The sequence below is a fragment of the Myotis nattereri genome, assembly GCF_964212035.1.
Source record: "Myotis nattereri genome assembly, chromosome: 9".
Classification (NCBI taxonomy): domain Eukaryota; kingdom Metazoa; phylum Chordata; class Mammalia; order Chiroptera; family Vespertilionidae; genus Myotis; species Myotis nattereri.
The window spans coordinates 37,080,861-37,225,039 of NC_138084.1; the positions used below are offsets into that span (position 1 = coordinate 37,080,861).

Sequence of the window (144,179 nt, forward strand, 5' to 3'; positions counted from 1 at the left end):
TAACTAGCAACTGTCAGCACATCGGCTGGTCTGTCCTTGGGGAAATCCTGCCCCCTCCTGAGGAAGGCATTTTCTTTGAGCTGAGGGATAATCAGGTCCACCAGCAGAGTCCAGCCGGCAAAGGAGCTGTGAGAGGCCCAGGGAAGCGGATAGCTTGGGTTTGGGTCTTGGGAAGCACAGAAGGGCTGGTGGGCCCAGCCCAGGGGCTCCCTATCGGCAGGACAGGGACTGGGAGGCTGGTGCTCCGCCCTGGGACTTTCCAGATTGTTCTCCTGCTCATCCCCTGAGGCCCCTGTCTGAGCCTCAGCAGGCCTCATCTGGGAGTTCTCAGCATGTTTAAATGTCCCTGTCAAGAATGAAGACTGGATCTGCGGGTGACTAAGACCTTTTCTAATGTTATATATCTACGAACAGCTTTGAAGGGCAAGCCACCAATGCCCTGCCCAACTCGGAAAGGTTTCCCATTTCAAATGACTAAGTCATGACCCTTTTTCATTAAGACTTCAAAGAACCTGATCCAAGATAACACTCATCTATATATGTAGAAGTCTAAGCAAGTGACCAGCTGGTAGCTACGATGTGCACTGACCACCAGAGGGGCAGGCACTCAATCCTGGAGCTGCAGAGCCATAGCAACTTTTGTCGAGTGGCCTCTTCCACTCTGGGACCCCTCGGGGGATGTCAGACTGCTGGTTTCTGCAGGATCCCCGCAGACCAGGCCAAGGGACCCTGCTCACTCCGCAGACGCCCTTTGAGCCCTGGCACCAGCTGGGGAGGGATCCCCGAAGGTTGGCTCCAGGATGTGTCTGGCCTGTCTTGCCCAGTCCTGCTCCACCGGCCACCTTCTAATTTACTTTCAATGTGCATGAGTCTGTGCACAGGGCCTCTAGCATTAAATAAAACAGCCTGACATTTTTTCCTTTTTTATTGTAAAGCTGGAAATGAAAACCAGCCACATGTCAGCTCTCTGGCAAACAAAGCATGGAGAATGACAGCGACCAAGTGATTGTTGCAGGACAACCCTCCACCCCCATCCCCATTTTTTTAATCTTTAGCTGAATTTCTGACATTAGAGATGGTTTTCCAAGTGCTCAGATTATTAGGTAACCAGAAACCAAAGCTCATATTGATAATCTTTGCCATAAATTATCATCTGAGAAGGCAGCTGTGGCGTGGTGAAATACACACTGGATTTGGGAGTCAGAAAGTCTGGGTTCTCAAGTCCTTGCTCTGCCCCTTCACAGCTATAGACCTGGGTAAGACACTTAACTTCTTTGGAACTTCACTTTCCTCCTGTGCAAATATGGGATTGTAAATTCCATATATCTCACAAAACTGTTATGAGTACATAAAAATGTATAGAATAGTACTTATTCGGTGCTTGATCTACAATATACTCTCAATCATGTGTGCTGGGTTATAATCTATTACATTCGTGGTATTTTCTGTAACAGTTCCCCCCACCCCCATACCAATTTAATAAAACAAATATAAAGGTAACATTTTAAAAATTGCTGTATTCAAAATAATAAACTTTAGGGTAAATAAGCTTTAAAACAAAAGTACATAAGCAAAAAAATAAATAATTTACACCAACCCACTAACCTTATTTTCAGAGTAAAGCCCCTGTTATCTGGGCTCCAGATTGTGGTCAAACTTTGATAGTGCATTATTTTTTTTAAAAACAGTAACAAAAACATGAACACTAAGTAAAGTCTTTAACAAAACCAAAGTACTGGATTTAGCTTTTTAATCTTAAGTAACCAAACTTTGTAATTTTATACATAATCCAATGTAGTGCTAATATAATTAGCATTTCAGCTTGAAGAGCTGGTAATTAACAGGAATGGAAGCCTTAATGAACAGTCTTCAAACCATGAGACACAAATAAAAACAGACAAATATACAGTAGAACAAAAGCTGCAGACACTCTACTAACCGGGGGAAATATTTGGAGGCTTTACATTCTTTATTATCCATGATGGCTTTTGGAATTATGATTGTGTGACATATAGAACCTTTGATATTTTAGATATAGCCTTTATTTGTGTGGTTTTTTTTTCACAGTAAGTTAAAAATCCACCCTAAGTCTCGGTAAGACTTCACTGTCTTATAGAAAGACTCTAGGAGTCTGCAATGTGATAAAAGAGTAATGTGAAAATTTACTGGATTGCCCTAATTTCATACTTCCTTGTACACAATGAACCAATTTGGAAATCTATTCCAAGGATTATATGCACAAAAGTGTCAAGAATAAAATGTTCTCCACTCTTGCATAAAAACGTGTACAGTGTTGAGGAATGGAAAAGTTATCATTTTCCTGGGCCCCGGGCTTCCTGGAGCTCTGCTGCCTGAAGATGAAAGGCTCCCCGGCTTTATTGCTCTCGGGATTAGTCATCCAGCCCTGGTGTTTCTCCTTGTTGGATCCTGGATGCTATTCTGATGGCTTCTTCCAGAGATGGCTGTTCTCCAAGCTGAAACAGGAACATACACAAACCCACAATCAAGATAATGCCAAAAGAATCTTACATGCCAGAAGTGGGATTTCTGGCACCTGGGCTTGTTAAACAACCTCCACTTGATCCTATCAGTAAGAGAAAATAAAAACTAAAACAAACCCAATTCTTACAGGGGAAAATAATACAGTTTCTTTATTTAGGATTTTGATAAACTTTTGCACATGCAAGGGACAAAAGACAGTCATCTTTTCCAAGGGAGGTAATTTAGAGCGCTTCCTGAGCCTTTAGCTTCTATGCCCATAAGCTAAATTAAAACCAATGGCTGGAATTTTCATCAGTGTGTTCTTTTTTAATCCTCAACTGAGGATATTTTTCCATTGATTTTTAGAGTTAAAGAGAGGGAAAGACAGAGAGAAATGTCGATGTGAGAGAAACGCATTGATTGGCTGCCTCCTGCATGAGCCCCAACCAGGGCCTGGGCCAAGGAGGAGCCTGCAACCTAGGTACATGCCCTAGATCAGAATCGAACCCAGTACCCTTTGGTCTGCAGGCTGATGCTCTATCCACTGAGCCAAACCAGCTAGGGCCTAATTAGACTTTTTTTCTGAGAGTTAAGATAGCTGGCTTGATGCATATGGGATACATACTAGAAGCTTTATTTTTCTCACTAAAAATTCCCCTAGAATATGCAAAGTTAGGGAAGACAGCTGCCTCTGGACTCACCTGAACTGCAATCTGGGTACCATTGGATGTTGCCACTAAGGTCAGAGGTCTGGTTTCTGTGGTTACTAAGTGATGGCTGTGCTGCTGGTGCCCCATTTCTGATGAGGCAGTGTGGAATGCTGCCAAGTCCTGAGCCACAATTGCAACCTTAACCAAAAAATACACAAAAGAATTAAAACTATGATTTTAAAAATACATATATATTTTTATTAATTTCAGAGAGGAAGGGAGAGGGAGGAAGAGAGAGATAGAAACATCAATGAGAGAGAATCATGGATTGGCTGCTTCCTGCACACCCCTTACTGGGGATTGAGCCTGCAACCTGGGCATATGCCCTTGACTGGAATTGAACCTGGGACCCTTCAATCTGCAGGCCAATGCTCTATCCACTGAGCCAAACCAGCTAGGGCTAAAAAAATTATGATTTAAAGAGGTTAAAATCCTTTCAATGAAAAGGACTGTCTTCAAATTCAAAAGGAAAAACTCCCTTCTGACCACAGAGCTGCAGAAGCCTGAAGCTGAAGAGACTTTCCTTATATATTGTCTGCTCTGGACTCCTCTTTTGAGAATACCGAGGCTCAGAAAGAAGGGATTTGTCCGAGATTATGGAGCGAGGCAATGGGATCGCAGGGCAGAGGATACTGGAGAAGTGGATCCCTATCACAGACTGTTACTCAGGGGAGACATGACTGTGCCTGGGCTCTATTACCCCTAAGCGGGTGCTTGGAAAGTTACACATGTGCAATAATTCAAATAGCAAATGTCTATTTCCAAGTTTGGAGCAGTGGTCGATAATACACTGTTTTCTCCTGTTTACCCGTTACCTTTTCATTAGACTCCAGGAAAATGGAAAGGACCAGTAGCATTACTGACAAATAGCAACATATCTTGTTATACTCATTTCCTATTTTGGATGCCATGGAATCTTTGCATATTGTTGCTGAAGCATCTATCCAGACTGGTTAAAAGTGCTTTCATGGCTCTTAAACCACAAATGTAACTCTTCCTATGTAGATAACATGGAAAATGGCATCAACTACTTCTGTTATATGATATTCTAAAATTTTGCTCAGCCAAACTCAGAGGAAGAATAGATTAAAAACTAAAATTTGTTTTTCTTGGCCACTAGTCCACTAAAATGCTAAACTGGATCAATCCCAGCAATGTTTCATAATCTAGTAACAGAGTTTGGCCCAGCAAGGGCAGTGATTTATATCGGACTAACCCATCCTGCAGATAACTATCATAAACTGTGGACAAAAATAGGAAAAAGCAACTGTCGAAGGCATTGAAGAATGAGGAAAAGCAGGCAGAAACTGCAGGGGATTCTCAAAAAAGGAAACCATGTTGGTTCACATCTCTGCTGAAATAGCTTTTTCACTGAGACCACTCCCCAGTCTGCGCAGCACAGGGCAACTTAACGTATGAGATAATGGAGTCCAGGGCTGCCAGAATGGCTATACATTGGGAGGAATATTCTAGAAAGGAGAAAACCAGAGGGACCCCCCCCCAAATCTGTGTATAAACTCTCCCCAATTCCTTAAGACCCCAGAACTGCCAGTGTATCGGTAAGTTCCAATAATTCTGGTAGAAAGCAGCAGCTGGATGTCTGAAAAAGTGGAGATTTCAGCAACACTCACCACAGGAGAGACAACATTTAGTTTCTATCCTGCCAAGTTAGAGTGTCTGGACTACAAATAATGCTAAAGCCTGCCCTTCATAAATCCACAGGTGGAGTCTGAACACCCCGAGTAGATCATCAACATCTGCACAATGGCCTACAGCTGCAGCAGAGAAGCAATGGCAGTAGCTGGTCCTCACGTAAAACCTCCCACCCTTGTGATATCCCTAGTGCTGGAAGCAGACTGATTTCATTCCAGCCCTCAAAGCCTTGTCTTCTGAGAATTTTCCTATCTCTCCAGAGAACTGTCCTAGCCCACAGGCTACAGATAAGCTGCATAAGAATGTTTGCTTTAGGGTCACTATCTTTCCAGACCTGCAACTATAATTAGTACAAGGTATATTTACCCAAGCTGAGTTATAAACCCAACCAAGTATTCCAGAGCCATGGAAATGGCTGCAAACTGATTAGGTGGGACCATTCTATAAGACAGCCTGAAAGTTGTGTTGTTTTGTGTGTTTTTTGCATAAGGTATAATTAGCAAGCAATAAATAAGTCCCCATCTTAGGTGCTCTATTGCGTTTTGACAGATAATCTGTGAAACTGGCACCTAAAACAAGATATAGTACAGTTCCTCCATATTCCCTGCCATCAATGTCCTTCCCGAGCCAAGCAGAACTTTCTGATTTCTATCGCATGGATTTGTTTTGTCTGCTCTTGGATTTCATACAAGTGGAATCATACAGTATGAATTCTAGTGGAATTTCTGGGTCAAAGAGCAGAGGTATGTTCGACTTTATAAGAAACTGCTAAACTGTTCTTCTAAGTGGTGGTATCATTTTACACTCCCACTAGCGTATATGAATGTTCCAGTTACTTCACATCTTTGCCAACATTTGGTTTTAAGTCTTCTTTTATTTTAGCCATTTTCCTGTGTCTGAAAAGGTATCTCACTGAGATTTTAATTTGCTCTTCTTTAATGACTAAAGATGTTAAGTACTTTTTGTGTTATTGCGAGTCATTCTTTTGTAAGGGGTCTGTTAAATAAGCAATCAAATGTGCTCTTTTTAAAAACTTTATTTATTTATTCTGCTCATTTTTAATGGGCTGTTCATGTTTTTATTATTGATTTGTAGAGGGTTTCTCATATATATCCAATACAAGTTCACTGTCAGATATATAAATACTGTGACTAACTTTTTCCCAGTTTGACACTTTTTCTTAGTGATATATTTTGGTGAGCAGAATTAATTTTGATGAAGTCCAATTGGTCAGTTTTCTCTTTTGTTAGTACATTCTGTATCTTAAATCTTTTCTCTAAGGCTGCAAAATACTCAATTCTCCAGAAGCTTTAAGATTCTGAGTTTTGTATTTCAAGGTGTAGAAGAACTTCAACTTTGTTCTTTTTTCAATATTGTTTTGGCTTTTATAGGTCCTTTGCATTTTCAGGTAAATTTTAGAATTGGATTATCTATATCATAAAAAAAAAGTCTGCTGAAATTTTTATTATGACGGTATTGAAATCTATAAATGAATTTACAAAGAATGAGAGCTACTAATTAAGACAGACTCTCACTGCAGTGAAACTTAACATTGCCTTCAGCACTGTACAAGAACAGTTTTTAAATGTATTAATCAATATCATGTATTTTAATGAAAATAAAAAATTAGAACTACAAAGAGATACATCAGATTGACAAAAAAAAGGATTTTTTTCCACAGGGAAAAAAAAGGGAAGAGTAGCTTGGCACTCTCAAATACTGCCAGCAGGAATATAGAGTGGCACAACCCTAGAAGGGAAGTTGGGCAACACATTACAATTGCAAACCCATATATCTTTTTACCCACCAATTCCGCTCTAGGGATTTACCTACAAGATATACTCATACACATGCAAAATCACATGTGCACAAGGTTATGTGCTATTTGAAACAGCAAAAATCAAATGAATTATGGCATACCCATACAGTGGAATACAATATAGATTAAAAAAAGAATGAGGAAGCTCTCTATATAATGAAATACACTTTCTAGATATATTAGTAAATTAAAAAACCAACAAGGTAAAGAACAGTTTACTACCATAAAAAAAAGGAAATGGGGAAAATGACTGTATTTGTTTGTATATGCTTCATGAATCATTGGAAGAATACACGAGAAACCAATAAATGTGGATTATCTCTACGGGGCAAGAACTAGGTTGATGGAGGCAGGGGTGGGAAGACTTTTTTTTTTGTAAGAGAACATATATCGGGTAAATTACAGAGGCAGAAAAAGTAATTCCTAGAAGAAATGGGCTTAGGAAGTTATGGAGGTAAAGGAAGGGAATTTGGAACTTGGGAGTGAGGAAGCGAATGGTGAAGGGTGGGGGGCATGAGGGAAAGGGGAAGGCATGAGCGTATTCCTGGACTCCTGGGAGGGAGAGTGCCAGAATGAAGATTTTTCAATGCATACCTGTATATACGTTCTGATTTTTGAACTATGTGAATATATTATATATTCAAAAAATTAAATAAACTAAATTTTGCAAATGAATTTTCCCCTAAGAGTCTGAGGATGATGATGATTGTAGGAAGAGCTATCATTAATGAACACTTAATGGGCTGAGTAGTTTAAATGCACTACCTCAATCAATCCTTATGTCAGTCTTATGGGCCAGATGCAACACTCCTATTTTTACAGATGATGAAAACAAACTCAGAGGGTTATGTAACTTAGAAACTGTAAAACTGGGATCAATTTGAAGTTTCTGTGCTTAACTGCTATATCACACTGTACATCTATTAACAATTTTGATACTGACATGTTTTGATTGATATAAAAGAAGAAAAAAAACAATTACCTGCTGCCCTTCTGTACCCTCGGCAGTTACCATAGCAACTGAGTGTGTCCCTGCTGAGGAGATGACTGCATCGTGAGCAGGGACTGTGATGGGCGTGCCATCCTGCGTTACCATTGTGATGGTATTGCCAATGGCTTGCATGTCAGCTTGAGATATGTTAACCTGCAATACAATGCATTTTACAAATCAGTCAATGTTTCTTGTTATATTTGACAATCTTTATGAAGGACTAGGCCTAACCCTTGTATAAATCTACTCTGCGGAGAGCAAATAAACATCTTCTATTTTAGAAGGAGGTTATCAGAAAATTTCTTAAATACATTTTCTCCTCTCCATCTCTACTGCCAATTTAGACCCTTACCTTTCTCTCATCTGACTTCCCACAAACACCACTTCTTTCCAGGTATCCAGTCTAACCCTCCCTAAACACCCTCTGCCTTGACACCTTTCTACAAAAACAAATTTCAATATGCTCCCTGATTAAATGTCCAGTGACTCCCTATCACTACAGTTCATTACACGGCATTTGTGACCTTTCATGATTGGCCTTTCACAGCCTCTCCAGACTCTTCTTCCAATACTTCCAAACTAACCACTTGGCACTCTCACCACAACTAACCATTTGCAGTACCAGACTATTATATCTTCATGACTTTGCTCTTTCCTTCAATCTCTCCCTTGCAAACTCATGAATATTTTTTAAAAATATATTTTATTGATTTCTTTTAAAGAGAGGAAGGGAGAGGGATAGAGAGTTAGAAACATCGATGAGAGAGAAGCATCAATCAGCTGCCTCCTCCACACCCCCTACTGGGGATGTGCCCGCTACCAAGGTATGTGCTCTTTACCAGAATCGAACCCGGGACCCTTGAGTCCACAGGCTGACGCTCCATCCACTGAGCCAAACCAGTTACGGCACGCATGAATATTTTTCATGATCCAACTGAATAGCCATTCTCTATAAGGGCCTCCAAGATTCCTTCAGGAAAAATCATTTACTTCTTCCTCCAGACTGCCATAGCACTCAACTATATACCCATCTTTATGAGACTCTAGAGCAGTGATGGTGAACCTATGACACGCATGTCAGAGGTAACACGCAAACTCATTTTTTTGGTTGATTTTTCTTTGTTAAATGGCATTTAAATATATAAAATAAATATCAAAAATATAAATCTTTGTTTTACTATGGTTGCAAATATCAGAAAATTTCTATATGTGACACGGCACCAGAGTTAAGTTATGGTTTTTCAAAATGCTGACATGCCAAGCTCAAAAGGTTCGCCATCACTGCTCTAGAGGCCTGGTGCACGACATTTGTGCACTTGGGGGCGGCCTTTAGCCCAGCCTGCGCCCTCTCGCAGTCCAGGAGCCCTCGGGGGATGTCCAACTGGAGCAGGCCTAAGCCATTAGTTGGACATCCTTGGTACTGCTGCAGAGGCAGAAGAGGCTCCCGCCACCACCACTGCACTCGCCAGCAGTGAGCCTGGCTTCTGGCTGAGCAGCACTCTCCCTGTGGGAGTGCACTGACCACCAGGGAGCAGCTCCTGCATTGAGTGTCTGCCCCCTGGTGGTCAGTGCATGTCAAAGAGATCGGTTGTTCCACCGTTTGGTCAATTTGCATATTAGCTTTTTATTATATAGGATTGTTTATTTTAGGAAGGTCTCTCTCCTATTAGACTATGATAATTCCTTCCTGTGCTCCCCACACTAAGTCTACCAAAATGTCTAGCACTGGATAGATGTTCAATAAATGTTTGTTGTTTAATTGACTAAAGGAATGGAACAGAAACCTAATTCCTGAAGAGAATGGGAAGGTTACCAGAAAATACAACATTGTAGTGGGGAAAATAGCTGTTTGGGAGCATGTGAAGAGGGATTAAACTCATTCTATATAGTCAAAGAGGAGCCACTAAGTAGATGACATGGTAGTAGGTTGCTGTGTGATAAACACTGTAATTATCCAAAAATGGAACAGGCTGCCTCTTAAGAGAGAAACTGCCTCATGTATTTTAGGGCTGCTTTGGAGAGAATTTCTCCTATAGTAGGGAGGGAGGGAGGTTAGATCAAATGATCTCCAGAGGGCCTTGTCTGTGTGGAATTAGTGATGTCAAAAGTTAAGGGGAGGGCCCAGCTGGTGTGGCTCAGTGGTTGAGTGCTGACTCATGCACCAAGAGTTTGAAAGTTCGATTCACAGTCAGGGCACATGTCTGGGTTGTGGGCTCCATCTCTGGTGGGAGGCATGTAGGATTGATGTTTCTCTCTCCTTGATGTTTCTATCTCTCTCTCCCTTTCCTTTCCTCTTTCTCTCTCAAAACCAATTTAAAAAAGAAAAAAAGTAAGGAGGTGTTAAATGGGATGGCACAAGAGCTTCAGATTTTCCAATCCTGACTACGTTCTGCCTCCTAGCTAACACTAGCATCTTAACAGTTACCAACACAAATGGCAGATTAATCATGGGAGGTAAAGCTCTGAGAGACAGAGGTTAGGAGGGAGTTTCCCAAGGAAAAGGCAGATATAGAAGGTAATGAATCCCAGATGCCTATTTCCACCAGGCGCTAAGCCCATCTTAGCTAGAGCTTAAAAATAAAATCTAGTCTGAACTGTTTTAGGCTAGTGGCATATAGAAAAACAATAACAAGTTTGACTATTGGAGAACAACTATTACATTGCTTTTCCTGGGGAAATCAAGATACCTGTTCTACTAATTATGTGAAGCTCCCATGACTCCATGTAGGGAGAGTGCCACACTTTGGAAATTTTACAGGTTTGCCCATCACTGACTTCCTAGGGTCTTTTAATGATGCCATCATCATAGAGCCAAAGCTATGTGATTTCTTTTTTATTTTAATATTTTTATTGATTTCAGAGAGGAAGGGAGAGAGAGAGAGAGAAACATCAATGATGGCAGAGAATCATTGATTGGCTGCCTCCTGCACGCCCCCAACTGGGGATTGAGCCCACAACCTGGGCATGTGCCCTTGACCAGAATCAAACCCAGGACTCTTCAGCCAGCAGGCCAACATTCTATCCACTGAGCCAAACTGGCTTGGGCTCTGCTGATGTCTTAATCTCACCTCCTGGACCTATTTAGCCACCAAGTCCTATACCTTCTCTGAACTGTGTTTCACATGCATCCATTACTTTTCAAGTCCTCAATTTCACTGCGGTAATGACCTTCATCGCCTTGCCTTTGAACTATACCAGTAATACCATCTGAGTTCTAGAGTCATAAACCTTCTCTCTACTAATCTCTCTGCAGGTAGACTCAGCATGCTACTGAAAAACCTTTAGGAAAGCTAGCAGTGCCTACAAGCTCAGGTCCAAACTTTATGCCCTGATATTCAAGGATTTCCTCAAGTGGGACCTAATCTGACTTTCAAGCCCAGGTTCAGAGAAATATTATTAAACTTGTTTGGCTTTTGGTGCATACTTACATGCTGAGTCCCATCCTGGGATATGAGTGTAACCTGTTGACTCAACCCAGACTGGGTTACCGTGGCTACTTGTGTAGACACAACATCATCCCCTTCTACACCTGTGACATATGTGATCTGGGGCCCTTTAAGAACATCTTCACCTTGACCTGTTTAAAACAAATGAATCATTTATTTGACCAATCAACCAAGATGCTTAGAAAACAGAGGATATTTTAAATATTAAATAAATATTATACAAATTAAAGTAGATGTATTATAGTCTACATAATGAAAATGGTTTCCAGCACCTCCTTCCAATTCTTCTAACTCCATTTTTGCGAAGTAAAAGCAAATCAAGGCAGACTGAACCAAACCTTTCAACATCAAAGTTAAGTGTTCTAATTTTGGGAAACTTCTCTTATTCTCTTAGTTGGAGTAATTACTGATACTACACATGTATGTTGGGGGAGTGAGTGGGGGAACTAACAGGAAGACTTGACTGGCAAATAATCCTTCCACTATGGCAATTTCTTACAGTCACTTAAGAAGCTGTTAAAAATGATAAGACAATCTTCATAAACATTAACCACAAATCTGAATGGGGTGTAAATGCAAACTATGAATAGGAAATTGATTGCAAGTCATCAGTACACAATGACATCATTGTGTAAAGACGATGTAATGGCATGTTATCTGGGGTAAGCTTAATCATTTAATAAGTGACAGAATAGGAACCACCATCCACTTCTTTATTTCAAAAAGAACCAGCAAGTAAACAGAAATTTCAACAGTTCATTACTGCAATACTTGGCAACCAGGAAGATTTCTGAACCCTCTCTTCTTCTATCTTTTTCCACCGCTAATAAAGGCAGGAATAGGGTAAATGTACATTTTTTTCCTTCAAAGGACATAATATGCTAATTTAAGAGTAGTTCTCAAAGTTAGTGGTTGATGCATGCACTCATATGGCTATAGTCATCCTGGCATAATTTCCATGGCAGTCATTACTTTGTTTTTCCTGTTGTCCTATTCCATAGCTATTTATATATCACTAGAGGCCTGGTGCATGGATTCATGCACCGGTGGGGTCCCTTGGTCTGGCCTGCAGGGATCGGCCGACACAACCTGGGCATGTGCCCTTGGCGGAATTGAACCCGGGACCCTTCAGTCTGTAGGCCGATGGTCTATCCACTGAGCCAAACCCTGTAGGGCCACCTAAATGTTTTCAATGCTTCATCAGTTGTTAAGAATGGGAATGGTTTGTGTGTGTGTGTGTGTGTGTGTGTGTGTGTGTGTGTTTAATTTTCAAATTTATCTCACTTAGGAGGTATTCAGTGAAACATTAAGATAATCTGTAAGTTGTTTTTGTTTTAGAAAAATCTATTCATTTTCCTTATTTACCTAAGCTGAGTTATTTAACTAAAATCACAGAATGTAGTTTTCCAAAGTATTTTTTCAATAGTTTATTCTTAATGAAATGAATGTTTTTGTCTCCTACAACACTACCCAACAGCACATGAATCAATTAAGTTATTTGGGAGTGCTTCACTGCTCTTATGCCTAAGATCAACATCCTTAACACATCCCTAACCCAGCTGCCCCTGCCTGGCTCTCCAGCCTCGTTTGATGACACCTTCCAGGCAGAAGTGCCACACTGGCCAGGCTCCTCTCAGTCTCCGATTTACTTTGCTCTCTCCAACCTCAGGGGTTTTCCATGTGCCATTCCCTCTATTTGAAATGTTTCTTTTGGCCTTTGCTCTGCCCCTCCCTCCCCCCACCTCCCACCTCTCCACCTAGTTAACACTCTAGATCTCAAAAATCACTTCCTCAGGGAAGTTTTCTCTGATGTCCAGACTAGACGAAAGTTCCCTTCTTTTTTTTTAATATATTTTATTTATGTTTTACAGAGAGGAAGGGAGAAGGATAGAGAGTTAGAAACATCGATGAGAGAGAAACACCAATCAGCTGCCTCCTGCATACCCCTTACTGGGGATGTGCCTGAAACCAAGGTACATGCCCTTGACCGGAATCGAACCTGGAACCTTTCAGTCCGCAGGCCGACGCTCTATCCACTGAGCCAAACCGGCGGGGCGAAAGTTCCCTTCTTATACATCCTGAAGTACTTTCTTTGATAGCACTTACCACAATTATAAATTGTATGGTTGTGTGATTATTTAAATGAAGCTCTATCAGTTGAGAAAATACTATAAATCATAAATTACTGCTGATTCTCAAACACAGAGACACTAGACAAAGTCCTCACCTGGGGGAGGCTCGAAGAAGGCTTCCTGCTCCTCCTCGATTGGCTCTGTGTCGTTGTGGGCGGTCCGTTTGTGCATGGCCAGCGTGGAGATCTGCTTATATGTCTTCCCACAGTGGTTACAGTTGTAAGGTTTGGAATGAGTGTGAACAACATGATGTTTATACAAACTAGAATATTCTGTAAACCTTTTATCACACCCAGGGACTGTACAAACATATGGCTTTTCCCCTAAGTAAAGAAAGGCAAAAAACCCAAAACAAAATAAATAAACTTTTACACATGAAGGCATAATCATTCCATACTTTGGGAGAAGGGGGAGGAAAACGGGCTATAATGGCAAAAAGAAGTAGTTTCCAAATCCCTTTCTATCCTGTTATGAGCAGCTCACAAGAAAAGACTCCCTAACAATGCTTTTGATTTGGTTAACGGGTAGTCTGCACCCTGAATGTCATCCTGTGTCTGAACACCACTTTCCCCTTAATTTCAAGGGATGAGAAAATTAAGGATGAAGATGTTTTATTGTAGATAAAACTGCAATCTACCCATAACTAGATAATCTAGATATGATTAATGATATCATACTAATAATGACAATAAATACAATTATTATTATAACTAATGCAGTTTACTGTAAGGATTTTATAAACATCATAGACCAGCTGTCTCCTGCACGCCCCCTACTGGGGATTGAGCCCGAAACCTAGGCATGTGCCCTAACCGGAAATCAAACCATGATCTCCTGGTTCATAGATTGATGCTCAACCACTGAACCACGCCGGGGGGCAAAAATGAAAAATATTAGAGCTATAAAACGAATGCAAATTATATGATCAAAATATAATTTTTCTTCCAACCTACAGCCACCTTTTTAGACCTCTTAGGGTTTTATAGGCAATTTTCCACTTTCTTAGAAAATACATTAACTTAATTATGCAGGGAAAATAATAGCAATAACATATAACACACAATGCAAGCATAAGATATAACTGTATCAGAAATATGACTCCAGTATTCTGTTTGTTCTCTCATCGAGACTCACATGCAACTTAATATTTTTTTCCTTTCACAGAAAAATACACCCACAAGTAGACTTATTATAGTGGTTTTCAATTTGGATCATCAATTGTGAGTAAAAATTTTGCAAATCATTATACCAAATATACAGATGGTAAGAGTTCAGGTGTTGAGGGGTACCTAGAGACCTATATATTCCTAAGCGACACCACTACTTCCTTTCTAACCTGCTCTTCCCCATCTTAGCATCATTCAACTTTATCACAAGCTAGAATGATAGGTTCTTCTTTATTCCTGACTATCCTGGTTACTAAGTCCTTAGCCAATACCTCTTAAATGTCTTTCATTTGTATCTCTCTCTACCTCACTTCAAATATTCTAAATGACCTTGATCAGTCTCTTTGCTTATGGTCTCATGTCCCTTTAATTTCTTTTTGTATTATTGACTGAGTGATTTCTTTTTCTAAGAAAGCAAATTTTCTTTATATTCTCTTAAAGCTTCCCCTCTGCCCATAGCAATATTGGCAGTTAATGACACTGTTCAAAAGAAAGGGATTGTTGTTGATCCCTGAAAATATATCCAGAAATACCCAGGGGTTTTTGAGTGCAGCCTGAGAAACACTGACTTAAGCAACTGAAGCTTCAGTCTGTATACATGTCTTTTAATTTTGAGTTATCACAATTTACTCTTAATATCAGTAATAAAAATATTTTAAATTTCTTGTTAAACTAATGCACATTCTGCTCTACTCTCCTATTCCATTCACCTTTCCATTTCCACTCACCAAAAAATATGTCCACAACGTGGAGCATCAAAATTACAAACTTTTGTGCTACAAATGGGCCAAACTGACTCCTGAGGAGGAAGAGACTTTAAACAAAAAACGATCAGAGCCGAAACCGGTTTGGCTCAGTGGATAGAGCGTCAGCCTGTGGACTGAAAGGTCCCAGGTTCGATTCCGGTCAAGGGCATGTACCTGGGTTGCGGGCACATCCCCAGTGGGGGATGTGCAGGAGGCGGCTGGTCGATGTTTCTCTCTCATCGATGTTTCTGACTCTCTTTCTCTCTCCCTTCCTCTCTGTAAAAAATCAATAAAATATATTAAAAAAAAACAACAAAAAAAAAACGATCAGAGAAAATTAAGAAACACGATGAGAGGAAAAAGAACGCCACAGTCAACAGTCTTCCAGAGGCGCAGTTCCAGCAGGGGAAATTTCTTGTACATGTCACTCCAGACAGGCCAGCGTGGCCGAGCAGATGGTTATGTGCTAGAGGGCAAGGCCTAGAAAGGCAAATACATCCTCTTCCCGCCTATCTTAGTTCATGTAATAAAGGTGTTTATTTTTTTAAATTGATTTTTAGAGACAGAGGAAGGGAGAAGGAGAGATAGAAACATCAATGATGAAAGAGCACAATATGGATCAGCTGCCTCCTACCTGCCCCTCACCTCGGATGGAGCCAGAAACCCAGACAATGTGCCCTGACTGGGATTCGAACTGGTGCCCAACCAATTGAGCCACACCGACCAGGGAAAGATGTTTATTCTTAAAAGAAAAAGTTAGAAGACCAAAAAATCAGAGACTGTTACCTGTGTGTATCCTCACATGGTTTTTATAGTTGGTTGCACTGGCAAATGCCCTTCCACATCCTGGTTCTGTGCAGTAATAAGGTCTTTCTCCTGTGTGTGTCCTAATATGCACTTTTCTGATATTTGATGTTGTAAAAGACCGACCGCAGCCTTCAAAATGACATTTAAAGGGTCTTTCTCCTGAAAACACACAAGGGAATAAAGTAAATGATACAAAAATACATAAAAAATCATAATGTCTGATTCTTTAATTCTGCTTAGGGTAATGCTCAAGGTTCTAGAATTCTTGTATGTGAGCTTCCCTTTCAGATTGTTCCTTTCCACCCCCTGCGCCCCCGCCTCCCCAAACAGCATCTTCTACTCCAAACTTAAATTTACATAGGAAAACCTGAACAGTATTCAAAACTCATCACTGATTACATGACTCCCCAAGATGGAATCATTTAGATGGGCATATTAAAAAATAAGCTGAGAAAAGCAAAGAAAGAAATGTCATAAAGAAACACACACACACACACACACACGCACACTGTTAAAATAGGATTAAGAACAACGCTAGATTCAGTTAGAATAACTCTAGAATTCCCTACAAACCTCTCCACAACTTTATTTATTCTATAATACCTTGAAGAAAAATAATTTTTGGTTGTTTTAAAATCTAGTGTCTAGCACAGGGTGGGCAAACTTTTTGACTCGAGGGCCACATGGGTTCTTAAACTGGACCGGAGGGCCGGAACAAAAGCATGGAGTGTTTGTGTGAACTAATATAAATTCAAAGTAAACATCATTACATAAAAGGGTACGGTCTTTTTTTTTTTTAGTTTTATTCATTTCAAACGGGCCAGATCCAGCCCACGGGCCGTAGTTTGCCCACGGCTGGACTCTAGCACATAAGATGCCTCAAAAATCCTTGCTGAATATTTTATTGTTCTCATTCGAATCTTATGAAAAAGTCTACTTTAAAAGTCTACTTTGCCAGCTATAATCCTTTTTTCATATAGGCTTTATACAACATCAAAACGCAAAGGGCCTTTAAATCGTCAATCAGAAAACAGCCTTTGCTTTTGATTCCCATGTGACCTTTTCTTAAATGAGCTCAAATAAAGCAAACAACTTCTGGGATTAAAAAGAAAATCTCTCTCTCTCTAAATGTGTGTGTGTGTGTGTGTGTGTGTGTGTGTGTGTGTGTGTGTGTGTATAGATGAATGAAGGGTTTGACTCCCAGCCAAGGGCATGTACCTCATTTGCAGGTTCGGATCCCTGGCCTCTCTGGGCAAGTGCCAGAGGCAACCAATCCATGTGTCTCTTCCAGGTGGGTATTTCACTCTCTCTCCCCCTCTCCTCCCTCCCTTCCACTCTCTTCAAAAATCAATGGGAGCCGTGACTGGCTTGGCTCAGTGGATAGAGCATCTGTCTGCGGACTGGAGGGTCCCAGGTTCGATTCCAGTCAAGGGCATGTACATGGGTTGCAGGCACATCCCCAGTGGGAGGTGTGCAGGAGGCAGCTGATTGATGTTTCTCTCTCATCGATGTTTCTAACTCTCTATCCCTCTCCCTTCCTCTCTGTAAAAAATCAATAAAGTATATTTTTAAAAAAAATCAATGGGAAAAAAATATCCTCTGGTGAGGATTAAAAAATAATAATAATAAATTAATTAAAAACAAAAAGGAGGAGGAGCCTCGGCCGAGTTGCTCAATTGGTTGAGCGTCATCCCATGCACCAAAAGGTCTTTGGTTTGATTCCTGGTCAGGGTACATGCCAGGGTTTCAGGCTTGATCCCCAATGTGGGGCATGCAGGAGGGAGCCAATCAATGTTTCTCTCTCTCTCTTTTTCTCTTTCCCTCCCTCTCCCTAAAATCCATAAAAACATAAAAAATATTTAAAATAAAATAATAAAAAGGAGCAGGAGTCCTTGATCCTTTCTTTAATGAGAGTTCTGTTCAGTACATTAACCTAAGGCGAATAAAGAGTTTATCTTGGTTAAATCTCTTCTCCTCTCTGGATCAAAAAATGACCACTAATGTTTTCCCAGCTCAAATGTTTTAACTCTGTAGCACCTTTCTTTGTTTTCCCACTGAAATCACTTGTTTATAATGGAAGTCCCTGAAACCCCCTACTCAATCTAACATTTTACCAATGAAAATACTCATAATTTAAAAACCACATGAATATGTGGTGTGCGAAATGAATACTATCAAAGGAATCACAATTCTGATGTTTAGACCAAATATTAATGGAACTAGTTTAATGGTTTTATGTAACACTTTATATAAAAAGTTGGCAGCATATAGCAAATCCAAATAGAATTTGCAGGAGCTTGGAAAAACTTGCTTTTGGTACAATGGATAAAAGTAAGTGCATGAATGAACTAGAAGCACAGACCTACAGCTTTGTTCCTGAACATTATAAAGTAAAGCCAATTTTAAATCATATTTGAACTAAAAGTTAAATTTTAATGAATGGAAGAATCCTCCAGAAAAATCTGATAAACTATTTCAGAATGCTTAGAGGTATTTGGGGACAAACTTACACTATATTTAGAACATCTGAAGTAAATCTCAAACGAAATTCTTATGCTATGTCACTTAGTCAACAGCTTATAATAGAATCTCTTATCAACAGTTTCTAAAATTCTTCCAGCTCTAATCCAAAGCAAATAATTACCTTTATAACACCAATTCTACACACAAGGAAGAGAGCAAAAGAGAGGGAAGATAAGGGCAAAATGCTGTTTTAGAAAAAGAGAAGAAAATTTTAAGGGGAGGAGAGATGATCACAAGGAAACTGCAAGCCTGTCTTTCTGTGAGGCTGTTAGGGGCTCGAACACTTTTTTTTAGCAGTAGCTTGATGCATGAGAAGCAATACTAAGTTGAGAAACCACTGGGTGCCTTAGGTTCTGGTCTCAGTTGGTCTACGGAGTATGTGTGTAATCCTAGGTAAATAAGCCTGTTACGTAGACAATCCCTTTTAGATACTGAGAGTTGGTGGTCTAGGGCAGCAGTCGAGAACCTTTCGGACCTCACGGACCACCGGTTGGCAACTGCTGGCCTAGACAGATTTGTTCACACCAGTACTATACCTGTATGAGTTCTGATATGTTTCTGTAGATCTCCTGAAGTTTTAAAGGATTTAGTACAATTATCTTCTGAACACCGATATGGCTTTTCTCCTGTATGAGTTCTGACATGACTTTTTAATCCATAACCTTTAAAAAAAATTTAAAAGAAATTTAATTACACAAGACCCCTCTAACCATGCCTGTTGAAATTAAGCTACTGAAAAATATAGTAAACACCAAGGCTATAATACTAGGCAAGCACAACAAAATAACTATTGAAAATGTACAAGAGGCCTGGCCAGCATGGCTCAGTGGTTGAGCGTGGACCTATGAACCAGGAGGTGACGGTTCGATTCCCAGTCGGCACATGCCCGGTTTGCAGGCTCAGTCCCCAGTGTGGGGGCATGTAGGAGCTAGCTGATCAATGATTCTCTTTTTTTTTTTTTAAATATATTTTATTGATTTTTTACAGAGAGAAAGGGAGAGAGATAGTCAGAAACATCGATGAGAGAGAAACATCGATCAGCTGCCTCCTGCACATCTCCCACTGGGGATGTGCCCGCAACCCAGGTACATGCCCTTGACTGGAATCGAACCTGGGACCTTTCCGTCTGCAGGCCGACGCTCTATCCACTGAACCAAACCGGTTTCGGCCAATGATTCTCTTTCATCATTGATGTTTCTCTCTCTCCCTCTCCCTTCCTCTCTTAAATAAAAAAAAAAATAAAATGTACAAGAATATGACAGCTCAGGACTGTCATGCTGGAAATTCAATAGTTTCATCTCTGTCTAGAAGAGGATGTGTCTTTTTAAAAAGTGTTCCCGTCTTATTAGATGCTCATAACTCATAACCCAAAAACCTGAAGTGGACTCCAGACATGGAATGAGGTACTCCTCCTGGCCCTGATGGATCTGTCCCAGTTCCCCAGGGTTCCCCCTAAGGTCTGTCCTAATGTTAAATTCTGTGCCAGCTTTTATTTTTCCTGCTAAAATAAAGCAGGGTGTGGAGTGAAACACCAAACAAAGTAGGCAGAAATAAAATAGGCCTGAGGAGAAAAATGCGAACAGAGAGAGAATAGAGCAAGTAGGATAAGAGGTAGCTAAGGTACAGACTGAAAAACTGGTCATTGTGTGCTTGCTAATTCAGACAAAAGCAAGGGGTCAGTTCCTGCCTCAGGCCTGCCTCTGCTTGACTCCTAAGTGAAGCAAATTCATGTTTTTACCTGTTGCAAACGCTTTCCCACAGCCAGGATGCTCACACTGATAAGGCCGGTCTCCCGTGTGTGACCTCTCATGAACCTGTCATTAAAACACAAAATGATTCTATTTCCTTTAGGCATTTCTCAGGTAGATGGTGTCAACACAGACCTATTTTTTTTTCACTGCTGAATTATTTTGTTATTTGTATGTTACTTTAGAAAAACCACATGCACACAAAAAGGTAACTTTTCTCAAAAACTACAGTCCAGGAATTCTCAGTATAGACCAAAATATTCTGTTAAGAAGTACTCATTTTAAATAAGAAACAGGAAGAGTGGAGGTGTGAATTTTTCTAGAGTGCTCAAAGGTGTGTGTATGGAACATTGCATGGTGAGAGCCGGGAGCAGAGTGTAGGGAGAGGCTACCCAATGGAAGGTTAAGATACAGAGGCTGCTGCTTGTCTCCATCTGAGGCAAGGCTTCACCACTGACTAGCAGTGTGGCCACGACACTTGCCTGCTGTAGCCTTAAATGCTCTCTGTAAAGTGGGGACATAAACAGTATTGCCACAGGGTGCTGCTGTGACAAATGAATGATCATGACAGTGGCCAACATTTATTGAACTTCTACCACATGCCAGGCCATTCTTTTTGATACTTTACATGTATAGTTTTATTTAATTCTCATAACTACTCTATGGGAATATACTTTATCATCCAATTTTATAGATAAGGAAAATAAGGTACTAAGCGGGTAGGTAACATGTTAAGGTTACACACTGCTAAGTAGTGACGATGGGCTCTGAGGTTGCTACTTCACACATACTAAATGCACACTTCCTGCCACAATGTAAATTATTCAGTTATTGTGATCTATTATTTTTGAGTCATGGTATATCGTGTTTAGCTGCAATGAAAGTACTTGGCCTGTATATTTGGACGATAGGACAAACTAACACCAACTTTTGCTAGATTTCAGCAAATCACTGTTAACAAAGTGATTATACACACTACTGATATAACTTTATAAATTTCACATTTGACAAAAATGTATTCAAATATATAGAGTACTTACCATGTGCCAGTATGTAGACAGAGATGAAGTAAACATAGTCCAAGCCCTCAAAAAGTTGACATTTTCTAAAATCTGCATAGGCTTTTGTGTGTCTTTGATTGAGTGTGAGTGTGAATGTGTGTCTATAGTCCAGTGATGGCGAACCTATGACACGCGTGTCAGAGGTGATACGCGAACTCATTTTTTTGGTTGATTTTTCTTTGTTAAATGGCATTTAAATATATAAAATAAATATCAAAAGTACAAATCTTCGTTTTACTATGGTTGCAAATATCAAAAAATTTCTATATGTGACACGGCACCAGAGTTAAGTTAGGGTTTTTCAAAATGCTGACACGCCGAGCTCAAAAGGTTTGCCATCACTGGTCCATACCTTGATAAATGAAGGAAAAGAAGGCATTTGAATGCTACAAATTTATCATGTTGGCATTTAATGTCCTAGGTAGTCTCATAACTAGACCCAGCATTTCTTCATATATACCTTAAGATGATGAGCTGTTGTATATAATTTTCCACATCCATCATATTCACATCGAAACGCCTTCTCTCCACTCTGTTGAGATTTAGCAGTCACTCTTGCTGCATGTCCTTGTAAGACAATCTAGATGAAACAAAAAGTATTACTTAAACTGTTCACACAGAGATAAAATAGATGAAATTACTGTTATCATTGTACGAAGATTTTATCATGCTGAGCCAGTTAGGCTAATTCCATTCCATGGCTGAAGTCAGTGACTCTGGAAGAAGTCGAAAGGAGATCCATGAGGAGGAGTGGCTAGAGCTCACAGATCTTCAGTAGTCCCCCTTATCCACAGGGATACAAGACTCTCAGTGGAGACTTGAAACCACAGATTGGATGGGACCCTATATGCACTATGTTTTCTTCTATATCTACATACTTATAATAAAGTTTAATTTATAAAATAGGCACAGTAAGAGATAAACAATAATAATTAATATAACATGTATAATATACTGTAATAAAGTTATGTGAATGTGGTCTCTCTAAATATCTTATTGTGCTGTAATCATCCTTCTTACGATGATGTTATGAGATGATAAAGTACCTTATTAAGTTGAGAACTTTCAACTTTCACTTAAAGGAAGCACTTTATGGCTTTTCTTTGTCATATCTAAATTGCCAGTATCACTGCTTTTGTGCTTTGGGGCCATTATTAAGTAAAATATTATTAAGTGCTTGAAAATATGATTAAGTGCATGAACAAAAGTACTCTAATACAATGACAGTCTATTTGATAATGGAGACAGCTACTAAGTGACTAACAGGCAGGTAGGGTATACACAGTGAGGATACACCGGACTAAAAAATAATTCACATCCTACACAGAGAAGTGTGAGATTTCATCATGCTACTCAGAATGACACACATTTAAAACTTATGACTGTTCAAGTTTTCCATTTAATATTTCTAAACTGCAGTTGCTTGTGGGTAACTGAAACCGCTAGTAAGGGGGGGAATGCTGTGTTGCCACTCTAGAAAAACACCCCCAAGTATCATCTCCATTGTATGCATGTATTCCTTAACATACTCAAGGGATATATCTGTATCTATATTTATATATATTTTAGGAGGGGGGAAAGAGAGAGAAATATCGATGTGAGAGAGACACATACATCAATTGGTTGCCTCCTGCACACACCCCACCCAAGCCAGGGATCAAACCTGCAACTGAGGTACATACCCTTGACCAGGAATCTAACCCACAATCCTTTAGTCCACTGGCCAACACTCTAACCACTGAGAAAACTGGCCAGGGCAAGTTCCCTATTTTTGCTTTCATACATAAAAGGGCACAATAATGCTGAGAATGAAATTCTTATATAAAAAAGTAGCTTTACATACCTGCATTTTTTTCTCTTGCTCATTTTCTCCAATCATTCCAGTACCTGTTATACTTTCACTTCCATCAATGGATACCTATAGGAATAAAATAAAGCTTTAAAAAGCTTTACATTTTGATAATTATTTAGACAGGGTGATAAGTTCATGAAGGTTCATTATTGCTTATTTCTGTGTGTGAAAATTTTCACAATAAAAACTGGGAAAGTAACCTTTTAAACTATATGAAAAATATATATTCAATACAGGGAAAAAACCCAGCCATTTTGACATAAAACTTAATTGAGACGTTCCTTCACCTTTTCCAAAGTTCTAATTTCTACTTCTTAATTCATAAGTTTTACTTACACTTTATTATTTCTCTTATGGCACTCACTCATCCTCGAATATAACTTCTATTAGTTACCCGTCACCCACTTATTTTCTATAAGCTCTTATCCCGTCCCTTATTTTTCTTCCAATATTTCTTTCTACACACTTCTGTTAAGATGCTGATCTTCTCCTTGATACTGTCTGATTCTGACTCTGAATTGTCAGTTTCTTATCGGATATAGTATACTGTTTTGTTTTCTTTTCTTTTAATGAAAAATAAAGAAGGTTGCTCTTGATACTGTAAAATGATGTACCTTTGCTGCATACTGTTCCAAAGCACTGATGGTTTCAGGATCAATTGTGGCATCCCCAGTATGCAGACCTGCCACGGTACCATCAGCCTGAATTGCTAGGATGGTATCAGACTGTGGGACTTGCACTGCATGGTGGATGTAAGCCGTCGTGCCATCTTCCAGCTGAACTGCCTGTAATGCGCTCTGGTCATAACTATCTGAGGGGATGGAAGAGAATGGCATTAAATTAAAGGTAGTCTGATGAACAGTTACATATTTAAAAGAAGAAGGGAATGAAGTTTTACTGAGTAGTCACACTGAACCCTGACTCATGTGCTTTACATGTGCTATTTCAGTCAATCCTCACGATTCTGTGAGGCAGGTATATTTACCACCCCCACTGGACAAATGGGAAGTTGAGGTTTTGGGAAGTAAAGTCACTTTCCGTAGGAACCAGGAAATAAATAAAATTAATTAATAGCCAAAATCAGTATGTCAAAAAACAAGGATCTGGATTCATGTCAATGTGACTCCAAAGGCCATGGTTTCCCCCCCTTAAATAACCATTCAAAGCTGTATACAGCATTATGAAATAGTAAATCTGTCCAACTAAAATGAACCCATGATTAACTCCCACTGCTAAAGAAAAAAAATATTTTTGGTTAAGTAATTTGTTCAAAGTCACACAGCTAAAGAATAGCTGACCAAGATTTGAACCCAGATATCTTGCTGCAGAGCTGTGCTCATTATACCTATGAATTCCCCCTCAAAGCCCTGGTCCTCACCACATGAAGTTAATAAACGTTAGTATTTTGCTCTATTTGTTTCAGATATTTTAATTTAGTTTTAACACAATAGGCAAAAAAGTTCTATTTAAGAGTGAAAAAAGTCAACAATTTAACTTTAAAATATTTTATATATATACTAGAGGCTCAGTGCATGACATACATGCACTGGGGGGAGGGGGGTGTCCCTTAGCCCGACTTGTGCCCTCTCACAGTCCAGGACTTCTCGGGGATGTCCACTTGCCAGCTGGCAATCGGACATCCCCGAGGGGTCCTAGCGCTGCTGTGGAGGCGGGAGAGGCTACCACCACTGCCACTGCACTCGCCAGCCGTGAACCCAGCTTGTGGCTGAGCAGTGCTCCCCCTGTGGGAGCAAACTGACCACCAGGGGGCAGCTCCTGCCTTGAGTGTCTGCCCCCTAGTGGTCAGTGCATGTTATAGTGATTGGTGGTTCAGCCATTAGGTTGATTTGCATATTACCCTTTTATTATATAGGATTTTTAATCTTCAAAAATATCAAAAGATATTTTTCCCATTGCTTTTTAGAGAGAGTGGGAGGAGTGGAGGGGGAAGGGGAAAGGGGGAGGGAGAGGGAGAGAGAGAGAGAGAGCGAGAGAGAGAGAGAGAGAGACATCCATGTGAAAGAGTCACATCAATTGGTTGCCTCCCGCACACAACCCGACCAGGGAGGGGATCAAACCTGCAACTGAGGTATGTGCCCTTGACTGGGAATCGAACCCATGACCCTCCAGTGCTTGGGCCAATGCTCTAACCACTGAAAAGACCAGTCAGGGCTAATTTCATATTTTAAAAGTAGCCTCTATTTGAAGTCCTTCAGGGAACAGGGGTTTGCTATTCTGAATTGTTATAGGACAGCTCAAATTATCAGAAATTTTTCCTTACATTGTGCCAAAATCTGCCATCTTGTATTTGAGAACAAGTATAATTCTTCTTTTACATGACACCACTTCAGTAACTAAAGGCAGGTCTTATTTTTCCCACGTCCCCATTTTTTCCTTACTTTATTCACACATCCAAAACTATTTTACCTTTGGAGGTATGGTGAATAAAGGCTGTAGTTCCATCTTCTAACTGCACGGCTTGACCATCCTCTAGACGTAAACTGTCCCCTGCTCGAGAACAATGCTTACATTTAGATCCCATGTTTTCTGATCATTCAACAACAGAGTAAAATAAGTAAAATAAATCATTGAACACATTATAAAAACTACCCTTGCTCTATGGGTCCTTGAACATTTAAGTAATTTCAGTAAAGCTACTCTGAATAAGTGCTTAATGGTAAAAAGATATTAAGATATTCCTACTTAAAAAAAAAAAAAAAAGATATTTCTACTTATATTAGGAATATGTACCAGGGGATTAGAAGAGTTGAAAGAAGAAAAAGAAAAAAGGGAAAAAAATCAGAGACATGTAGGATTTAGCTAAATAGCTAAAATAATAGAAATATTAGGACTGTTACACACTTATCTCCAGAGTGCAGTCCAGTAAATTCTTTTCTATTATTTTGAGACAAAGTCTCAATTAAGTTAAAATGGTCTTTATAAGCATTTATATGCTTATAATATGTGACATCTACTGATCTTCCCTTTCAGGGGAGGACTAGAGATCAGGACTGAGTTTAAGTAGTAAGAGGAGCTTGAGGTAGCAAATACTGCAGTATGAAAAACAGGAAGGTAAGTAGCATCAAATACTTACTACTTTTAGGTATGGGTACATGTTGAACATAGGCAGCAGAACCGTCTTCCAACTGAATGACCTGGCCATCTATGAGTTTTCCATCTGGAACAAAAAAACATTTAAGCCAATAAATTAGCACAAACAAAATTTTAAATTTTATACAATTTCAAAATGATTATCAACTATAAAAACATACACTACTTAAGATCATGTTCATCTTGATTCTTCCCTCAATGTTCTGAGGCAATTCAATAACACATCCAGTGATCCTACAGAAAGCAGAAAATCCTCCCTCAGCCATCCTTCCTCCCCTCCAATTTTCAATTAGACAAGTTCAAGAGGAAGAGTGGCTCATTATAGCAGGCTACATGAGTATAATCTCTATATGCCTTTCAGAGCCACCTAGGAACAGTACTCTGACTAGGGGGAAGCTGGAGCTGGGAAGAATAGACAATATGTCCGTGTATGTGAGGCCAGCTGTCATTCTCATCCCTGAATATATTTCTTAAAAATATTAGCTGAACCGGTTTGGCTCAGTGGATAGAGCATCGGCCCGTGGACTCAAGGATCCCGGGTTCGATTCCAGTCGGGGGCATGTGCCTTGGTTGCGGGGGCATGTGCCTTGGTTGCGGGCACATCCTCACTGGGGGGCGTGCAGGAGGCAGCTGGTCGATGTTTCTCTCTCATCGATGTTTCTAGCTCTCTATCCCTCTCCCTTCTTCTCTGTGGAAAGTCAATAAAAATAAACAAATAAATAATAATTTGAATTTAAAAAGCAAGAAAGGTCTTACTAGAATTAGGTTGGGGACACTCCTTCCTGCCTCACTAATTTTGATTCTCCACAGTATCTTCTGAATATCTCAAAGGGTGTCCCCAAATTAAAACAATATTTAAGTTAAACTGAGCTCAGTCAGTGTGGCTCAGTTGGTTGAGTGTCCTCCCATGCACAAAAGAGGTCACTGGTTCGATTTAAGGTTGGGACATATGCTCAGGTTGCGGGCTCAGTCCCGAGTGGAGGACATGCAGGAGGTAGCCAATCAATGTTTCTCTCTCTAAAAATCCATAAGAACATATTTATTTTAAAAAATAAGTTAAACTGAGACTGCTGAAAATCACCATATGCAATACAGCATCTTTAGGAGGGATTAGGAAGGGGTATAGTTGCTAAGTTAAGATCATGTATAGTTGCTAAGTGCTCAACTCTGAGGTTATTATACATTGCTGGTATTAACCAATGGGTTATATATGAGGCACATACCTTTAGAATTGTGTTGTATATAAGCGGTAGAACCATCTGCAAGTGTTACTGCTTGTAAGCTTACACCTTCCATATTTTCTAAATTATCAGCATCTATCATAAAAAGAGTTATTTTCTTTAGATAACATCATATGTATATGCTATTTAAATTATTTTTAAAAAATGAAAATTAGGCAAAAGGCAGACTGATTTAGACTCAAATGGGACTTTTTCTAGTACTTAAAAAACGTTTCCCTGCCCTGCCATACCCAGCATCCACATGAAGATAAAAATGCCATCCAAAGGCTTAGCTTTGGGTTGTCTTTAGATAAACAAGAAGAGGGAAGTAAACACGGTGTTGTGATTTTTAAATTTTCCCTTAAGATAAATGGTATTTCCAAGCCCACACGATCCCTTCAAACAAGACTGCTCACCTGCCACAGTTACTGCCTCTGTCAGGCACAGGGTAACATGCTGAGCCTCCATTCCTCCTCCAGGAAACTCTGTCATTCCCTGAGAATCTCGATTTATTTGGGCTAACAACATTTTTTACCTTGAAGAAAAATATAGACACTTGAGAACAAAGAACAATGCATAGGAAATAAAAGCTAAAAAGAATATTTATGAATCTTAAAAAAATGCTAAGAAGTAAACAATGTTTGAAATAAGCTGAAATTTCACTGAATATGCAGGGTAAGAATATGAACCCAAAGTCCAAGGCATGCTTTTCATAATTCACCAGTGAATTATTGAACACACTGACAAGTCTTGTCTATCAGTTTTGGGCCATGTCTAAAATTCCCATAATTAGAGTTCTTTGGGTTTAACATGATTGAAGATTCCCACTTATAATCCACTAGCAATCTGTTGACTCAGTCTTCAGAAATCTATCCTGAATCTGGCCACTTCTCACAATTTTCACCATTACTTCCCTGATCCAAGCCACTACCATCTCTCACCAACATTACTGCAAAAACATCCTATCTCCCTGCTCCTGCTGTGACCTCCCTACAATCTCCTCTCAATACAGCAGGCTCAAAACCTTCTGATGACTTCTCAAAGTAAAGCCAAAGTCCTTATACTAGCCTATAAGGCCAATGATCTTGCCCTTCAATTCCTGCTGCTCTTCATCTCATTCCTTCTATTTCAGCCACACTGATGTCCTTGCTTTTCCTCAAACATACTTGGTGTTTTGCTGCCTCAGGACATTTACATTTGATGTTCCTTCTGCCTCAAACATTCTTTCCAGCATTTTCATTATTATTCCCTCTTCTTCAAGTCTTTGTTCAATGCCACTCCAATGAGAGCTTCCTTGTTCATTTTATTTCAAACTGCACCTCCTACCCCAACCATGACATCCCTACCCCTCTGCCCTCCTTCATATTTCTGCATAGTATTATTGACATATTACATGCACTTACTTTTTATTTTGTCTATTTCCCCCTTCACTAGGACAGATAGGGATTTTTATCTGTTTGATCACTGCTGACTTAAGTACCTAATAAATAGTTGGCACTTAGAAGATATACAATAGGTGCAGAATAAATAGATGAATGAATGGCTTTTGTACCAATCACCACCATAACCCCCTTCCTTCCTTTTCCTATCTCTAGTTCCTTTACCTATGTGGACTCTGAGTGGTCTCAAACAGGAGTTGGGATAATTTAGCTGTCCTGGGCCAGGGAACTGGAAAAGGGTATCTCTTGAGGACCTTTACAGATCTAAAGATCTGATTTTCAATGTCAATATTTAAAAGCACAATATGGCCTGGCTGATGTAACTCAGTGGTTGAGCATTGATCTGTGAAACCACGCTCTCTCCTGTTGTTTCTTCTACCTTAAGTCCTTCCTTTGTTTTACTGTCCTCAGTTTTAATAAATGTACTCTCAAAATAAAATAAAACAAAATAAATGTCTAAGTTTTTATCATAACGTAAGCATTTGTCCTTTTCTTTCATTTACAAATCTCCAAATAACTCCAATATGTAGCATCAACAGGTAGCTCACATATCTGAAATAAATAAAAGTTCTCTCTTGTCTGAAAGCTGGTCAACTATTATAAATTTCTCCAGAAAGGCTTCAGTACCTATAGTTTTGATCCTAATGGAAAAAAAATCTATACCAACTGAAAGATGAAGAAACAACTATTTCCTGGACACAGATTGCTGGCAAATACAAACTTCTATAAAATACACATGTTCTTATCATTCTGCAATAACTCTTTGAAGCCCCCAAGGTACATGATCTCATTCCTAGCTCAGGGTATCTTATATACCTCAATTCCCCTTCCTCTCTCTGAACCACTATCATGTGGGGGTTTCTCTTTCATATTTGGGGGGGTATGTATTAAATTTGGTTATTTTTCTCTTGCTAATCTGTATCATGTCTGTTTGATTATTCAACCAGCCCGAAGAACTTTGAGGATAGAGGAAAGTTTATTTCCCCGTAACTGAGAATTCATGTTTGTTTTTTTTAATATATAAATATCTACATTTAAAAATACAAGTGGTTACCTCCCAGAAGTGGGACTAGGAGACTGAAGGTGAGTGGGGAAAGGACTCAATATTTACTGTATATCTTCTGTAAGTTAAAAAAAAAAATTTCACCATGATAATGTCTATGATTTTAAAAACTAAAAGTAGTTATTATAAACAAAAAGAAGCATTAATAGAGAAAGCAACACCTAGCTTTGCCTCAGGGATACAAAGACTAGGACATATAAGTTTGGGCATAAAAAGATAAATAAGCATTTCCTAGGGGTAGAAGAGTATAAAGGGCAGTCCAAACACAGGGAACAGCCTTTAATTGTCACTAGCCCCTCACTACCTGATCCATTCTGCCCATTAGACTCTGTCCTTCTAAGTATGTGCTGTGTCCTCTGAGTCTCTGGAATTTTGACTCCTCAGATTGTACGTTCAATAAATATCTAATGGGTTTAACATCTCATATTGCAGAATGCTTTAAAATTGTCCTCTATTAACTTGATGGGATTAAAAATTAGGTCTTTTTTTATCCCAATACTCTTTTCATTGCGTCTCACTTTTCACAATATGCCACTGTATTATGTGTATATAGCATGTATAAAGTGTCATTCATTTTAATGATTCCAATTTCTTGTGACCATTACTTCATATTTTATAAATCTCTGTGTTTACAATACTAGGCCAAATGCTTTCATTATTATTTAACTTAAAAATGTGTACAAATAGCACATTAACATACACGCTATGGCATATTAAGTATAGTACTCAAAATACCGTATCATTCTAGGAAATACAGATTGTATTTTAAAAGTTAAAGAGGTGGGTACCTGGTAGGTTGATAGACTGGGCTTTCTTCAAGTCACAGCTCTGCTGTGTAATAGTTGGACAAGTCACTCTCACCTCAGTTGACTCACTTGCAAAATAGGGATAACTCCAGTACTTGACTTAAGTTTATAGGGAAGGTAATACATTTATGTACATTTGTAAACCACTCAATAAATTATTCAATTTAGTGCCTAGTCAAAGTTAAGTGCTGAGTACAGTGGTATTTTAGGTACAACAAACATAGTTTGGAGTTAAGTGCCCATGTCTACACATTAACGACAAATTATTTCCACAGGGTGCAGAGTTCCCACTATCCCAGTTTTAAAATGGGATCAGATCCATGGAAAAGTATGGAGAAAAGTTTATTATTGTTTTCAAAATTTTCTTTTCTACGAGGGCGATTTCTCAGTCTAAATCCATCTTAAAAAAACAAAATAACTTTGGTTGACAGTATAAGAAAGTTTGTTATTTTTAAAAAATTTTATTGATTTGAGAAAGAAGAAAAGGGAGAGCGAGTGAGAGAAACACATTGACTTGTTCCATTTATTTATGCATTTACTGGTTGATTCTTGTATGTGCCTTGATTGGGGATTGAACCCACAACCTTAACGTATGGGGAAGAAGCTCTAACCAACTGAGCTACCCAGGCAGGACCACATAAAGTTTAAAATACTGTCTCACAAATTAAGCATAAAAAGGAGCAATGGCACACGCAACCCGAATCTTAAAAAATCACTGTCCTAAATAAAGCAAGGAGCAAAAAGACTCAGAACTAAGTGAAACCTCAGGTTAAAACAAAAAAAGCAAAAATTAGATTAAAAATGTCAAAACTGAGTAATGATGAAAACCTCAGGACTCAGAAAATTCTCCTCACATGATCATAAACTGCATGTACATTATAAATAATTATAGTAGAGGTACAGCTGAAGTAATAGTAGAGGTACAATTCCCCAAGCCAGGTAGGTCATCTTTCTATGAGGAGCACAATGAATCCTCACTTCACAGCAATATCTCCACTTGCAGCCAAGGGCTACGAACATTTTGCAAATCTTGTATCTGATAAGGGACTTTTATATAAAGACCTCTTACAACTCAGTAATAGACAAGCAATCCAATTTTAACAAAGGAGAAAGGACCAAACTCAACATTTCTCTAAAGATATACAAATGGCCGAAACCGGTTTGGCTCAGTGGATAGAGCATCGGCCTGCGGACTGAAAGGTCCCAGGTTCAATTCTAGTCAAGGGCATGTACCTTGGTTGCGGACACATCCCCAGTAGGGGGTGTGCAGGAGGCAGCTGACCGATGTTTCTCTCTCATCGATGTTTCTAACTCTCTCTCTCCCTTCCTCTCTGTAAAAAATCAATAATAAAAAAAAAAGATATACAAATGGCCAATAAACACATGAAAAAAATGCTCAATACCATAAGCCATTGGGAAATGCAAATCAAAATCCCTAAGAGATACCACTTCATTCCCACTAAAATGGCTACTTATCAAAGAGACTGATAATAACAAGTATTGGCAAGGATATGAAGAAATGGGAACTCTCATACTTCGGAAAACAATTTCACAGTTTCTCAAAAGGTTAAATATACTGGTAGCTACCAACTATATGATCAAGAAATTCTACTTCTAGGTATATGTGCATATATATATATATATGTATGTATATATATATATATATATATATATATATATATAAAATCTCCAAGAAAAATGAAAATATGTCCACACAAAAACTTGTACACAATATTCATAGCAACATTACATGTAAGAGACAAATGGTGGAAACAATCTATATGGCCATCAACAGATGATGGGTAAACAGAACATGCTATGTCCATACATGAAAGAAATGAAGCATCAATAATGCTGTAACATGAAGGAAACTTGCAGATACTATTCTAAGATAAAGTCAATCAAAAAGGTTCACATCCTGGAGATGAATATGAAATGTTCAAAATAGACAAATCTGTAGATGAGTGGTTGGGGAAGGGACGGGTGGGAGGATTAAAGGGAACGGGGAGTAACTTAATGGGTAGTTTCTTTTTGGAGAGAACATGTTATAAAATTGATGGTGGTGATGGGTTGGCATAACTCTCAATATACCAAACCAACATAATTACACTTTAAATGGGTGAATTGTAAGGTATGTGAATTATATAAAGCTATTCTATAAAAATTATATTAAAAGCTATTATATAAAAAAATTATATAAAGCTATTTAAAAAAGTGGGAGAGGCTAGGTAATTTCCAACATACACCTGAATTAGTTGCAAATCTGATCATCTCATCAGGGTTTGGATGATCATCTTATCATCTAAACACTTAATGAAATACTAAGTATTGCACAGATTTTTGTCAACTACAGCCAAACCACTTATCTTTTAGTAAGATGCAGGACAAAGCTCACCACAATCTCCAACCTACAATTTTCCACCACATCCCACAATGATTATACCAGCTGATTAGACACTTCCAAAGCAAAGGCTTAAATTCGTTTTAAATATATAATGGATTTAGCAATGGTATTCTTTTCCCCATTTTTTTTTTTTTTTTGCTTAACTTCGTTAATTCCGAGGGGGTGGGTTGGGGGAAGAACGTTTAAAATACTGTAAGAGGAGGGAATAAATTGGTTCACGTTCCACAATAACATGTTACAAAGCAACAAGGACTCATTCACTCTTTGACCAAAACGACAAAAAGGAGGAATGGTAAAATTGACAATTTCTAATATTCGGTGCGAGGCCTCAGTGACCTAAATATCTTTTTTATTTAACTGAAGAAAAACAATGAATCTGCCCACGATCTGGGTGGGAGGAAATTCTAGGTGCGACGTTCAGGCGGGGTCCGAGCGGGCCCACGGCCGGTCCCGCCGCCGGCCCCACAGCTGGGGCCCGGTGCGGCCCGCGGCCCGCCGTCCCAGCTGGCGGAGCCTCGCCGCGGGAGCGCCTGGGGACCCGCTCCGCGTGGAGCTCCGGCCGAAAGGCGCCGCCAGGCTCCAGAGGTCTCCACCCTCCCGTCCCTCTCCGCGGCGGTCCCCCGAGGGGAACAGGCGGGGCGCGGCGCGCAAAGACAACGGGGGGGAGGGGTGGCGTCCTCGGCGAGAAAAGGTCCGCCGCCTCAGAGTGGCGGCCGCGGGTTATTAATAAACTCCGCTTCTGCCCGGGCGCCCGTGCCGCGGCCGGCCGTGAAATCAAAAGGGCCTTCGGCAGAGGCTGAGCAGCCGGAGTCAGGCCCGGGGCCCGAGCGGGCCCGCGCCACTGCGCTAAGGGCGGCGGCCGGGCGGAGAATAATGCACACTGGGTAAAAACACATTTATATACGAACCTCCGAGAAAATTTTCCAACAATTCCTTCGTCCGACCACCATGCACCAGGACAGGAAACAGCCGCCCGGCCCCCAAACCCCGCAACACGCATACCCAGTCTGAAGCCCGCCCCCAGCTTCCATTGGGCTGACACTGCGTCACTCGTGAGGCAGCTCCTGCTTGCCATTGGCTCAAATTTAGGCGACGCGAGAGACCAGCTTATCCCCGCCCCATTTTGGTGACGTCAGGCCGTCAGAGCAGTGCCGGAGTGGCTTGCCTGAAATGCGGAATCGAAGTTCCTGTGTCTGAGTGGTTAGCAGAACAGCTCATCCCAGATCGGCACCGCCTCGCTGGCAAGTGAAATATGCAGATTCCGGGGCCCCAGCGGGAGGCGCCATTTTGTAGCGAGGGAGGGAGGCTGGTCCTTGTGACTAGCCGGGAGGGAGAAGGGGTGACTGACGCCATTTTCCCCACAGGGGCTGGCGGGTGCTCTGGGCTCTCCCGGTGGGCTTACTGGAGCACGTTCTGGGGACGGGTTCCGCTTTGCCTGGCGATAGCCGAGCATCGCCCGGTTGGGAGGGAAGAGGTTGGGAGGGATAGGACAGGATGGGATGGATGCCTAGCAGCTCCCTGGGGGCTCTCGGTGTCAGCTGAGGCCTTTGGGCCTGGATGAGGGCTTTGCTTTCTGAGAGCTGCCGTATGCCAGTCCGCGACTGCCAACCCTCTCCGCGCCTGTCCAGTCTCCGGGGCATCGACAGTCCGGCGGGAGGGTGAGCCTCCTACCCCTGCCGAAGCGTCGGAGGAGCTTGGCAGCCGGGGATGGTTTGGGACTTCGTTGGGAGATAATGCGGATCTTTGATCGCCCCCGTGTTGTTCAGGTTCAGGATTTGAAGTCGTCCGTAATGCTCCTTTTTCACTTTATCTTTTGTATGTGTCGCGAATTAAAGGAAAGCATTGCCTCGGGCTCCCTGAACGTAGTGAGCGTGAATACATCGTGTTAGGTTTAGGCAATGATTTGTAGGTCTCCGCCCCAATTTAAGCTGCCCGAGTGGCGCGGTTGGAGCGTCCTGGACCCCGGTTCACCAAAGGCTGCGGGTTTGGTTCCCGGTCAGTTCGCAAAGCTAGGTTGTGGTCGATCTCTGCCCGGCGCCTCCCGGAGGCAACCGATCCGTTGTTTCTCTCCGTCTCCCTCCCTCTCTAAAACGTATCCTCGGGTGAGGATCTAAAAAAACAAACCACCAAAAACAAAAACTATCGAAAATACTAGCCATTTTTGGAGTATGTAGGAAGTTCATTTGCGTTGGCAGCCAGGCTGAGTTAAAATGGGATGAAAGTGCAGAGACTCGAGGCTTGTTACATCGGCATTCAGGTGCAGAATTGAGTTAGGAGCATGCGAAGGCCCCCGTTACCGGAGGTGCGCGTTCTGCCTGCAAAGGTTGGAGAGAGCCGGATGATGTTGGACTTGGTGTCAGGCATTTCAGATGGGTATGAAGTGGCCAAAGGGGTACATCTAAAGGAAGTTAAAAATAGCCAAGTGAGGATAATTTAAATGTCTTGATTGACAGTGGAGCCTAGTTTGAGAATTTAACTGGTACCTTATTTCTTGGTGGAGCGTGGGGGGCATAATTGATGCCCAAACGCCATTCGAAGGAAAATAGGGATTTTTGAGTTTCGTTTGAATACTATTACTTAGACATTGAAAGAAGTTATTTTTTTTTTTTTACTCCCTTATAAAAATGAAAAATTGGATTAGGTTATTTAAACTGGAGGAATTGACTCATTTAAAACAGCTTCATACCCAGTGCATAGATTCCTTTTGTCATATGGGAGTACACTATAAGAATTCAAATGAAAAACAAGGTGTACTTTTAAAAAAAGTGTTTTAATTTATATTTCCTCAGCCTTCCAGGTGTTATAACTGTATTTGGTAATCAGAAATGTTACTAAACCCTGGTGCGGGGCGGGTAGCTCAGTTGGATAGTGTTCTGATAACGCTAAGATTGCCTGTTCCATCCCCCATCAGGGCACATACAAGAAGCTACCAGTGAATGCATAACTAAGTGTGGAGCAACAAGTCAATGTTAAAAAAGAAATGTTATTAAAGGGATCAGAATATTTGATGCAGTTCAGCTATTTATTACTAAGTCCCATGCCTATAGACTATTCCTTAAAACACTAATAATTTTTATATTACCCTTTAATTGCAGATTGCAGTCATAGGACATTTTTTTTTTCTTTTAGCCCCCCTTTTTAAAAAATTTAAAATTACAGTTTACATTCAGTATTATTTTGTGTTAGTTTCAGGTGTACAGCATAGTGGTTAGCCAATCATACTTTACAGTGTTTCTCCTGGTATTTACATTACCCAACTGGCAGCATGCGTAGTTATTGCTATATTTATTATTGACTATATTTGCTATGCTGTATTTGACATCCTCATGACTATTATGTAACTACCAGTTTGTACTCAATCCCTCCCACCTTTTACAGCATCCCTCAACCCCTTTCCCTTATGGGAACATGAATCTGTTCTATTTCTATGAGTCTTTTTCTTTTTTAAAAAATTGATTTCATAGAGGAAGGGAGAGGGAGAGAGATTGAGAGAAACATCAATGATGAGAGAGAATCATTGATCGGCTGCCTCCTGCATACCCCACATAGGGGATCAAGTCCACAACCCGGGTGTCCTGACCAGGAATTGAACTGTGACCTCTTGATTCATAGACAGATGCTCAACCACTGAGCCACTGCAGCCGGGCTATGGGTCTGTTTCTTTTTTTCTTTGTTTTGTTTTTTTTTATGAGTCTGTTTCTTACATGACATCTTTGTATCCCCAGAACTGAGTAGTTGTAAAAATTAAATGGTGGTGGTGGATAGGATGCTGTAATTCTAATCTGATTCAGAGAGAAATCTTAATTCTGATTTTGTCACAGGCAATGGAACTTTGTGTTAACAGTACTTACCAGTGACTATAGAGTTCAAATGTACAAAGTATTCAGGGTGATCCATCCAAGCTTCATATTTTCCCCAAATCACTTCCTGTCCCTTATATCTTGATTTAATGGCTTGGAAATATTTCACTTCTACCAATGTGAGTCCAGGCTCTTAAATAAAGCGGGACCATTTGGTCAATTTTCTCAGTAGGCTAATTTATCACTAGCCTGCTTTAAACACTATTACCATCATGTCTTTAAGAACATTTCAGTAACAAAACTTTCTGGAGAATTGGTTGAATTTGGCACATTTCTACCATGATACCTATAAAGGATAATATGCAGATTGACCGAACGGCAGAACAACCGGTCCCTATGACATGCACTGACCACCAGGGGGCAGATGCTCAACGTAAGAGCTGCCCCCTGGTGGTCAGTATGCTCCCACAGGGGGTGTGCCCCTCAGCCAGAAGCCAGGCTCACAGCTGGCCAGCACAGTGGTGGTGGGGTGGTGGTGGGAGCGTCTCCAGCCTCCGCTGCAGTTGGACATCCCCCGAGGGCTCCCAGACTACAAGAGGGCGCAGGTCAGGCTAAGGGACACCACCCCCCCCCCCCCCAGTTCACAAATTTTGTGCACCAGGCCTCTAGTTATCTATATAAAAGGCTAACATGCTGTGTCCCCTCGGGAGTTTGATTGCTCTATATGACTTGCGCTGACCACCAGAGGACAGTGCCAAGCGAAGGAAGGCCCTGGCCGGCAGCCAGCAGCTGGGGAAGGAAGGCCCCAGCTGGCAGCCGGAAAGCCTCAATCAGCCCTGATCACTGGACAGGCCTAGGGACCCTACCTGTGTATGAATTTTGTGAACCAGGCCTCTAGTATGTGTAGAAAAAATAAATGCATTAAATCCTTAAAAGTATCTCTGGGATTACTTGGGTTTATTAAATTATTTTTGCAATAAATTTGAATATTTTTAAATCATGGATTTGTAGATTTTTAAACACTGAAGAATTTTATTTTAATTAAAATCTTTATTTCTGAAAGTATTATATATGTCCCCTTCTTTCTCCCATTGATCCCTTTCAGCCCACCTCTGCCTCAGGCCTTCACCACCTTATTGTCTGTCTCCATGGGCTATTCATATATGCATACAAGTTCTTTGGCTGATCACCTCCCATCCTCCTCTGCCTTCCCTCTGAGATTCCCCCACTCTGTCCCATGCTTCCATGTTTCTGAATCTACTCTGTTCATCAGTTTATTTTGTTAATTAGATTCCACATATGAGTGAACACTCAAGAATTTTAAACCAAACTAGTAGCTTGCTCTGCATAGGTAGATGTGGCTGTACGTGTATCACTTGTCTCAGAATCTGTTGCCTCTTCTGTAAGATAAAACCACTTAGGCATGGTGTGATTGGCAGGATATCTGAGAATGCAGGTGAACAAATGCAGCTCAGTGCCTATCAGAGATATGCTCAAGTACAATGGAACCTCAGTTTTCGAACTTAATTCATTTGGGAAGGCTGTTGAAGAAGTGATTTATTTGAAAACTAATCATTTTCCCCCATTAGAAATAATGTAAATTGAATTAATCCTTTCAAGACCTCCAAATGATTCCTTGTTTTAACCTTTCTTATGTACTGTTTAATCTATAAATAAACACTTCTTTTCTTAAATTTATCAAACCACTCCCTACTAGCCTTAAACAAAATTTTCATATATCACTGCTTCCAAAATATTATCCTTGGCTAACCACTTTTCATTTATCAAATCAACAACAGTTTTGCTACCTATTAAATTGCCAGTGATTGTTTTGTGAACACTTTCACACCCTTAGCAACATTAGCACTCTTTATGTTTTATAATTGTGCTAATCATCGATTTCATCTGCAACAAAAGCATCTCTTCTTTGTTGCCTGGATATATTAGCATGAAAAGGTTATCAGGTCGAAACAAGTTTTCATTGACACTGGAGACATTTTTTCTGTCAACAACTTGGTCGAGAATGGAATTGTTCCAGGTGGAAAATGTTTGAGAAACCAGGTTTGACTATTTAATTAACAAGACACTAAGTTTGTACTTAATATATGTTAGCCCATCTTCCTTCAGTTTTCACTTTAATGGCCTCTATAGCAATTCTTAAGCACTTTGATACAGTCCCTTTGAGATGCTGATGAAAAATATGCTAAAAAGTTTGTAGTTTCATAGGGCTCCTGGGAGTCCTTGGCCTGTAGACTAAACTCATTCAGTTAATCTCATCAAGCTTCTATACTGAAAGCATTAATCAGGGCTTAATTAAAATTAGAATATATTATGGAAGTGTATGATTAGGTTAAAATGCTCCTTTCCAATCTCAGATAAACGGTTCTCTGTATAGATGATGACAAGCATTGCTATACTACAACTGGTAATGTTTTCTTAGTGGCTAATTGCATGATTCCCCTTATTTCAAGCTGATATAATTCCAGTATGAGTGCAAGTTTTCCATTTTACCAACTCTACCCTTGCACCACTTGTTAACCCTCCCATTCATTCTACCTTTGAAAAATCACCCAGTACTGTTCTCCAAATTTAATTGTGGTTAATGTGTATTGGTTTATTTTAGTGGCAAAATAAGGGAAATATACTCTTAATTTAATTTACAAATTGTAAATCTTGTGAAGCCCCTGAAGATTCCAGGTGTCCCTTTGAAACTGGCTACCTCCACAAAATTCTACCTTCATTTTGGCGTCTAATTACATTTATTTAAATCTAAAGTAGAGCATCCCAAACAAGGAAAACCAAGTTTCTACAGTATTTAGGCAGTAGAGTTAAATAGTGCATAATACATAAATGAAGCCACTGTTTTTAACATTTTTCTCATACTCTTGAAACAACATTTTTGTTTTTGTGCTAAATCTCATGTCTCCAAATAAGCAATAAGACTGATATTGTTTTATAGAAAAACAGTAAGTGCTGTAATTGGGGGGAGAGGGGAAGGTTTGTAGTACATTAAAAGACTTAATAGGCCAGGCCAGCAGCTCAGTGGTTGAACATTGACCTATGAACCAGAAGGTCACAGTTCGATTCACCATCAGGGCACATGCCCAATCCCCAGTGTGGGGCTTGCAGGAGGCAGCCTCTATCATTGTTGATGTTTCTATCTCTACCTCTCCTTTTCTCTCTGAAATCAATAAAAATGTTTGATAGGGTAATGAGAATTAAAAAACAAGACTATTTCCCCCCTAATTTGGTGACAGATACATAAACATGAATAAAACTATTAATTTGTATAAAACAATTCATATTACATTTTAGAGAACTGTAACCAAATTTGAGACTTGCTCTAAACAAAACTAAAAATTGAGATACTCATATACTATAAAATTTACCCTCTTGCCCTAACCGGTTTGGCTCAGTGGATAGAGCGTCAGCCTGCGGACTGAAAGGTCCCAGGTTTGATTCCGGTCAAGGGCATGTACCTTGGTTGCGTGCACATCCCCAGTAGGGGGTGTGCAGGAGGCAGCTGGTCAATGTTTCTAACTCTCTATCCCTCTCCCTTCCTCTCTGTAAAAAAAATCAATAAAATATATTAAAAAAAAATTTACCCTCTTATAAGTGGGCACTTAAGTAGTTTTTAGTATATTTACCAGGCCGTGGAACTAGCCTATCTAATAAAGATGGAATATGCAAATTGATAGTCATTTCAGGGCAAAAATGGCGGCACCCACAGCAAATAAGGAGGGAATATGCAAATTAATGCAACAAAGATGGCGGTGGCCAGAGAAAAGGCCTGGGTCCTGGGTGCCAGAGGGAAACCGGTGCCAGCAGCCAGGGGAAGGAAGGCCTATTCTTGCACAAATCTTTGTGCATAGGGCCTCTAGTTAATATAAAAAATATTTTAATTCCCAAAAGATTCTGTACCCGTTAACCAGTTAACTGCCACGATATTCTGAATTTAATTTAAAAAGTTCCACCGGTTGCATCTATAGATGCTTATGGCATACAAATGGCTAATAATCACTTCATTTCTCCCCCTGGCAACCATTAATCCACTTTTTGCTTCTATGGCTTTGCCAGTTCTAGACATTTCATATAATGGAATCTTTTGTCTGACTTCTTTCACTTTGTTTTCAAGGCTTATCCACGTTGTATGTAACAGTACTCCATTCCTTTTTATTGCTAAATATCTGATTTTAAAGATACACCACATTTTGTTTATTCAATTGACAGCTACTTGGGTTATATCCACATTTGGCTATAATCTAGTATTAATCATGTACAAGTTCTTATGTGGACATGGCTTCCATTTCTCTTGAATATGTGTAGCTAGGAATGGAATCTTCTGAGGAACTGCCAAACTTCAAACTTTTCCATACCACAACACAAAGGGTAACCGTTTTACATATTAGTGGTTTATGAGCTTTCTAGTTTCCCCACATCTTCACCAATACTTGTAAATTACCCACATTTTTTTTTAATATATTTTATTGATTTTTTTACAGAGAGGAAGGGAGAGAGATAGCTAGAAACATCGATGGGAGAGAAACATCGATCAGCCGCTTCCTGCACATCTCCCACTGGGGATGTGCCCGCAACCCAGGTACATGCCCCCGACCAGAATAGAACCTGGGACCTTTCAGTCCGCAGGCCGACGCTCTATCCACTGAGCCAAACCGGTTTCGGCTATTACCCACATTCTTGATTGTAGACAAGCTAAGTGTGAAATATTTGTATTCCAATTTGCATTTCAATGATGACTAGTGATGTTGAGCACCTTTCTAATGTGTCTATCTTTGGAGAAATGTCTACTTGGATTATTTCCCATTTAAGTATTTTGCTATTGAGTTATGTGTTCCTATATACTTAGGATTTGCATCTGCTTTGCTTTGCTATCCAAAAAACCATTGCATTGCCTAATTCATAGTCACAGACTGTTGCCTACATTTTCCCCTTGAGTTTTATACTTTGAGATCTTATTAAATCTTTGAATCACTTTAATTTTTGTATATAGTGTGAGGTAACCATCCAACTTCAGGCTTTAGCATGTAAATAAACAGCTGTCATAGAACCATTTGTTGAAAAGATTCTTATCTTCAATAGACCACAAATTTTAAGTTTATATCTGGACTCAAATTTTATTTCATTGCTCAGCATATCTGTCCTATGCCAGTACCACTGTCAGTTACTAAATCATGTTCCCATTTAAGATTGTTTTGGCAAAAGAAAAAAAAGATTGTTTGGCTATTCTAAATCCCTTGTATTTCCATATACAAATTTTAGGATCCATTTGTCAATCTTGCAAAAAAGGTAGCTGGAATTTTATAGGAATTACACTGAATTTATAAATGAACTTTGGGAATATTTGAACATGGGATTTCATTTTTAGGTCTTTCAATGGTGTTGTTTTTCATTTTGTTAAATATATCCATATGTACATTTTCATGTTATTATACATGGAGTTTCCTTTATTTCATTGCTATATACTACAACTAATTAAGATTTTTTTATTTTTAGAGAGGGAAACATTCATGAGAGTGAAACCTGTATTGGCTGCCTCCTTTAGGCACCCCACTGGGAATCCAGCTCATAACTTGGGCATGTGCCCTGATAAGGAATCAAACTGGCAGCCTTTCCATGCACAGGACAGCACTCAACCGAGCCACACTGGCCAGGGCACAACTGATTTTGTGTATTGGTCTTGTGTCCTACAACCTTGATGGTCATTAGTTCTTTTTTTTTTTTTAAAAAAAATATATTTTATTGATTTTTTACAGAGAGGAAGGGAGAAGGATAAAGAGTTAGAAACATCCATGAGAGAGAAACATGGATCAGCCGCCTCCTGCACATCTCCCACTGGGGATGTGCCCGCAACCCAGGTACATGCCCCCGACCGGAATCCAACCTGGGACCTTTCAGTCTGCAGGCCGACGCCCCATCCACTGAGCCAAACCAGTTTCGGCAAGTCATTAGTTCTTTTTGCATGGATTTCTTAGGGTCTTCTGTAAGATTTGTCATCTGTGAACCCACTTCTGCCTTTCCCATCTAGATATCTTATTTCCTCTTCTTGCCTAATTCCCCTGGCTAGAACCTCATGCAAATGTTGAATGAAAGTGGCAACAGGGGGGCATCCTCATCTGGTTCTTTTGTTAATCTTCACTGGGATTTCCCTCCCTTGCCCCCTCAATTGATTTCTAGAGTGGGAGGGGGAGAGACAGAAACATTGATGGGTTGCCTCCTGCACTTGCCCCAACTGGGGATCAAGCAGCAAATGAGGTGTGTCCTTGAACACGATCAAACCTGAAACCCTTCAGTCCATGAGCTGCTGAAGCTCTAACCACAGAGCGAAACTGGCAAGGTCTGTTTCTTGATCTTAGGGGGAAGGTTAAGTTTTTTGTTTTTATTGATTTCAAAGAAGGGAGAGGGAGAGATAGAAACATCAATGATGAGAGAGAATCTTTGATTGGCTGCCTCCTGCACGCCCCACACTGGGGATTGAGCCCACAACCTGGGCATGTGCCCTGACCTGGAATCAAACTTTTAGATTTGGGGTTGATGCCATTCTTCAGGTTGAGGAAGTTCCCCTGTAATTTTGGTTTGAGTTTATTAAAAGGATTTTGAAAGAAATATTACAAGACTGATAGGAAGCATTTCAATACAGAATTCAAATAGAATGTAACTGGTGACTTTCAATCTATACATGTAAGATCTAATATATAAAGGAATTAACATGCATACTTTAATGAAATCTGGATAATTCCCTCAGACAAAAAAATAAAATTACTTAAAAGATATCTATTCCTCCCATAGTGATAAAAATCTAGCTGGGACCTAATTTCCCTTTGTAAGAAATACATGTACCAAAGCATTATTGCAAGGGCAGCTAACTTCATCAAGGTTTTGCAAAAGCTAAAATTCAGATGGGATATTAATAGTCACAGGTAATCATCAACAAACATGTAGAACAGAGCTGACATTTTTATGACTGATGTTTTAATGTAGTTTTAGGTCATTCATCTTACAAACTTTGGAATGCCTACTATATGCTTAAGGCATTATGCCAGATCGTCCCAGATTCATATTAATACAATTCTCAATGACTTTTTCTTCATGCTTGCCCCAGGGACTATATCTGGGGGTGAATAGCAGCATATAACCAACTAAAAGCCTGGTGCACTCAGGGCAGGTGTGTGTGTGTGTCCCTTGACCTGGATTGCCAGGGCACAGGACAGGCTGAGGTACCCCACCAATGCACGATCAGGCCAGGGAGGGACCACAGGAGGGCTCCAGGGCATATCCGGCCCATCCCGGTTAGTCCCGATCAGCCGACCCCATCAGCAAGCTAACGTACCAGTTGGAGCATCTGCCCCCTGGTGATCAGTGCACATCATAGCAAGCAGTTGACTAGCCTTAGCATATCATTAGCATTTTATGCTTTGATTGGTTGTTCTGCTGTTTTGTCTATTTGCATATTACCCTTTTATTATAAAGGATAGGGCTGTTTGATCAATCCTGTTTTTTGTTGTTTTTTAGAGGAGAAACATCGACACGAGAGCAAAATATCAATTGGCTGCCTTCTGCGTGTGCCTCAAATGGCAATCAAACCTGAAACCCAGGCATGTGCCCTGACCCAGAAATCCAACCAGCGACCTTTCTGTGCACAGGACAACCCCCAGTGAGCCACACTGGCCAAGGTGGATCAACCCTGCTCTATAGTCTCTTCTGGAGGTGAACATACAGTCACCATTTGATAACCTGCAGAGAAACAAACTTCCTTTCTTTAATACTGATAAATGAATAATTTAAAAAGATGGATAGCTTAAGTTTACAAAATCAAGACTATACACTAATGTCAACCTCTAAAAAAGACAAATACTGAAACCCATACAAAATCAGAATTCTATAAATTAGAAAATGTTATAGGTTAGTGAAATTGTGGGAAAGACTGTGTTAAAATCTACATGCAACTAAATACATGTTTGTAAATACTCTAAGTCTTCAAAAGTTCTACAACCTTACCTAAAAACATGGATATATCAAGACTCATAATCTATAAGAAACTATAATGTTTAAGGAAATACTGAAAAAAATTGAGGTATATATTAGATGCATTAGAAACTACCATTTAAACACTATTTAATATTAAATATAGTTTAATTTTAAGGTCTTTAATTTCAGTTAAAATCCATAAGTGGAAATTAGTTTGGATTGTCTGACAAAGAAAACAATAAAACTTGTTCTCAAAGACATACCAATACATTTCCTTGAAACAAAAGCTCAGCAAATGAGAATTTTCATACTATGCACTGGAATAACTAAAACTTTTATTAGATATGATTTTCCAATAACAATGTGAAAATTGGAACTATCAGTTCAAAGAGCAGTGAAGTCTGAAATTTTAAAAAGTAGACTAAATATTGGGTAGGGGATAAAAGATAAAGGAAGACGAAAATGTTTAATACTATTCAATATCTCCCCTCTGTACACAATGCTTCATATATACAACTACTCCATTTTATTGATTTTATCTAATAGTGAAATCCCCTTAAGTTGCCTCGGGTGTACAGATGGTGTCCAACTTGGGGGAAAAAGAAACATACTTGATTAACAGTTTTCACTCACACACTTTAGACAGACAATTCTTTTTTTTTTTTTTTTTTGCAAGATTTTCATAGTAAATTCATAAATATAGGAAATACTTTCACTCCTTTCAGTGTTAAAATAGAAAACCAAACAGTGCCAACATTAATGGCTTAATTATTGGCATACAAGAAAAACACAACACCAATGAGTTTTCTTCATTATGCATTTTAAATATCAATAAATTTTCTAATCTGTTATAGATAACAGCATTTAGTAGTTTGAATTCATTGAGATGTTGCTTTCAATTTGAAATATTGTTGTATACATGTATATAAAAAATAACCCAATGTATGACCCATCTGACTGATGTTTAAGATCAATAAAGGCTTATTTTTTAACATGCAGTTAGGAGAGAGGGAAGCAAGCCAACCTCTCTACACTGTCTGTTGCTGGCTTACTTTTGCAGTGGTATCAATAGTGGTTTTGGAGGGAACCCTGTGCCATCTGCCTATCTATTTAAGATCAGATACCACAAAAGGGGTAAGGGGGGGAGGATATGTATTGAATGTCAAATTTTAAAAGTGTGCATTTTGCACTCTTTCTAAGTACAGGATAAAAACAGGCCAATAAGGAAAAAGTTCTTATAATGAGGAAAACACTGCAATCAAATCAAGACATAATAGCCGAATTAAGTTATTTTAATAGATTGCATATATCGATGGTTAGCCATAACTCTTGATAACTCTTTAAGAGTAGAACTTTATATCCAATTTACATGCTTCAAATATCACCTTTCTTATTACAGTAAGGTCTTGTATCCAAATATCCACTTGTACACTGAGAGCTTTAAGAAAAGCAGGACACAGAGGGAATTGCCATTTTTTAGCAGCAATGAAGTATCATTAACCCCTTTTAACATACCGAATTCAAGTCACTATCAGAGGTGAGCGCAGCACAAAGTCACCAGGTACAAAATTGCTAGTTCATTTTTAAATTAATAACTTGAATTACCCATGCCCCCCACCCCATTATATCCCTTCTTTTTATAAACAGCAAACATTTTGCTATTTTATACATAGGCTAGCAGGCTTGTTTCAATATGAAAGTGCTAATTCATTTACAGATTTTAAAAAATCAGTTATGTAGTGCTACAATAAATGTCCAATCTACATAGGAACAATCTTTGATGAGTGAAAAGAAGAAGATGGAATAAGGTTGTCAATTACCTTATTTACATATGGAAAATAGATACTCAAAGATGAGGAAGAGACAGAAATCGGACAAATACTCATAGGCGTAGAAATTACATCTACCTTTGAGCTTATACTGTAAATGAGACAGTTTAAATAGTCCTGTAGCCCATGCCTATTTTTTCCTTAGAAAAAGAAAAGCTGCCTTCATGACATCCCCTCTTGTTTCATATTTCCACAGTGTCACTTGAATTTTCAGTCAGAATCTTACTTTCTTCAAAAAAATAGGAAATACACCCCTCCAAGTTGCCTCCCTCCCCCCACAAAATCCCTCTCATTTCTTTTTCAGTGCCAAGTTCCATGATCAGGTCTGACCTCCTGTTTTTTTGTGTGTGTATTTTTGGGTGGTTTTTTTTTTTTTTTTTTTTTTGTCCATCTATTGATCAATTAGTTTAGAGTGGATAACATGAACCAGTTCTGAAACCGCTACTAGGAGGAACACAAGCTCATCACTACAATCACACAGCAGGAAAGACAGTGGTAACTCAGTTCATCCCTGGTGCCGGGCCTCCAAAGTTGAAAGAACTTGGCACAACTGGAGCACTGAATTTGTATCCTCCATGCTTCTCAATCATTTTGGATTCTAGAAAACAAATAAGTGGTAGTTTAATAGAACATGTGCTCATCTTACTTACTTTGGAGAACAAAGTTCCAAATCTAGAGTATCCTCTAAAATGTTCTTAAAAAAAAAATTATATATTTCAGAGAGGAAGGGAGAGATAGAAACATCAATGATGAGGAGAATTATTGATCAACTGCAGACTGGGGATGGAGTCCACAACCCAGGCATATGCCCAGGCAGGGAATCGAACTGTGACCTCATGGTTCATAGGTCAATGCTCAACCGATGAGCCTTACAGGCTGGGCAAAAATGTCCTTTTTGGAAATGCATACTAGCTAGAATGTTTAAAGATAAAGAGATAAGGTAATATCTGAGATTTTCTTTACCATAATTCTAAAGAGTTGTTACCATAACTTTTAATTTTTTTTTTTTTACACTTTTAATAAGATTTTCAACTACCAAGCCATCACCATGTGCTTGAGCAACCTTAAAACTTCTGCACAGCCAAACCGGTTTGGCTCAGTGGATAGAGCATCAGCCTGCAGACCGAAAGGTCCCAGGTTCGATTCTGGTCAAGGGCATGTATGTACCTTGGTTGCGGGCACATCCCCAGTAGGAGGTGTGCAGGAGGCAGCTGGTCGATGTTTCTCTCTCATCGATGTTTCTAACTCTCTATCCCTCTCCCTTCCTCTCTGTAAAAAATCAATAAAAAATGTATTTTAAAAAAACAAAACCAAAAAACTTCTGCACAATGAAAGTAGTCTTCAGCTACACTTAAAATCAATAAAGTAGCCAAACACAAAATTCATTTCATTTCATTCCTTCAGGTTAGAGTGGATTCCTATCACCTACAACAACTGGAGCATTTACATAGCTAAAAATAATTTAATATAAAATTTTAAACCTATATCAAATCATGAACTGCATTCAAGAGGGGTTGTGGTCAAATTAACATACCATGGGCTGCCCTTCTTTGATCAGCCAGAGTTGCTATATCCTGTAACTGTTTTCTTTGTTCTTCATTAAGACCATGAGTCAGAGTCTGATACCACACAGGATTACGATTTTGTATAGCTATCAAAAAGAAACAAAACAGGGAAATGGAAATAGTGAGAGACCTGGTAGCTCCTTTCTAGTCTGTCCCCTGAACTCCTCCTCCAGTACTAAAATTCTGGTCTATTTTACATTCCCTCAACAGTCCTTCCTTCTGGATGAAGCCGCGGTGGTGGAGGCCAAGCTCCTTGCACGAATTTCGTGCATCGGGCCTCTAGTAATTTATAGTGTCCAATTCTCAGACAGCTAAGTGTGGATTTGGCTGGGAAGATACATAAACACAAGAGTGAATACTTCTGGGGTAAGCTGGGAGGCTAGAAATCAGAAGTGGGAAAGAGGAACTATCATCATATAAACTTTTTGAACCGCAGTATTTTCCTATAATATGCATGATTCAAAATTATAATCTAAATAAAAATAATAAGATAAAGAAAATCCTCTCAAACTATGGCAACAGTAGAAATAACTTTGGTTACTTTGCCTAACAATCCTAAATCATATTCTATTGGGTATGATATACTCAAATCCCTTTAAGGGACAGATCTAAGAACAGACTGGTTCACGGAAATTGATCATATTAGAAGTATATAAATTACATATGACGTGACTTACTTTGAAATATAGCTTTAAATATTTGATACTCATCAACAGGGTTATCTTCATCATCAATGATTGTGGAATAGCCTTCCAAAGCAGTCTCCTCAGCATCATTTTCTTCCCATTCGTCGTCATCTCCATCTTCACCTGCTTGTTTAGCCAGAATCTCTAAGTATTCTTGACCATCTTCATCAATGTCATCTTCATCACTCCCCAGTTCCTCTGCCAAGTCAAAAAATAGGCCCTTTTGTTAATATTGCAATATTCTGTTACTCAACCAACTGACAGTAATAACAGTAAACTACAAATCCTAATTGAATAAATTCAGGGAAGAATTCCAGGAATTGGTGTTTAGGTATGTGTTTAGCAATAAATAGGAAAAAAATTCTCGAAGGAATGCAAGAAACCCAAACATAATTCTTAATAATATTAGAGGTTTGAAAAATGACTGCATAATGAGATCAGCACTTGGTGTACCCTGAGCCATATGACAATATACCAAACCAAACACTAATAGTTATGTAGTTTATACTACATCCACAGAACTCGTTTGGCAAGACTTTTTAATGGCTGGCTATTAAAATGTTCGCACATTTTAATAAAAGACAAAAATGGCAATTGTAACCTTATTTTGGAACCATTATAATTTCTCTTAACCAACATTCTATTAATTTATACTCTTGTAGTCTATAGTGTCTTATAGGTGAAATATACTAGGCAACATCCAATTAATTTTATTTTACAGTTAGGATGCTGAGATTTTAGCACTAATAAATGATAGATCAACACATAAATGCCTAGAAGTGCTTTTATAGATATAGGTGAGTTCCTGCCTTCTTAGACCTTACCTTAATGGGAAGGTAAGACTGTCTTTCTATGAATAATGGAAATGAAAACATTTGGCTATGATTTCACATTTCTTTAGAATAGTGGTTCTCAACCTTCCTAATGCCGCGACCCTTTAATACAGTTCCTCATGTTGTAGTGACCCCCAATTTCATTGTTACAAATTGAACATAATTAAAGCATAGTGATTAATCACAAAAACAATATGTAATTATATATGTGTTTTCCGATGGTCTTAGGCAACCCCTGTGAAAGGGTCATTTGACCCCCAAAGTGGTTGCGACCCACAGGTTGAGAAACACTGCTTTAGAAGAAGGGCTAATAAGTAAGTTAAGCCTAGTGATATTTCTAAATAGGTAAGTTTGGCTTTCTCCGTCCCAAATCCCTTACCCGTTTCATCATCATCGTCAGCTTCATCATCATCATCACTGTCATTTTCATGTTCTGCATGGCAGGCATATGCTCTTTTTAATCCATTAAATAAAAGGATAAAAGCTGGCAAAATCTGTCCAGAAACCTGATTTAAAACTTGTGGTATCTGTTCCATATCAATAAGAGCACACAGGCCCAGAACACACATCTTTCTGTCATGTAGCCTAAAAAGTAAAATAAAGATATTTTCTTTTTTTCTTAATAAGTAAAGTTCCTTACAAAGTTAAATAAATAAATATCCAATATATGTCACTCACCCCAAGAAACAATCAACATCATTAAGCCACTGTGTAATAAAATGATTTGTAACTGGTTCAATGTTATTAGGGAAGCGAAGATTTTCTAAGGTGTTAAGAAGGAGGTGTGGATTATAATACAAAGCTGCAATGGCAACTTGCAGGCACATTGTTCGAAGTTCACTTGTCTTCACCTCTCTTGTCAGTCTCTCTAATGCTGCTTCCACGAATGAGGGAATGCACTATTAAGAAAGAAAAATATTCCAAAATTACAAATTAACAGCAATCTAGTTATCCTACCCATATTAACTTTCTTGTTCCCTCATTTCACCCCCTTTCCCCATTAAATGATATAATAGCTTTTTGTTGAGGCATTTCACTGGGAAATCTAATTTTAGAGAGAGATAAGTCTTCATCAAGATAGAGCCTCGCCCTAAGTGGTTTGGCTCAGTGGATAGAGTGTCAGCCTGCGGACTCAAGGGTCCCAGGTTCCATTCTGGTCAAGGGCAAGTACCTTGGTTGCGGGCACATTCCCAGTAGGGAGTGTGCAGGAGGCAGCTGATCGATGTTTCTCACTCTCTATCCCTCTCCCTTTCTCTCTGTAAAAAATCAATAAAATATATTTTAAAAAATAAAAATCAAAATCATCATTCTCCCCTTAAAAAAAAAAAAAAAAAAGATAGAGCATTGCCAGCAATAGCTATCATGGATTCGCAATACTCCAACTGGCTAACCTTACCATGGCAATAATTTCTGCAATATATACATGTATCAACTCATCACATTGTATATCTTCAACTTATACAATGTTCTATTTCAACTAGAGGCCCGGTGCACAAAAATTTGTGCACTGGGTGTGTGTGTGTGCCTCAGCCAACCTGTGCCCTCTCACAGTCTGGGATCCCTCGGGGGATGACCACCAGCTGGCTTAGGCCTGCTCGCCAGGGGATTGGGCCTATGCTGGCAGTCAGACATCCCTCTGGCAGCCCGGGAGCCCTCGGGGGATGTCCACTTGCCAGCGGGGAGCAGGCCTAAGCTGCAGTCAGACATCCTTAGCGCTGCTGAGGTGGCGGGAGAGGCTCCTACCACCACCGCTGTACTGGCAGTCGTCAGCCTGGCTAGTGGCTGAGCAGAGCTGGTCTTGTGGGAGTGCACTGACCACCAGGGGGCAACTCCTACATTGAGTGTCTGCCCCCTGGTGGTCAGTGTGTGTCATAGTGACCAGTCATTCCCAGCCCTTCTGCTGGTAGGGTCAATTTGCATATTGCCCTTTTATTATATAGGATACTGTAAGAAATTCTAGTCAAAACTTACCTTGCATGATAACAAGTAGCCATAAAACTTGCCAGTCATATTGAACACATGTATATTAAACAAGATTATTATATATTTACTAAATTTTAAACCAATTTAGGTGTCATAATAAACAACAATGTACAGAATATATAACAAATGGCCAAAAAGAAAAAAGTGGAGGGGAAGATTTCCTCTCTGAAGCCTCACATACAAATCATTAATAGTTAGCCTTACTGACCTGGTCAATGCCACGCCCTTTGCACTGTAGAATGATGACCTCTAATAATTTTGCTGCATGACACTCTGCATCTTCTCCTGCAACCCCTGTAAGAACCTGATCAACACAATACAAATTGAAGCGAGGCATCATGAAACCTTCCAATCTGAGAATTTCTGTCCTGTCTTTAGTCTCTGGAGTATTTAAGATACTCTAACTATGAATGATTACAATATTCAGATTATAATCTAACGCACCTGGGAGGATGCAGTTGTTTGTCACATTCTACCAATCTGGATCTTGGTCTACATAATCAAAGCACCTCCCCATAGTGCCATTCCAGACAGTAGCACCTTGACAACCATTACTTTTCACAGAAACATGCCAAAGGACCCTACCTTTCTCAGGGATATCTGGCTCTTATGTAAAGAACTACAAAAAAACTAAGCTGATATTGTTTAAAATCTTTTCTCTACACAAGTCTCAAAAATTACTGTGAGGGACAGGAGGAAGCAAGAGGCAGACAAGAAATGTCCCGGGACAAATAATAAAAAACATGGAGTAGGTGTGCTAGTTAGTGCTAAAGGGCTGAAAATGTTAATGACAATGTTCTGGAATATGATGGTGTAGATATCTATTCCCAGAGTATTAACATGATAATAGTACTGGCAATAAATATTAAATAACAAGTAGGTGATTATTTTGTGACTAAGCTGTCAGAAAGGAAATGAGGACAAGCACATCTAAAAACTTCATGGAGCAAAATAATTTTTTAAATGCCTGATGTTAAACAGCCTGCTTGCCTCTCAACAAGCACTTTTAGAAAATTAAATGCTATCAATCATAGTGACTTTGATATTGAAGAGCCTCCATTCAAGTATTTTATTCCCTCTAATTGAAGAAAAGCATTTTTTTAAAAAGCATTCACCATAAATTTATCTTGTACTTTTCCCAAGAAATGGCACAGTACTTTTGACTTTATAAGAAACCCTCACATGTTACAATCTTGCTATTTACTAAATAATTAGTGTATAGTCTCCATAAACCCACTGTCTCCAGGAATTTTCTTTATAAAATATCTGTAATGATTCCTGATCCTTTAAAAAATATCTCAAGTTTTAGATACTTTCCTTCTATGGACTCAAAGTCTAGCAAAGAACTAAGCTAAAGTTAAGCTCCAAGCACTCTGAAAATCAAAAACATTTATAACTTTAGTTAAATGTCAGTGGGCAGACACAAGAAAAATAATTGTCAAAGCCATTACTGTGGCATCTAAGAAATCAAGGTCTTATTTAGTTTAAACTTTTAAAGGCCTTATTCTGTTAGACCCATATAATCTGTTTGCCATAATGTGGTATGATGTAACTTAACAATTTTATACTTTTCATAGCACCAGCTTCATGACATACGTTCTTCTATTAATTAAAAATGACCTACCTTTTTGCACATACTGTATATCATTTCAAGATACTTGGTATCAGATAGAAGTGTGTCTGTATCAACTGTCACATAATTATGAAGCAGAGGCATCATATCTGTATTAAAAAGCACCAGTTAATTACCTTTAATAATATAAATACTTTGGTTTGGAAAAATCTCCTTAGAAAAAGAAAGCAAATCTGAGGTTGTTTTTCTGTAATATTTGCTTTTAATGAAGGTATATTTATAATTAGATGTAGGAATGAACCATTATTAAAGTGAATTCCTTTATAGTTAGTAGTTAAAACACAAAGATTATACAAAGAATATGGACAGGGAGCCAGAGGGTAAGAACATGTGTTAAAAGGAAAAACAAAACAAAACACTAAATAACTAAATCAAAATATACAATGGAAATCAATGCTATGGATCCTTGAGCATTAACTGGTACTAATAATTTATCCAAACAAATCATGCACTTAGAATATTCAAAAGTACGTGTTCAACTGATATACATCAAAATGGAAAAAAATCTTCAGTATTTCTATGCTGATTTACCTGTAAAGTAATCAAAACCATCTTGTTGAAAAACCTCAAATACCAGAGGTAGAAGCTGCCACATCTGTGGAGACACTTGTTGACATGTCAAACTATGTGCTAAAGAGAAGATCTCCTCATAGAATTCTAAAAGAGAACATGGAGACATTAGTATAATGCTTGCTGATGTGAAATAGCAGTAAATTCTTACCACAACTAGAGGTATATACCTAAGACATGCTGTTGTAAAACAGTTCCAATGACCTGTAAGCAGATTCCCTCAAGCTGCTGAGTTATCTAAAAGAAAAGGGAAAAAAAGTTACATGGAGGAATCACAGCACCTGAATGAATTACTGAGCAATGTATAATGTAATTCAGTGTATTACATTTTAGGTCTCTGCACTGAAATGATTCACTCATAATATTACAATGTTGTGAACCATAACACAAGGAATAACATATGTAGTTTACCCAAAAATTAAAGGAGCCACAAACATTCTGTAGACAGACTTTAAATTTTTGTGTGTATAAGTATTAATTCAACCCAGATATAACTGAAAAGTCACTGTCAGTGACTTACAGAACAATTATTTGAAAGAAAACATTATTCTAACCACTTCCAATAATTCTTAAATCACCTCCATTTATATAATTATAGTAGATATAGAGAACCAGGCCCCTAATCATATAAGACAGAAAATACAAATTCTTTTTATTGTTAGTGTGGTCTTCAATTGGATCCCAAATACCTGAAATGCATCAGGATGTTTATAAAGGCGCAAGGGGAAATAAGATAAAAATTTACTAATCAGATATAAAAAAAGAACATCCATCTCAAATACATATTATGCTTAATACATTTTCTTCAAATATAGTAAACAATTGACTTGCTAATCATAAGTTAGCTTAACTATATGGCTTCTACCTACCTACTATTATCAAGAATAAAAAATAATTTATTAAAATCTGATGTTGCAAAAGGCAATTTGTAGATATTCTGAAAGCACAATTTGTGGATATAAATATCACACAATATAAATATCCACAATTTGTGGATATAAATATTAAAACAGCAAGTTCAGGACAGTGATTATTTCAAAGGGAAGGAAATAAAGAAATGAGATTAGGAAGTGGTAACCCAAGAACTTTAATGACATAAATTTGAAATTGTTTTTCTTACTGGAAATAAAATCTAAAGGATATACTGTAAAATGTTAAAATCTAATACATTTTGGTGGTGATTAAAGAGTTTTGGGTATAGTTTTCCTCTGTATATTTCTCTTTTCTGTATATATTTTCAATAATTCCATTTTAAAAATTCATTTACAGTTCACACCTTTTTTAAAAGATAATAAATGAAAACTACAAAGATGATGATGATGGTTGCACAACAATGTGAATATATTACTGAACTATACGTACGTGTAAAAATAGTTAAGATGGTCATTTTATGTTATGTGTATTCTACTATAGGTAAAAAAAATTTTTTTTTTATCGATAAGAAACACCAAGTAGCATATTATTTTCCTAGGAATCACCACACTTTTGAATCTGGAAAAGGTAACCTAAGAGGGAGCCAAAAATCCTCAGCCTTGGGGTAAAGATATGGTAATATAAATATCGTGTTCCTTCTAGTAGTAAGGAACCTAAAACAAGGTACTCTTATCCTTATAATAGGGAACTATTTAAAAGATGGCAAAATCAAGGTGCATGAGAAAATGACCAAAATTTTATGAAAAAGCCATCCAAAAAACATAGAATAATTGATAAGGAATGGCTTGAAATAACCTAAAACCTTTACACTAGATCAATCCCTTACCTCTTTATGATCTTCAACTACACTAAGAAGTGTGTCAATAGTATTCAAGATCCCCATAGCAGTAACAGCTTTGTCATCACTTCCTTCTTCATCTGGCCCAGTCTGGATTACTTGATTAAATGTCATTGCCTAGATTAAAAAGAATATAATTTAGGTTTGCCATTAAAACAGCATAAACATTTTTTGGTCTAAAAATTTTAATTTTAAAATGTTCTCACTGGAACAACATAAGCAATGTTTCCAAATTGATCAGTAATAATTAAGAGCTTGGACACTATAATCAAATGGTACTTTTCTGTGAATTTCTGGGGGACCTTAAACAACTTATTTGACCTCTGTTTCCTGACATCTCATTTGGGAACTTCATAGAGAAACTGTGAAAATAAATGAGGCAAGGGACAGAAACTGTTTAATATTATGAATATTTTTCTTTATCGATTAAGTTATTACATATGTGTCCTTATGCTCCCAATGCCCCCCACCCCACCCCTACTATGAATATTTTTATTCATGTTACTGGCTAATAGCTGATAATGCCCAAATACAGGTATCAGGTATATTAATCATCAAGGTTTTGTTATTGCAATATTCAACTATTTGAAACAAATTTCTGAGTCATAAATAATAATAAGACCAACATATTATAAATGCAATATACATACATAATGAATGATATTACATTTATTCAAATGTCCTCATACATGGAAAAATTAGCTGTTAAGAATATAATTTTCCGCCGAAACCGGTTTGGCTCAGTGGATAGAGCGTCAGCCTGCGGACTGAAGGGTCCCAGGTTCGATTCCGGTCAAGGGCATGTACCTGGGTTGCGGGCACATCCCCAGTGGGGGATGTGCAGGAGGCAGCTGATCGATGTTTCTCTCTCATCGATGTTTCTGACTCTCTATCTCTCTCCCTTCCTCTCTGTAAAAAATCAATAAAATATATATAAAAAAAAAATTAAAAAAAAAAAAAAAAAGAATATAATTTTCTGCCCTGACCGGTTTGGCTCAGTGGATAGAGCATTGGCCTGCAGGCTGAAAGGTCCCAGGTTTGATTCTGGCCAAGGGCATGTGCCTTGGTTGTGGGCACATCCCCAGTAGGAGGTGTGCAAGAGGCAGCTGATCGATGTTTCTCTCTCATAAATGTTTCTAACTATTTCTCTCTCTTCTCTGTGAAAAATCAATAAAATATATTTGGAAAATGTATATATATATATATATATATATATATATATATATATATATATATAATTTTCCAACCCTGCCTGAAGTGGCTCAGTTGGTTAAGCATCGTCTATGAACCTGAAAGGTTGCCAGTTTGATTCCCAGTTAGGCCACATACCCAGGTTTTGGGCTTATTCCCCAGTAGGGGGTGTGCAGTAGGCAACCGATCAGTATTTCCCTCTAATATCAATGTTTCTCTCTCTCTCTCTCTCTTCCTCGCTCTCTATCTAAAAACCAAAAAAGGGGTAAACTTTAAAAATGTACAATTTTCCAGGAAACTATTTCTAAAATTTTGTTTTTACTGAAGTTGTTAGGGTAACATTGGTTAATAAAATTATGTTTCAGGTGTACAGTTCTATAATACACATCTGTATATTGTAGTGTGTTCCCCATTCAACATCAGTCAAGTCTCTTTCCATCACAATTTATCCCCCTTTTACCCTTGCCTACCTTCTCCACCACCCTTTCCCTCTCATAATCACTACTAGAGACCCGGTGCACAAAAATTTGTGCATTCAGGGGGCAGTCCCTTAGCCCAGCCTGTGCCCTCTTGCAGTCTGGGACCCCTCAGGGGATGACCACTTGCTGGCTTAGCCCGCTCCCCGGGGGATGTCCACTTGCCAATGGGGAGCAGGCCTAAGCTGCAGTTGGACATCCTTAGTGCTGCTGAGGAGGCAGGAGAGGCTCCCACCACCACCGCTGTGCTGGCAGCCATTAGCCTGGCTTGTGGCTGAGCAGAGGTCCCCCTGTGGAAGCGCACTGACCACCAGGGGGCAGCTCCTGCATTAAGCGTCTGTCCCCTGGTGGTCAGTGTGTGTCATAGTAACCAGTCATTCCCAGCCCTTCTGCTGTTAGGGTCAATTTGCATATTACCCTTTTATTATATAGGAGAATAAGTGTTGTCTGTGTTTACGTGGTTTTTGCTAAATCCCTTTACCCTTTTTACCTAGATCTCCAACTTCCTCCCTGACAGGTGTGTCAGTCTGTGTTCTGTATCTATGACTCTGTTTCTATTTTGTTTAGTTTGTTCAGTAGATTCTACATTTCTACATAAGTCTTTCTCTGACTGGTTTATTTCACTTAGCATAATCTTCTCCCAGTTCATCCATTTCCTTCTTTCTTACAGCCGAATAATATTCCACTGTGTAAATGTACCATAGCTTTTTATGCACTCATTTACTGATGGGCACTTGGGCTACTTCCAAATCTTAACTATTGTAAATAAAGCTGCAATGAACATAGGGGTGCATACATTCTTTCAAATTAGTATTGATTTTCTTTAGATAAATTCCCAGAAGTGGAATTTCTGGGTCACAGGCAGTTCCATTTTCAATTTTTCAACTCCATACTGCTTTCTACAGAGACTATACCGATCTGCATCCCCCCCAACAGTGCACAAGGGTTCACTTTTCTCCATATCCCTGCTAACACTTGTTTATTGACTTGATGATAGCCATTCTGACACGTGTTAGGTTATATCTCATGGTGGTTTTCATTTGCATTTCTCTGATGATTAGTGACCTTAAGCATCTATATAATAAAAGGGTAATATGCTAATTAGACAGGACATATTCCGGACATCCATCCAGACAAAGCCACGGTGCGGGGTCCGAGGCAGAGGCACAGGCAGTTAGGGATGGGCCTAAAGTGGTAGTCGGACATCCCCCGAGGGGTCTTGGACTGGAGAGGGTGCAAGCCAGGCTGAGGGACCCCCCCCCCCGCTGTGCATGAATTTCACACACTGGGTCTCTAGAGTCTAGACTATCTACACTGATAAAAGAGAAACATGCAAACTGACCATCCCTCCGCTATGCCCACCAGCCAATCAGAGCGATATGCAAATCAACCCAACAAAGATGGCAGTTAATTTGCATACACAGACACGGAGCGAAGACTGAAGACAGCGTAGAAGGAAGCCAAGCGCTGTAGAAGGGAGCGAAGTGGCGGACAAGGGAACGGAGCTGAGGCAGCGGACGGGAGGGAGTGAGGCAGCGGACGGGAGGGAGTGAGGCAGCAAAGCAGCGGAGAAGGGAGGGAGGTGGCGGAGACAGGAGGGAGCAATGTGGTGGAGAAGGGAGGGAGCCAAAGCAGCGGAGAAGGGAGCGAAGCCCATCTCAGCGGGCTTTGTTACCTTCTCTGCTTTGCTCTGGCCTCAGGAAGCCCTTTTCTTGTAGGAATAGGCCCAAGGAAGCCCTATTTCTTGCAGAAATTTTCCTGCAACGGGCCTGTAGCATATATATATATATATATATAAAAGCCTAAGTGACCGAACGACCGGTCGCTATGATGTGCATTGACTACCAGAGGGTAGACTCTCAATGCTACCAGCAGGCTCACGGCTGGCAAGCACAGCCTCTCCTGCTTCCGTGGTGCGGCAGCAGGCCCTGCAGGGCTGGGATGAGCGGGAAGGCACGGCGCCCAACTCAGGCTCCTCCCCAGGCGCTTCGTGCACTACTACATCTTGGGGGATGCTGAACTATTGGGGATCGGGCCGAAACTGGCAGTCCAATATCTCCCGAGGGTCCTGGATTGCAAGAGGGCACAGGCCAGGCTGAGGGCCTCTAGTCTTTTCATATGTATACTGGCCACCTGTATGTCCTTTTTCAAGAATTGTCTATTCAGGTCCTATGCCCATTTTTTAATTGGGTTGTTTCTTTTGTGTTGAGTTGTATAAATTCTTTATAAATTTTGTATATTAACCCTTTATCAGATGTATCATTGACAAATACGTTATCCTTTTCATTTTGTTAATGGTTTCCTTTGTTGTGCAAAAACCTAGCCCAGCAAGCGTGGCTCGGTGATTGAGCATCACCTCATGAACCAGGAGGTCATGGTTTGATTCCCAGTCAGGGCACATGCCCAGGTTACAAGCTTAATCCTCAGTGGGGGGCGTGCTGGAGGCAGCCAATCAATGATTCTCATCATTGATGTTTCTCTCCCCTCCACTTCCTCTCTGAAATCAATGAAAACATATTAAAAAAAAAAAACCGAACCTTTTAGTTTGATGTAGTCCCATTTTAAAACTTTTCTCCTTGTTTCCTTTGCCCAAAGAAATATATCAGAAAAAATATTGCTAAGAGAAATGTCAGAGACTTTACCACTTATGTTTTCTTCTAAGAGTTTTATGGTTTTAAGTCTTACATTTAAGTTTTTAATTCATTTTGAGGTTATACTTGGTGTGAAAAGGTAGTCAATTTTCATTTTTTTGTATGTATCTGTCCAATTTTGCAAGCACCATTTATTGAATAGGCTTATCTTTACCCCATTGTATGTTCTTGCCTCCTTTGTCATATACTAATTGACCATAAAGATGTGGATTTCTTTTCTTTTTATTGCTTAAAGTATTACAAAGAAGATGTGGATTTCTTGCTGGGCTCTCTAGTCTGTTCTATTGCTCTATATGTGTTGTTTTATGCCAGTACTATGCTATTTTGATTACTATGGCCTTATAGCATAGTTTTATATCAGGTAGCATGATTTCTCCAATGTTGTTCTTTCTCAAGATTGCTGTCGCTATTCAGGGTCTTTTGTGGTTCCATACAAAATTTTGGAATATTTGTTCTAGTTCTATAAAATATGCCATTGGTATCTTGATAGGAACTGCATTGAATCTATAGAATGCTCTCAGTAATATGGACATTTTAATAATGTTAATCCTTCCTACCTATGGACACAGCATATGCTTCCATTTATTCGTATCTTCTACAATTTCTTTTTTTTTTTTTTAAGATATATTTTATTGATTTTTTACAGAGAGGAAGGGAGAGGGATAGAGAGATAGAAACATCGATGAGAGAGAAACATCGATCAGCTTCCTCCTGGGGATGTGCCTGCAACCAAGGTACATGCCCTTGAACGGAATCAAACCTGGGACCCTTCAGTCCGAAGGCCAATGCTCTTTCCACTGAGCCAAACCGGTTACGGCATCTTCTACAGTTTCTTTCTTCATTATCTAATAATTTTCCAAGGACAGGTCCATTTATATCCTTGGTTAAATTTATTCCTAGGTGTGTTTTTTGTTTTTTGTTTTTAATGCAATTGTAAATGGGATTGTTTTCTTAATGTCCCTTTCTGATAGTTCATTATTAGTATACAAAAATGAAACCGATTTCTGGACATTTTGTATCCTGCTACTTTACTGAATTTATTTATCAGTTCCTGTTTTTTGGCTGAATATTTAGGCTTCTCAATATGCAGTAACATGTAATCTGTATATAATGACAATTTTACTTCTTCCTTTCCAAGTTGGATGCCTTTTATCTCTTCTTCTTGTGTGATCACTGTGGCTAGGAATTCTAGTACTATGTTGAATAAGAGTGGTGACAGCAGACATCCCTGTCTTGATCCTGGGAAAATGGTTTTAATTTTGTCCACTGAATATGATGTTGGTTGTGGGTTTATTATATATGGCCTTTATTATGTTGAGGTATGTTTCCTCTATTTCCACATTGCTGAATTTATTTTTGTTTTTTTAAGCATAAATGGGTGCTGGATTCATAAAACTTTTCCTTTACTTAAATCAACTACAAATATCATGAGTTACATTCTTGAAACCTTAATACTTAGAAATATAAACTGCATTAAAATAAACCTTTGTATAGGGAAAAGGGATGGGTAATTGTTGGGCATATGTTCATACTTATTATTACTACCCTTAAATAATTTACTTACTTCTCAGAAGATTGGGGCTATACAGGCCATGTATAAATTGTTTCAACAAATTTCATTTTAAAAACTAGTATGTCTACTTCATCTTTAAGTTGGTCCAAAATATTCCAGTAAAACAGGCAATCATAATGCAGTGTGAGGTAGCAGTTAAATGTGAATCATGCCCAGCTGGTGTGGCTTTGTGGTTGAGCGTTGACCTATGAACCAGAAGGTCACATGCCTGGGTTTTGGGTTCGATCCCCAGTGTGGGGCATGGAGGAGGTAGTCGACAGATGTTTCTATCTTCCTATCCCTCTGGTTTCTCCCCCACTAAAATCAATAAAAAACATAAAAACAACAACAATAACAAAAAAGCCCTAGCCGATTTGGCTCAGTGGATAGAGCATCGGACTGTGGACTGACGGGTCCCAGGTTTGATTTCAGTCAAGGGCACATGCCTGGGTTGTGGGACTGATCCCCAGTAGGGGGCAGGAAGCAGCCAATCAATGATTCTCTCTCATCATTGATATTTCTTGATCTCTCTCTCTCTGCTTTCATCTCTGAAATCAATAAAATGTTTTTATTTATTTTTTTGAAAAAGGTATGTGCAATGTAAAGACATACAGCTCAGATGTGAATTTTAGCCCCGCTCATTCTAGCTATGGGCAAGCCCTATCAAGGGCTTACAGTGTTATCTGGCATACAGTAAGCTCTGTGAAAATGCTTTCTATAAGGTAAGTAATGCATGAATGATTGGTTCAAATAACATACCAAATGCTGTGTCATTTCTACTGCAATAGGAGTAACTTCTTCACTATACTCGCAGATCATTTTCTGAATTACATTTGTAAGATCATCATTTTCTGTTTCTCTTATAATATGAAGAAGAGCTTGCATTACAGGTCTGATGAATGGTGTGATGTATTCTTTAGCTGTAAGAGTTGAAAAAAGAAAAAAATTTTAGGATAAAACCTGATACAACATGCACCTAATGGTAAAAAAGACACACTTTCACATAAAAGAAAGATTAGCCCTAACTGGTTTGGCTCAATGGATAGAGCGTCAGCCTGCAACTGAAGGGTCCCAGGTTCGATTCCGGTCAAGGGCATGTACCTGGGTTGCGGGCACATCCCCAGTGGGGGGTGTGCAGGAGGCAGCTGATCGATGTTTCTCTCTCATCGATGTTTCTAACTCTCTATCCCCTCTCCCTTCCTCTCTGTAAAAAATCAATAAAATATATTTTAAAAAAAATACAAGAAAGATTATGTGTCAAGTATCTAGGATTATGCCTTGTGCAGTTATGGAGGGAAGGGGGGTGGGCGAGGGAGAAATGCTGCATTATTTGAGATATAAACCCTTTACCTTTTTCTTGATTGCTGATTAACACCTGAAGTGCAATGGCAGCTTCCACTTTCACAGGCATTTCCCTATCATCAATGAGACATGTTCGTGTCAGCTCTAAGGCTGTTTTCAGGTTCTGGTCACTTTTGAACTTAACTTCACAGAAATAGTGAAGGACCCAGCAAGCCTTTAAAAAAAATGCAGTGAGTTATTATAGATATCTTAAATTTCCAAAAGCTATACAGTATCTCTATTCCCAAAGTTCTGTATGGGAATTTGGAGGCTGGCCAGTGGTAAATTATGTCCAATGAGACAACACTAGACCAGTACTATGATCCCAACTTACTCTTTGGCTGCATGATGTTTGTGTGGATAGCAAGATCTGAATGCAAAACACAGACAGACACTGCTATCAGACACAGATGAAAACTATGCACACATTACATCAGCCATTTACATAAGCTCTTCCCCAAAGCCGCCAGAGGTGACCTCTGAAAACGGTTTGCTCATCACTTAAATCAGAAAACCCCACAATATCATGCAAATCAAGAGGCTCAAATCTCTGTGTACACTTTAAGAACACTCGTGAAACCGCCCAGGCCATCAAAGGTATGTATATTCGAAAGCCACCAAGTATCTGAAGGATGTCATTTTAAAGAAACAGTGTGTACCATTCCATCATTACAATGGTAGAATTGGTAGGTGTACCCAGGCAAAACAGTGGGGCGGGACACAGGGTTGGTGGCCCAAAAAAAGGGCTGAATTTTTGTTGCACATGCTTACAAATGCAGAGAGCAATGCTGAATTTAAGGGTTTAGATGCAGATTCTCTGGTCATTGAGCACATCCAGGTGAACAAAGCTCCAAGATGCGGTGTAGAACTTACAGAGCTCATGGGTAGATTAACCCATACATGAGCTCTCCCTGCCACATAGAGTGATCCTCACAGAAAAAGAGCAGATTGTTCCCAAACCAGAAGAGGAGTTTGCACAGAAGGAAAAATATCCCAGAAAAAACTGAAGAAACAAAAACTCATGGTCCAAGAGTAAATTCAGCATAAAATAAATAAAAGTAAAAGCAGAAAGAAAAAAATTTATATAATACAGAGGTAAAATATGAAATATGGCTTTTAAAATGAACATTAAAAAGTTTTCATTTTAAAGTCCACATAGGCAGTCATTCATTATAAGAATTATAAGACATAACTATACAAATTAATACAGCATTAAAACTTACTCTTGCTCTCATGTAGCCTAGTTCACTGCTGAAGAGAGGGAATACATGATTCTGCAACATGTATTCCATCTGATCTTTATAGATTTTTTTCTGTAAATATAAACAAAAATTATTTTTAAAGAGTTCCAAATATAATAATCTCAAATGCCTAATAGATACACTCAGTGTTAAAAATGACTATTGATGTTAAAACATATATTTACTCTGGTTCTTTGAACCCCAAAACCCACATCCAATTTTCTTATTTTCAAACTTTACCATAAAAAACACACAGAATACGTTTTTTAACCTTTTTGTATTATTTGTTTAAAGAAAGCAATCACAACAAGTCTTAGAAGCAATGGTATTTGAGTAATGGTGTGTGGTTAATTTTATTCCTTACCTTATAAAACTTTTCAAATTCCCTGGAAAGGTTCTAAATGAACATAACATACATTGAGAAACATTCTTCTTTCAAGGTAATAATCTGAATATCTAAAAAGATATTTGTATTTTCTAAAGAGTAAGATGTTTTAAAGAAGAGTTCATTGAATTGCATATTAAATTAATATTAAAAACTGATAAATACTAATAAACCTAAGAAGACTAATGAGACATGAGAACTAAATGCAATGTGGGATCCTGGGATGAATCATGGACTCAAAAGGACATTAGTGGGAAATCTTATAAAATGTGAAACGGGTCTGTAGATTAGTTTATAATATCAATATTAATTTCCTGGTTTTGAGAATTATGGCATAGCTATCTAAGATGTTAGGGGAAGCTGGGTGAAGAGTAATGAGAAATATTTTTACAATTTTTTTGTAAATCTAAAATTATCCTATCTCTATATATAAAAAGCCAGGGTCCGTAACGTCCACAACAACTGAAGGCTCAGCTGAACATTGGAAGTCAGTGCTGAGTTGCACTGGTGACCCAGCACTGACTGCAGCTGGTGCCAGCTGCAGAGCGACCCAGCACTGACTGCAAAGGGGGCTGCAGATCAGGCCTGCAGAGAGAGAGGCAGGGTCTCATCTGCAGCCTCAGTGGCAGCTGTTGATCAGCCATTGCCTCTCTCTTTCTCTCCAGGCTTCGCCAGCAGCCGAGCCTCTGTTACTCTGGCCTCTGCAGGGGGGCTGCTGATCAGTCCCTCCTCCTTGATCAGGCCCAGAGATAGGCCTGGAGACCCTGAATGGCATAGAAACCAACCAGTCAGAACCAAATCTGGGTGAAGTGTGAGAAGCCAATGGCTGCCTAGGAGGCAGATCTTTTGACGCTGACTGGCATAGAAACCAACCAATCAGAACCTAATCTGGGTGAACTACAAAGACAGAACCTATGGTGGGGGTTGAGGAGGGGTTTTAAGGGCAACAGCTGTTTGGTATAAGGTATAAGAAAGCAGTTTAATTTTTTAATGACCGGTTTGGCAGTTTAGTGCATATGGCAGGCTATCATTCCAGATATAGGGATTATGTGTTTTTGTCTGCCAAGAGCATCTCCTCCTGCTAAAAAAGGCTTCTGCCACCCCACCACCATTTAAGCAATCCTATCGTATATAATCTATCTATACTAAGAAAACTGTAATATGCTAATTAGACCAGGTCGACCAGCCATCTTTGGGATGTCTGACTTACTTCTGGACAAAGCCATGGTGGTGGGGGCCCAGGCAGAGGTAGTTAGGGGCAATCAGGCCAGCAGGGGAGAGGAGTTGGGGGTGAGATCAGATTGGCAGGGGGTTGGGGCAATCAGGCTGGCAGGGGAGCGCAGTTGGGGGTGAGATCAGGTCGGCAGGGTAGGGCCATTGTGGGTGAGATCAGGCCAGCAGGGGAGGGCACTTGGGGGTGAGAGCAGGCCGGCAGGGAAGATCAGTTAGGGGTGATCAAACAGGCAGAGGCAGTTGGGGGTGAGATCAGGCCAGCAGGGGAGGCCATTAGGGGTGATCAGGCAGGCAGGCAGAGAGGTTAGGGGTAATCAGGCAGGCAAGCAGTGAGGTTAGGGGCAATCAGGCAGGCAGACACAGTTAGGGGTGATCAGGCAGGCAGACAGGTGAGCAGTGAGGAGCCAGTGGTCCCAGATAGCGAGAAGGTGCAGGATGGGCTGAGGGAACCCCCTCCCACTCCATGCACTGGGCCACTAGTCCTATCTAATAAAAGAGAAACATGGTAATTAGCGTACGACCGCTACCTTTCCCACTGGCTAATCAGGGCAATATGCAAATTTAACTGCCAGCCAAGATGGCAGCCAGCAGCCAGGCAGTTTGAAACTAACACGAGGCTTGTTTGTTTCAGTGACGGAGGAAACCAACGTTCCCCGCCTGCCTTGCCGGCCTCTGAGCCTGCAGCTTGAAACATTGTAACAAATATAGAAGCTAAACAAAACCCCAGAAACCTGCTTTCAGTGAGCCGGGATCTCAAAGCTAGAGTTATACATTGTTTCGATTATAGAACCCAAACAAACCAGATACCTGCTTTCAGCAGCAGAGGCCTCAGAGCTGGAGCCAGAGCTAAAGCTGGCCCAGAATTTTAAAAAAAAGAAAAAAAAGGAGCAGTTGGGAGCTTCAGCCCTCAGCCCCTCACCCAGACTGGCCAGGCACCCCAGTGGGGACCCCCACCCTGAAGGGTGTGTGACCAGCTGCAAACAGCCATCATCCCCTCACCCAGGCTGGCCAGGCACCCCAGTGGGGTCCCCCACCCTGATCCAGGACACCCTTCAGGGCAAACCAGCCAGCCCCACCCATGCACCAGGCCTCTATCCTATATAGTAAAAGGGTAATATGCCTCCCAGCACCGGGATCAACGGAGCCGCGAGGCCTCCCAGCACCAGGATCCGCGGAGCCGAGAGGCCTCCCGGCACCGGGATCAGCGTGACAGCGGGCAGCGCCCAAATCCCCTGATCGCCCTGCGGCTCTGTGTGTGACAGGGGGCAGGGCCACAACCTCCCTATCTGCCCTGCTCTGTTCGTTACATGGGAAGGCGCCCCAACCTCCTGATCAGCCCTGCTCTGTGCCTGATACGGGGGAGCTCCTCAACCCCCTGATCGCCCTGCGGCTCTGTGTGTGACAGGGTACGGTGTCCCAACCCCCTGATCGGCCCTGCTCTGTGTGTGACAGAGTGCGGCGGCCCAACCCCCGCCCCCCATGGGCTCTGCTCTGTGTGTGACAGGGTAGAGCCATAACCTCCCCATCGGCCCTGCCCTGAGTGTGACAGTGGCGGCACCCCAACCCCCTGATCGGCCCTGCTCTGTGGGTGATAGAGGGCGGTGCCCCAACTCCCCTATCGGCCCTAATCTGTGCGTGACAGGGTAAGGAGCCCCAACCCCCCTGATGGGCCCTGCTCTGTGTGTGACAGGGGGCAGCGCCCCAACCCCCTGATTGGCCCTGCTCTGTACGTGACAGGGGGTGGCGCCGCAACCTCCCCATCGACCCTGCCTTGAGTGTGACAGGGGGTGGTGCCCCAACCCCCCAATCGGCCCTACCCTGAGCGTGACTGAGGGTGGCATCGCAACCTCCCAATCCGCCCTACTCTGTGCATGACAGGGGGCGTCGCCCCAACTCCCCAATCGGCCCTGCTCTGAGCCCGACCAGGGGCTGCACCTAGGGATTGGGCCTGCCCTCTGCCACCCGGGAGCAGGCCAAGCCAGCAGGTCGTTATCTCCCAAGGGATCCCAGACTGCAAGAGGGCACAGGCCGGACTGAGGGATCCGCCCCTTCCCCCCGAGTGCACAAATTTTTGTGCACCGGGCCTCTAGTATACAATAAAAGCCTAATATGCAAATCAATTGAACAGCAGAACAAACGATCACTATGATGTGCACTGACCACCAGGGGGTAGATGCTCAATGCCGGAGCTGCCCCCAGCCCACAAGCCCCAGGCCAGCCAAGGCGGGTGCCAGTGGGGGTTTTTGATCACCCTGCCAGTCGCCCTAAAGATTGCCTCTGATCACCAACCAGGCTTAGGAACCCTATCCATGCACAAATCTCATGCACCGGGCCTCTAGTTTAATAATAAAGTTAAAACAAAAAATCTGATCTGAGAGTTCAGCCTTTTATACAAATAATTACTTTATGAACTAAGAGAAGGATGTCTGGACAGGTATAGTAAAGCTGAAAGATATACAAATATACCCATAAATTAATCAATTCAATACAGCACCATATGGAACAAGGCTACTAGGAGTTGGGTGTACTGTGACCAAGTATTTACTTAAAATTTGAATAGGTGTTATTTATTAACTTTAAAATGAAAACAAATTTCAGATCATATTTATGAAGAAGTCAGACATAATGTGTACAATTAAGCTGAGGATTCTAAAGATAAATCTAATCCTGTCAGTCATTCATTCCTAAAAAATGTGTCACAGAAGCATGATGTTCCTCGACTGCAAATGCATTCATGTATATAAATTTCCTTAAAGGTCAATTATTTGAGAAGAAAAAAGTCCACTACTTTACAATTACCTTGCAACATTAAAAAAAACAAAAAACCTCACATTAAAAGAAGTACTTTTAGCTCATGCAACAAAAGAAAATATAAACTGGACATCATTTGAAAATCATATTAAAATGTATACTTCAAAGGACACCATCAAGAAAGTGAAAAAGGTAACCCACAAAATGGCAGAAAATATTTACAAATCACATATATGAAAAAGGTAGAGAACTCTACAATTCAACAACAACCTAATTAAAATTAGACAAAAGATTTATATAGACATTTCTCCAAAGATATACAATGGCCAATAAGCAAGATTTTCAATTATGCCCTAGCTGGTTTGGTTCAGTGGCTAGAGCGCCAGCATGTGGACTGAAAGGTCCTGGGTTCTATTCCGGTCAAGGGCACATGCTCGGGTTGCAGGCTCGATCCCCAATGTGGAGTATGCAGGAAGCAGCCAATCAATGATTCTCTCTCATTATGGATATTTCTATCTCTCTCTCCCCCTTCCTCTCTGAAATCAATAAAAATATAAAGATTCTCAATTACCATTCACTAGAGGCTCAATGCACGAAATTCATGCAAAGGGCTCCAAGGGCCGAGCTCCAGCCCTCGCAGAATCAGCCCCAGCTTCATCCCAAGGACGGCCGGTCCAGTTAGTATATTACGCTTTTATTATTATAAATTAGCCATCAGGGTAATGTAAATTAAAAGCATAATGAGAAAACATCAGACACCAACTGGGATGGCTATAAAAAAAAAAAAGGACAGATAATAAGTATTGGTGAGGACTTAGCAACTGGGAACCTCATACACTGTTGGTGAAAATACAAAATGATATAGCCAGACACTTTGGAAAAGTGGTAATTTCTCAAAATATGACCTGCAATTTGACTTCTAGGTTTGTATTACCCAAATGAAATAAAAACATACGTCCACACACAAATGTATACACACACACACACACACACAAATGAGTACACAAATGTTTATAGCTCCATTGTTCAGTCAAAAGTGGAAACAATGTAAAGGTACATCAAACGATAAGCAAGTAAGTAAAATGGGGTATGTCAATACAACTCCTGGGATATTATTTGGCAATAAAAAGGAACAGAAGTACTGTGACCTGTCACAATATGAACTTTGAAAATATTCATGCTAAGTTTAAAAAGCCACTCATAAAGGACCAAATGTTGAATCACTCCATTTACATGAATGTCCAGAGTGGGCAAAATTCATAGAGAAGACATAAAATAGGTTAGCCGTATCTTAGGGTCGGGAGGTCTCAGAGAAAATGGAGAGTAACTGCTAATAAGATTCCTTTTTGGAATTCTGTGAATATAAGAAAACCACTGAACTGTAAACTTTAAATGGGACAATTTTATGGTATGTGAATTGTATCTTAATAAAACTGTTATTAAACTGTGTACACACCCACAAAAAGAAATACCTTTAGAAGTATTTCAGCTAAAGAGCCAATCATATGCAGGGCTCCATCTTTTTTTCGAGGATCAGCATTTGGTTCTGTAAGAATCTGGTAGCAAAATCCCATAGTCTTTTGCAGTACCTAAATTAAAAAGAGAAAATCTTAAAAAACATTAATGACAAAAATGACTTATATACGGCTAACATTAAAAGCAGGATATCTGGTTTGAGCATAAACCTATGAACCAGAATGTCACACAGTTCGATTTCCGGTCAGGGCACATGCTCGGGTTGCTGGCTAAATCCCAGTGTGGAGGGTGCAGGAGGCAGCCAATCAATGATTTTCATCATTGATGTTTCTATCTCTCTCACCCTTCCTCTCTAAAAACCAATTAAACATATTTAAAAAAACCAAACACATTAATGTAAAAAAAGCAGTGTATGTGAACAAATTTTAAATATTAAAATTCATAAAAGCAAAAGCATTCCACACGTTAAATAACCTACCTCTTTTCTCTTACTACATGCAGTAAACAAAAGTGTCTGGGCAGCAGTGGTAGGAGAAATGAAATCTTCAAACACATCTAGAGAATAAATTTAAATACAGAAAACAGTAATTTCAATTTCTTCAACAAACACTGCCACATAATTTATAAATGATGTTGGTAAAACAAAACAAAACAAAAACCCACAAGAGGAGGGTGGGGGACCTTAAAATTTTGCTATATTTTGACACAAAGTGAACTTGAAAATGAACCCAATTACCAATATAATTTTGTGAAAGCCTAATTCCATGTCATTTCTGTACAAGATAAATGATATTAATCCATCAATTTATACTAATGATTATTTTCTTTCATACAAAACACTACTACTATGAGAATTCACAATAGGGTCACAAAAATACAAACTACTAAAAGTACGTAAGATTCTTTGATTGCAACTTCATAAGAGATCTGGAAGCAGAGAATTCTTCTAAGCCATGCCCAGATTCCTGACTCTAAGAAACAGATAATTAATGTGTTATTTTAAGCCGATAAAAAAACACAACACAAAAAAATAAGATTTTGCTAGGAAGAAGGACTAATACTCAAATTAGTCAAATTACAATCATTAGTTTCATGGAGACTTCCTGTGACCCTAGCTTCCAGTACGTATCTTCTCAATTCGCACATGTATGATTAACTGACATGGGATCCAAAAGTATAGTTTAGACCAGCGATGGCAAACTTTTCAGACTTCACGGACCATCAGTGGTCTGCGGACCACCGGTTGGAGACCGCTGGGTTAGACACTCAATGTTAAGGTATAATCTTGAATTTTTAATAGTTTTGGAATGTGCTAGAAGCACATCTAGTAATTTAACACTACTGTATTTCTCTGCTAAAAATTATCAAATGCCATAATTAATTCATAGCCCCCCTCTCAAAGGTCTAAAGTAGTTATTTGTAACCGCGGTGCTGCAATAATTTTTGAAATATTAAATACCCGAATTCTTTTCCCTTATATTGTCAAATAAAAAAATGATAGTAGCCAACACAACAATAGGCATCTGGTGTAAATGAATCAAAATTATACCTGTTTTTTGGGCAGATCGGTAAAAAATATATATTAAGGAGTGCCACATAATTTTAGTAATTAATTTATGTGTGCCATGAGATGAGAAAAGCTGAAAATCTCTGGTCTAACCAATGAATAGATTATACTGAAACACCAAAGATTTTTTAGTGCAAAAGGTAAGAGGCCTTGATACCACCTAGGTTTACTATATACAACCTTAACTGACATTTAATTTCTTAAAAAAGTAAAAATTCCTTACCAAACTTCATGCGTATATATTCATAAGGGTCTTCTTGCCAAAGTTCTTCATCAGCATCTGTATAGCACATCAATGGAAAAATAACATCTTGGATAATGCCCTGTAATTTAAAAGTTAAGAAAGTAACAACCTGGAGTTAGTACTGAAATTTAAACCTTCAAATTTCTGTTAAGTGATAAAAAAAAGTAACCTTATAATCTATGTGTTTTTAAAAGCTTAGTATCAAACTTTACATTCTCAGATCAACTATCAATGTACATATTTTTCCTTCTATGCAACAAGTAATTATGAAATAAAACATGAATATAGATAACAATTAAGTATTCTGATACAATACAACATGAAATTTTAGTCCATGAAATCCTACAGTTCTAAAGCAAAAAAAAAATCACTCATAAAAATATGTAAGCCAGTTATCCTCACAATTAACCCGGCAAAATAGTCCTTTGCTTGTTCCAAATTACATATATAAAATATTAACTAATCATAATCCAACAGTAAGAACAGTTTTAGATGAAAAGATATTATGAATATTAACAAAATCCCTTTTATAAATTTATGCAAGGTGTTTTATCTCGTTTTCCTAATCTACTCTAAAAACAATGACCAGAATTACAATAAGCAACACAAGTCAACAAAAAATGCATGTTAAACCCTTATGATAATTAATGTTATTTCCATTATATTTTCTAGAAAATATTTCAGATAGAAAATTATTACTTGTATATGAGGCTTCAGGTTCTTCCAGGTGAGAGCATGAGAAACGCCTTGATTAATATAATTTAATGTCTGTTGCAAAACTCGAGGAGCCATATATTGCTTCTCCTTGTACTGATATAATACCTTCAATAAAACCTTTTAACAAAAAACAAAATTTAAACAGAAAATTAACAACTTACAAGCCAGCAAAAACATCTGACACTTACCTTAATATCCAGGTAACCATCACAAAATCATCCTAATACATAAAAACCCTGGATCCCTCACAACCGGAGGCTCGACTAACCGGAAGTCATTTCTGCAGTCAGCGCTGGGTTGCCCTGGCGACCCAGCACTGATTGCCGAGGGTGCTGCGAATCAAGCCCCGAGAGAGGCCTGAAGAGAGAAGCAGGGTCTGATCCGTAGCCTCTGTGGTAGCTGTTAATCAGCACTTGCCTTGCTCTTTCTCTCCAGTAGCCGTGCTTTTCTGATTAGGCCCCCTTGATAGGCCCAGAGATGCTGACTGGGATACAAACTCACCAATCAGAACCAAATCCAACTGTGAGGAGCCAATGGCTGCCTAAGAGGTGGAGCTTTTGGCACTGACTGGCATAGAAACCAACCAATCAGAACCAAATCGGCCAGCAGAAGAGGGCACTTGGGGAGGAGATCAGACCTGTAGGTGAGAGCAGTTGGGGGTGGAGATCAGGCCTGCAGGGGTAGGTGGTTGGGGGTGAGATCAGGCCAGCAGAGGAAGCCAATTGAGGGTGAGATCAGGCCAGCAGGGAAGGACAATGAGGGCAAGATCAGGCCGGCAGAAGAGCAGTTAGGTGTTAATCAGGCCGGCAGAGGAGCGGTTAGGGGGTGATCAGGCTGGTAGGCAGAAGCGGTTAGGGGCAATCAGGCAGGCGAGCGGTTAGGAGCCAGCAGTCCCTGATTGTGAGAGGGATGTTTGACTGCCAGTTTAGGCCCGATCCCTCTGTGAGATCGGGCCTAAATTGGCAGTCAGACATCTCCCTGAGGGGTCTCAGATTGGAAAGGTGCAGGCTGGGTGAGGGATACCCTGCAGCCTCCCCAACCCCCGCATGAATTTTGTGCACCGGGCCTCTAGTAAGCATATAATTTAAAGAAGAAAGTAATTCTTATTTTATTTTTTTAACTGAACAAGCAATCTGGGTATGTGCCCTGACCAAGAATCAAACCTGCCACTTTTTGGTGTACGGGATAATGCTCCAAATAACTGAGCCACACCAGCCAAGGTGAAAAAAACAATCTTTTAAATTATATATTGGAGAACCACATTTATAGGCATTTAAATAAACAAACTGAAGTAATAATATGTCAAAGGACTAGTTTCTGATTAAATATAAAAAGAAGGGAAAACCATATGCTACTTAATGAACATACCACAATATTCTGAAACATCCCTCCCTATATTGTTAAAATCACCCTCTAGAAAAACCTTACCCAAACTAATCACCTACCTATTTAATTTCTGGCAATAGTTTTTATTCTACTTCACATTTCAGAAAAGCGATTGTCAAAATCTGGGTCAGAAACCTTTCAAAGGGTAAGAATGCAAGCCCTGATGGATTTGGCCTGCAGACCCAAGGGTCTCAGGTTCAATCCTCCTCCCACTTTGGGGTCCGTGTGAGAGGCAACTAATTTTTGTGTCACTCTCAAGTCAATGTTTCTCCCTTCCCCCACCTCCTCCTCCCTCTCTTCCACTACATTTGAGAATCAATGGAAAACATATTCTTGAGTGAGGATTTTTTTAAAAAGCTAAATCATGGTACAAAAGTACTGGCAGCAAACTTTCTGTACCTAACATGAATAAAGAAAGTGGCACTGAAGTGTATTAGCAGGCATCATATTTTTTACAGCCATATAATTACAGAACATGCTTTCCTTAAGAATGTCCTTTTAAAAAAAAGTTCTTAATGAACAAGAAATATTAATATCACTAAATGGGAAATATACATACAGCACTTCCGCTATATACTGAAGAAAAATTGTTAGAAGAAAAGCTGAAATAGTAGCTTCTTCCATCAAATACTATCATATACTTGAAAGAAAAACTAATAAACTAAATATGGTTATTTAGACTGAGGGTATGGCATATTTCTTTTTTCTCAAAAATTGAACAAAACAGCCCAGCCAGCATGGCTCAGTGGTAGAGCATCGACCTATGAACCAGGAGGTCATGGTTCAATTCCTGGTCAGGGCATATCCCTGGGTTGCAGACTCGATCCCAGTGTGGGGGATGCAGGAGGCAGCCGATCAATGATTCTCATTCATCACTGATGTTTCTCTCTCTCTTCTCTCTCTCTCTCAAACCTCTAAAAGTATAGAAAAAAAGAAACTACACCTTTGGGTCCTAGCTGGTTTGGAGAGAGCACTGGCCCGCAACTAAAGGGATCGGGTTCAATTCTGGTCCAGGGCATGCACCTTGGTTGCAGTTTTGATCCCTAGCCCTGGTTGGGACTCATGCAAGGCAACTACTCAAAGGGTCTCTCTTACATCGATGTTTTTTTCACTCTCTCCCCCGTTCCTTTCCACTTTCTCTAAAAAAACCAATGGATAAAATATCCTTGGGTGAGGATTAACAAAACAACAAAAAAAGTTAATAGGTTTATCATTTTATTATTGTTTTTACTCTTTAAAAAAAATATATTTTCATTGATTTCAGAGAGGAAGGGAGAAGGGGAGAGATATAGAAACATCAATGATGAGAGAGAATCATTGATAGGCAGCCTCCTGCACGCCCCACACTGGGGATCGAGCCAACCCAGGCATGTGCTCTTGACCGGAATCAAACCCAGAACCCTTCAGTCCGCATGCTGACGCTCCATCCACTGAGCCAAACCAGCTAGGGCATTTTTACTCTTTATTAAAGCCTTACACCAGGACATGTTTTTTGTTTTTGCTTTTTAATTGATTTTAGATAGAGAGGAAGGGAGAGGGGGGAGAGTGAAACATCAGTGTGAGATACTGATTGGTTCCCTCCCATACATGCCCTGACCGGGAATTAAACCTTCAACCCTTCGGTGCACGGGACAACGCTCCAATCAACTGAGCCACATTGGCCAGAGCTTTATAATTTTATTTTATTTTCTAAGAAAATAAGCATGGCCCTAGCCGGTTTGGCTCAGTGGATAGAGCATCAGCCTACGGACTGAAAGATCCCAGGTTTGATTCCAGTCAAGGGCATGTACCTTGGTTGTGGGCACATCCCCAGTGGGAGATGTGCAGGAGGCAGCTGATCGATGTTTCTCTCTCATCGATGTTTCTATCTATCCCTCTCCCTTCCTCTCTGTAAAAAAATCAATAAAATATATTTAAAAAAAAGAAAAGCATGACTGAAATTAATCTAATAATGACATGTTTCTACTTAGAAAAATTATCTTAGACTTACTTGCTGGACACCAACAGCAAAAGCTTTCAGAAATACTTCAGCAAATTCATTATACTCCTTGGAAACATTGCCAGGGCTTCCATATCTAAAAGAACATTAAAACGTTGATTGTTTCTTTATAATGCTTTATATCAACACTTATAAAACCAAAAGCCTGAAAAATAAATCATCATGTATCTGGGAGCTTACCTTTCAAAAAGCCGTGCTAAAATATGTAAAGCCCACTTCTTACATTTCCACCATGGTAACTCAGGTCTATCATCTTCTTCAACTTGAAGTGTTTCCTTATTTAAAGAGACATTTATTTAATGATGGCTATAGTAAGAGATGATACATTCTAAGAGAAATAATGAGGTGAGAACAGATTCTCAGAAACATGAATGCTCCTCTAATGTTGGCCTTTCATATTAAAAAGGTAGATTTGAAAAAGTACTAACCCTTACTTAAATATAAGAGGCACTTCCAGTGCTTCAACTACCTATTTATGAAGGATATGCTTTTTAAAATTCTGTTAGGTGCCCTCCCTCTTGAGGTCATGCCTACCCCTTTCTCCTCCTTTCCCCCCCACCCTCCCCACCGCTGCATCACCTTTGCCTTTCCCTCTCTTAAGTTCCAAGAGAACTTCTTTTGTTTCTGTAACTTGTTTCCTGAGCCTACTCAGCCCAGATGGCTCACTTCTACTACCTCCATACTTTCTCTCATAAGTTGGGGTGGGGAAAAAAATAGTTTTTTAAAAGCTTAAATCCATTTTAGTCAAGACCCAAATAAAGTCAAGATCATGACAAGTTGCTTAATCAAAACCTGCATAGTTCAAATCAAAAGGCACAAGAAACTCCAATTCAGACCTCTAATTTCAGAAATATTAGTATAAATACACAAAGATATATACATATATATATGTGTGATTGCAAAGACTTGTGTAAGAACATTCATAGCAGCTTTAACTAATACTAAAATTCTGAAACCACTAAGATGTCCATCAACTAGTGTATCCAACTTGCATATAAATGATAGTACATCCATATAATGGAATACTACTTAGCAATAAAAAGGAACATGGGGGGGGGGGGGGACCATTGGGGAAAAAGGAGACATATATAAAACTTTAGACCAGGGGTGGGCAAACTTTTTGACTCGAGGGCCACAATGGGTTCTTAAACTGGACCGGAGGGCCGGAACAAAAGCATGGATGGAGTGTTTGTGTGAACTAATATAAATTCAAAGTAAACATCATTACATAAAAGGGTACGGTCTTTTTTTTCCCAATAGTTTTATTCATTTCAAACAGGCCGGATCCGGCCTGGGGGCCGTAGTTTGCCCACAGCTGCTTTAGACAATAAATAAATTAAGCCAAAGAAGGTACATACAAAACAATTACTTTCAGCTTATAAATTCTTCCCCGTTCACAGATGTCTGCAAATTATTAAGCTAAAAATTTAGCTATGGACTTTAAAAATATATATAATTTATATGTAACATTGTATTAGTTTAAGGTATATAACATAATGATTTGATATATATATAGGTTGTTCCAAAAAAAGTATACACCCTTTAACAGCTGATAACTCAATTTTCACTCCTTTTCAGGTATAACTGATTTGAAATAATGGGCAAAGCCAGACTAAGCTTTGAACAAAGAAAATTTATTCTAAAGACCACTAGACTTTTAAGGGAATACATAAAAGATAAAGTTTAGGTACAAAACTGTAAACAGTTAAAAAATTAAGGGTACACCGGAGCCGGTTTGGCTCAGTGGATGGAGCGTTGGCCTGTGGACTTAGGGGTCCCAGGTTCGATTCCGGTCAAGGGCATGTACCTGGGTTGCGGGCACATCCCCACGGCAGCTGATCGATGTTTCTCTCTCATAGATGTTTCTAACTCTCTATCTCTCTCCCTTCCTCTCTGTAAAAAATAAAAAAAAAAAAAAAAAAATATATATATATATATATATATATATATATATATATATAAAAATTAAGGGTGCACAAATGCCCAACTAAAGGAATCTTAAAGTCTGAGATTCCACTGCTTCACAGTATTAGCAGTGCCTGGACCAATGAATGATCATCAGTTTGAAAAGAGGCACTAACCAAAAAAATTATTCATTTCTGTAGATTCTTTTTGAAGTTTGAAAATGAACTGTATGTCAATAAACACTGATTTTATAATCATTCAGTGTATATACATTTTGGGGGGACACCATGTATGTATATATTGTGAAACGATTACCACAGTAATCATTAGGAAGGTGGTCAAAAGGCACAAATTTCCAGTTATAAGTTCTGGAAATGTAATGTATAGCATGATGATGATAGTTAACAATATTGTATTATATATGTGAAGGTTGCTAAGAGCAGAGATCTTAAAAGTTTACATAAAAAATTTATAACTATGTGAGGTGATACATGTTATAAGCTCTTAATTCAAGACTGAGAAGATAAGAAACAGAAGAATTAGGATGAAATTAACAGGTATATAAACATTTAAACAATATATAAAATAACCCTTTACAAATTTTTACTTTGTATATGCACATATGTAAACAATTAAATTTTGTCTATCTCGAAAAATTTGCATAGTCAATTATGTAAGCTTATAAAGAATGTTACAGGAAATGGCAGTTAAAATTCTCAAAAGATAACTAAATATTTATTTTTAGTAATATAAGAGGACACAGACTTACATTAGGTACATCTCTGTTTACAACAGTCTTTAAAATTTCTATCCATTCTGTCAGGTTCTGTTGGTTTATCAGCTCCAGTGGTAGTGTATACTAAATTAAAATCAAAATTAATTATATTTAAAATCCTTACAAAACAGAATTTCACTTCCTTTTATTCTTCACAAAACCTACAAAAAGTATTTCCTTCAATACATATTTCTTGTTTTTTGTACATAGGCAAATTTGATTAGTTACCTACGCTGGGGAATTGTGGCAATGACAGTGGCATCCTTGTCTTACTGCCAAATTACTGGGAATATATTCTATTTTCACCATAAGGTATGATATTTATTGTGGATTTCTAGTGAACATTTTTTCATCAAGTCAAGGAAATTTTGATTCCAGGATTCTTAGAATTTTACTTAAACCAGGAATGACATCCTCTTTCCATATAAGAATTAACCACAAAATTGATTTCTTACTGTTGATACATTCTTGCATTCCTGGAATAAATCCTCTCTCTTAATAGGCTTATAAAATCAATATCCTATTTAGGATTTTAGGACATTTTCCAAAGTAAGAAGGGGCTCAACTTCTATACATGGTATGCTAAATCTCAAAAAATTCATTGCAATGATAAACATTCTGTCCTATGTCCTAAAATAATTTACAAAAAGAACTTATTTTTAATCTAAAAGATGGGGAATAGAAGCAGTACTAACACTGTCTATTTAAATCACTTAAAAAAATTGCATAAGGAGTCAAATGGAATGGTGGTATTAAAGTGCCCTTAGGCTTTAGATATTGTCTTTAAAGATCTAGCAAAGATGTGCAAAATCCAACCAAACAATGGAATGAGACAGTTATAATTTCAGTGAAGGTAAAGTCATAGGTATATTTAAATGCAATTTAAAAAGTAAGAAAGACATGAATTGAACCAAAAGTCCTGGTAGATGAAATGAATCCTTTTATGGCTATATGGCATAAAAAGAACAAGAATTTTAATCCTGATAAAAACTCTGTTTCTTAACTAATTACCCGCCACTGAGAATATAGACACAACCATTTCCTTAGCCTATAACATTGTCCCAAAAAGATTTATTAGGACAAAATACAAAAATAATGAGGCTCATTATGTGCCAGTCAAGCCCACAGTATTAGTATTTTTGTGTAACATAAGCTTAAGAATAGATTTTGTAGTTATTGGGACAATCTATGTATATGTGGATTATCAGAGTACTTGTTAGATGTAAACTATAATCAAGTAACTTATTTTCAAACTTGTAAAAGGTACAAGAAAAATTTACTAATTTTGTAAATAGTGTTGGATGGTTTAAGACAACTTAAGATTGATCACTTATAATTTAAGATTTATTAGATTTGTTTGTATATTTGGGTAAGTATGCTTGGTTAGAACTTTTAACATATTTATAATTTTGGCAACTTATATTTGACTAGCAAATCATTCTCTTAATCTAGATACACTGACTTTTTATACTTAAAAACTGCTTTATAAAAATTACCTGAACAAGAGCATAGAAGATCTTAAAAATTTGTTTCTGAATGAGAACAGACTGATCAGACTGATCAGAAAGAAGCTGAATAAAACGGTCCTTTAGCACTGGCAGGAAATGCTGCATTGCTGCTACCAATGGAGTCCGTTCCTCTGGTTTCTTGTACCTTTAGGTAAGAATACAAACTATTTCTATAAGAATTTATTTTACAATTTTATTTATAGATAACATATCAATTTAAACTACTGGTTTGTTCACACAAATATAAGCAAATAGAAGAAAAACTTACTATGCAACCAAAAGCAACTTTAGAAAAACCTCAAATAATAATAGGATATCTAAAATTTACTCAGCATTATCATGAGGTCTAATCTTTAAGGCCCCATTAGTATCCTCTTTTCTATAGCTAAAGAAACTGAGGCATAGACAAGTTAGATATCTTTCCCAGTATACACATCTAGGTATGAACCTTAACAGTCAAGAACCAGGGTTTGTACTGTTAACCACTTCACTATGCTATTTCTAATTCTGAATACTGTATAACTGAGGAGGTACAATGGTTTGCTTTTAAACTTAACAGTTGATAGATATAAAAGCAATCATATTATTATCATCCTTAAGTAATTTATATACCAAGAGTATTAACACAGAGTGGCATCTATAATGCAAAAATACTCTAAAAGCGTTATAAACCAAAAGTTTTTTTAAAATAACTCATCTGGCAACAAAAACCGACCTCAACAGGCTATTTATGATTTCATTTATTCCATTTGGAGAGACTTTTCACATACTTCATTGCTAATACAGTAATAATACTACTGAGTGCTAGTACAGATTTCAATAGGAACATTACATAACATTTATTATGTGAATCTTTCTAAAATCCAAAAAAAATCCTGCATTCTGAATCACTTTTTGCTCCCAAGATCATGTATAAAGCATTGCTGACCTAACTAAGATATTTTCACATACAGATTCTTTAGCATTTTAATTGTATTGTTAAAAAGTTTGATGCTTTATTTCAAAAAAGAAATTTGAAACATCGAATATTTAAATTAGGTTATTTAAAAGGCTTTAAATAGGCTTTCTTTTACCAGAATCGTTTTATCTACTGGTAGACTTTTTGAAGAAGGGAAATGTATTTAAGAATTGCATATCTGAGCACCTTTTTAAAAGGTAAAGGTAGACACTCTTAAAAGGCTAGATTTTTTTAGCTATTTATTGGGGAAAATGAGAACTGAGGTCAATTGCCAAGAATAAAAAATACCAAGAGAAATGTTCACACCAATAATGACTGAGACTGTTAAACAATAAAACTGACCGATTATCTGCTGAGAACACAATTGAAAAGTTATCCCTCCATTTCTGAGTCAATATAACAATTTATATAAAAGGAAGCCATTTGCACTTTCCATAAGACCCCAAAGTTCCTGAATATGTGACACCAATAAAAGCCGACTACAAGGCTACAGTGTGTCCATCTGGTGAGCTATGTTGATAGAAAATACTTAAATACTAGCTCATAACTTTTGTTAAAAAAAATAAAATACAAAACCTTCAATGGTTCATCAGTATCTAAAATATCACATACAAATTTCCCATCATGACATTCAAAACCCTCTTTAACACAGTTCTAATTTACAAGTCCAAAACTACCCCCAAATTCTCAACAGAAAATATCCATACCATAGTAGTCTCCTAACTACCCACTAAAGACAGTATCTCATTTCCACCTCTGTACCTTTCTTTTTGTTCACACTATTCCATATAGTATGACATGCCTTCCTCTTCAAATGCTCCTTCTGTGCTCCTTCAACTGACAAGTTTTTCCTGAGGATCTATGCTCCTGAAGGCCACCACAACTTCCAATTTCTCCATGAATTTTCTTAGAACTGCTTCAGTCCACACAGATCCCTTGTGAACACCTTGTGCTCCACAATCAAACACTGGCTGAAAATGAACTGGAAATCCAATATTGCAGCAGCCTCCTGTCTCCCATTTTTAAAAATCCCTGTCAAATTCTCTCCTGCTAATATTATAGGATAGGAGAGACTTAACTTCCTCAGACAACGACAGCTTATTATTGTTATTCTCTCTCATTTCAGTCACTCACTTACCAGAACTACAACTGGCACTCTGACAGAGGTTGGAGCAACAGCTGGAACATTCCTTAGCAGAAAGATGGGTAGCTGGTGGAAACACAAGAAAACACCAGTACCAATGCTGTAAATGGTATATTTCTCTCCTGCTCAGAACAAAAGCAGCAGTTCATGAGCTACTTTGAATTGAGACCCAAAAGGGTATCGTAGGCTAAATACAAGCCCCAGAATTAAAGGGCTCACAATGGCATCTGTGTAGCTTTTAGGACTGGAAATAAAGCCACCGTCATGGTGTAAGTGTCCTTCAATCCTTCCTCATAATTTTCTAATGTCGAAACTTTAATGTGCCTATCAATTTCATTATTTTCACCACACCACTAGAGAAAACCCCTTTTACATTGGACTTACTACTTTTAGTGCTATATACCTCAACTTCCACGGTTAGACTTTTTTTTTCCTGATCCCTAAACCCAGATCTAAGATGATTCCTTGGTCTAAAAGAATGTCTTACTGATACTGACAGGAACTATAATTTGCTCAAATATGCAACCACTGAAATAGGTGATTGTGATTCCCTCAAAACACAATAATTAAAACTAGTCATATGAAATTCCAACATATTCTTCTTAAAGAATTAGAGGTAGGTTCTTGTAAGTTATCAAGATCCTAAATTAAGATAAAGATTCATAGAAAGCCAGAATAGAGCTCTAATGCTCAATGTACTCTGATTCACTTCACATTTTAAAAAAGCCTTTATCTGCCCATATTGAAGAGTTAGCGCTCAGTTTTTGAATAGGAAACAAGCCCGCCTGGCTTGGCTCAGTGGTTGAGCATCAACCTATGAACCAGGTGGTCCCAGTTCAATTCCTGGCCAGGGCACATGCCCAGGTTGCAGGCTCGATCCCCAGTCGGGGGCATGCAGGAGGCAGCCAATCAATGATTCTCCCTCATTATTGATATTTCTATCTCTCCCTCTCCCTTCTCTGAAATAAAAACATATTTTAAAAAATGAACAAGGAAACATATGATTAAGAAAAAAGGGCACGAGTAGTTTATTAGTTGAACGAACAGAGGATACTACAGAAATAAAATAAGAATGCTATTTCAAAAAGAAAACACTGAATTCAAATAACATAATTCACTAATTTTAATGTATAAAATTTCCAAACCTGCCCACTTCTCAAAACTATATAGGAATTGAAAGAGACACTTACTCATAATTTTTCACAAGCTGATAAAGGCAAAGAAGAATTCCTAGCCAACAAGCACTGTTATCAGACTGAAGATAAAAGCCAATTTTGTCCACAATGGCAGTCCAGCGGCTTGGGTAATCATGTTTGATGATATGATGAATGCACGTTGTAAGCTGTACCCTAAAAGTCAAAAAATAAACAATAAGAAGGAAGAAATGCTACCTAGATAAAATTTTATTAACTAAAAACCCCCCACAACTTTTTGTCTGTTTAGACAAAAATTAGTTACTGAGCAAAAACTTAACAGTTCCTACTATTTCAAAGATCAAAAGACTATGATATAAATTACATGACAACATTCTATAGTTTTCTTTACCTCCTTTCATCTGATCACGTGTTTCACAAGTTTTACATGAAGTTTAAGTTATTGATTTTATAAATGTAAAATTTAATCGCAATACAAAAATAAAACAAATTCTCCTGTAATAACATTTGTTAAAGTTTTCTGAAATGACTCCCCTACCTTCTTCCCCCTGCCAAAACCCCACAAATTATATACCTGCAAAAATGGATAAGCTTTAAAAAATACAAATGTATGTATATGTATATATATATAGATAGATAGATAAATAGATATATAAATACCTGATGAGCTCAGGAGAGTGGATAATGGCCTCTACAATATTTTCTCGAATACAATGTCGATCTTCTTCTGGAATAGTATAAGGGGATATATCCCGTGGTGCTGTCTCGCGATCTGGCCAATACTGCGTTATCATATTCTTCAAATAGATAACACCTAAAATATAGATTAATTTTTTAAAATGATTTGAGCCCTAGCCGGTTTGGCTCAGTGGATAGAACACTGCAGACCGAAGGGTCCCGTGTTCGATTCCGGTCAAGGGCATGTACCTGGTTGCAGGCTCCTCCCCGGCCCAGGACCTGGTCAGGGTTTGTGCAAGAGGCAACCAATAGATGTATTTCTCTCACACTGATGTTTCTCTCTGTCTTTCCCGCTCTCTTCCACTCTCTCTAAAAATTCAATGGAAATCCTTAGGTGAGGATTAACAACAACAACAAAATAATAAAAATTATTTGAGAGAGAGAGAGAGAGAGAGAGAGAGAGAGAGAGAGAGAAGAGAAAAACAATGATTTCTTGTCCCACTTATCTGTGCATTCACTGGTTAATTCTTGTATGTTCCCTGGTCAGGGACTGAACCCACAATCTTGGTGTATCAGGACAATGTTCTAATCAACCGAGTTATCTAGCCAGGGGTAGAGATTAATTTGACAAAGGAGTATTTACTATGAAAGCACTGAGAATATCCCTTATAAATGTCCACACTTCCATTTTTTTCTTTCAGACCAACCATTGTTGTAACACTATCCTTTCAAAAATAAAACACATTTATTTTAAAAGTTGATAATAAACACAAATTTAATAATTAGCTACAGTAGTCATCTATAATGTTTTTATCAAATAGAGACTAAGATAACTTTGCAAGTAAACACAATATAAATTAAACTGTTAAGACCTTTTACATCACATTTATTCATAACAATTTTTATCCTAATTTCTATAGGAAAGCTATTTAGATTAATTTTAACAAATTAGTTTGATAATTGAAGTCTTTAAAGATAAAACCACCTATACACACCAATAGCGCTTCTACTAGTATCACTGCTACAGAGTTAATGTTTGTGGCCCCCAAAATTCAGATTGAAATCCTAATCCCCAATGTGATGCCATTAAGGTCTTTGGTCCCCTGGACCTGCTGGGGTTGGACCCCAGCACTTTGGTACATGACTGGGGGCTCTGTCCTCATGAATGAGATTAATGCTCTTAATAATAGAGACCCTAGAGAACTTGCTCCCCTCTCCTACTATCTGAGGTTCTATGAACCAGAAAGTGGATCCTCAGCAGATACCAAATATGCCAGTGCCTTAATCTTGGGACTTCTCAGCCTGCAGAACTGTGAGAAAGAAATTTCCATTTATAAGCCACCCTGTGTATGGTATTCTGTTACAGCAGCCCAACTAAGACACACACAAAGGTTATTTTTATCATAGAAAAATTATAGTATGTAAAGAATCTTAGTCTACAAATCTAAGCACTTCAATCATACACCACAATCACACTGCTTCAAATTCATGTTACTTTTATGGGAGAATTTGCTGTGTTCAAAATTACATATTATTTCTGTCAGCTAGCAAACTGCTATAATGTTCATTGCTAATTAACTTGAATAAACTAGACCGCTAACAATGCTTTTTATCCAGCACTCTTTTTATCCCACCCCCCCCTCCCCCCGGAAATGAAGGGAGTAGAGTGGATGAACAGGGAGAAGGAACCCTCAATCACAAATGTATAGGAAAAGGAAATTAAAATACACGTTATAATATTTTTAAAAAGTTTAAGACTACATATTAAAATACCCTTCAACAAAAGTTATAAGGTAAAATACATCTACAGTAAACACTGACTCAGTATTTGGTACTGATATATTTCAGATTAATACTACTACTAGAATTTTGATTCTTTAGCTCCAAAACAGAACACAGACCAAAATAAGAGTTTGATACAATATTTCCTTCTACTGTTATGCACAAAGGAATGAGGTATAGATACTTATTTGTAAAACGTGTTGATTTGGTATATTAAAAGTTGACTGGTCCAACAAGTGAGAACTGCACTGCAAAAAATCTCATGATTCAGTCCACTCCAGCGGTTCTCAACCTGTGGGTCGCGACCCCTTTGGCGGTCGAACGACCCTTTCATAGGGGTCGCCTAAGACCATCCTGCATATCAGATATTTACATTAAGATTCATAACAGTAGCAATGAAAATAATTTTATGGTTGGGTCACAACATGAGGAACTGTATTTAAAGAGTCAGAAGGTTGAGAACCACTGGTCTACTCCATCCAGAATGTAAGAACTACACTACAACTATAAAGACAGAATCTTTCAAAGTCTAGTAGATGAAACTACAAAGTACCACACACTACAGAGTATTATTCAATTATTACAATGATGTAACTTTTAAAAGAATGACTATGAACAATCCAATAAAAATGGGCAAAGGGCCTAAATAGACACTTTTCGAAAGAGGATATAAAGAAGGCCAAGACATGAAAACGAGCTCAAAGTCACTCATCACGCAAGAGATGCAAATCAAAACAACAATGAAGTACCATCTCACACCTGTCAGAATGGCTATCATCAACAAATCAACAAACGACAAGTGCTGGGGAGGATGCGGAGAAAAAGGAACACTCATGCACTGCTGGTGGGAATGCAGACTGGTGCAGCCACTATGGAAGACAGTATGGAGTTTCCTCAAAAGGTTAAAAATGGAACTCCCATTTGACCCTGTGATCCCACTTCTAGGAATATATCCCAAGAAAACAGAAAGGATATATGCACCCCTCTGATCATGGCAGCACAATTTACAATAGCTAAGATCTGGAAACAACCCAAGTGCCCATCAGCAGATGAATGGATTAAAAAAACGGTGGAAGATCGACACAATGGAATACTACACTGCTATAAAAAAGAAGGAACTTTCACCATTTGCGACAGCATGGATGGAACTGGAGAGCATTATGCTAAGCGAAATAAGCCAGTCTGAGAAAGATAAATATCACATGATCTTATGCATATGTGGGATATAATGATCAACATAAACTGATGAACAAAAATAGATCCAGAGACAAGGGGCAAGGGAGGGGGGGGGGGCGTTTAGAGATCAACCAAAGGACTTGTACACATGCATATTAGCATAACCAATGGACACAGACACTGGGGGCTTGCCCTCAGGGGTGGGAGTGGCTGGGGGGGTCAATTGGGGACAAATGAGACATATGTAATACTTTAAACAAACAAAAACAACAACAACAAAGAATGATTATGTATTTTACCGATTCCATAGTTTCGTTGCTTCTGTTTTTGTAATACTAAACAAAAACCTTCCTAGTAACATTTAATTTTATTCTACAGATACCCTGGACTACCAGAAAGACAAGTGAATCCTAGAGCAAATTAAGCCTGAAACATCACTGGAGACAAAAATGACAAAACTGAAGCTGTTCTACTTTTTTTTTTTAAATATATTTTATTGATTTTTTACAGAGAGGAAGGGAGAGAGATAGAGAGTCAGAAACATCGATGAGAGAGAAACATCGACCAGCCGCCTCCTGCACATCCCCCACCGGGGATGTGCCCACAACCCAGGTACATGCCCTTGACCGGAATCGAACCTGGGACCTTTCAGTCCGCAGGCCGACGCTCCATCCACTGAGCCAAACCGGTTTCGGCAAGCTGTTCTACTTTTGGCACATCATAAGAAGGCATGGTTCACTGGAAAAGACAATAATGCTGGGAAAAATATGAGGCACCAAGAAAAAAGAAAGAATAAGTATGAGATGGATTGATTCCATAAAAGAAGCCATAGGCACAATTCTATATGAACTGTGCAAGGGCTGTTGAAGATGGGATATTGTGTACCTCCCTTGTTCATAGGGTGACCAGGAATCAAAGCCACATAACACACACTAACATAATGAAGTCTCTAAAATGTGTTAAGATCCCCCTAAATGCCAAACACTTCCAACATATTAATAAAAACTGAGATTTAAAGAAAAAGATTCTTATATAAAAAAATAACCAAATGGGAAAAATGTCAACTTTGTTAGCAAAACAAAGAAATGACAGTTAAAATAATCAAAGCAACATTTTTCTATTTAATTAGAAATTTATAAAAAGATTCACTGGCCCAGCTGGTGTTGCTCAATGGTTGAGCATCAACCTATGAACCAGGAGGTTTCTGGTTCGATTCCTGGTCAGGACACATGCCCAGGTTGCAGGTTGGATCCCCAGTGGAGAGGTGTGCAGGAGGCAGCCAATCAATGATTCTCTGCCATAACTGATATTTCTATCACTCTCTTTCTCTCTGAAATCAATAAAAAATATTAAAAAAAGAAAAGATTCATTGCTGATCAGGACCCAGTTAATTACTACATTTTCTAGGTACAAAAAAGGTTCCATTGCCCTAGCTGGTTTGGCTCAGTGAATAGAGCGTCGGCCTGCAGACTGAAGGGCCGCAGGTTCGATTCCAGTCAAGGGCACATATCAGGGTTGCAGGTTCGATCTCCAGTAGGGGGCATGCAGGAAGCAGCCAAGCAATGATTCTCTCTCATCCTTGATGTTTCTATTTCTCTCTCCCCCTCCCCCTTCCTCTCTGAAATCAATAAAAATATATTTTTTAAAAGGTTCCATTATTGTGTAACTTATATACCAACTTATTTTTTTTAACCATAAAGCAATTACATTATATTCATTCATTTATTTACTGAGTATCCTCAATGTGTCAGGCAATATTTTAGGCACTGGAAATTCATCTGTTAATGAACAGACCTGAGATCAAATCCTATAAATTGAGAAATAGTTTACTGCATATAGCACATTACGGTGAATACAACTTTTAAGACTAACATTATGTAAGAAAAGGCAAATGCTTACTATACACTTAAAGCAGGGGTGTGGGATGTCTGGCCATCGAGCCATAAAAGGCTGAGAAATCATTTGGTCTGGCCCTGTCAAGGCATTAGGGGTGAGTTAATTAAATTTTTGACCAAATATAGCAGGCTAATTTTTAAGTTGGTAATTCTGTATAGCCTGTATGAATGATGTTATAAATATCTAAACATCCCTTGGCAGAAAAAAGGTTTCCCACCCCTGCACTAAAGAAAGAAAAAAAGCACCCTTTTTTTTAAAAAAAACCACAATTGGTGTAATGGAAAAACGGTAAGAAATAACACCAGAATATAAATTATAAATTGTTTTTCTAGAATGACAAAATTATTAGTATTTTATATTTCCTATGAAATTTATATATCTGCAAGTAAATAAAACATGAACATACAAATCCATTATTTTGCAGACTAACAGATAATATCAGAAGTAGTGTGCCACATTTTCAGACTTTGATACTGAAGGAATTGCTCAATATCTCGCTAAAATCTGAGCTAAGAAAGAGTACTTTTTTAAATGTTGTAAAAGCAAGTAGCTGTAAGGTACAATCACATAAACAAAGACTCTTTTTGTGTTGTTGTTAATCCTCACCTGAGGATATTTTCTCCATTGGTGTTTTTAGAGAGACTGGGAGAGGGGAGACAGAGAGAAATATCAATATGAGAGAGACACATCAATTGGTTGGGGATGGAGCCTGCAAACAAGGTGCCCTTGACCAGAATCGAACCAGGGTTCCTTTAGTCCACAGGCTGATGCTCTATCCACTGAGCCAAACCAGCTAAGGCAGCAAAGAGTCTTTTAATAAACCCCATCCATTTCTCTTTCCCACTTCTCTTTTAATGCAATGAAATACTACATTCCTTTAAATTAAACTCTGCCACCAAATATCAAAGCACCTGCTGTTTCTAGTAAACACATAAGGGTAAACCAATTTTCAGGGAAGAAAATCACTGATGGGCCATCCAGGACATTTCTGCTATTCAACTGTAAACCTTTTAAACAAGATATTTACATACACTCAAGAAAATAATTCAGGAAACTTGCCTGCTTGTCTCACAGGTAAATCCAGTTGTTCTGACATAGTAATCTGAAGCAGTGTCGAAACAAAATTCAGAGACTTGTGTGCCTATAAACAAAAACATACATTTTAAATTTCAGCAAACAAATATTCTCAGTACTCTATCCCACTGTTTGGCTGTCACAAAAGGCTCTCTGTAAACTGGTTCCAGTGTTATTTTCTGTCACTCACCTATAATAACTCAAAAAAAATTTAACATCCTAACTCCTAAAACATTTGAGGTGTTTGCATTTGCCTGCATTCTACTGCATTTCCCATTTACCCCAGTTAGCATTCTTAGCCTACACTGGTGTCAGCAGCTCAAAATCAATATCCTCTATGACACCTATTTCCCCAATTCAGTAATAATTTCTCCATAGAAACGTTGTTATGTTCAGCTTGTAAAAATCAATCAACTGTATCCTAATGATCACTTTTCTATATGCATGTTATATTTCAATAGAAAAATTAAAAAACAACATTTTGAACATTTAATAAAAGTAGAATACAAACTATGACAATAATTTAATAAATATTTTATAAGCATATGCATTGCAACATATATAGGAAACAAAATACATCGAGATGTTAATTATCTCTGGGATAGTGGGATTATAGAGGAGCTATTCTTTTTAAAAAAAAACACATGTTTTTATTGATTTCAGAGAGAGAAACTGGGGGTTAGAAACATCAATGATGAGAGAGAATCACTGATTGGCTGTCTTCTGCATGGCCCCCACTGGGGATCAAGCCCAAAAACTCAGGCATGTGCCCTGACCAGGAATTGAATCAGGACCTCCTGGTTCATGGGCTGATGCTCAACCACTGAGCCACAAACAGCCGAGCAAGGAGCTATTTTTGATATATTTTGTTTTCCAAATCTTATACTGGGAACCTGGGTCACTTTCATTAACAGTACAAAAAAGTTACTTTATGATTCCTAAATCTGTCATATTTGCTCCCAACTTTTAAAAAAAGAACTTAACCTTCAAGTTAAACCCCTTCTTGTATGTATTGTTTCACTCCCTCTCCCACGATTTAACTACCACGTAGAATTTCATCTCCTCCTTCCAACCCATGGTTTAGTATTCTTCTGCACACGTTTACATGAAGTGATTTTTTAAAAAATATATTTTACTGACTCTTTACAGAGCAGAAGGGAGAGGGATAGGGAGCCAGAAACATCGATGAGAGAGAAACATCAATCAGCTGCCTCCTGCACGCCACTCCCCCCCCCCCCGCATGTGCCCACAACTCAGGTACATGCCATTGATCAGAATCGAACCTGGGACCCTTCAGTCTGCAGGCCGACGCTCTATCCACTGAGCCAAACCGGTCAGGGCATGAACAGTGATTTTTATTTGTTTCCTCCTTCATCCTTATCTCCCACAAATATTCTTCAAAACAAAATGTTCTTTTTGGATATAAAAAAATTTCTTCCACATTAGAACACAGAATGATACTTTATTCAGTCACTCCAAAATTTATTTTTTAAATATTTTTATTGATTTCAGAGATGAAGGGAGAGGGAGAGATAGAAATATTAATGATAAGAGAGCATCATTGATCGGCTGCCTCCTGCATGCCCCACAATGGGGATTGAGCCAGCAATCTGGGCATGTGCTCTGACCAGGAATCGAACTGTGACCTTCTGGTTCACAGGTCGACACTCAACCCCTGAGCCACGCTGGTCGGGCCAAAATTTATTTATGTAGGTGTTATTGGTGCAAGACACTATTGCCAGGAGCTGTAAATATAGGTTTGAACAGAACAAATGAGGCTGCGTGACCTCATGGAAATTTAAGAGTTTAATGAAGAAAAACAAAGTAAACAGGTAATTGCAGTAAAGTACAATGAAGAAGTTGAGGAATAATGGAAGAATCAAAAGGAGATTCTCCTAATTCAGAGAAGTAATGCTTAAATTCAAGAACTGAACAGGAGTAATTAAGTGGATGAAGGTGAGGTATTTGCCCCTTTCAGTGCTATAAATAGATCTGAACACAGTTAATGACTGTTAGTTTCTTGAAACACCCTTTAATCTATGCAATTCATACACCACTTTTCCTGGCCCTTTCTCAGACGCTTTTGCTAGTTTCTCATTCTATTTAATATATAAATGCTAGAACTTGGTGCCAGGACTCAGTCATAGGAAGTCTTTTCCACTCCTAAGCAATTTCATCCAACCCATCTTTAAACAAAATGTCAAACTATCTTTTCCCCTGAAGCTGTGACTCTTATTTCCTTGCACTATCTCATCACTATCCTCAGTCATTCATGTCTGAAACCTGAATGTCATCTTTAATACTTCCCTCTTCAATGCATCAGGCCCTATCAACCCAATACCCAAAATGCTTATATAATTAATATATCCACTTTCTCCATTCCCATCAACACCAACCTACGCCTCCCTTTCCTATTAATTAGAGTTTAAGCTTCAGTGACAGTAGGGACTATACTGTTTGTATGCCCAGTACCTCATGAAGGTTGGCATTTAAAATATATTTTTTAAATTATTATATGAAACAATAAACAAAAAATGCCTTGGAAGCAGTTGTGATCATCCAGAGGCACTGTAGAGTGAAAAAGGGTATTTATATTTAAGGGGTAGACAGATTAGCCCACAAAGGACACTACTATCCATACTATGACTATGGCACTTTTAAGAGACATCGATCCATTGCCTCCCATATGTGCCCCAACCAGGGATTAAACCCACAATCTTTTGGTGTAAGGGACAATGCCACCAACTGAGCCATATGCCCCTCCCCCACAGGTATAAATGTAAAAGGAAATGAAAACATCTGGAACATCAGAGCAAGAGTTAATCACTCCAAAAAGAAAAAAAGATTAAGCAAATATATACCAGCAAATTACAAAAGATTTAGTATAAGTGGACAGGAAAGCCCTACCTCAAAACAATATATGCAATACACCAAAGTGCTGATGAGCATGTAAAAAAAAATGGAACTCATAGTGTTGGTAGATGTATAAAACTAGAGGCCCGGTACACGAAATTTGTGCAAAGGGGGAGGGGGGTCCCCTCAGCCTGGCCTGCACCCTCTCCAATCCGGGACCCCTTTGGGGATGTCCGACTGCCTCTCACAATCTGGGACCGCTGGCTTCTAACCACTTGCCTGCCTGCCTGGCTGATCACCCCTAACCCTTTTGCCTGCCTGCCTGATAGCCCCTAACTGCTCCCCTGCTGGCCTAACTGCCTCTGCCTCGCCCCGCACCTGGGACCCAGGATTCCCTCCCTCTGGCCTGCTGCAGCCGCAGGGGACCATGGGCAGGAGGCTTCGTCCCAGCCACAGCCACCCAGGACTGCAGGGCAGGTGGCTTGTCCTATCCCGGGCCGCAGGCACAGCCGCTGGCGCCTGGGACTGCAGGGCGGGAGGCTTGTCCCTCTCCCGGGCCACAGCCTGGCTGGTCCCATTCCTCTCTCCCTAAGGTTGTGTCTGAGCCATTACGGTGTGACGGCCATTTGCATATCAGCTCTTTATTATATAGGTCTAGAGGCCTGATGCACAAAGATTCGTGCAATAAAAAGCCTTCCTTCCCCTGGCTGCCAGCACCAGCTTCCCTCCGGTACCTGGGCTGCTTCACTCCGGCTGACACTGTCACCCACCAGAACTCAGGCTGCTTTGCTCCTGCCACTGTCAGGCACTCGGGGCCCAGACTGCTTTGCTCCAGCCTCTGCAGGCATCTGGGACTGGGGCTGCTTTGCTCCGGCCGCTGCCGCCACCCACTGGGGGCGTGCTCTGAGTCGCACTGCGGCCGCTCGGAGCACGCTCCCATCCCTGGTGTGTCTGCTGGGGCTGGGGGTGGCACGCAGTCCCCTCCTGCCCATCTGCGCGTGCAGCTCCTCCTGAGCGGTCGTGATGCAGCCTACCTCTGAGCCAGTCATGATGCCCAGCTAATTTGCAATATATATATATATATATATATTAACCATACTGGAAAACTGGCAGTTTCTAACATGCATCTACTTTATAACCAAGCAATTTCAATTTTATGTATCCAAGAGAAATAAGTGCTTATGCCCACAATAATACCTGTCCATTGACAGGTGAATTTATAAACAAACTGTGGCACAATCCATACAAGGAAATACTATACAACTTAAAAAAATAAAACCAACCTACAGAATTAAGCCATACAGTTCTAAAACAAAAAACATATTATGAAGTCAATCTACCTGGGTACAATGGCATTCTCTTATATGTACATGAAGATCAATGACAGGCAAATCTAATCTATAGCTAACAAAAGTCAGAATAATGGTAACCTAAAGGAGGAAAGGTACTGATTGAGAAGAGTCTAAAGGAAATATAAATCTCACCCCCCCTCTCTCTCTCTCACACACATATCTTTTTCTTTTCATTTTATTTTTTATTTTAATATTTTATATATATATGTTTATATATATCTTGATCTGGATGGTGGTTATCTAGGTAAAAATTGACAGAGCTGTATATATTTTTGAGCTTTGTACTACATGTAAATTATCCCTCAATTAAAAAAATTTCAACAGAACTGCCTTTGCCTGAACATTCACAGCAGTATCTACACTAATAAAAGAGAAACATGGTAATTGGCGTACGACCGCTACCCTTCCCATTGGCTAATCAGGGCGATATGCAAATTAACTGTCAGCCAAGATGGCGGCTGGCAGCCAGGCAGCTGAGAACAGGAGGCTTGGTTGCCCCAGCGATGGAGGAAGCCAAGGTTCCCCTTCTGCAGCTGCGGGGCTCTGAGCTCCTGAAGCAACAACTCCAAAAGATACAATGTTTCAATTATAGAAGCTAAAAGATGGCGGTTAATTTGCATACTCAGGCTCCAAGCAGAGCGAAGCCAAACAGCCCTGAAGCGGCAGGGCAGAGAGGCCTCAGGGACCCGGGATCAGTGGAGCCGACAGGCCTCCCGCCCTGGATCAGCGGAGCTGCGAGGCCTCCCGGCCCCCAGATCAGCGGAGCCGAGAGGCAACCCAGCCCCGCGATCAGCGGAGCCGCGAGGCCTCCAGGCCCCGGGATCAGCAGAGCCGAGAGGCCTCCTGGCCGGGATCAGCGGAGCTGAGAGGCCTCCCGGCCCCTGGATCAGCAGAGCTGAGAGGCCTCCTGGCCCGGGATCAGAGGAGCCGAGAGGCCTCCCGGCCGGGATCAGCAGAGCCTCAAGGCCTCAGGACCCCCGGATCAGCGGAGCCGAGAGGTGTCCTGGCCCCGGGATCAGCGGAGCCGAGAGGCGTCCTGGCCCCTGGATCAGCGGAGCAGCAAGGCCTCCCAGCACCGGGATCAGTGTGACAGGGGGCAGCGACCAAACCCCTGATCGCCCTGCGGGCTCTGGGTGTGACAGGGTGCGGAGCCCCAATGTCCCTGATGGGCCCTGCTCTGTGCGTGACAGGGGGTGGCGCTGCAACCTCCCCATTGACCCTGCCTTGAGTGTGACAGGGGGCAGTGACCCAACTCCCCAATCGGCCCTACCCTGAGCGTGACTGAGGGTGGCATCGCAACCTCCCAATCTGCCCTGCTCTGTGCAGGACAGGAGGCAGTGCCCCAACTCCCCAATCGGCCCTGCTCTGAGCCCGACCAGGGGCTGCACCTAGGGATTGGGCCTGCCCTCTGCCACCCAGGAGCAGGCCTCAGCCAGCAGGTCGTTATCTCCCGATGGGTCCCAGACTGCGAGAGGGCACAGGCCGGGCTGAGGGACCTCCTCTCCCCACCCCGAGTGCACAAATTTTTTGTGCACCGGGCCTCTAGTTATTCATAATAGCCCCAAAATGGAAACAACCCACATGTTCATCAACTGATGAATAAGTAAGCAAGATACGGCATACGTGTGTATAGAATGGAATATCATTTGGCAGTAAAAAGAATAAATGAGATACTGATACATGAAACAACATGTATGAACCTTAAAACCATTATGCTATATGAAGGAAGCCAGTCACCAAAGACGTATCATATGATTTCATTTATATGAAATGTATAGAAAAGATAAATCTATACAGACAGAAAATAGCCAAGAACAGAAGGTATAGGGAAAAACAGTTTGAAGTTTGTGGTGATGACTGCATAACTCTGAATATATTAAAACCCACTAAACTGGATCCTTTATGTGGCTGAACTCAATAAAATTATTTTTTACAACTAAACTACGAAAATAATTTAATTACTTTATTTTTGTCACTTTGCCTTCAAAATACAGGATAAATCTAAAAGTGAAACTGACAAAAAGTATTTCTTTCAGACAACTGAGCTTAAATAGACTAAGGTTAAGAAAGAAAGGATTATTTCAGTCAGGGAGAATGGCACAATTTAACAAACTCAACCTGGGACATCTACTTACCTGTCCCATATTCATTTCCATGCTGTTGAAATGCCTAACGCAGGAAGTCTTGTAATTTTCCCAAAGAAGGTAATAAATGTACTTAATGTAAAACTGAATATCAGACACCAGATTTCCAAGAAAATTGAGACAGAAAATAGATAGCAACTGTCTGGGACTGGGATAGGGGATTAAGTAATTATTGGGGTAATGAAAATGTTCCAAAACTGGATTGTGGTTAATAGTTGTAAGTCTACTAAACTCACTAATTTTCAACATTTAAAACAGGTGAATTTTATGAAATGTAAATTATACCTCAATAAAACTTAAAAAATAAAAAGACCATTATAAAACACAAATCAAGTAAGTCATACATTAAATGTTCAAATTTAGAAAAATCATTTTTCTAGTCATTGGATGATCAACAACTTTCTGGCATTATTGGGTATAGCAAACTATCACATATTTAAAAGAATTTCTATCACATATTAACTATTATTATATGTATTATCATATATTAAAAAATCTTTATTTTTTATGGTAATTTAAAAAAATAAGTAAAATATCACTAGCATCAATATCACAAAAAACTCTTTAAAATTTGAATAATAATGGTATTATTCTCAACTGCTTGGCAAACTTTGATATAGTCCTCAGAAAATGCTACAATAAACATATTGTGTCAATGTATAAATGTAACTTCTGAGTGCTGGCACTAATTACAGACTCCAGAACTATAGAAACAAATTGGCCATTAAACATCATTAAATAGAGCTAAAACTACCAACACTCAAGCTTAAAAGCTACTAATCATAACACAAAAACCTTTCTAGACATTTTCTTATCTTGTCATTATTTATCATCCGCCCAGATAATTCAACATTCACCCTCAATTCATCTAATCAAAATTCTCCAAGGGTTCCAACTCCATCTCTTTTAACTCCACTCCATTTACTTGTACTTAAGTGCAAGACACCACAGAGATAAAAGATCACTATAAGGTAGGTTGGGAAATAAATTCCAATTGGACTACCAGGTAAAATTTTGAGTTAGGCGCTAAAGGACTTAAACCCATAGAAACAGGCAAAAGGATTTTTAAAAGGAAAAGAAGTATGGGTTGTGTTAAAGAGATTATTAGGAGAACGAAAGAGAATAGTGAACAGCAAAAATGAATAGGCAAATTATACCCACATCAAGATCTAGTAAGTGTGAATTTTTTTGGGAAAGTTTTTACATGATCAGATCTATGCTGTAGGAAGATAAGGTCTTGAAGCAGTGTAAAGAATGTAATAGGATAGGTGACTATAAAACATTACAGGTAGGACACTATTATTGTTATAACAGGCCATAATAGGCCTGAAAAACTACTCCACAGGCAGCTTTCCCTGCTCCCCCTCCCCATATAAAGTCTAACTTTACAAAAGAAAAAAATATATGGAAAAACACATCTATCCACATAATCACTCCCCTGACCCTACAACCCTTTTAACCTACAATCTTTTCCCTACTCCCTTGCTAACATTCTACTCAGTAACCCTGTAATCAGGGTTACTTGCTTTTTCCAAGTTTACAATATGTATTTTAAAAGCTTTCTCCCTGAAAAGTCATTTTACTTTAACCTCTCTGTCTGAAATGTCAACAACCCTTTCCTTCCCCTAATAGCCTTTTACTTATTACTAAAGTAATTCATGTTTACTGGTAGAAAATTTATGAAATTCGTTTAAGGAAAAAGGAAACTAAATTGCCCACAACCAACCTTCTTATTTAAAATTCCTTTTATTGGCTTTCTTCTACTTTTATGCACAATTCTCCAGTCTCCTTTTTCCTATGTCTCTCAAAGTCCCCAAAATGGGCAGGGCCCAATGTATAGCCCTTCAGTCCACCCCACATCTCTGGATCATACTTCCTTTCTCTCAATTCACCTGCAGAAAAAAATTTAATTTTCCACTGATGCTTTCTCGCCTAAACTTCAATCCCACATTTCTAACTACCTACCAGACATTTTCTCCTGGATGATTACCAGCACATCAAACTAGACTTAAAAATTAAGTCTTGTTTTCTCCAATATCAGTTTCCCCTCTAGACCCACATTTTCCAATGCACACCTAGTGTCGCTATTTTTTAAAAAAATATTTTAATTGAATTTTAGAGAGAGAGAGGAAGGGATAGAAACATCTATGTGATATTGAAGCATGGGTCAGCTGCCTCCTGCACACCCCTTAATGAGGACTGAGTCCCAAACCCAGGCATGTGCCCTGGCCAGAATTCAACTGGCAGCAGAACCACTTCTCTGTGCACGGGATAATGCCCAACCGACTGAGCCACACTGGCCAGGACTGTCGCTCTTTTAATGCTTACTCTTGAAGCGATTACTTTTAATTATTTCTCTCCATTGGAATGCAATCAAACAGGCCTTCAATTAGCTACTATACTTTAACACCCATGTATGAGAGCGAGAGAGGCTTTAATGTGTAAGAGAGAGAGGCGCCCTGGTTTGGTTGGCTCAGTGGATAGAACGTCAGCCTACGGACTGAAGGGTCCCAGGTTCGATTCCGATCACGGGCATGCACCTTGGCTGCGGGCACATCCCCAGCAGGGAGTGTGCAGGAGGCAGTTGATCAATGTTTCTCTCTCATGGATGTTTCTAACTCTCTATCCCTCTCCCTTCCTCTCTGTAAAAAAACAATAAAATATAAGAGAGGCTTTTTTTTTTTAATAGATTTTTGCAATTTGCATTTTTTTAAAAAATATATGTTATGATTTTTTACAGAAAGGAAGAGAGAGGGATAAGGAGTTAGAAACACCCATCAGCTGCCTCCTGCACACCCCCTACTGGGGATGTGCCCGCAACCAAGGTACATGCCCTTGACGGGAATCGAACCTGGGGCCCTTCAGGCCACAGGCTGATGCTCTATCCACTGAGCCAAACCGGTTAGGGCAGAGAGAGAGGCTTTAAGGGCGCTGTGACATCGGAATTTACATAAAATAAATACAACCAGATAATTTCAACAGTGGGGGGATTTCTAACCTTTCTGCTTTACTGAAGAATTTGACAAAGGCAAATACTTTATCTTGCCTAGATGAAATATGAGACACAGTGAGGTTAAATCATCATAGTGGTAAATCAAGTCTAAGGTTCTTTACTGTGTCCTCCTGTCTTTCATTAAATAGTGATACTCAAATGCTTTCCAACTAAAGAGTTTTTAAAACTTTTACATTATATTAGTGACCAAAAGAAAATCCCATTTTAAACCAAACTTATCATTAATGTCCCAATGACAGGAACAAATAATAAGTAAAATGATATATACACCCAATATATCTGAAAGATAAAATTATTTTCTTACAAATATTAATATAGTACTTTCTTCTTTCAGATCTTTAATGTGCTGTGTCACTGAATAACTTCCAGTCCAACAGCCAAAGTATCCAGGGACATTGTCTCTCCCAAATTCAAAACAGTATCCACTTAGCAACATTCTTCTTCTTGTTGTTTAAATCTTCACCCAATAATGTTTATTGATTTTAAGAGAGAGAGGAAGAGAGAGACACAGAGAGAGGGAGGTGAGAGAGAAACATTAATCAGTTGCTTCCCAACCAGGGATCAAACCCACAACCTGGATATGTGTCCTGGCCAGGAATCGAACCTGCCACCTTTTGGTATACAGGAGGATGCTCCAATCCACTGAGTCACCTGGCCAGGTCTTAGCAATATTCTTAATTAAAGAATGTTACCTGCTCAGACTACATACTGTCTTCAAAATTATATATACCTTTTGCACTTTTGTGGAAAATTAAATTAAATCGGGACTGAGCGAGATGGGCCACACCCGATCGTGCATCAGTGGGGTCCCTCGGCCTGGCCTGCACCCTCTCACAATCCAGGACCCCTCAGGGATGTCAGAGAGTCAGTTTCAGCCCGACCCCATAGGCCAGGCTGAGGGACCCCAATGGTGCACAAATTCGTGCACTGGGCCTCTAGTTTATAAATAAAATATATAACTTACAGTAATAATAGTCACCATGTGTGAAGATCCCAGAAGAGACTCAGGGTAGTTTATAAATTTAATAATAAACATAAAATACCAAGAAACTAATCAAAGCTAAGCCACTTACTTTTTCACATAAAGAATGTGAGAAAGATTTCTGCCTACATAATCATTTTTTAGCACACTAAGCTTTAGAAATAGATGGTTTAAAAGGCTCCTGGGTAAGCCTTCTAATTCCACTTAGGGCATTTTTCTTGGCTGCAAGTATGAGGGAATATTGATGCTGAGATCATATCTGCCTTAACCAAAGTCAAATTTAATATCCTCCTCATCTAAAACTTACACATAGCTCTATTATAACCCTGACCACATATGAGGGTTGTGTTGACTATGGAGCTCCAGAAAGGCAGGGATCATGAATTTCTTTTTTTTCTTTTTTAAATATATTTTATTGATTTTTTACAGAGAGGAAGGGAGAGAGATAGAGAGTCAGAAACATCGATGAGAGAGAAACATCGATCAGCTGCCTCCTGCACATCTCCCACTGGGGATGTGCCCGCAACCCAGGCACGTGCACCTGACTGGAATCGAACCCGGGACTCTCCAGTCCGCAGGCCGACGCTCTATCCACTGAGCCAAACCGGTTTCGGCCATGAATTTCTTTATATCTACAACTTAGCTCAGTGCTTAGTACAGAGACATTGCTATTAAATGAACCAGACTGGAAATTGTCATTCAAAATAAATATTTCAAAAAATTGTTTCCTAACATTACATTTAAAGCTTCAGTTCAGCCCAGCTGGTGTGGCTCAGTGTTGAGAGTTGCCTTATGAACCAGGAGGTCATGGTACGATTCCTAGTCAGGGAATATGCCTGGGTTGTGGGCTCGATCACCAATGTCAGGTGTGTAGGAGGTAGCCACTCAATGATTCTCTCATTGATGTTTCTTTTCTTTTTTAAAATACATATATTTTTTTATTTCAGAGAGGAAATGAGAGAGAGAGAGAGAGAGAGAGAGAGAGAGAGAAGCATCAATGATGAGAATCAATGATTGGCTGCCTCCTGTAGGCCCCTTACTGGGAATCAGCCCACAACCTGGGGATGTGCCCTTGACTGGTATAGAACCTGGGACCTTTCAGTCTGTAGGCCGACGTTCTACCACTGAGCCAAACTGGCTGGACTCTGCAGTGGTCGGCAAGCTCATTAGTCAACAGAGCTAAATATCAATAGTACTTCTTCAAAATAGACTCACCCAGGCAGAAAACCGACTTCTGCGCATGGGCCACGAAGTTTCAATCGCACCGCATGCGCACCCACACGTGGTATTTTGTGGAAGAGCCATACTCAAGGGGCAAAAGAGTCGCATGTGGCTCGCGAGCCGCAGTTTGACCACGGGGCTAGAGCATCATTGATGTTTCTCTCTCTCTTCCTTCCTCTCTGAAATCAATACAAATGTATTTTTTTAAACCTTCAGTTCAGCCCTAGCCCATTTGGCTCGATGGATAGAGCGTCAGCCTATGGACTGAAGGGTCCCAGGTTCGATTCCAGTCAAGGGCACATGCCCGGGTTGCAGGATTAATCCCCAGTGGGGGGCGTGCAGGAGGCAGCCAATCAATGATTCTCGCTCATCACTGATGTTTCTATCTCTCCCTCTTCTTTCCTCTCTGAAATCAATAAAAATATATTTTAAAAAAAACACTTCAGTTCAAATGTGAGCTACATGACAACCATGACTTTATGTACATTATTGGATCACAAAGACAGTATTTGCCACATGACAGGCACTCACATATATTTTAAATAACAGAAACAATTATTTGTTGAGTATATACTCTCATCTAATACTTTAGGATCTAAAAAAATTATTTTTTTACCTAAAGATTTAATTCCTACTGGAGATAAAATTTTTATATATATATATATTTTATTGATTTTTTACAGAGAGGAAGGGAGAGGGATAGAGAATTAGAAACATCGATAAGAGAGAAACATCGATCAGCTGCCTCCTGCACACTCCCCACTGGGAATGTGCCCGCAACCAAGGTACATGCCCTTGACCGGAATCGAACCTGGGACCCTTGAATCTGCAGGCCAACGAACTTTATAGTAGAAGGGACAGCAATCACCTAGTTTAAATAAAATTAAAATATAAGGAAGAATATACAAAATTAGATGTTTAACACTAGATTGCCCAAGGAAGTCATTTTGACTGCTTTTTAATTTCAATTAGAAAAACAATTATGTATATAAGGACACAATGTCTTAGAATTTTGTGACTTTTTGTACAACATATAAATGCATTTATTAATAATTGTAGTTACCTCCTCCTCCTTCATTTCCGGTATATATATATATATGTGTTATACCTATATTGCCCAAAAGCAGTCATTTTGACTGCTTGGGAAATTTTAAATAATCAAATGACTCTTATTATTGAATTGAGTAAATTTCTTATATGACCAGTTCGGCTCTGTATTGAAATAACAGTTTTCATTTTTTTTCGATTACCGTACATGATAAATTGTCGATACTTGATAAGTTGCAGTTGCTCAATAAGCTAAACTAGTACTTGTTATTCGAATCTTTATGCAGTGATACTTGTTCTAATAAGTTGTTTATTTTATTTCTTTTGCGCCCTAAATTCATGAAAGAAATGTCGAACAGAAGTGAGTTATTGGAAAAGCTAAGGAACATAAGTGAAGAGTGCTCCGATATTATTCTTTCACAATGCAGTCATTTTGACTGCTTTTGGGCAATAGAGGGATGTACTAAATTTCAGTCTTTCTAGTGTTAAACAAAGACAAATTTCTAGTTTACACTAGCACAAAAAATCAGAGTGGGGAAAGATGGCATTTAAAATGAGATTCATGCCCTGACTGGTTTGGCTCAGTGGATAGAGCGTCGGCCTGCGGACTGAAGGGTCCCGGGTTCAATTCCGGTCAAGGGCATGTACAGTGGGGCCTTGACTTACGAGTGTCCCTCGGCCGATTTTTTGCATCGAGTTGATAGAGTAATTTGAGTCAAAACTCCTTAACGAGCTCGGTCTCTGAACGAATTAAACTCGTAAGTCAAGGCCCCACTGTACCTTGGTTGCGGGCACATCCCCAGTAGGGGGCGTGCAGGAGGCAGCTGATCAATGTTTCTCACAGATGTTTCTAGCTCTCTATCCCTCTCCCTTCCTCTCTGTAAAAAATCAATAAAATATATTTTTTAAAAAATAAAATGAGATTCATCAGACTTATGGATGGGAAACATTTTAGTTTTGGGTGATAAGAGCTTAACAGGAGGGATGAGCAGCGTAAGTAAAGGCTTAGAAAGTCTTTCACTAAAGAACACTGGCAGGAAGAGAGCAAAGAGTGCTGTTTATTAAAATAATCTGTCAAAAACCTTCAGAGATGTTTCATATGTCTCTTAAGTGAAGAACCAAGTTTTTGTCAGGGCCTGTATGATATATACGTGTGTGTGTGTGTGTGTATGTACATAAAGAAGAGTCTCTGTATCACCCAGAGCAAATAGTCTCTGGAACATAATAAACAATGCTGGATGAATATCAAATGTCGTATTTTATTTTATTTTTTTAAATATATTTTATTGATTTTTCACAGAGAGGAAGGGAGAGAGATAGAGTTAGAAACATGATGAGAGAGAAACATCGTTCAGCTGCCTCCTGCACATCTCCCACTGGGGATGTGCCCGCAACCCAGGTTCATGCCCTTGACCGGAATCGAACCTGGGACCTTTCAGTCCGCAGGCCGATAATCTATCCACTGAGCCAAACCGGTTTCGGCAAATGTCATATTTTAGATACAAGTTTTTAAAAGTTGCACTTCTAGGTATACAGAAGTCAATCTCAAAGTGTCATGGTTTTTTTGTTTGTTTGTTTGTTTTGCAAAAGCAGAATTTTATTACAGAAAAGCTCCCTGTTACAGAGAGGGGATCCAAGCAGATTGCCCTCAAAGTTCAGAATTTAAATGAGAAGCAACAGGTCCCGGTAACACAAATCTACTTTAAAGATTCAAAGATGAGTGCTCTTAACATTTCTGACTATTATTCAAGTTCTTATTTGCTGAATGCAAGAGAACTACTTACTGAGAGACTATAATGTGCCAGGGCAGCGTGCTTATAATTGTGCCAATTTTCATGTTACAGTAATGCTATCTACTTAGTGATCTCAGTGTCCAAAGAACATTTACTTGTCTTTTTTTGAGATTAGTGCTGATGATTTTCCAATGAGATGTATTACTTAGTTAAGAGTAAAATAGGAAATAAAAAGTATGGTATGTTGGATTGGTTAATCAACTGGCAGTTCAAATAATCTGGAGAACTTAGTAAATGCTGAACACTTTCTGCAATTTTTTACATGCCATCATCTCACTCAACCCACATAACACAATGACATACATACTCTAACTTCTTTCATTTCATAAACTGGGAAAACGACACTTTGAGATTAAATAACTTTCCCAGGATACCCCAGCTAGTACAGAATTCTTCAGGTTTTATTCTTAAAGATAAGGTGGTTTTTAATTATATTTACAATATTATTTGTACAAATGGTTTTCTCCAATCTTTGAAGCCAAGTTTGTTATAATTATAATAGCAGCTCAAAAAAAATTATATAACATACTGTAGAGTAAGTCAGTGGGGAATACTAAGTATCTTAACAATATCTGCCAAACAATTCTTACTATGGCCTCTAACAGTCTAATGGCTTTCTTAATTTAATCTGTATGTAATATAAAAAAATTTATAAATACCTCAAAAATCCTTGAGGAAGAGGTGGTTTAACATACTAAAACCTATGTTGTTATTATAATAAGTCAATAAAGCTTAACATTAACAAAGAACTGCAGTAACAAAAGAAAAATTTCAGACCTCAGGAAACTAAAAAATTTTATGATATATGATAAATCAGTTCTATAGAGAAAATAAACAGGCGAAGGGAGATAGGGAGTATGGTAGTCTGAGAACTCCTTAGTGACATGGAGACAGTTGAACAGTGATAAAGTGAATTGAGAGAACAAGTCTAGGAGCTAACTGAGTAATAGGGGCTCCAAGCAGATGGAATCATTAAGTGCAATCTTTCTGAGGCAGGAGCACTTTTTAAAAATAACTATTTGCACTATAATACTTTGATAACATTTATAATTTTTACAGTTAGTGATTACTTCACTTAGTTGAAGAGATTCATTCAAATGTCAATGATCTTTTTCTTTTAACTAAATGAACCAAAATATAGCTTTAGTTGAGACATCATGGAATGATTGGTTCATCCTATCTTAGCCCAGCAAGAAGAGCCTGCCAGAAATAAAATATGACTTCCTCATTTTTACTAGTCAAGCTTCTTCAAGATTTATCTGGAATCTATTTCCTAAATCAAAGTTCTGCCACAGAAAATTAATCAAAAAAGGATTCAAATGAAATCACTTCATTAAAGTGAAGATTGGAGATGAGAATAAATATTCTGAGAGGTTATCTTAGGAAAATTCTAAAAAATCTAGGTATAGTAACTGAAAGAAATTTACAAAACATAAATAGCTAGCTATCACAAAAATGCAGGCCAGATACCAAATTTTCTTTGACAGGATAAACAGAATTGGCTGTTCCACAGTATTCCAAAACCCTAACAGCAACTTAGCAGTTCAATTAAAAAAAAAAAAAATGCTTTGAATACTGTTTTGATTATTTATCTTCCAAAAACTAGCTGTGAAATACTTAACCCAGGTCTCTATTACAAGATGTTAGAACACAGAACTAGACATTCAATACCTGTTTGAGGGATAAATTTCAAATTTGCAGGAAGTAGTATTTATCCAATTATCTACAAGGGAACCAACTTTTTCTTCCAAATAACACTTTTTAAAATTAATTATTAGTCCTAGCCAGTTTGGCTCAGTGTATAGAGTGTCGGCCTGCGGACTCAAGGGTCCCAGGTTTGATTCCGGTCAAGGGCATATGCCCAGGTTGCGGGCTCAGTCCCCAGTAGGAGGCGTGCAGGAGGCAGCCAATCAATGATTCCCTCTCATCATTGATATTTCTATCTTCCTCTCCCTCCCCCTCTGAAATCAATAAAAATATATTTTAAAAAATAAAATTAATAATTATATGCAAGTATGTTAATATGTTATTAGAATAACGTCATGGTAGATATAGCTATGACAACTTTTAGAGTGTGTAGGCTTATAAATACATTGTCATAATCAAAATGTTCATTTTAACCTATCATAAAACAAATCCAAAATAAAGTGATCCAGCCCCTGCAGTATCGCTCAATGATTGCCTATGAACCAAGAGGTCATGTTTGATTCCTGGTCAGGGCACATGCCTAGGTTGCAGGCTCCATCCCCTGTAGGGAACGTGCAGGAGGCAGTTGATCAATGATTTGTATCATTGATGTTTCTCTCTCTCCCCATATCCCTTCCTCTCTGAAATCAGTAAAAATATATTAATATAATAAAGTGATCCATAACTCCCATCTATAGTTTACTAATGGTCCAAATTGGGAATTTGTTTCAGCTCATTTTTTTGTACCCAAAAGAAATCTAAGCTCCTCCCAAGGTTACTTGAAGCCTAAGAATTAGGGTATCACTCTCAGTATGATCTAATGATGGTCTCACTTGTAAAATAGTTTTACTTTGACCTCGCCTGGTGGCTCAGTTGGTTGGAGCATCCTTCTTTCTTCACTCTTTCTAATAATCTATAAAAAACATGTCCTTGGGTGAGGATTAAAAAATAAAAAAGAATTCATTAAAAAAAAAATTTTAGACTTAATTTGTCTAACTCTGTGGGTGGTATTCTTAAAATAGAAGTCCCTTAAGGGCAGGGATCTCTAAAACAGCATTGTACACTTAAGATGTTCAATTAGAAATACTCCTGAAGCTTCTATTAAGTCAATGTTCATAATTTTTAAGAGTTCCATTCCAATCAGGGAACATACCTAGGTTACGGGTTTGATCCCTAGTTCGGTGAGTACGAAAGACAATCCCTCATGTTTCTTTCTCTCTCTCTCTCTCTTCCTTCCTCTCTCTCTTAAAATCAATAAACATCTATCCTCTAGTGCGGATAAACATATACATACACACATATATAAAAAGTTGCAGAAATTTAGAAACAAAGAATGAAACTAAAGATAGAACGTAGTAAAATGTCCACCTAAGTCTGTTTTCCAAGGAGTGGTCCCCAAAAAGTATGGGGGGGAAAGAACACCATCCTCTGGGAGTTGACAGGGAATTTGGCAAGTTTCAAGCACTCTCACTTGTGGCCTAATTTTATGAATGGAAAAAACTCTGCATCAAAAGGTGCGACTTGCCCAAGGTCAGTCCAGAAGTTAGTGCTGCAGCTCTACCTAGAAGGGTGCACTTCACCTGACACTTTCCACTACACCGTCCTGCCCGCCCTGCCGCCAGAGGTAGAGCGAATCAGACTCCCGCACTCTCCTCAATCTGCTAGGGGCGGGTGAAAGCTTTCGGTAGCAGGTCAACCTGGGGGAGAAAGTTGTGCGGGTCACCGATCGGCCCAGGGAAGTGACATGCTGACAGGCGCAGCTCCCAAAGGAACCGTCCTGCATTCCCAGGAGCCCCTCCGAACCCGGCGCCAGCGAGACTGCTCCCGGAAACGTCTGAAAAACCTCCCAGCGAGTTTCGCCCCCTCCTGGGCGCGAGGAACGACCGGGGAAGGAGCCAGAGGACGGACGGCCACCCGACCCAGCCATGTGTCCAGCCCGTCACGCCCGCCTCGCCCCAGCCGGTTCCTCGTGCCTCGACCGCAGCCAGAGGCCCAGCTCGGGACCCGACGCAAAGGCTGTCTGGGCCGCCGCCGCCACCGCAGCAGCCCGCGGCGTCCCGGCGTGGCACTCGCCGTCAGGTCCCCGCCCCACCTCTCCAGTGGAGCCCCTAAGCGACGCTGTCCGCGTCCCTAGCCAGGCCCGGAGGGATCGGCCTGCCACACAGTCCGCCCGACCGCCCGCCGCCGCCAGCCCGGCGTCCTTACTTCATTAAGCTGGCGCTCCGCGGCCTCCCGCAGGGCAGGATCCATGGTGCCCCGCAGGGCCTCGATAATGGTGTTGGGGTCCATCGCAGCGCGGACTTGCTAAAACCCCAAGGCTCGGGTGCTTCTGAGCCAGGAACAGCACCGCTCACTGCGCACATGGACCCGCCGCGCTCCGCAGCGGCAACCGGCGCGAAAGGAAAGAGAAGCGCCAAAGCCCCGGATAGAACCTCTTCGCCTCGGCGTGGAGGCGGGAGATGCTCCGGAGATTTCCTGTCAGTCCGCCGCGGAGCACCTTGGGATGTGTAGTCCGCGAGTGCAGTCCGCAACCCACGTGGGCCTGAGCTGTCTCTCATACAAATCAAAAAGGAAAAATGTCCAGACTGCACAGAAAGAAATTTAAAACAGTTAAAAATATTTCACATTATAGTATACTTATGGTGACTATAAGATGTATCTGATACAGTAAGTGATGCAATCCATTGTTAGTAGCTGTGTAATTGAAGGAAACCTTTTCAAAGCATTTTGAGTCAGTGTTTCTATATGCCATAAAAATGTTTATACCCAAGTAAAAAAAAAAAGTTTGACCCCAGTAATCCCATTTATGAGACTTTCCTAAGGAAATAACACAAAAGAGTAAATGAGCCTTACATGTGAAAGGTATTTATCACATTGCATATTTATTGTAATCACGAAATACTAAAATTATGGCTTTTTATTGAGCATCCAAATTTTGTCAGGAACTTTATATAAACCACATCTAAATTCAGAACAAAAGCATAATTCCTATTAAAACCCACCTTCTTTAAAAACAGTTAAACAGTTTCAGAAAGGTTAAATAACTTGCCCAAGGTCACTTAGATATTAAGAGGTTCACCTAGGATATCAAACCTAGGACATTTCTGTTTTCAAAGTTTTCATTCCATTGAATTACTCTGCCTCTCCAGATAAATGTCGGCCTGGCCTGCGTGGCTCAGTGATTGAGTGTAGACCTATGAACCAGGAGGTCATGTCCAGGAGGTCATGGTTGGATTCCTGGTCAGGGCACATGCCCAGGTTGTGGGCTCGATCCCCAGTGTGGGGTGTTCAGGAGGCAGCTGATCAATGATTCTCTCTTATTGATGTTTCTATCTCTCTCCCTCTCCCTTCCTCCCTGAAATCAATAAAAAATAATATAAAAAATAAAATACATTGAATTAAAAAAAGAGAGAGAAAGAAATGTCAAACAATACAGGAACCCTACTTTGCTATTTCTAACCATTTTGGCCTCCCTACACCCTCTAAACTCTGTCTCCTTGACTCAGTGAGACCACAGTGCTTTTTATGGGAACCCTTTCTTGCCATATGGTCCAGATTGTACCTTCAGACACAAAACTGAGGAAACTATTTGGTTTACTTTACTTGTTTTCTCTCTCTCAGGGACCACAATTCTAATCTGCTTCTTGTTTGAAGTCTAAAAACAGTTGTTTCACATATTAAGTTCTACTTGTTTACAACATGGGTGTTCACTGTTACTATACCATGGGTGGAATCAAAAGATACTCTGAAATTTTTAGCTACTATGCACAGGTAGATACTCTCTTTATCACCTGAAGTATTCAGGGTAGCCATGAGGATCAAAAAATAAATCACATATCAGAATTATTCTTTTAACTCACAACAGAAAATTTCCTTTTATCTGCCCACTCATAATGTGGAGGAGATATGCTACTTACTTTGTCCTTTAATATGTCAGATATATTTAATAGTTGTTTTTTTTTTAATATGCAGAGTCAGTGCAACAGAATCTGAAAGGAATAAAAAGTCAGAATATATATGAGGTAGCTTTAGGCCACAATATCCCAAAAATTCTAACCTGAGATCTGTCTGATTACCCCATTTCCCAGGAAGGAGGTCTGTGGATATTTGGTAGTCTTCATTTTTCTAGGAAGGCAATCTAATTGCGAGCTGACTCAGAAACACAGAGATCCCCAATACCATAATGGTTTAGTAGAAGGAGTATTAGCCTCAAATTCAAACAGATGTGGATTGAATCTTGACTCCATAACTTCCTAGACTTGACATGACTGAGGGCCTTCATTTTCTCTTCTATATAATAGAAACAACAGCAATCCTATGATGAGGTTGATGTAAAATCATGTAGAGTATATCAAGCAGGCCCTGCATACATAGTACCCAGAGTACAATTAACTCAATAAATGGTCATTTGAACAGACACTTCACCAAAGAAGATGCACAGATGGCAAATAAACATATGAAAAAATGCTCCACATCATATTTCTTTAGGGCAGTGGTTCTCAACCTTCTGGCCCTTTAAAGACAGTTCCTCATGTTGTGACCCAACCATAAAATTATTTTCGTTGCTACTTCATAACTGTAATGTTGCTACTGTTATGAATCATAATGTAAATATCTGATATGCAGGATGGTCTTAGGCGACCCCTGTGAAAGGGTCGTTCGACTGCCAAAGGGGTAGCGACCCACAGGTTGAGAACCGCTGCCTTAGGGGATTACAAATTTACACAAATCAATGAGATACCATTATGAATGGCTAAAACCCAAGACACTGACACCAAATGTTCACAAAAATGTGGAGCAACAGAAACTCTCACTCACTGCTGGTGACAATGCAAAATGGTACAGCTCTTCTGGAAGGCAATTTGGCAATTTCTTACAAAACTAAACAATTCTTACCATATGATCCAGCAGTTGCACTCTTTGGTATTTAGTTACCCAAATGATTTAAAAACTAATGTCCATACTAAAATCTATACATGGATGTTACTGCAGCTTTATTCATAATTGACAAAACTTGGAAGCAACCAATATGCTTTCAATAGCTAAATATATAAACAAACCATGGTACATCCATACTATGGAATGCTACTCAGCAATAAAATTCAATGAGCCCTGGCTGGTGTTGCTAAGTGGTTAGAGTGTCAGCCCACACACGGAAAGATCTCAGGTTTGATTCCTGGTCAAGGGCACATACCTGGATTGCAGATTTGACCTCCTGGCCCCCGTCAGAGCACGTGCAGGAGGCAACCAAGTAATGTGTCTCTCTCAGATCGATGTTTCTCTCTTGCTTGCTCACTCTCTCTCTTCCTCTCTCTCCTTTCCACTCTCTCTAGAAATCAATGAAAAATATCCTCAATTGACGATTAACAACAACAACAAAAGAAATGAGCTATCAAACCACAAAAACCTTGGGAACCTTAAGTGCATATTGCTAAGTGAAAAAAGCCATTATGAAAAGAGCACAGAGGATTTTTAGGTGATGAAACTATTCCACAGGATACTGTAATAAGGGCTATATGTCATTATACTTTTATCAAAACCCATAGAATGTACAACACAAAGAGTAATCTGTAATGTAGACTATGGACTTTATTTAATAATATAGCATTATTGCCCTAGCGGCTTGGCTCAGTGATAGAGCATCGGCCTGCAAACTGAAGGGTCCTGGGTTCAATTCCAGTCAAGGGCACATACATGTTTTTCACTTGCTCAGAAACAGACAATTCTGAAAATGGAACAGAACCAAAAGTTATAAAGTAGACCCTCATATAAATGGGAATTTCATTTATGACAAAGGTGACACCCAAAAGTAATGGGGAAAATGCAGGTATTTAAGGGATAGTTTTGGAAAAACTGTCTCTTTATAAGTAGAAAAATAAGACTGGATCCTTACTTCACACTATATACACAAGTGGATTCCAGATAGATTAAAGATATAATTTTGAAAAGAACAACTATAAAGCTAGTTGTGAAATAAAAGAGAAGAAGTGTAAGAGAGTTTTTGTTTGTTTATTTGTTTTTACTTGGAGGAAGGGAAAGGCTTTTAAAGCTGAAAACCAAAAATGTTTCTGTCCAATAAAAGATAACATAGATAGAGTTAATAGACAGACACAGACTCTGTAAATATGTTTACCACACCTAAAAACCACAGAGGATTATTATCAAGTATATATATGGAATTTCTGCAAATCAGTATAAATAAGATCCCAAACAAAAATGGAAATATATTATTATAATGCATTCATAGAAAGGAAAGCTTGAATTACTAAATGGGACATAATGAAATGAATAATTTATGAAGCATAAAACAACAAAACACCATTTTTATTTCATTGGAGTAACAAAAAAAGATAAAGTTGCAAAATACAAAGTATTTACAAGTATTTGGAAATATTAGCACCCTTGTGCACTGTTCACAAGAGTATAAACTGATTCAAGTATTTGAAAAATGATCTGAAGTACTTAGCAAAACCAAATAATGCTTACACACTGTAACACAGTACTCCCAGTTTTAGGTCTGTATTACAGCGTAGAGTCTTCATAGCTTTTTTGTTGTTATTAATCTTCACCTGAGAATATTTTTCCATTGATTTTCAGAGAGAGAGTGGAAGGGAGGGGGAGAGACAGAGAGAGAAACATCGATGTGAGAGAGACACATCACTTGATAGCCTCCCACATGTGCCCCAACCAGGGTCAGGGATCAAGCCTGCAACTGAGGTACATGCCCTTGACTGGTATTGATCCCAGGACCCTTCAGTCCACAGGCCGATGCTCTCTCCACTGAGCAAAACTGGCTAGGGCTCATAGCTTTTTGTTATTATAGAGGAAAGTAGAAAGCATCCCAGATATCTATTTTTAGGGCAATCTTATGTAATAAAAGCGTAGTATGCAAATTGTCCCCTTGACCGGAGTTGTCCAGGAGTTCGACTAGGGGGTGGGTGGCCGGGAGAAGGGAGGGAGGCCCCGGCCGGCAGCTAGCAGCTACTAGGAACCCTACCAGTGCACGAATTTTGTGCACTGGGCCTCTAGTAGAAATATAAAAGTAACAAATTCCAACCTTGGAACATTGTGCTACAATTAAAAGCAACAACCCTTATATACCTATAACAATATGAACAGATCTAGAAAACAATGTTGTGTGAAAACGGAAGCACCTTAATTATATTTATAACATAATGACATTGATATAAATTACAAACCCATACACATGCTACTTCTGACCATAATGGAGTAACTACAAAACCCCCCTCACTGTAAACAACTATAAAACTGGACAAAATATATGAAGTATCCATTTTCAGGTAAAGGAAAAGAAAATGATAGTGTAAGGCTATAATCCCTGAGAGAAAAGGAACTAACAAAGTACAAAAGTAGGTGAACAGTTGTTCCTATGGAAAATAATACAATAATTAATAAATAATAATACAAGAAGAAACCCTATTTTGTGTACTCACAAAACAGATCTGGCTACTGTACTGAATGAATGCCCAACCTGTTAGTAGAAGAGATGGATGCTATGCCCTCTGTATTATTCCATCCATTGAGACCAACCAGATACTTAGTGGCAGATTGATTATATCAAAACCCTTTCTCCCTGGAGGGCAGCAATTAGTTCTTAGTAGTATTGACAACTACTCAAGAAATGGAGTAATGATACAAACATGAAACTGATGTTTCCTGAGTAACAAGTCCTTTGTCTCTGACCTAAGAGTCTCATACCTTCTGTCAGCATCCATGAATTATGGCTTGCAACTACAGTTCTTTACATATACCCATGCAACCTGTTTGTGACTGAGCCTCACCTCAGGCCTGAGCCACAGGCCTCTCATTTTCTACCTCAGGGTTTCTCTGATGCCATATTGCAGAATGCCCAAAAAAATATGTTTAGCTCTTATGCATGTGCAACCTGAAAGTTTGTGGAAGTTAATAGTCCGTGAGGCAACCCTTGACCATTGGGCAATGATTGCTGAGTCTTCTCTCCCTTCTCTTGGTCAGATGGCCCTGAAATACATTTCATAAATCTTCAGTTCTATAGGACAGTTTCCCGTAGTAGTAGACAACTAAAAGTCTTTCCTTGTGTTAGCACTTTCTCCTTCCTATTTTCACTTCTCACTTCTGCTCTTTGGAATTATACCTCCTGATAAACTATTGGCATTCTATCTCAGGTTCTACTTTTGGGGAAACCCAGACTATGGCCAGGGAACTTTAGATGTGGAATCAAGACAACCTAAAATTTTTAAGCCTGAGTGACTTGGAAGGTGGTAAAGCCATGAGAAACAGAAACATCAATGATGAGAGAGAATCATTGCTCGGCTGCCTCCTTCACGCAATACAGTGGGAGATGTTTACTACTGAAAACATTTAATTTGAAATATTTGGGTATATTCTTGTGATGCTCAGGGCATAGGACATGATGCTTACCTAGATATCAAGTGAAAGTTAGATCTTCCATTCAGCAAACATGTATTGAAATCCTTCTGTGTGCAAATCAGTTTTGGTTCGATGCCATGTTCTTTTTTTTTTTTTTTTTTGGTACAAAAACAAGCAAGAATTTATTGAATGCAGCAAAAACATACTTAGGACAGTGAAACAAGGACCATTGCTCCCATGGTTGCAAGTCTCATGGGGTCCCTTCGAGGTTAGGGGCTAAAGGCCTGTGGGGAAAGGAGCAGGGTTAGGGAATGACACAGGTGTGCTCCCTGGAGGGGGAGTGCCTCAATGCTATGTTCTTAAAGATAACTGGCACCGCGAAAGAATTAATATCTGAGAAATGGGAGAAGATAGGCAACATATCAATAGAAGTAGCAGTAAATAATTAAGCACCTATTCTGTTCATGGCCCCATGCTTAGCTCTACTATGAAGGAAACAGAGAAGACAGAGTGTGGAATCTCAGAGGTAAGGCGGTGGAGGGTGGGTGGGTGGGAGGTAAACCACCAAAGACCTTGTACAGCATATAAGCATAACCCGTGGACGCGGACAGTGAGGTGGTGAGGGCCTGGGCGGGGGGTAAGGGTGGTCTGGAGGGGTCGATGGGGGAAGGAAGGGGACATATGTAATACTTTCAACAATAAAGATTTAAAAAAAACATGAAATAGTCATTGTATTTACTTTAAGATACTAATACTCCAATAGTGATGCTTTTTACATTATACAGAGTTGTAAGTGAGACACATTCTTAAAAGAAATAGAAATATGAACTTTGAGGCGATAGGGAGTCATAAGTTGCAACTGAAATATCAGGGTGGGTAGATGGAGGAGGTGACGTCTGAACCGAACTCTAGATAATTCCAAGACTATGAAGGCAGAACACTGCAAGTAGAGGAGATGCCAAAGGCACAGAAATGAGAGAGCGTGGTTTGAAGAATGTGGGAGTTAGGATCGTTGGTTGCAAAGATCACATTACTGTAAGTGATAAAGATTTCTTCCAGGGCTATGTGGGAAAATGAAGACAAGAATCTCAATCATGTAGAGCTGAGGCCTCATGGGGGATTAAATTCATTTTGGGAACTGGGAGGCGATACTGTATATAAGGCAGCTTTTAAGGATTAGGTATTTTGTCTGGATCCCTTTATATGGTTTGTCACTAAATAGGGAAGCTCTTTCTGCATTTACTGCGCATGCTACTACCACTTCTTGTTATGTGTCTGCATACTCAAGACTCCTGGCTTCTGTTGTGTCATAACTTCTAGTGACATTTCTCTGTGTGCTTCTGACTCTGCTATTAACAATTTCACTGTCTAGGTCTCAAATTCAATCTTTGCAAGAGAAAATTTGATTGACCTGGTTAATTATTATCATTCCTATTGAACAACTCTCTTGGGCAATTTGACAGACTCTGAATAGATTGGTCAATTAGATGTGTCACAGGTGACAGAGTCCTATGGTATAGAACAAGGTGACCTCAGAGTTGTGGGAGTGGAAAGCACTGCTCCAATACTGGGAATAGCAAGTAAACAACTAGGCCTAACCTTAGGTACAGCAAAGAGAAATAAACCTGAGACAAGACAATGAGGGCCATAAATGCCAGGATAAGTCATTTCGGTTTCTTTGACTAGGCTAGTAGTTCTCAGCCCTATCCGACCTCTTTTTGTAAAGCCCTCTCTACTATTCTTTTTTTTTTAAAAAAGCCAAATATCTTTTTAAAAATATGTTTTTATTGATTTCAGAGAGGAAGGGAGAGGGAAAGAGAAATAGAAACATCAATGATGAGAGAGAATCATTGCTCGGCTGCCTCCTTCACGCAACCCCAGCATGTGCCCTGATCAGGAATCATACTGTGACCAGCTGGTTCATTGATCGACACTCAACCACTGAGCCACATGGGCAGGGCTCTTCTTCTTCTTTTTAAAATTGTTCTTAAAGAGAGGAAGGAAGAGAGAGAGAGAGGGAGAAATGAGAGAAACATCGAGCAAGAGAAATATCATCAGTTGCCTCCCATACACACCTTGACTGGGGATTGAACCCAAAACCTGCCTATGTGCCCTGACCAAGAATTGAACCCACCACCTTTGTGTATGGGACAACACTCCAACTAACTGAACCATACCATCCAGGGCCTCTCTGTTATTCTTTTTATTTCCTTTTCTTTTTCCCTCTCTACTGTTTTGTTTTTTTTAAGTAATCCTCACCAAAGGATATTTTCCCATTGATTTTTAGAGACAGTGGAAGCGAGGGAAGGGGAGAAAAAGAAAGAGAGAGGGAGAGGGAGAGGGAGAGGGAGAGGGAGAGGGAGAGGGAGAGAGAGAGAGAGAGAGAGAGAGAGAGAGAGAGAGAGAGAGAGAAACATCAATGTGAAAGAGACAAATCAATTGATCGCCTCCTACATGTGGCCCTGGTTGGGGCTAGAGATGGAACCTGCAACCCAGATACATGCCCTTGAACGGGGATCGAACCCACGACCCTTAGGTGTGCAGGCCAATGCTTTAACCACTGAGAAACATCAGCCAGGGCCTCTCTACTATTCTTAAATGAGTTCCATACATACTATAGTCTAAATACATACACATATTTTTAAAAAAATCAATATAATGCTTTAAATGTAACCCAAGGAAAAAATAAAAGGAAATGATTTATAATAATATGTATTTCAGTATGCAATTACTCATGGACAACTATACTAGAAGGTATAAAGCAGTTAGTCAGATGCTTGCAACTATACATAGCAAAATTATAATGTTACAGCCACAAATGCAGACTAATAAGTGTGTTGTGTTGATGAGTCAGATGCCATAAATGACATTTCAATCAGTAATGTAATTCTTTGAAATGGTATCCTCAATCCCTAGCATGGTACATATTTAAATTTAGTGAGGGCTTTTTTAGATGAAAAAAAAATCTGAAAGCAAAAGAGACCCATTAAAGATTTTAAAAAGACAAGTGTCTGGATAAGAACAAATTTTAAGTCTCCTAAGAGATGATGAGTTTCAAGGTCTGGGTTGTTTTCATCTTTGGCTCATCTCCCACTCCTACCTCAGTGCTTATAAGTAGTAGACACTCAATATATAATTTTGAATTGAATTGATTTGAATCAAATAAATTCTCCAGCAAAGTGCCCACAGGGCCCTTTGGTATAACATTATCTTCAGGCAGAGCTCCAGAAAAGCAGTATTTAGTGGAAGAGACTTCCTTACCCCAGGGCCCAAAGGCAGCCCTATCTTTATTTCACATGTGCCGGCCTCTGGAATTTGAAATAGAATGTTCTAGGTCCAGCTCTGTTGCAAAGAAAACTGCATTCTATTACATCATCTCAAGATTCGCTAACATGCCCACAGACCCACAATCACAGAAGTCTATAGCAAAAATCCATTCTATGTAGCTGGTGCACACCATGTTTCAAATTCGGGTTGGCTGTTTGAGGAATGTCTTCAGTACCTAGCATAATGCCTAGCAGATAATAGTCCACTTAATACATATGTGTTGAATTGGATGAATAGTAGCAGTTGAAAACAGTGCCTAAGACAGAACAATGAAAAAACAAATCTCTAGTTTGTATTACACCAGAACCAGATCTGGGACTGTTTTCAATTTGAAGAATCATCAAGCAAGCGGACTCAAAAGCAATTACTCAGGTTACACATCCAAAACAACAAGCAAACAAACAACAACAATAAGCAAAGCAAAAGTAAAGAATATGTGTGCATGGTTACAGAGTAGTGCAAAACAGCTTAAATTGAAAAGCAACCATTTCTTGATCTCCTCCTCCTCGCCACCCCCGTCCCCCTGCCCCCCGCACCCCCCCCACCACCACCACTTTACTCCTATTGCTCCAGAGAGGTCCAAGTTTCCAAATATAAAACCTTTTCCAAATGATCTTATGACATTTCCCGGCTGGTGTGGCTCAGAGGTTGAGCATCAATCAATAACCAATGAGCCAGGAAGTCCAGGTTCGATTCACAGTCAGTGCACCTACCCAGATTACGGGCTCAATCCCCAGTAAGGGTCATGCAGAAGGCAGCTGATCAATGATTCTCTCTTATCATTGATGTTTCTCTCTCTCACTCCCTCTCCTTCCTTCTCTAAATCAATAAAAAAAAAAACATTGTTTTTAAAAGATCTTGTGACATTATATCTATTTTCAGCTTTATCCATTTTCTCTAACTATGAAATTACTAATCTGGATAAGCAGAATTGCACATTAAGTTAATCTTCAAATGGGGAGAGTTTATAAGAAATACTTCTGCTGTTTAAGCCTTGGTGGCCATGGTAGATGTGGCTATCATTACTTTGTACAGAGCTAATGTTCTTTTTAATAGCAACAATACCATAATGTTTATTTATAAGTAAACATTTACTGAGCCCTATGTGCAATCATTCTAAGCACTCACTTTACAAATATGACCTCAATTTGCCACAGTTTATTCAGTGTGGCCGATTATTATCATCCCCATTTTTCATATGAGAAAACTGAAACTGAGCTAGTCTAACTAACTTATTCTGAGTCACAGAGAAGACAGTACACAGACGCACTTGAACACAAACTGCTTGATGAAAATCTGAAAGTGTCTCAGACACAACTCTGAATGCCACTTCTGTCAGACTCCTGACAGAAGTCTAGTCCTTTTCAATGTGTACTACCACAATCAGTTATAGCATAAAAAAAAAAAAAAAAGACTGTGGTTATCCAAGTGGGATAAAATATCAAAAGAATTTCTGGGGAGCCTGGCTAGCGTGGGTCAGTGGTTAAATGTCGACCTATGAACCAGGTGGTCATGGTTCGATTCCCAGTCAGGGCACATGCCTGGCTTGCAGACTCCATTCCCAGTGTAGGTGTGCAGGAGACAGCTGACCAATGATTATCTCTAATCATTGATGTTTCTATCTCTTTCCCTCTCCCTTCCTCTCTAAAATCAATAAAAATGTTCTTTTAAAAAAGAATATCTGGGGAAATGATGACAACTCTTAAAAAGAAAAGAAGCTTTGCTGTAGTACCAGGTTGGCAGCCACTTTTCCTCACAAGGTTCCACCATTTGCCCAGTGAGACCCTCTCCTGATGGAGGACAAGGGCTGGCAATTAGAAACAAGTAAAGAGCAACTCCAAACAATAAACAACCTACAAGCACAGCAACAGAAGGATATTTTAGTAGCTTATATTGTGAGCATAATGCAGTCATTTAAAATCATGATCCTGAAGATCTCTGACACATGGGCAAATGCTTATATGACATTCCTGAAAACAGTGAAATAGAAAATTATAGCTCTATAATATAAAAACTTTACATAAAAAGTTCTTGTGAACAAAACTGTAAGGAGAGAAGCAAAAGAAATCGTGGTTTCTGGTTTAGGGACTGTAATTACTAGTAGGTGATAGTCCTCTCCCTCCCTCTAAATTTCTTTTGACTAAAAAAGAAACTTGAAGAAAAACAACAAAGCATCACTATACAAAAATGGGTTCTGGTCTCAATAGTGCAGGAGTGGGGAGAAACTGGAGAACACCTTTGAATCAAGTTAATCCAGAACCTCCAGAAAGTCCCCCTGCAATGCTCCCATCTTGTTAGCACTTTATCTTAGAACCAAGGTTTATTTTCTCTTGGAGTTCTAGAAGTTTTGCTCTTGCATCTATAATAATAAAAGCGTAATATGCTAATTAGACCGGAGGTCCTTCCCAAGGAAGCCTGTACTGCAGCCAGGGGATGGAGGCAGCCGCTGAGGCTGTGAAGGCATATATATATATTTGATTTTTTTACAGAGAGGAAGGGAGAGGGATAGAGAGAGACATCGATCAGCTCCCTCCTGCACACCCCCTAATGGGGATGTGTCCCGAACCAAGGTACATGCCCTTGACTGGAATTGAACCTGGGACCCTTCAGTCCACAGGCTGACGCTCTATCCACTGAGTCAAACCGATTAGGGCCGAAGGCCTTCTCTTACAGGAATTTCGTGCATTGGGCCTCTAGTTAAACAATAATTATGTATAAGTGTTTTGTTTGTTTTTGTTAATCCTCACCTGAGCATATTATTTTTACATTGCTTTTCCAGAGAGAATGGAAGGGAGCAAGGAGGGGTGAGAGAGAGAGACATTTATTGAGAGAGACACATCCACTGATTGCCTCCCACACGTAAGGGACGGTGCTCTAACCACTATTCCACGGGCCAGGGCTATGTGTGAGTGTTTTAATTATTATTTACTGCATTTTGGAACTGAGTCAGGCAAATAAAGTTCGGTCTAGGGCAAGTCCCTTTGATCTTCAAAATCTACCCAGTCTTTGGGACATCGCATGTCTCCTTTCACAAGAGCAGCAGCTTCCACTGACACCTGCTGACAGTACCTGTTGCTTGCGGCCACTTCAAGATTTCAAATTGTAATCTCAGATTCCAGTCCCCGGTGGGGATCCTGCAAAACTGCGCCTAACCGCTGAGCTGCCGAATGCCTGCGCGCTGACGGGTCGGCGCGGCGCGGCGCAGGGGGCCGGGTGCGCCTGGGCCGGGAGCCGCGCGTCCGCCCTCCCCGTCCGCCTTCGCAGCGTCGCCGGCGCTGACTCAGCCTTCCGGTCACCGGCGGCGGTGGTTCCCCCGGCTCCCTCGCAGGCTGTGTCCCTGCCCCGCGGTGACTCAGCGGCTTCCGCTCGCCACCGTGACGCGCCTCCATCTGCCCTTGGGTGCGGGTCTGGAAGGTCCTCGGAAGGGCTTGGGAGCTTCCTAAAGAGCCCCTGAACCGCCCTTCACCTTGCATTGGTTGAGGCCTCCGCTCTGGAAAATAGTCCTCCCCGCAGTGCCGGGAGGGGATAGACCGCTGAGGCCTGGGGCGCCGGGGGTCTGGAGAGATGGATGTTGGAAACTCAGCACCTGCCGCTTGCCGGGTCTGAGGCTCCCAGCTTGTCTCTTACTCTGGCCCAATCTCACTCTGCCCATGGGTGAAATGGGCGTGATTCCATACCCACCTGGGTGGTGTTGGCACAGCCTAGGAGATGAAGGAACACAGCAAATCTCCGTTTTTATTACTTCGATGGAACAAACAGAAGGTGTAGTTGTTCCTGTCCATGCCACTGCTTGGAGTACCAGCTTGTACTCCTAACACCGTGCCGGCCGCCGCAGTGAGCTCCTAACTGGTTTAGCCGCATTCCCATCCAACTCTCACACAATGACCTGGCACATTTTTACTGTACACTGTGTTCTTCAAGCCATCGTGCTGCTCAAAATGTAACACCTCCCTCTTGTCTTTTGGTTTGAGCTCTTTTGCTGGTATTTAAAGCACTTCAGCACAGTCCGGCTCATCCACACCCCCATCCCTCCCATAAATATTTTATGCCTATTCTTCGTCTTACCTTGTGGTACCTAGATTTCTGCCCTCTGGGAGCTGGGGGCGGGGCGGGGAGATACCGAAGAGATTAACTCATAAGCACATAATTATAATACTGCGTAATACAGGCTCTGATCTAAGTATGAACAGGAGAGGGAACAACTAAGTGAATAGAGAGGGAAGAGGAAAGGAGGGTGGGTGGCTTGATAGATGAGTAGGAGTTTACCGGAACTCTCATAGATGGTGTATAGCTCAGTGTTCTGGTGAGTGGAGAACCCCCAGGTCATGGGGCTCTGGACTATTGCCAGAACTTCTTTCCCTTTCCCTTGATTTTTTGGGGGTCCAGAAGTACTATGGGAGATAAAATTTGGATTCAAAAGTGAACATGAGCCCTGGCAGGTTTGGCTCAGTGGAGAGTGTCGGCCTGCGGACTGAAGTGTCCCGGGTTGGATTCCAGTCCAGGGCACATGCCCAGGTTGAGGCTGGATCCCCAGTGGGGGATGTGCAAGAGGCAGCCAATCAATGATTCTCTCTCATCATTGATGTTTCTATCTCTCTCCCTCTCCTTTCCTCTCTGAAATCAATAAAAACATATTTTTTAAAAAAATGAACATGATGAAACACAGATTGTAGGAAGGAATAATGGATTCCTAAAGGGGAAAGTCCCTCACTGAGGAAGAAATCTCCACTGGCCACAGGGTCTGAGTGTTAGAGAAAACAATGTTTGTGAGGATTCGATAAAGCTGCACTGGAAAAGAGAAGGCTGTGTACTAAAATGGAAACACTGACTTACCAGGGGCCCAGGTACTCTTCTAGGTGGTATACTGAAGGAACGGAATTATTATGAACCCAGCACACACTGCTTCAGGGTCCCTGCTAAAGAGCATTGTGCATGAGAAACAGCCATGCCTACTGACTAGAGAGAGATGGGTAGTGGATGTCTGCAAGTTGGCAGGGACAGGTTCAAAGTATCAGTAGCAGGGAGCAGACGCTCCAAGAGGTCAAGGGCTTCTCAGTGACACTCTGTAGACGGCCCAGGTAGCGTTGGCATGGGTATCTGGAGAGAAGACAGGGGATCAAAGAAGTGGCAAGAGCAGCCGTTCAAACAAGGACTGTGATTACAGTTAATGTCTATGTCTTCCTTTTTATGTTTTTGAATTAAATAGATTTTCCATCGTGATCATGTCTTACTTTTAATATCAGAAAAGGAAACACTTTTTAAAAGTCATTACCCAGGGTCAGTGCTGATGAAGTAAAATGGGCTTCTTACTCACAAGAAAGGAGTCAGATTACACTTTTCAACTCACCTGTGAAAAATATTCATACTGTTCACAAATATTGGTTATTGATATAAGCCAAAATTATGGTTTAACTACTTTGGGAGGAAGGGCAAGGAGAAATGGGTTGGGAATGTGGTACATTTGTAAGAGTGCTACATCCTCATCGACCACAGCAGGAAGGCAATGGAGCATGTTTAACGTAGATACATGAGGACATAAAAACAAACACATCATTTTGAAATATGAAGGCAAATATCCGAAGCAACAGTGAAAAATGGAAAATAGTTGTCTTAGGGCTATGCAGAGGAATGAGGCAGAAGACTACTGTTTTTCATTATACATTTTGTAGTGATATTGAAGTACTAAAAACATTTTTCAATATTTTAAAAAGTATTTTCAATAAAATATTTTAAAACTTCATTTTTATACGGCAAAAAATAAAAGCATACTGGAGCATTATCTCAATCCCTTGAGATTTTGCTTCCTGACAATTGTTGACATTTTGGCTCAAATAAACTCACAAGAGTTAAAATAAATAAATAAAAAGCATACCAACCTGTTGCCTAGTAATTTCATTTCTATGTGTATAGTCTTAAGGTGATAATTATAGATGTGGACAAAGTACAACAATAATTGCAGGATTATTTATTTAGAAGCAAAAACAGGCAATGAAGTAAATGTCTAACAATGCAACAATTTTTAAACATTGCTTCCACATGATGCTTTTTAAAATCATATTTTTGAGAATTATTTCATTTCATATTACAATGCTAATTTAAAAATGAGTGGAAATAAAAGCAGTCCCAAAGTACATATATTCATAGTAAACAGACTGGCAAGAAGTACTTCAGAATGGCTGTGGTGTTTCCCTCTGGGAATTAGGATGATAGAGTTAAGAGTGCCAGTTGGGTTCTCTAGGAAGCAAATGCTGAATTGAAGTTAGGAATAAAAAAAGTTTGTTGGGAAGTTACATCTTTGAAAAGAAAGGAGAGGAAGCAGGACTGGGCAGATGGAGTGGTCGGACATTATACAAACTTTCTGCCATCTCAACAGGGAGTTTTGGAGCAAAGATTGGCTACTGTATGGGTGGAAATAGCCAGGCCTTTGTACCAATTTCCACAGTCATTGCCTTGGGCCCACTCTGAGAAGAGAGTGAATTTGGCTGAAAAGCTGAGGATGGCCAAGAGATTAACTGTGGAAGGTTGTCAGCTGGCCATACTCCCTGCAGCTGGGCAGTAAGTCCTTTCCTGAAGGGGAATCTGACCAGTGCATTTCTATCTACAACAAAAGGTGATTTTTTAAATATATATTTTGTATATTTTTGTAATCTCCTAATTTTACACCAAATATGCCATTCTTTATAATAAAAAATTTTAAATAATAAGTACACTTCACCCCTAGCTGGTTTGGCTCAGTGGACAGAGCATCGGCCTACGGACCAAAGGGTCCCAGATTGATTCCGGTCAAGGGCATGTACCTTAGTTCAGTGGTTCTCAACCTTCCTAATGCCGCGACCCTTTAATACAGTTCCTCATGTTGTGGTGACCTCCAATTTCATTGTTACAAATTGAACATAATTAAAGCATAGTGATTAATCACAAAAACAATATGTAATTATATGTGTGTTTTCCGATGGTCTTAGGTGACCCCTGTGAAAGGGTTGTTCGACCCCAAAGGTGTCACGACCCACAGGTTGAGAACCGCTGCCTTAGTTGCAGGCTCCTCCCCGGCCTGGGGCCCTGGTTGGGGCTCCTGCAGGAGGCAACCAATCGATTTGTTTCTCTCACATCGATGTTTCTCTCTGTCTTTCCCTCTCTCTTCCACTCTTCCTAAAAATCAATGGAAAAATATCCTCGGGCCAAAACCGGTTTGGCTCAGTGGATAGAGCGTCGGCCTGCGGACTGAAAGGTCCCAGGTTCGATTCCGGTCAAGGGCATGTACCTGGGTTGCGGGCACATCCCCACTGGGAGATGTGCAGGAGGCGGCTGATCGATGTTTCTCTCTCATCGATGTTTCTGACTATCTCTCTACCTTCCTCTCTGTAAAAAATCAATAAAATATAAAAAAAAAGAAAGAAAAAAAAAAGAAAAATATCCTCGGGTAAGAATTAACAATAAACAAACAAACAAATCTACTTATATAAAAACCATGGGTGGTGTTCATCAGGACCTCAACTGCCGTGACCAAGTGGAAGGAAGTCAGTCCTGCAGGGGTTGTCTTGGCAACGGCTGTGCCCTCCCCCGAGCTGTTTCCAGGAGCTGTTTCCTGTAAGGGCAGGGTTTGAGGCAGGAACCCGCCCTGGGAGCTTGGAGGCATATCTTTCTAAAGTGTGTTGCGCCAGCACAGCCAAGGGTGAACCTGAGTGGGGGCGGCTGAAAGGCTTAGAAAAGACAGACAACAGAATGAAAGCCCCGTCTCGGTGGGATGCTGCTTCTCTGAGAGACAGTGACCACACCCACAGCCATGCCTTTATTTTATAGCAGATGCTATGAGGCAAAGTAAGGGCGTGACCAAGATGTTTACAATATTCTCCTGGGTTTCAATCCTACTCAACTACATGCACCTGAACTCTATCAAGCCCACATCACTCAGGCATATGGGGCCACGTGTTCCGACCATAGGTTCAAGCTTACAACTACAGCTGTTGGCTATAATTGTGCTGGGTGGGCCCTGCCCTCCAAGCTGGGACTTGCACGTGGCAATGAGAGGACTGTGCCCTCTCATCAGTCCAAGGCTTGAACCTGTCCAAAACACTGTAGCAGCTCCCCACAATAAAGTTTTAATTCTGTTTCTTTGTTACTAAGTTGTGGCCCCACCCCATAACAAAGAAACAATTTCCGGAAGATGAGGCCCAGGAATCAGGATTTTTTTTTTTTTAATTGCTTAAAGTATTACAAAGGGTATTACACATGTGTCCTTTTTTCCCCCCGCCCTTGACAGTTGGAATCAGGATTTTAAAAAGATTCCCAGGTGATTCTAATGTGCAGCCAAGGTTCAGAACCACTGCTATAGATAATATTAAAAATATATCTAAAAAAAGAAACAAAAAAAATATATCTAAACATGCAATTCTTTGTCCAAAAAATGAGCATGTTCAAAAATTAAATGAAGAAAATTTGGATATATTTGATGGAGGTTTTCACACATATTTGTGATGATTCTATTGATTCCACAGATGATGCTGAAAAGGAAAATTTTCCCATCGAATTTCTTAATAGTATTACTCCTTCGGGAATGCCGTGTCATAAATTAAAATTGAAAGTGGGTGCAATCATCATGCTATTGAGAAATCTCAATAGTAAATGGGGTCTTTGTAATGGTACCAGATTTATTATCAAAAGATTACGACCTAACATTATCGAAGCTGAAGTATTAATAGGATCTGCAGAGGGAGAGGTTGTTCTGATTCCAAAAATTAATTTGTCCCCATCTGACACTGGCCTCCCATTTAAATTGATTCGACGACCGTTTCCCGTGATGCTAGCATTTGTGGTGACTGCTAATAAATCACAAGGACAAACTCTAGACAAAGTAGGCATATTCCTACCTGAACCCATTTTTGCACATGGTCAGTTATATGTTGCTTTCTTTCGAGTTTGAAGAGCATGTGACATTACAGTTAAAGTTCTAACTACTTCATCACAAGGGAAATTAGTCAAGCACTCTGAAAGTGTTTTCACTCTTAATGTGGTGTACAGGGAGATATTAGAATAAGTTTAATCACTTTATCAGTCATTGTTTGCATCACTGTTGTTTTTATATCATGTTTTTGTTGTTTTCCTATCATGTTTTTGTGGTTTTTATATCATGCCTCTGTTGTTATTATATCCTTTTGTTACTGTTTATTTATTAATAAATTTATATATTATTTTCATATACATTTTACTAATTTCCTTTCATCTCTCACACTTCTATTATAGAGAAAGGGCAAATAGCAATATTAAAATATCTCTGCTAATTAATTCCCTTTTATTAAAAAATATATTTTATTGATTTTTAACAGAGAGGAAGGGAGAGGGATTGAGAGTTAGAAACATCGATAAGAGAGAAAGATCGATCAGCTGCCTCCTGCACACTCCCCACTGGGGATGTGCCCACAACCAAGGTACATGCCCTTGACCAGAATCGAACCTGGGACCCTTGAGTCTGCAGGCCGGTGCTCTATCCACTGAGCCAAACTGGTTAGGGCAATTAATTCCCTTTTAATGTGCACGAATTTTGTGCACCGGGCTACTAGTAAATAATAAGTACACTCCAAATAAAAGTCTAGAAGGTATCTCCTAAAGCAGTGGTTCTCAACCTTCTGGCCCTTTAAATACAGTTCCTCATGTTGTGACCCAACCATAAAATTATTTTCGTTGCTACTTCATAACTGTAATGTTACTACTGTTATGAATCGTAATGTAAATATCTGATATGCAGGATGGTCTTAGGCAATCCCTGTGAAAGGGTCGTTCGACCGCCAAAGGGGTCGTGACCCACAGGTTGAGAACCACTGTCCTAAGGTAAAGTACATATGCTTTAGAGCATGAATTATTTGGGGAGGGGGAGGTCTACTATTTAATCTGTTCAGAAGTCATTACTGTCCTTTTTTGGCTTGCAGGCTATGTTCCAAATAGATGAGATTGCCAGAGCTGAGCTCCAATACCTTATCTGTGTAATGAGGAAATCTCATCTCACTATAATTGTGAAAATTATATTATTCCTCTTGATTCATTGATTCTTTCATTCACTTAACAAACATTAGTTTGCATCTGTGTGTTAAACCAGTGGTCGGCAAACTCATTAGTCAACAGAGCCAAATATGAATAGTACAACGATTGAAATTTCTTTTGAGAGCCAAATTTTTTAAACTTAAACTATATAGGTAGGTACATTGTTATTAACTTAATTAGGGTACTCCTAAGCTGGCCTTTGCTAAAAATGTCCTCAATCTGATTGCAGTACATTCACTGAGGTCGGCCCCTTCCAACTCTCCCACCCACACTCATCTTGTATACTTGTTTCGTCTATTTCCTTTTGTTCATCCTCTCTATATATCCAAACCATCTCAACATACTTTTCTCAATCCTCAACACTACATCTTCTTTTACTCCACAACATTCCCTAAAATTAACTTAATAAACTTTACTTAAAGTTTTAAGTCTTAGTTAAACTATAGGTACATTGAATAAAACTTGTTATTATACTTAATAACGATATTATTTATTGATAAAATTAAATTCCTTACAATATCCATAAAATTAAATCATGACAATGACTGACAAATACTAATGTGAACAATGGCCTTGCATCTCCTTGGAAAGTTTGGGTAAGTCAGGTTTGTATGCTGTTGTTTTTAATTTTAGGCACGATTCCAGGTTCTCATCAATAAGACGACTTCTCAATTTACTCTTGATAAGGTTCATGCTTGAAAATGATTGTTCGCATAAATATGTAGACCCGAATAAGGAAAGAACAGCAAATGCTAGTTTTTTCAGTTGGTTATATGAGTCAGGAATACTACTCCAGGTGTTAAAAATCAACATATCTTCCTTCTCCAGGTCTTTCAAAGCAGACCACTTGTGCTGTGAACTAAGTTCACATTTGTTTTTCTCCAATATTTCTATATCAGCACAAAGACGTTCAAATTTCGAGCTCTGCAGTTCTTTGTTTTTTAAATCCAGCAATTGCATTTCAAAGTTGCCAATGTCAATATTAAAGGGAGAAAAATTTAATTCTGTTACAGTAGCATTGAGAGGCTTTTAAACAAAGGCTAACGTTGCTTTGCTGTTTCTGAATTCCTGAAACCTGTTGAGAAAAGCTTCCCTCATATTTAAAATACAGCACGTGGTATTTTGTGGAAGAGCCACACTCAAGGGGCCAAAGAACCGCATGTGGCTCGCGAGCCGTGGTTTGCCGACCACTGTGTTAAACTATAGTGAAATGCACTTTGCTAGATGTAGAAAATAATGAGATGTTGATTACACATTTATAAAGTTCACAGTTTTGCAGATGAAATGTCATGCATGTAATTATATGTTAAAAATATATATACCCTTAGAGTTTCAGTTTTGCAAGATGTTTAGAGTTTTGAAGATGGGTTGCACAACAATGAATGCATTTAACAGTACTGAACTATACACTTTAAAAATGGTTAATATGGTGAATTTTGTTATGTGTATTTTACCAGAACTTTAAAAATCTTTAAATGTTCATACAGTATAACTTAGCAATTACAGTTGGGGGTATGTATCCCAAGAACTCCCACTCCTGTGTACAGAGAAACAAGTGTGAGGATGTCCTTTGCAGCGTTGTTTTTAATAGCAAAAAGGTGGAAACAACCTAAGTTTTTATCCAAGAGGAGTGGGTAAATAAAATGTAGTTTATGCATCTATCACCCTGACTTGGTCTCAAAAATTTGGGGAATAATAAAAGCAAAATGCAAAATGATACATATACCATTTATACTGTGAATATAAATTTAAGAACACACAGAACATCACAATCTGTTGGTGATAGATACATAAATGTATACAAATAAAATGATAAAGAATGGAATGGAAAGATACACACCAAACTCACGGTGGCAGTTGCCACTGAACATTGAGAGGGGAAAAGAACCTAAGTGGGAGAGTGTGTGGTTAAAGGAGACTCAGTTTTACCGGTAATGTTTCACTTCTTTTAAAAATATGGAAGCAAATATGAAACTTAATCATTGGTAGTCCTGGGAACATGTGTGATTATTATTTCATTTATTACATGATTTTGTATTTAAAATTTTGATTTTTAAAAAATAAAGATGAGTAAAGCAAATGAGACACACATAAAGATACAGGTAGAGTTCTATGGGAGTTCAGAATGGAGAGACATTATCAAAGGCAGGGTGGGAGAGAGAGGGGGTCAGGAAAGGCATTTGGACTGAGCCTTCAAGGATGGAGAAGACGAAGATAGATGAGAAGGGAAATGTGGAGGGGTATTCCAGGCAGAGTGTGCAGCATGAAGGAGGCATGGAGACAGGAAAGCAAGGGACTCTTGAGTTGTTCAATTTAGCTGGACCAGGAGATTCCTGATGACAAATAGCAGAAAGCAAGGTCTGAAAGACGGTTACAATCTCATCAAAAAACACACACCAAAGAATTTCAGTCTGTTCTGTAGATCGTGGCTTATCATGAAAGGTTTTGGAGTTGGGATGAAAGGATCAGAACAGGAAGATTAATATGGTCATAAAAGCCCTGACCGGTTTGGCTCAGTGGATAGAGTGTCAGCCTGCGGACTGAAGGGTCCCAGGTTCAATTCTGGTCAAGGGCATGTACCTTGGTTGCGGGCACATCCCCAGTGGGGGGTGTGCAGGAGGCAGCTGATCATTTCTCTTTCATCGATGTTTCTAACTCTCTATCCCTGTCCCTTACTCTGTAAAAAAAATCAATGAAATATATTTAAAAAAAATAAAGCTGATCATAGCATTGAAAAAAATATGGTCATAAAATATAAAATAGTTTGAAATGGAGAGGACTGGAGGCAGAGAGAACAGCTAGAAGGAAATGATTGTAGAAGTCTACAGGAGGGATGAATACAGCTCCTCCCCCATAAGTGTACAAATCCTGGGGCCCTTTTGACACAGAGACAATAATCTCTGAAATGGTGTTTCTGCCTCAGGGCTGATGTTTTCCAATCTTTGTATGTTTCTACACAAGGCTGAGGGTCATAGCAGGCCCTGACTAGTTATAGTGGTTTCGCTGTACCAGGGACAAGTGGTCAGTGTGCATTTCGAAAGAGGACCCAAGTGATTTTCTGATCAATCATAACTTTCATCCTGTACAAACACTTGTCCAAAATGTTTCAAAGGTTCTCATTGCCTTTTTCTATTCAAAGATTCTGTTCTCTGAGAAGAGAAGAGAAGCCATATTCTTCAGCACACCCACCACCCCAGGTCTGGCAGGAGGAAACTTCTCCAACTTTAGATCCTCCTCGTATATGGATTCTATAATCCAGCCATGTGGATATGTTCTGTAATCCCATAGACATAGCCATGCACTTTTTTGCCCCTCACCCCACCCATTTTTTTCTGGGATGCTTTTCCTCCCAATCTCTGCTTATCAAAAATTCTGTTTATTCTAGGGCCCAGATTCCAACTGTTCTTTCTTTGTTCGTTTAAAATATATTTTTATTGATTTCAGAGAGGAAGGGAGAGGTAGAAACATCAATGATGAGAGAGAATCATTTACGGGCTGCCTCCTGCACGCCCCCTCCTGGGGATTGAGCCTGCACCCCAAGCATGTGCCCTGACTGGGAATGGAACCATGACCTCCTGGTTCATAGGTCTACACTCAACCACTGAGCCATGCCAGTTGGGCTTCACTTCTTTCATGAAATCATTTTGGATCACCTGAGAAGAAATGGTCTCCTTCCTCTGCTATCAAGGTTTTTTACAAACACATGACAGTTTACACTGCCCCTCACTCTCTTTAACATTGGGTCTCTTCCTGTACTTAGATTTTCACTCCCTGGAGGTGGTGACCAAGATTTTTTGCTTTAAAAAATATATATATTTTTATTGATTTCAGAGAGGAAGGGAGAGGGAGAGAGAGACATAAACATCAATGATGAGAATCATGGATTGCCTGCCTCTTGCACACCCCTTACTGGGGATCAAGCCCTTGACTGGAATCAAACCCTGGACCGTTCAGTCCACAGGTCAATACTCAATCCACTGAGCCAAACCGGCTAGGGCTATTTTTGTTGTTTTAATCCCTCTAGAACAGTGGTTCTCAACCTTCCTAATGCCGTGACCTTTTAATACAGTTCCTCATGTTGTGGTGACCCCCAACCATAAAATTATTTTCATTGCTACTTCATAACTGTAATTTTGCTACTGTTATGAATTGTAATGTAAATATTTGATATGCAGGATGTATTTTCATTGTTACAAATTGAACATAATTAAAACATAGTGATTAATCACAAAAACAATATGTAATTATATACAGTATGTGTTTTCCGATGGTCTTAGGTGACCCCTGTGAAAGGGCCGTTCGACCCCCAAAGGAGTCTCAACCCACAGGTTGAGAACTGCCGCTCTAGAATATAGTAGCCCAAGGTCCTTGTACGTCAAGGTGTTTGATAATTAAAATAACCACCATTTTTTGAATGCCTTTTAGTGCCAGGTACCAAGTACATTATATCTATTTCTTATAATAACACTAGGACATAGGTAGTGTTATTCCCATTTTACAAAAGGAAAAGAAACAGATTCATTCAACTGTTACATAAGAACAGTAGCATAATGCAATAAAAACAACACAAGCTTCATAGCCTATCAGAGCCCTGTTCAAATCTTAAATCTTGCCCTAGCTGGTTTGGCTCAGTGGATACAGTGTCGGCCTGTCGACCGAAGGGTCCCAGGTTTGATTCTGGCCAAGGGCACATGCCTGGATTGAGGACTCGATCCCCAGTAGGGGCCATGCAGGAGGCAGCCGATCAATGATTCTCTCTCATCATTGCTGTTTCTATCTCTCTTTCTCTCTCCCTTCCTCTCTTAAATCAATAAAGAAATATGTTTTTTAAAAAATCTTAAGCCTTCTCTTTTCTAGCTGTAAGCATATACTGGGCATGTTAATTTATATTCCTGAGCACGTGTTCTTCAACTTGCAAAAGCAAGTTGTGTATTTCCTTCTTGCAGGTTTACCCAGCTGGTAAAGTAGAAGAAAGTATCAGTCAGTCTTTCTTAGCTAGCTGCGTAGTTTCAAGTAACAGAAATCCAACTCATGCTGACTTACGCAATAAAAGTAAATATGTTGGTTAATAAACCACAGAGTCCATTGGTGGATTGCTGGCTTTTGGGATGGGTCAATCTTGTGACAAATTTGCCTCTCTCTTTCAGTTTTGCTTTCCTCTGGGTTGACTTCATCCCCAAGCACGCTCTCCCTCTGTGGTGACAAAAATGGCCACCAGCAGCTCCAGGTTACAGTCTACCAAATTATTAACCTCAGCAGAGAGTGCGGGGGATCAGGACACTTGGCAGAGTATCAAGATTGGATCTAAGGCAGTAGGCTGAAATCCATGGATGGGGTCTGGAGTCCAAGGTGGGGCTGAGTCTCAAGAATGAGACTGAAGGTCAGCTATCTGATAAAATTGGAACATAATTTCAGACCAACATCCGCCTTGATAGGAAATGCTAGAGTGAGGGACTAAAATGCCATAAATTCCTCCTGCCTCTGCACAGGATTACATCCAGTGACTAAGTCATGACTGAGTCTACAGTAACTACTGAATGGTCTCAGATAAGAGGAAGATGGGAGACAGAGGTGGGTCCCACAACAGGGTCTATCAAACTAAATATTTCAGCTGGACTATAATAAGAAGCAAAGAGAACTGGGAAAGAAATAGATGCAATTGTTAAAAGCATAACCAATGGACACAAGACACTTGGGGGGTAAGGGAGGCCGGGGAAATGTCAAGGGGGAAAAAAAGGAGACATATGTACTACTCTTTGTAATACTCTAAGCCAGTGGTTCTCAACCTTGGCTGCACATTAGAATCACCTGGGCATCTTTTTAAAATCCTGATTTCTGGGCCTCATCCTCCGGAAATTCTGTTTTTTTGTTACTAATGTTGTGGCCCCACCCCATAACAAAGAAACAGAATTTCCGGAGGATGAGGCCCAGAAATCAGGATTTTAAAAAGATGCCCAGGTGATTCCAATGTGCAGCCAAGGTTGAGAACCACTGCTCTAAGCAATAAAACAAAAATTAAATTAAAAAAAAGAAATAGATGCAATTGTAACAGGATTTTTGAAAAATCCTAACCGAAGGATATGTTTTACTGATTTTAGAGAGAGGGGAAGGAAAAGAGAGAAAGAGAGAATCGAACTAGCAACCTTTAGTTGCACAGGACTACACTCCAATCAACTGAGCCATAGCAGGGCGAGGCCTGTGACAGGATTTTAAATGAAATATCCCTGTTTTCTGTTTCAGAGATTAGCATAATTGGAGGCAAGCACCCCACATTCTAAGGAGATGTGTCAGTTCGTTTATGAAAGACTTGCTCAAAAGTTGGCCCCCAAATAGATTCTAAAACCTGTAGTCTGTCACACACTTTTGGCCTAAGAAAAGAGAATCAAAGAGGAGGTTTGAAAAGTGAGGATTTTTTTAAAAAGAGAATTATCAGAGTGCTGTAGTTTTCTCACTCTTTGGTCAAGATAAGGTAAAGCAGTGGGGACCTGCCAGGAGGAAAGACAAACTAACATCTTCAGGTGGGTGTGTGCTGAATGGAAGAAATACTGGTAGGTGGCTGGGAACTAGAGCAGAGTATGGTGAGAGAGTTCTGGGACAACCTGACCCGAGTTCCCTGAGTAGTGGGGTAGAGAGACTGAAGTTTTATCTCACCTGAGAGCTAGGTGAGAGGCTGGCAGGGGGACCAAACACAGGCAGTTAAGCAGTTAGGAAGGGAGAATGAATAGAGTGATTTTGAAAGACCATAGTAGGAATAAAAATTGTTCCTTTCTTTGGATAAACGGTAGAAGGCCGAGCTCTTCTTTGGACTCTGCCACAAATGAACTGTGCTAGTGTGGAAAACTGCTGGTTCTCTCCAGGTCTCCACTTTTACTTCTATAAAAGGAAGAATTGAATGAATGAATGAATCCTATATAATAAAAGCCTAATATGCTAAGTGTCTGGTCGACCGGTAAGCCGTTCAACCAATCAAAGCATAATATGCTAATGATATGCTAAGGCCGCTCAACCACTTGCTATGGCGTGCACTGACCACCAGGAGCAGACACTCCAGCTGGTAGGTTAGCTTACTGCTGGGGTCTGGTCCTTTGGGACTGAGCAAGTTGGGCTGGACACATCCTGGAGTCCTTCCGCGCTCCCTTCCCAGCTGGCCAACCTCCCACATCCTTCCCCGGCCCCAATCATGCACCAGTGGGGTCCCTCCACCTGGCCTGCACCCTCTTGCAATCTGGGACCCCTCAGGGGATGTCAGAGAGCCGGTTTCGGCCCAATCCTACAGGCCAGGCCAAGGGACCCCACTGGTGCACATTCCATTATACTAGGCCCTAGAAATTCAGGTCCCAAGAGTACAGCATTCTCCGCTTTCTCTATGCCCTCTTCTCTTAAGAAGTATTGAAAAGATGAACTAATCAAAAAAATTTTAAGGGAAAAATCATCCATAACACCACTAACCTGACACAACTTATATTTTGCCATATTTCTTCCCAGACCTTGACCACCCATCTGAGTATTTGCCCCAGCTGTAATCACTAGCACACACTTTTTATGTTCTCACAGCACACCAGTTCAATAAACTGTGCATGAACAAGAGGATTGAAAGCTTGGGGTGCTTCCAATTATTGCACAATAATTGCAGTCAAAGAACTGCTGGCCTTTGATAATACAGCTTTTTGGGGCATAGAGCTTCTCTGGTGTGGCCTCTTTTTCTCCTCCCCTCCCCACTCTTACTTCCTGATCCTTCAGCAACAACAGGAACTCAAGAGACTCAGCAGAGCTAAGCCACAGCAGCCTCTGATCTATATGACACCCACTCTGAGGCTGCTTCCAGGTTAGAAATGCCAGGTAATCCATTTGGCAGACATCACAGAAGTCACCAGAGAGTTATGTCAGACCCATAAAGGCACAGAGAAAACCAATGTCAAGGGGATGTGGAGATGTGCTGGTGATTCTGCTGTTGTTAAGATAGGAATGAGGAGATGTTCACAGTCAATCAGCAAGGTGATGACATTCCACCTGCCTTAGTACCAACCCTTGTGTCTCAATCCCTATGACCTCAATCCTACAGATAGGAGCACACCTGCATCCAGCCCCAGCAAATCAAGCATTTTGGAGAAGTCTTTGTACATCCTCATCTAGGCAGAGACGGAGATGGTTCAAACTGGGCCTTGAGGTGCTGACCCTTAAAACTTAGTTTGGTATTGTGGAAGCTTCCAGAGTAAGGTGAGAAGTAAAGGGCAATGGGGCTAGAGGAGCAGGTAGGTGAGGACTGTTTCATGGAGTCTCTGAAGCTTTCAGGGGATGAGGAGCCTTACATAATTTGCAGCAGGGATGTGACAAGTTCAAGCCTGTGTTTTAGAAAGATCACTCCAGTAACAGTGTGGGGAATGATTTAAAAAGGGCAAGACGGGGGGCAGAGCCTTCAGGTTATTTTAATAGTGCCAGAAGCCAGTCCATCCTTGTTGCTTGACACAGTCGCTGCAGGGAAGAAACATCTGCACAGCATATGTTTCAAGAGACCTGGCGTATATGGCATACTGTTCTTAATATGTTTGCTCCCCTTCTTAGCGCTATGTGGTCACCTCTTCGAGAAAGGCTGTTTCCCCAGGTGGGGATTTGTCCCTGGAGTTAGGGATTAACAGGACTAAGGAAGGGAATAAAACCCCTTAACTAAGTGCCAGGCGGGTAATTAATCACTTTAACTACGAACAATCACGCTTAAACTACATAATCTTTACTTAGGATAATCTCTTTCAGTTACTTCCTTGTAGTTAAACAGAACAATAGAGTAGTGACCTTGGAATGGAGATAACAAATGCCCTAACCTTTGGAATAGAATGGATAGGATTAAAATCAACTGGTATAAATACAGATGTAACAGGAGAATAAAGATAGAACCTGGCTAGTACCTGGCTAGAGAACCTGGCTAGGCTGTTGATCAACTGAACGCTGTCTCCGAGTCATTCCTTCTTCGCCGACTCTTTCCACACCTTTGGGAACTCCTGGACCTGCTGGGGCTGGACCCCAACATAATAGTTTAGTTAAGACATTAAAATTATAGAAAAGCATAGAATTTCATCATGAAACAAAGAGCAAAAGAGGACAACAAGCACTAGAATATGGAGAAAATAGCATCATCTCCTTAGCGAGCTCCATAGGTAAAATACCTTTCTTTCCTGTGGGGTTGCCTTTGGAAGGCATTGGACATTTTAAATATATATTCTTATTGAGTTCAGAGAGGAAGGGTGAGGGAAAGAGAGGTAGATACATCAGTGATGAAAGAGAATCCCACACTAGAGCTTGAGCCTGCAACCCGGGTACGTGTCCTGACTGTGAATTCAACCGATACCTCCTGGTTCATATGTCGATGCTCAGCCACTGAGCCATACCGAGCTGAACATTTTTTTTTAAAGTATGTGTTTATATATATATTTTCTCAAAGGCAAGCCATACTCATTGTAAAAATGTCTAACAATTCAGAAATAGTTAATTTAGAAAGTAAAAATCTTGCACAATTCCACCTCCTACTCCCCAGGCTAACAGATGTTACTTAGTAAGATCCCTTCCCCAAGGTGGGAAATCTGCTCTTACCAAAGGACTTGAAATGCCTCACAGCCCAATTTAAAAAAAAAAAAAAAGTAATAATAATGCAATGCTCAGATTCCCTGAGGAGTAAAATGATGAAAGATTATTCAGAGGAGGATAGGTGAACAGAAATAACTGGGTGAAAAAGATTAAATGCTAAAGGAGCTGATTAATTCCCAATCATATTTTCTGCTCAGAGCTTTATTTGCCTGAAACTATCCAAGGTGCTTGACTAAGTGGATGGCTGGTATTTTTGTGTGTTTTTTTCTTTTTTCAAACAGCAGAACTTTATTTCTTTCAGTTCTGGTGATTAGGAAGTTGAAGATCAAGGTCCTGGAAGATTTGGTGTCTGGTGACAGTTTGTTCGTAGGTAGCCTTCTTTTTCTCCCTGCATCTTCACATGCTGGAAGGGCGATGACTGGTTTTTACTTAAGTGGAATACCTTCCTTCTGGTTTAACTGTTCATATTTTGTTGTTTTCTTTCTTTTTTTAAAATTATATTTTTATTGATTTCAGAGAGGAAAGGAGAGGAAGAGAGATAGAACCCTCAATGATGAGAGAGAGTTATTGACCAACTGCCTCCTGCACTCCCCAAACTGGGAAATTGAGCCGACAACCCAGGCATGCGCCCTGACCTGAAACTGAACTGTGACCTCCTGGTTCATAGGTTGATGCTCAACCACTATGACACACAGGCCTGGTATTTTGCTGTTTTCTTTTGAAAATAGAAATTGTCCTGAGGCTGGAAAAGGTTTTCCATTCATAGCAGGCCTCATGACATGGTGGAAAACAACAAGGAATAAGTCAGTAGCTTTTGTGCCCACATGTACATACCTGGTATAAGATTGTGATAATTATACCTGCCTGACAACCCAGGGAGATGATGGAGCAATTGAGTGATTTCTTTTCTGTTGCTTGCTTTTGAAATCATAGAAAAAAATCTAGACTTAAGATATTTTAAAGGAAAGAATTGTCTTTTCTTGGCAATCCTTGGAGAGGTGCATGCTCAGAACTTATAGAGTGCCCCTGTTTGTCCATATTCATGTCAAAACATTAAAAGCTAGTCTTCAAAGACAGGGGATACCAAAACGGTGCCCAGAGAAATAGAGATGAGAGAAGATTAGAGGACTACCAGGATCACGATCCCTGATGGTGTTCCAGATCCTGTTTCCTTTCGCTTTGTATCCTGGCTACCTGGGAGGTATTTAAATGAAATGATGAAGGTAGAGGCCCCAGGATGGGATTAGTGCCTTTCAAAGGAAAAGAGGAGATACCAGAACTCTCTTTCTCTGTTATAGGAGGACACAGCAAGAAGGTAGCTATCCACAAGCCAGGAAGAGATTTCTCACCTGGAACTGAATCAGCAGGCATCTAGATCTTGAACTTCCCAGCCTCCCAAATTGTGAGAAACAAATATCTGTTACTGAAGCCACGTAGTCTGTGAGTATTTTGTTATAGCAACCAGAGCTAAGACAATGAGATAATTAAGAAAATTGGTGATAACCTTTGCTGTGTGCTTTCTGCAAGATATAAGGAAAACATCTCCCCAATACTGAAACTTCCCACTCCAAGGTCACCGATTTCTAACTGCCAAACCCAGGGACTTTTACTCAGTTTCCACTTGTTTTTACCATGGTTACTGAGCTTGCCTTCTTGAATCTCTGTGATCCCCCTCCATGGGTTCTCCTTTTACTTCTCTGACCGTTCTTTTTCTGTATCCTTCTCCACTTGTCCTACACAGGTGACCGCTAAGATTCTGTTCTTGGCCATCTCCTCATCTTCATCTACTCTCCTTGCTGAATAAGTCTATCTGCTACCACAATTGTCTTTCTCACTCATAGGTTGATGACTTCCTCATTTATTATTCATAGGCATAAAGTTTGCTGAGCTTTAGGTCTTAATTTATCCTCTCCTGATGTTTAACCGCAAAACCCCGCCCCCCCCATAGTCTGCAAACACTGCAAACTGTCCCAAACTGAATTTTTCCTAATCGTCCCAAATTTTCTAACCTGAACCACCAATACCTCCCACATGGAACCTCTCTTGCAAGCCACACTCTCTGTAGTCATTACCCACTCTGTAGCCTTCCTTTCCTAATCGTCTCCTGCCTCCTAGGCTCCTTTCTTGGTATGTTAGCCTTGCCCACATTTCTACATTAGCCTTGCTCCCATTCTTTTTTGTTTAAATCCTGCCTTATCCCAATATTCATCCTCCTTCCAGCCTTGCCAAATACTTTTTCCCCAGGCCATGTTCAAGGTGCTGGGATACTGTAATACCCAAGGCAAACATGGTGCTTAGGTCTTATCTAATGAGACAGACAATAATAAAATAAATAATATAATTTCAGATGATGTGATGTGAGAAAAATAAGACTAAGTGTCATGAAACAGAGGGATGGGAGGAGGGCAGTATTAAATAGGATAGTCAGGAAGGACTGAGCTTTGGCTGAAACCTGAATGATGAGGAAGCAGCCACTCAAAGATTTGGGAAAAGGGTTTCTCAAACCAAGGGGCTAGCAGGTGCAAGGGCCCTAGGACTTATTTGGCAACGTTTAATGCTTTAGACACTGATGACACAGTCCTCTCTTCATTGCCTCTTCTCCCCCCCCCCCCCCCCCCCTCGCCCGTGGTAGCAGATAGACTTATTCAGACTAAGAGAACCCAGCAGTAAGTACAGTGCAAGATTGAAAAATTTTGTTTAACTTCTGGAAGATAAAGGACCTGGTGTCGAAATAAGCAGAAGTCAAGAAGAAAATAAAAGTGAATTGGAACCTAAAAGTGTACCAGGCCTACTAAGAAGTTTTTCTATCATAAAAGTGAATTCTAGGAAAGTTGACTTAGTTTTGTTGACTCATAAAGTTATTAACTAGCAAGGATTACACCCTGAGTCATATTTCTATGCTTAGTGCATCACTTTATTTATAACTAAATGCTTTCTGAAGTAAAATTGGAAACAACCACTTTGCTCTCTGAATTTATGCTTCTCAGCGGAGATCCTGTAGTAGACTTTCCTACATTTGTGGTAAACTACTTTTAACCATGCCTCTAGGCAATAAAAATAGTTTTCATGTGATTATGTCTTTGGAAGTCTGGCACAAAATGTTATTTCACTTAGTGAGTGTGGTGTGACAGCTGTAAATTGCCACATGCCAGCTTAATGCTTCAATATTGTATTTTCAGCGTGACTGAATCACTGACTTTTCTGGCTTTAACTACCTTTTCCACAGAAAAGCTGGCACTCAGGCAAATCTCCTGTGACATCGTCACAAAGAGATGCTGACAGATCTCTGTCTCTCAGACGTTCTAACTTGGCAGAGGTCCATCCAGACGTGCTGGGCATGAGCATGGGTATTTGTGGCCCATGGGAGGGTCCTCTCATTCTATCTTGCAAGCAGCAAAGAGGCATAGAGAGCCTCTTGGGATGGGAATTCTGCCTTGGCCAGCACACTATGTATGGTAGGAAGGCATTGGGCCAGTTTAATAGGGCAGGGAGTTCTTATGCAAGGAAGCCAGATGTCGTGTAGCAGGCTGGAGAATCAAAATTCTCTCCTCATTATATGGCTGGGTCATTGAGGAAGTGCTGAATAAATAATTGGCAGTGTCCAAGCACTCTCCATGATACTTGCGATATATAGATGAATGCCTAACTCAAGGAACTCCCCTAATTTGTGTGGGGAACTAACCTATAACTGCCAACCTTTTTTTTTTTTTTAACCCTCCTACCCCAACCCTGAGACTTTTTACAACCAATTCATCAGATTTTCAACTAGTTTTTATCAAGTACTTCTATGCCAGGCACTGTGGGCTGCTTTAGTAAGATATCAGAAATAAACAAGACAGAAAATTGTTTTAGGATTAATATTGTACACATAAAAATGTTATAATGGTTATCTTGGGGGAGTAGAATTCGATGCAGATATGGGCAAACTGAATTCATACCTTTTTTACCTTTACTATTTGAATATTTTGTAACAATTTGTTGGCAGTATTGTTTTTTTGTAACTCTACAAGAATCTTCTGAGCAATTGTTTGCATCAGGCTGTCTTCTGAGCTTTGAGAGAACGGCAGTGAATGGAGCAGAAAAAGCCCCCTGTCCTCATGGAGCTTCCATTCTTATTGAGGAGGCAACACAAAATCCAAACAAATATTCCACATAATATAATGATGGTTGATGAGATATTCTACGGGGGGGCGGGGGGGGGGCGGAGAGGGGAAGGATTTTAAAAAAAGTGTTCATTTAAAAAAGTTAGGATATTCTGATTTGTCCAGATAATCTTGAGTCTGTAGAGACCGGAGTTCTTCACTGGCCTGGGCAAAGAGCAGCACAGAGAGAAATGGGCCAGAGGGCCAAGCCTCAAAGCTTTGAACTATTTGGATTCTTGTCCAGCACGCTTTCCATCCAGCACAAATGAAAAGGCAGTCTGAGCCGTCTGTGTTCTTTTGGCACGAGAGTGATGTCAATCCAGAGGCTGACCTGGCTCGTTGCCTTTGACCAGGGCCCAGGCCTTTCCCCTCTTAGTGTGGGTACAGAATTCACTGCTGTCAGTATTTGAAGGTGCTGACCCTGCCTACCCCACATCCATAGCCAGCTTCTTCTTTCCAGCTTCACCAGCTGGTTTCCAGGGAACTGATCACACTGGCTTCCACCAGCCTTTGTCTGACAGTTGCCTGAACACTGGGACTTAAAAATTAGTTCTGAAATGCCTGAGTCCAGTCATCACATTCCAATCTATATTTAGAACGACATCCTCCTTCTTTGGCTCCCTGAGAACCTGCTCTTCTCCTTTCTTTCTTTCTTTCTTTCTTTCTTTCTTTCTTTCTTTCTTTCTTTCTTTCATTCTTTCTTTCTCTCAATATATTTTTATTGATTTCAGAGAGGAAGAGAGAGGGAGAGAGAGATACAAACATCAATGATGAGAGAGAATTATTGATCAGTTGCCTCCTGCAGGCCGCCCACTGGGGATCAAACCGAAACCCGGGCTTGTGCCTTTGACGGGAATTAAACCCAGGACCCTTCAGTCCGAACAGGCTGTGCTCTATCCACTGAGCAAAACCGGCTAGGACTTCTTTTCTGTTTCTAAAGTGCTTCCATTCTCAGTTCAGGCAGAGGTCTCACCTGGGAATGCAAAACTTCGGATTTCCAGTTCCTGCTCACAAACAAGGAGAAGATGCTGTTTTCATTGAATTCCTCTAGTCAAAGAAGAGGTAAAAGTTGATATGATATTAAATCTTAAAGAAACAAGAAAAATTGCATACACACGAATATGACAAATATTAAAAAATCTTTTTGGGCCTAGCCGATGTGACTCAGTGGTTGAGAATGGACCTGTGAAACAAGAGGTCACAATTCGGTTCCTGGTCAGGGCACATGCCAGGTTTGGGGCTTGATCCCTAGCAGAGGGCATGCAGGAGGCAGCCAATCGATGCTGATGTTTCTCTCTCATCAATGTTTCTGTCTCTTCCTCTCCTTTCCTCTCTCTAAAATCAAGAAAAACATACATTTTTTAAAAATCTTTTTCATTGTTGTTGTTTTGTTATTCCTCACCCAAGGATATTTTTTCACTGATTTTTAGAGAGAGTGGAAGGGAGAAAGGGAGAGAGGAAGAGAAAAGAGAGAGAGAGAGAAACATTGATGTGAGAGAGACATAATGATTGGTTACCTGCCAAACACACCTGGAACTGGGCTGGGGAATGAATCTGCAGCCCAGATAACGTGCCCTTGCCTGGGAGTCAAATCCAAGATCCTTCAGTTCCCAGCCTGATGCTCTAACCATCGGCCAGGGCTGGTTTTTTTTCCAATCATGAAGGTAACACAAGCTTATCGCAGGAACATTAGAAAGTGCAGCACAGATAATTTACACTTTAATATATTATTTTCCTTTTGATCTGTTCTCATGCTCACAAGTTTGTTGTTACTGGTTAAACATATTACTCATACATACAAGACAAAATTCAAAAAGTAAAATCTCACTGTTCCCCTGCCATCTAGTTCCTCTCCCCGAAGCAAATTGTTCATAGTATTCTCTTATGCTCCTTTTTATTTCTGTAAAATCTATAGTAATGTCCTACTTTCTTTTCTGATTTTAGTAATTTGATTTTTCTCACTTTCTATCTTAGTCAATCTAACCAATATTTGTCAATTTTGTTTATTATTATAATGAACTGGCTTCTGGTTTTGTTGATTTTCTCTATATTTTTCTATTCTCTATTGGGTTTGTCTCCACTCCACTCTATTATTCTCTTTCTACTGCTAACTATGGGTTTAGTTTGCTCTTCTTTTTCTAGTTCCTTAAGGTGTGAAGTTAGGTTATTGATTTACTTTGTAATGACACATGTTCTAATCTTCCTCAAACACCTGTAAGATCTGCCCCCCACCCCCAAAGAACTTCATCTCTCACATGTTCTGATCTTTCTCAATCACCCAATCTTACTTTTGAAATCTAAGACCCCATCCCTTCCCTTTCTTCTTTGTCCAAAATAACATATACCCCATTTTACATAACTGTCTTGAAATTTTCATGCTTATGTGAATTCCCATGTAGATGTATTAACATTTTTATTTTCTCCTGTTAATCTGTCTCTGTTAATTTGATTATTGTCCACTTGGCACTTAGGTGCTTCCATATCTTGGCTAGAAGAATTTAGAAGGTGGGAAAAAAAGCATGATATTTTTTAGCCTCTACA

At 39.7% G+C, this 144,179-nt stretch overlaps 2 protein-coding genes and 1 pseudogene across 5 annotated transcripts; 1 reads left to right on the top strand and 2 right to left on the bottom strand.

Annotated features, from left to right (window-relative positions):
* Positions 1-1,497: 1,497 nt before the first annotated feature.
* ZNF143 (zinc finger protein 143) lies at positions 1,498-34,209 on the bottom strand (the record flags this gene model as incomplete). Of its 3 annotated transcripts, none has more annotated exons than XM_081099098.1 (16): positions 1,498-2,474; positions 3,183-3,329; positions 7,646-7,807; positions 11,083-11,231; positions 13,328-13,555; positions 15,931-16,110; positions 19,011-19,136; positions 20,213-20,288; positions 21,744-21,863; positions 23,127-23,201; positions 23,750-23,946; positions 25,563-25,646; positions 26,230-26,313; positions 27,470-27,562; positions 27,883-27,984; positions 34,083-34,209. In XM_081099098.1, the coding sequence occupies 16 exons, from the start codon at positions 34,207-34,209 to the stop codon at positions 2,391-2,393; spliced, it is 2,034 nt and encodes a 677-aa protein (XP_080955224.1). In that variant the 3' UTR covers positions 1,498-2,390. The 3 variants fall into 3 exon arrangements, with proteins under 3 accessions (XP_080955224.1, XP_080955223.1, XP_080955222.1); XM_081099097.1 differs by having other exon boundaries at positions 25,563-25,643; positions 27,883-28,001; positions 34,087-34,160; XM_081099096.1 differs by having other exon boundaries at positions 27,883-28,001; positions 34,087-34,160.
* A 12,876-nt stretch (positions 34,210-47,085) lies between these two features.
* Positions 47,086-108,651, bottom strand: IPO7 (importin 7). The gene is made up of 25 exons (XM_081099099.1): positions 108,391-108,651; positions 90,080-90,161; positions 84,149-84,302; positions 83,525-83,683; positions 80,221-80,377; positions 78,719-78,808; positions 76,225-76,319; positions 76,036-76,120; positions 72,642-72,776; positions 71,922-72,021; positions 70,610-70,686; positions 70,128-70,244; positions 64,269-64,358; positions 63,055-63,220; positions 62,464-62,624; positions 55,823-55,951; positions 54,234-54,300; positions 54,025-54,150; positions 53,485-53,582; positions 52,069-52,164; positions 50,556-50,776; positions 50,257-50,462; positions 49,036-49,242; positions 48,328-48,444; positions 47,086-47,391 (listed from the first exon to the last, which is right to left on the bottom strand). Exons 1-25 carry the CDS (start codon positions 108,472-108,474, stop codon positions 47,294-47,296), a joined length of 3,117 nt encoding a protein of 1,038 aa, XP_080955225.1. The 5' UTR covers positions 108,475-108,651; the 3' UTR covers positions 47,086-47,293.
* On the top strand, positions 63,302-64,081 carry LOC308524686 (large ribosomal subunit protein uL22-like; annotated as a pseudogene). Its single transcript has 2 exons — positions 63,302-63,326; positions 63,556-64,081. The product of its transcript is annotated as a large ribosomal subunit protein uL22-like (transcript).
* Positions 108,652-144,179: the final 35,528 nt, after the last annotated feature.

Coding starts and splice junctions, on each gene's coding strand:
- IPO7 (XM_081099099.1), bottom strand. CDS start 108,474: ATGGACCCCAACACCATTATCGAGGCCCTGCGGGGCACCATGGATCCT. Junction 80,378..83,524: donor CAGCTTGTGAAAAATTATGA/GTAAGTGTCTCT, acceptor TCTTACCTAAAG/GTACAAGAAACCAGAGGAAC. Junction 64,359..70,127: donor TAGCTGAAATACTTCTAAAG/GTATTTCTTTTT, acceptor TTATATTTACAG/AAAAAAATCTATAAAGATCA.